Here is a 144,179-nt window from a genome sequence, read left to right on the forward strand (position 1 = left end):
ACATATACTTATCAGAAATGCTTTAGTGCTCCCACTCACTTTCTTGTAAATGCAGGCTTCATCGCAAGTCTGTATAAAACTATATCCTTTGATCAACTTATCAAAGCGTATATTCCAACTCCGAGATGCTTGCACCAGTCCACAGATGGATCGCTGGAGCTTGCATATTTTGTTAGCACCTTTAGGATTGACAAAACCTTCTGGTTGCATCATATACAACTCTTCTTTAATAAATCCATTAAGGAATGCAGTTTTGTTTATCCATTTGCCATATTTCATAAAATGCGGCAATTGCTAACATGATTCGGACAGACTTAAGCATAGATACGAGTGAGAAACTCTCATCGTAGTCAACACTTTGAACTTGTCGAAAACCTTTTTGCGACAATTCTAGCTTTGTAGATAGTAACACTACTATCAGCATCCGTCTTCCTCTTGAAGATCCATTTAATCTCAATGGCTCGCCGATCATTGGGCAAGTCAATCAAAGTCCATACTTTGTTCTCATACATGGATCTCATCTCAGATTTCATGGCCTCAAGCCATTTTGCGGAATCTGGGCTCACCATCGCTTCTTCATAGTTCATAGGTTCGTCATGGTCAAATAACATGACCTCCAGAACAGGATTACCGTACCACTCTGGTGTGGATCTCACTTTGGTTTACCTACGAGGTTTGGTAGTAACTTGATCTGAAGTTACATGATCATCATCATTAACTTCCTCACTAATTGGTGTAGGAGTCACAAGAACAGATTTCTGTGATGAACTACATTCCAATAAGGGAGCAGGTATAGTTACCTCATCAAGTTCTACTTTCCTCCCACTCACTTCTTTCGAGAGAAACTCCTTCTCTAGAAAGGATCCATACTAAGCAACGAATGTCTTGCTTTCGGATCTATGATAGAAGGTGTACCCAACTGTCTCCTTTGGCTATCCTACGAAGACACATTTCTCCGATATGGGTTTGAGCTTATCAGGATGAAACTTTTTCACATAAGCATCGCAACCCCAAACTCTAAGAAACGACAACTTTGGTTTCTTGCCAAACCTCAGTTCATAAGGCGTCGTCTCAACGGATTTTGATGGTGCCCTATTTAATGTGAATGTAGTTGTCTCTAATGCATAACCCCAAAACGATAGTGATAGATCGGTAAGAGACATCATATATCGCACTATATCTAATAAAGTACGGTTACGATGTTCGGACACACCATTATGCTGTGGTGTTCCAGGTGGCACGAATTTGTGAAACTATTCTACATTGTTTTAATTGAAGACCAAACTCATAACTCAAATATTTGTCTCCGCGATCAGATCGTAGAAACTTTATTTTCTTGTTACGATGATTTTCTACTTCACTCTGAAATTATATGAACTTTTCAAATGTTTCGGACTTCTGTTTCATTAAGTAGATATACCCATATCTGCTCAAATCATCTGTGAAGGTCAGAAAATAATGATACCTGCTACGAGCCTCAATATTCATCGGGCCACATACATCTGTATGTATGATTTCCAACAAATCTGTTGCTCTCTCCATAGTTCCGGAGAACGACGTTTTAGTCATCTTGCCCATGAGGCACGGATCGCAAGCATCAAGTGATTCATAATCAAGTGATTCCAAAATCCCATCAGTATGGAGTTTCTTCATGCGCTTTACACCAATATGACCTAAACGGCAGTGCCACAAATAAGTTGCACTATCATTATTAACTTTGCATCTTTTGGATTCAATATTATGATTATGTGTATCACTACGATCGAGATCCAACAAACCATTTTCGTTGATGTGTATGACCATAGAAGGTTTTTATTCATGTAAACAGAACAACAATTGTTGTCTAACTTAAATGAATAACCGTATTGCAAAAAACATGATCAAATCATATTCATGCTCAACGCAAACACCAAATAACACTTATTTAGTTTCAACACTAATCCCGAAAGTACAGGGAGTGTGCGATGATGATCATATCAATCTTGGAACTACTTCCAACACACATCGTCACCTCGCCTTTTACTAGTCTCTGTTTATTCTGCAACTCCCGTTTCGAGTTACTACTCTTATCAACTGAACCAGTATCAAATACCGAGGGGTTGCTATAAACACTAGTAAAGTACACATCAATAACATGTATATCCAATATACCTTTGTTCACTTTGCCATCCTTCTTATCCACCAAATAGTTGGGGTAGTTCTGCTTCCAGTGACCAGTCCCTTTGCAGTAGAAGCAATTAGTCTCAGGCTTAGGTACAGACTTGGGATTCTTCACTTGAGTAGCAACTTGATTGCCGTTCTTTTGAAGTTCCCCTTCTATCCCTTTGCCCTTTTCTTCAAACTAGTGGTCTCGTCAACCATCAACACTTGATGTTTTTCTTGATTTCTACCTTTGTCGATTTCAGCATCACGAAGAGCTCGGGAATTACTTTCGTCATCCCTTGCATACTATAGTTCATCACGAAGTTCTACTAACTTGGTGATGGTGACTAGAGAATTCTGTCAATCACTATTTTATCTGGAAGATTAACTCCCACTTGATTCAAGCGATTGTAGTACCCAGACAATCTGAGCACATGCTCACTAGTTGAGCGATTCTCCTCCATCTTTTAGCTATAGAACTTGTTGGAGACTTCATATCTCTCAACTCGGGTATTTGCTTGAAATATTAACTTCAACTCCTGGAACATCTTATACGGTCCATGAAGTTCAAAACGTCTTTGAAGTCCCGATTCTAAGCCGTTAAGCATGGTGCACTAAACTATCAAGTAGTCATCATATTGAGCTGGCCAAACGTTCATAACGTCTGCATCTGCTCCTGCAATAGGTCTGTCACTTAGCAGTGCATCAAGGACATAATTTTTCTGTGCAGCAATGAGGATAATCCTCAGATCACGGATCCAATCCACATCTTTGCTACTAACATCTTTCAACATAATTTTTCTCTAGGAACATATCAAAAATAAACAGGGAAGCAACAACGCGAGCTATTGATCTACAACATAATTTGCAAAATACTATCAGGACTAAGTTCATGATAAATTTAAGTTCAATTAATCATATTACTTAAGAACTCCCACTTAGATAGACATCCCTCTCATCATCTAAGTGATTACGTGATCCAAATCAACTAAACCATGTCCGATCATCACGTGAGATGGAGTAGTTTCAATGGTGAACATCACTATGTTGATCATATCTACTATATGATTCACGCTCGACCTTTCGGTCTCTGTGTTCCGAGGCCATATCTGTACATATGCTAGGCTCGTCAAGTTTAACCTGAGTATTCCGCGTGTGCAACTGTTTTGCACCCGTTGTATTTGAACGTAGAGCTTATCACACCCGATCATCACGTGGTGTCTCAGCACGAAGAACTTTCGCAACGGTGCATACTCAGGGAGAACACTTTTATCTTGAAATTTTAGTGAGGGATCATCTTATAATGCTACCGTCAATCAAAGCAAGATAAGATGCATAAAGGATTAACATCACATGCAATCAATATAAGTGATATGATATCGCCATCATCATCTTGTGCTTGTGATCTCCATCTCCGAAGCACCGTGCTCGTGATCTCCATCTCCGAAGCACTGTCATGATCACCATCGTCACCGGCTCGACACCTTGATCTCCGTCGTAGTATCGTTGTCGCCTCGCCAACTTATTGCTTTTACGACTATCCCTACCGCTTAGTGATAAAGTAAAACTATTAAATGGCGATTGCATCTCATACAATAAAGCGACAACCATATGGCTCCTGCCAGTTGCCGATAACTCGATTACAAAACATGATCATCTCATACAACACATTATATCACATCATGTCTTGACCATATCACATCACAACATGCCCTGCAAAAACAAGTTAGACGTCCTCTACTTTGTTGTTGCATGTTTTACGTGGCTGCTACGGGCTTAGCAAGAACCGTTCTTACCTACGCATCGAAACCACAACGATAGTTTGTCACACTCGGTTGGTGCTCGCCGTCACTCGGTTGTTGCATGTTGGTGCTGTTTTAACCTTCGCAAGGACCGGGCGTAGCCACACTCGGTTCAACTAAAGTGAGAGAGACAGACACCCGCCAGTCACCTTTAAGCAACGAGTGCTCCGAATGGTGAAACCAGTCTCGCGTAAGCGTACGCGTAATGTCAGTCCGGGCCGCTTCATCTCACAATACCGCTGAACCAAAGTATGACATGCTGGTAAGCAGTATGACTTATATCGCGCACAACTCACTTGTGTTCAACTCGTGCATAGCATCAACGCATAAAACCCGGCTCGGATGCCACCGTTGGGTTACGTAGTAATTTCAAAAAAATTCCTACGCACACGCAAGATCATGGTGATGCATAGCAACGAGAGGGGAGAGTGTTGTCCACGTACCCTCGTAGACCGACAGCGGAAGCGTTATCACAACGCGGTTGATGTAGTCGCACGTCTTCACGATCCGACCGATCAAGTACCGAACGTACAGCACCTCCAAGTTCTACACACGTTCAGCTCGATGACGTCCCTCGAACTCCGATCCAGCCGAGTGTTGAGGGAGAGTTTCGTCAGCACGATGGCGTGGTGACGATGATGATGTTCCACCGACGCAGGGCTTCGTCTAAGCTCCGCGACGGTATTGTCGAGGTGTAATCTGGTGGAGGGGGGCACCGCACACGGCTAAAATATCGTATATCAAAGTGTGTCCTTAGGTGCCCCCTGCCCCCGTATATAAAGGAGCAAGGGGGAGGCCGGCTGCCCTAGGCGCGCCAAGGAGAGAGGGGGAGTCCTCCTCCTAGTAGGAGTAGGACTCCCCTTTCCTAGTCCTACTAGGAAAGAAGGGGGGAAGGAAAGAGAGGGAGAGGGAGAGGGAAAGGGGGTTGCGCCCCCCTCTCCTAGTCCAACTAGAACTCCCCTTGGGAGGGGCGCACCACCTCCTGGGTGCTGCCCTCTCTCTCCCCTCAAGGCCCACCAAGGCCCAATACTTCCCCGGGGGGTTCCGGTAACCCTCCGGCACTCCGGTTTAATCCAAAACTTCTCCGGAACACTTCCGGTGTCCGAATATAGTCGTCCAATATATCAATCTTTACGTCTTGACCATTTTGAGACTCCTCGTCATGTCCGTGATCACATCCGGGACTCCGAACAACCTTCGGTACATCAAATCACATAAACTAATAATATAACTGTCATCGTAACTTTAAGCATGCGGACCCTTTGGGTTCGAGAACTATGTAGACATGACCGAGACACCTCTCCGGTCAATAACCAATAGCGGGACCTGGATGCCCATATTGGCTCCCACATATTCTACGAAGATCTTTATCGGTCAGACCGCATAACAACATACGTTGTTCCCTTTGTCATCGGTATGTTACTTGCCCGAGATTCGATCGTCGGTATCTCGACACCTAGTTCAATCTCGTTACCGGCAAGTCTCTTTACTCGTTCCGTAATACATCATCCCGCAACTAACTCATTAGTCACAATGCTTGCAAGGCTTATAGTGATGTGCATTACCGAGTGGGCCCAGAGATACCTCTCCGACAATCGCAGTGACAAATCCTAATCTCGAAATACGCCAACCCAACAAGTACCTTTGGAGACACCTGTAGAGCACCTTTATAATCACCCATTTACGTTGTGACATTTGGTAGCACACAAAGTGTTCCTCCGGTAAACGGGAGTTGCATAATCTCATAGTCATAGGAACATGTATAAGTCATGAAGAAAGTAATAGCAACATACTAAACGATCGGGTGCTAAGCTAAAGGAATGGGTCAAGTCAATCACGTCATTCTCCTAATGAGGTGATCCCGTTTAATCAAATGACAACTCATGTCTATGGCTAGGAAACATAACCATCTTTGATTAACGAGCTAGTCAAGTAGAGGCATACTAGTGACACTCTGTTTGTCTATGTATTCACACATGTATTATGTTTCCGGTTAATACAATTCTAGCATGAATAATAAAAATTTATCATGATATAAGCAAATATATAATACTTTATTATTGCCTCTAGGGCATATTTCCTTCACCTCGAGGAGCACCCATGGCTGTCCTCCTACACGGGACAGAGAGAGAGCACTGAGAGAAGAGCGGGATAGGGGAAGAAGAAGGAAGAGCAGGGGCGCGGGGCTGGCCTGGTGTTCGTACAGTGGGGAAACGGCCCCGGGCGATGGATCAAGGGTGGGTGCACGGCGACGATGACGTAGATGCTGGCATGGGGAGGAGCTGCTGGTTGGATCGAGGGGAGATGGTGGTTGGCCCGGGATGGATCTGGGAGGATCCCAAGGTGGGAGGCGAGTGGGTGGATGGCTGGCGGCGGGTGAGGGGATTTGGTGGATGGGACAAGCCTCCTAAAAACTAGGGTTACGCTGTTTAAATAGCTAGGTGGACTACCTTAAGCCAAAACGGACCCTCCGATCAAAATCGAACGGTCGAGAAAATAGGCTAGGAGAGTCCAACAAAGAAAATGGTGATGTTTTATAGATGTTTGGGGATGATCCGGACCCAATGGTCATGACTGAGCGGTTCGGGTTCGGGACAGCTTCGCACGCGCACACAAGGGGGTTTGTGCACTATACAGAGAGACTCCGGTTTAGGCAAGAGGGCAAACGAATAACAAGGTTGGTCTCGGAATGGTCAACGATAGCAAGGGGGAACACAGCAACTACGAGCGGATGCAAGTTTTAAGAAAACATGCGGATGCAATGCGGATGATGCAATGATAAATGCAACAAATAAATAAATCACATGGCGAACATGAAAAACAAGGAAGGCATCTGGAGCGTCGGTCTCGGGGCGTTACAATGGGTATCTTCTAATAATATACCCTATCAAGAAAAGGGAAGCAGAATTCTAAGATGGGCCTAATCACTTGGCTCTATTGCCACCTATGGTTTAATGCAGCAAGAATAAAGGTGCAGTTGATCCTACTTAATTAAGTACTAAGATACCCCGACCCTTGCATTAGTTGCAAGTACCCCATATGTTTTATTTTTAGCAAAGTCAAGCTAAAATTCACGGAAAATTTCAGCATGACCTTTGCTGAAAATAGGACATATGGAGTACCCGAATTTGCCGGAACGGAAGTTAATCGACATTCCGGCAAACTCAAGGGCCTCTCGGGGTACAGCAGTAGCATCACAAGTTGACAAAATTCCCAAGTACTACAACAGCAGCATCACAAGTAGTACCAATGAACATATAGTCCAGCACATTCTGAATTTCGATAAATGACAGCAAGTTAACTCATGCTGACAGCAACAAACTTATAACAATATAAATGAAATTGCAGTTGTACGATCATAAACTTATAACAACATAAACTCATGCTGACAGCAACAAATTGCAATGATCAAGCTATCTAAAAACAGAGTACTTGTTGATTAACTATCAACCTATCCGAAAACTGAGTACTTGTTTATTAATTGGCAGGATAGATAATAGACTGCAAATTAAATAGCCATATATCCATCTTTTGAGCTATGAGCCATGGACCATCCACCCCATGAACTAGGAGTGTCATGCAGCATAAAAACTGCCAGTGGCCAGAAGAACTGCACCAAAGCAACTGGAGTTTTGCAACTATGTGATACTGAACAACACAAGAGGTGCTGCTGCTCAGGGCTTCAATTTGAAATACTACTAGAAGATAACTAACTAAAAATATGTGGAAGTGGAGCATTACTACTCTACAGAAAGATAACGCAATGTAACAAAAGTGTAACTCTATCTATCTACAATCAGTGGAAATGGCCAAGCCTAAACAACTTACTACTTAACCAATTCTCAGGCAGGCCATACACAACACGGTGGCTCACAACGCACCAACCAGTCAGATAACAAGAGCAATTCAGCACCACTGATACGGTGCTCCAGCTACCAAACCAAACAAGTAAATCAATTACCACACCAGTAGAACCATACAGTCAGTCCCGTGACCCTCACCATACATGTCACTATGATAGAGCATTTGAACGGAAAATCACATGTTAGGCACGCATAGTGATATGGGGCACATTCAGATGCATACTAGTACATCATGCACATAGAAATGGTGCTCTGTTTTACTATCTGATTCTGTCAAAATGCAAGCATGTGATGCAAACAAGTAGGTAGCTCTGCTCGCGCGCGCCGTCTGTAAAGAAAGAAGAGTGGATTACTAGATTACAAAATTCCCTTGAGAGCTCCAACCGGCGCAAGCACAGCAACAGCAATGTGGGGGGCAAGGCACAGTCGTCGCTAAAAAGATGGACAATTGAACCGACCTACAACAATTTCAGACTACAATTGCCGATAATTACCAACTCCTGACAGTTTCAGACTACAGCAGTTTCAGTTAACTATTTTTTAGACTACAACAATTTTAGTGAACTTTACCAACTCCTGGAATATTACATGTCTGTCTTGGATAGGATGCAGGTGTACATGGACCAGAAAGAAATCTAGTACTAAGGAATTTACAGAAGATGTGCAGTGCAATGCAAGAACCCCAAGTCTGCGACTTACCGTGGCCGATGCACAAAATTTGGTTGTAGCTGAGGTTGAGCACGCGAAGCTTCGTCAGTTCCTGGAGCCCCTCGACGTTGGCGATCTTGTTCCGCGATAGATCCAGCGAGTGCAGGCCCTTCGGCAGCGATCCGGGGGAGATATGAACTGCATGACGAACCGAACAGCCCAAATTCAGCAACGGAAGCTGTACTATCTATCTACTAGGTACTTAATGTCTGAAGATGCTACTGTCTAGTACGGGAGCGCGCGAGCACGCGGGAACGGCGGCCGCACCTAACCCTAGGTCGCCGCCCCGTTGGGGCATGGCGATGAGCGGGGGAGAGAGAGAGGGAGGGAGAGAGACTAACCAGGCCGCGTGGGGAGGCTCGCGCCGCCGTCGAGGAGCGCGTCCGACGAGGCTAGCCGCCGTCGGGGGGCAGCTGCGACGAGAGAGATTTGGGGGCGGCGGAGGTCTGGTGGGGGTCGGGGGCGTCGGGGGGTGGGGGTCGGCGTCGGGGGCGGTGGGGCGACGGGCAGCGAGGCGCCGGGGCGTTGGGGGGCGGCGGTGGTCGGGTGCAGCGGGGGCAGCGAGCACGGCCGGGGACGGCAAACACGGGGGCGGCGCGGGTGAGGTGTGGCAGTGGGGGGGCTGGTGAGGTGAGGCAGAGAGAAAAATGTGAGATTGGGGATAGATTTTAGTGGGGGGTAGGGTTAGCAATGGCGCACCTCCTGGCGGTGCGCCATTAGTAACCTTTTTTTTCTGATAGCAATGGCGCACCTCCTAGCGATGCGCCATTAGTAACCTTTTGTTCTGATAGCAATGGCGTACCTCCTAGCGGTGCGCCATTAGTATTTGGTTCAGTTTGCGAATTAATATTAACTAAATATTAACTAAAATTTATATGCAGTGGCGATCCCGGCCGACCCGTTGGCGTACTCGATGCAGACGGAGGAGGCACGGCTCCTGGAGTGGACGGAGGGGGGCCACAAAGGGTTCGGCCGGCTGGACGCGCCGCGGCGGAGGGCCGGCAGCGGCGGCTTGAACCCTAGGTCTCGCTCAGGGGGGAGGGAGGGGGTAGGTGGTGCGCTCGGCCGATTCCGTTCGGGGGAACCGAGCGAGGAGACAGGGGAGGGCGCAGGGGGTCGTCGGCGGCGGCGGAGCGGGGAAGGGTGCGGGGGGTCGTCGGCGGCGAGGGGTATCTGGCAAGGGGGGATAGCGCGCGATCGAGATGGAGGGGGATCTTGCGCGGGGGGCGAGGGGGAAAGGGATAGATGGGGGAAGGTTAGCAATGGCGCACCTCCCAGGGGTGCGCCCTAAGTATATCCATAGCAATGGCGCACCACTGAGGGGTTGCGCCATAAGTAACTTTTTTTAGTTGCGTCTAATAATTTTTTATTTGTTATTTCAAAATATTTATCAAATTTGTTATTTGTTATTTCTAAATATTTATGAAGATGAAAAAATATCAACAAATTTGTTATTTAAAAATATCATCAATGTTTTTTTTGGATTTTTAGTTGCATTCATTTGTGAATTGGTAAAACATTTATGAATATGAAAACATTTATGAATACAATCGAGAAATGAAGGCTACAATTTAAATACAATCGATCTTAGCTAGCTATCTGTTCACAATCTTCTTGCCCTTATTTTTCGTAAATGGAGTTCTTCTCTTGAACGGACGTCCTTTAGGTAGGGTGGTCCTGCTTCTTCTTTTGGTGTATGCTGGTACTTCATCGTCGTCGTTATGTTCCATCTTCGGGTCGCCGTACGTGTCGAAGTCTTGCTCATTGGCGACTCCATCCATTCCGATGATCTTCCTTTTGCCTCTCCTCATGACAACACGACTGGGCTTTGACGGGTCGGTAATGAAGAAGCATTGGTCCACTTGGGAAGCCAGTACCCATGGCTCATTTTTCTTGGTGACGTTTGCGCCCGCGGTCTTGGATTTGGCTTCGGGTATAACCATGGTGGTGAAATACCGGTCTTCTCTTAGGACGCTCTTGGCCCATCTGACACGGAACATCGGGACCTTCTCTTCAGCGTAGCTCAGCTCCCATATCTCCTCGATCCTTCCGTAGTATCTGTCCTTGTCGTTACCGGTGTAGGATTCCATCGTTACGCCGGAGTTCTGATAACGATCGCTCTTCATGGCCTTTCCCTCGGTGTAGAATGTGTAGCCGTTGATATCGTACGCCTCATACGTCATCATGTTGTGCTCGGCGCCCTGTGACAAGGCGAATATGAGTTGTTCTTCCACGGAAGAATCCTCATGTAAAGGGTACGACAAAAGCTTCTGCTTGAACCAACGCGTGAAACATGAGTTGTGCTCTTTGATTATATCTCCGTCCGTCCTCTGTTGGCCTCGGTCATTGTACGTCTTCTCAATAAAGGTTTTGTGCTCTACCACCCAAGGATCGACCACATCTATGTGTTGTAGCGTGACTAGGTTTGCTCTTTCAAAGTCGGCGAGTCGACCCTCGAAGTCGACATGCATTTCGCGGCGACCCTCACGGTGACCCCATCCAGCGAGCCTGCCGAGGTGCCTGTTGACGGGCAGACCAACGGGGTTCTCAATGCCCAGATAATTCGTGCAGTAGGAGATGCACTCTTCGGTCAGAAAGACCCTGGCTATGCTTCCCTCTGGACATGACATGTTGCGAACGTATCCTTTGATGACACCATTCATCCTTTCGAACGGCATCATGCTGTGCAGGAACGTCGGCCCGAGTTGGATGATATCCTCCATCATATGGACCAGCAGATGCACCATAACGTCGAATAATCCGGGCGGGAAGTACATCTCAAGCTCGCATAGTATCACCACGATCTCTTCCTGTAGCCTTCTGAGTTGCCTCACGCCAACCGACTTCCGAGAGATGACGTCAAAAAAGTTGCATAGGCCAAATAGTGTTTCATGGACGTGCGCGTCCATGATCCCACGGATTGCAACTGGAAGTATCTGCGTCATCAGCATGTGACAGTCGTGAGACTTCATCCCGCTGAACTTCTGCTTCGCTGAGTCAAGGTATCTGCTTATCTTCCCCGCGTAACCGTAAGGAAGTTTTACTCCTACGAGGCAGGTGAAAAACTAATCGATCTCCTCCTGACTTAGAGTGAAGCACGCGGGAGGGAAGTCATTTCCAGTCTTCTTGGCATTTTTGCCTTCGCGACGACTTTCCGTGTCCTGCTTCGCCTCATTATCATCATCATTAACGTGAAGCTCCTCCCTGATGCCCATTGATTTCAAGTCTGCCCTTGCTTTCGGCCCATCTTTGGTCCTCTATGGCATGTTGAGCAGGGTACCAAGCAGACTCTCGCACACGTTCTTCGTGATATGCATGACATGAAGGCTGTGAGGCACACGGTGGATCTTCCAGTACAGCAAGTCCCAGAAAACAGACCTTGTTTTCCATACCTTCAGCAGCGGCTCTAGCGCCTTTCGCTTCTTTCCCGGCTCTGGCGCCTTTTGCTTCTTTCCCGGCAGTGGGCAATCTTTCCAATTTTTCAACAGCTCATCTATTTCCTCGCCGCTCCTCGTACGCGGGCGTCTTCGGGTTTCGGTTTCACCATCGAACAGATCCTTGCGTTTCCTCCATGAGTCATCGTCACGAAGCCACCTTCGATGTCCCATGAACACGGTTTTCGAAGACCTGGGATCTCTATCTAGCTGGCGATACGTTGTGTCATCCATGCACCTGACGCATCCAGAAAATCCGTGGACCACCTGCCCCGCGACATATCCGTAACCGAGATAGTCGTGCACCGTCGTGAGCAGTGCGGCTCTCATAGGGAAATATTCTTTCATTGCGGCGTCCCACGTATTGGCTGGCGTTTTCCACAGCGTGTCTAGCTCCTCTTTCAGCAGCCCCAGATACAGATTGATGTCGTTCCCTGGTTGTTTCAGCCCTTCAATTAGCATACTCATGTGAATGTACTTCCTCTTCATGCACAACCAGGGGGGAAGGTTGTACATCCACACAAACATAGGCTAGGTGCTACGTGTGCTTCTCTCGCTGCCAAACGGATTGACTCCATCGGTGCTCGCGCCCAGCACGATGTTCCTTGGATCGTTCCCAAATTCTGGGTGTTCGAAGTTCAACGCTTGCCACTGGCTCCCATCCTTAGGGTGACTCAGCATCTTGTCTTTTTTATTTATTTCCGGATCATTTGCGTCATCTTCTCACTTCTTCTCCTCCCTATCCGCGTGCCAACGCAAGACCTTTGCTACTTTAGGGTCCGCGAAATACCGCTGGAGACGAGGAGTGATCGGAAAGTACCACACCACTTTTCGAGGAGCTTTCTTCCTCTTCTTGTATCGAGTGACGCCGCACACCGGACATATGGTAGACTCCGCGTGCTCGTCCCGATAAATGATGCAATTGTTCATGCACACATGGTATTTCACATGCGGTAAATCCAGAGGACACACGATTTTCTTCGCCTCCTCAAAATTGGTCGGGCACTTGTTCCCCTTGGGAAGACGTTCATGCCAGAATGACATGTTCTCGTCGAAGCATGCGTCGGTCATTTTGTGTTTTACCTTCATCTCCAGAGCCATGAGCGTTACTTTCAGGCGGGTATCCTCGGGACTGCATCCTTCATACAATGGAGTAACCATGTCTATCTCCAGTTGATCCAGCTTGGCTTTCTCTCGGGCGGCAGCTCTTGCGTTATCCGTCTGCTTGAGAAGTAGCTCTTGAATATGAGCGTCCTGCACCCAGCCCATGGATGGTCCATCGTCGTCTGCTCCGGCATCTTCATCTTCATGATCATGCCCTTCGTCTGCTCCGGCATCTTCCTCATCATCATGTCCGACATCTTCTACATGATGACTGTGTACTGCATCTACTTCGTGATCATGTCCTGGAGATTGTTCGTCTTCTCGCCCACCCTCGCCGCGGTTGTCTTGCTGCCCTTCCTCATTTCTTGCCCGGCCCCCATGGACGACTTCATAATCATCTTCATCACCTTGCCACCGATAGCCATCCATGAAACCACGCAAGAGCAGGTGGTCCCGCACCTGTACGGAATCCGGGTCCATAAGGCTCCTCAGCTTGCATCTTCGACACGGACATCTTATCTCCGTCTCGTTCTTTTGAAGCATCTCGGCCTTCGCGGAGCTCAAAAACCTATTCACGATGCCTTCGGTCATCGCGCGGACCATGGTCGCCTGCGGGGTAGAGCAAAACGGTATTTTAGAACCAAGAAAAAATTTGGCATGACTTTGCCTAAAAATAGGACAAAAAAGAATGCATAGTGCCAAAATTCTCGCCGAAACGGAAATGAATCAACATTCCGGCAAAATATTGGCAACTATCGCATTTCAAATACCGGTACGTACAAACACAAACATATATGCAGCACCACAAACATATGCAACACCACAAACATACATAGATCTAGCTAGGCCATAAAAAGTGCATGTGTGTATGTTGTGGGTGGGAGAAAAAAGTAGATCTACAACATAAAGAAAGCTTTCCCCTTACTTACCTATCAAAAAAAGGTATTTAACCACTTAATTTGGTTGAATCTATGGTGCAAATGAGGCCAGGAGGAGGAGGCAGCCGAGACAAGCTTGGAGGAGGAGGTGGAGAGAATGAAGTGGGGAAAGTGAGTGTGTAGGTGGCTGTCCAAAATATCTAGCTGGTCCCAGGTTACTAATGGCGCACCACCCACAAATGCGCCATTAGTAACCCTGGTTACTAATGGCGCACCAGCTGGCCTTCACACGGTGCGCCACTGCTATATAGTAGTGGCGCACCGCATGTCTGGTGCGCCATTAGTGTCCATATTATCTATAGCCCCTTTCCTAGTAGTGACACAATTTAGTATTATATTGAGCCATCGTGACAAGCAAGCGATCCAACACACAAGCAAAAAGTAAGCAAGCGGAAAAGAAGGCGAACGGAAAGAGAGGGCGAATAAAATGTCAAAGGTGAAGTGAGGGAGAGGAAAACGAGAGGCAAATGGCAAATAATGTAATGCGAGGGAGATGAGTTTGTGATGGGTACCTGGTATGTCTTGACTTGTGCGTAGACTCCCCGGCAACGGCGCCAGAAATCCTTCTTGCTACCTCTTGAGCACTGCGTTGGTTTTCCCTTCAAGAGGAAAGGGTGATGCAGTAAAGTAGCATAAGTATTTCCCTTAGTTTTTGAGAACCAAGGTATCAATCCAGTAGTATACCACGCGCGAGTCCCACGCACCTACACAAACAAACAAGAACCTCGCAACCAACGTGATAAAGGGGTTGTCAATCCCTTCACGATCACTTACGAAAGTGAGATCTGATAGAAATGATAAGATAATATGTTTGGTATTTTTATAATAAAGAGAAATAAAGATGCAAAGTAAAATAAACGGCAATGGAAATAGCTAAGTGTTGGAAGATTAATATGATGGAAAATAGACCCGGGGCCATAGGTTTCACTAGTGGCTTCTCTCAAGAGCATAAGTATTACGGTGGGTGAACAAATTACTATCGAGCAATTGATAAAATTGTGCATAGTTATGAGAATATCTAGGTATGATCATGTATATAGGCATCACGTCCGCGACAAGTAGACCGAAACGATTCTGCATCTACTACTATTACTCCACACATCGACTGCTATCCAGCATGCATCTAGAGTATTAAGTTCATAAGAACAGAGTAATGCTTTAAGTAAGATGACATGATGTAGAGGGATAAACTCGTGCAATATGATATAAACCCCATCTTTTTATCCTCGATGGCAACAATACAATACGTGCCTTGCTGCCCCTGCTGTCACTGTGAAAGGACACCGCAAGGTTGAACCCAAAGCTAAGCACTTCTCCCAGACCAAACTGATAATTCGAAGAGACTTGCAAAGATAACCAATCATACATAAAAGAATTCAAAGGAGATTCAAATATTGTTCATAGATAAACTTGATCATAAACCCACAATTCATCGGATCTCGACAAACACACCACAAAAGAAGATTACATCGAATAGATCTCCAAGAAGATCGAGGAGAACATGGTATTGAGATCCAAAGAGAGAGAAGAAGCCATCTAGCTAATAACTATGGACCCGAAGGTCTGAGGTAAACTACTCACACATCATCGGACAGGCTACGGTGTTGATGTAGAAGCCCTCTGTGATCAATGCCCCCTCTGGCAGGATGCCGGAAAAGGCCCCAAGATGGCATCTCATGGGTACAGAAGGTTGCGGCGGTTGAATTAGGTTTCCGTGGATGCCTCTGATGGTTTGGGGGTACATATGTATATATTGGAGGAAGAAGTACGTCGGTGCAGCAACGTGGGCCCCATGACGGTGGAGGGCACGCCTGGGGGGGGGGGGTAGGCGCGCCCCCTGCCTCGTGCTCTTCTCGTTGCTTTCTTTACGTGGACTCCAATCCTCTGGATCATGTTTGTTCCGAAAATCACATTCCCGAAGGTTTCATTCCGTTTGGACTTTTTTTGATATTCTTTTTCTGCGAAACACTGAAATAGGCAAAACAACAGCAATTTGGGCCAGGCCTCTGGTTAATAGTTTAGTCCCAAAAATAATATAAAAGTGTATAATAAAGCCCATTAAACATCCAAAACAGAATATAATATAGCATGGAACAATAAAAAATTATAGATACGTTGGAGACGTATGAGTATCCGCCATGGAGGTTCAGCCACACTAGTCCTCGACCCAATTATTGACGGGTTTCACCTAACACGAGTCCTGATGGACGGTGGTAGCAGCCTCAACCTGCTTTATCAGGACACAGTGCGGAAGATGGGCATTGACCCCTCACGAATCAAACCAACAAAGACTACCTTTAAAGGAGTCATACCAGGCGTAGAAGCCCGCTGTACGGGCTCAATCACGCTGGAGGTGGTCCTTGGTTCTCCGGACAATTTCTAAAGCGAAGAGTTAATCTTCGACATCGTCCCCTTCCGCAGCGGCTACCATGCACTTCTCGGACGAACATCGTTTGCTAGATCCAACGCAGTGCCACACTATGCTTATCTCAAGCTCAAAATGCTCGGTCCACGCGGCGTCATAACAGTCAATGGCAATACGGAACGCTCCCTTCGAACAGACGAGCACACCGCCGCCCTAGCAGCAGAGGTATAGAGCGGCCTTCTCAAGCAGCACCATAGTGCGGCTGTCGAGCCCCTAGACATCATTAAGAGGTTCTGGACTACACTACAGCAGACAGCGCGGCTCGTCAAGAGCTCGATTAGCAATTCGGCCTCTGTCCCAGTCCCGATGAAGTAGTGGCACTCGCACCACGCGTACATAATTACGCACTCAAAATCCCATAGACATCGACGGAGGTAGAAGCTAACCCGGGATCTACAGTTCGGCTAGACCGATCCCGGACACACATACTTTCACCTTTTCCTTTTTGTTTCAGGTTCCTTTTCCCACGGGCCTTCTGACCAGTCCCTTTGAAGGATCGGCATATAAAGGATGCAAGCTGCATAGGTGCGTAGAGTAACCTCTATACATCTTCTTGACGGTATTTATATTCATTTCTCAGGACCCGCACGCTGCACCCTCTTGATTGCGGCATGTTAAAAAGCCCGGATGCTTATCGCAATGCTTGTACTAGATACGCCTTGACGTATCCATCCAGTTATAATGAAAACAGTTTGCGGCCTGCTTATCGACTGCATCCGTACACTTTGGTACATTTCATATTCGCCAGGGGCCCCATCGCCCCATAATACGGCAGCAAAGTCCGAACACTTCTTATATATAAGTTCGGCACCCCGAATTTAGCATTATATGCATTGGCTCCGAATCATGTCTTTGATCAATAGTTGGGTTGCCCGGCTCCTCTACTTGCTACCCTATGTTCCGCTCTACCGGCTAGGGTAGTAAAGGGAGAACTACTGCGATTGTGCCCTAGCCTTGACCAGATGAGCACCTCAGTAGAGAAAGCCGAAATCTGTGTGTCATGAAACGGCGAGAGCCGGTCAGCTGTTCGAGGGTTACAAAATCGTTGGGGATTTCTTCCACGTTATGCGAAGGATCGGGACTTCCCGATCAGATGCTGACAGCACCCTGGCTTGGACCAGGGGCTGCGCACTTGCTTTATTATAAAACTCCTATGGCTAAGTAAGTGCGTTTAAGCCATATAGTCTGATTGCCTTGTTCGTTGCGCTAAACAGCTCCTTCAAAGGACCATATAATTGGATCAAGATTGTTTAGATTCCATCCCGAACACCTCCGTACTACCTACGCGAGGGCAGAAGGCGACGACTGGCCAACCCTCAGATTACAAATAACATGGCCGCACAGGAGGAAACAATTAAAGCATAATAAAATTACATTACAGGATTTGTTTCCATAATACAAGGCAAGGGCAACATGAATACATTCATTCAAATAAAATGTCCTGAGAACATTGAGCTACCACAAGTCGAGACCCTTCTATGACATCCACAAAATATCTCTCAGGTGTGCGATGCTCCTTGCCCTCCGGCGGCCCGCTGGCAACTTCAAAGGCGTTCATCTTCGCCCACCCACATCTTGCAACGAGCGAAGGCCATATGGGCACCTTCAATACAGGCAGAGCGCTTGACAACGTCCAGCGGCGGACAGGCTTCCACTAGCCGCCTCACGAGTCCGAAGAAGCTGCCAGGCATAGCTTCGGCTGGCCTAAGCCGGATCATCAAATCCTTCATGGCTAGTTCGACCACCCTGTGCAGCTCCAGCAGCTGCTTCAGCTGGTCGGTGAAGGACACGGGATGCTCTGGCGTCGCATACTGCGACCAGAATAGCTTCTTCGTAGAACCCCCTCCTTCGGCTCGGTAGAACTTCGCAGCGTCTGATACGCTGCATGGTAGATCCGCAAAAGCCCCTGGGAACTCCGAACCCGGGTTAGTAAAAGGTATTGCTTCTCCGCATATTTGCTTTGCATCTTAAATGCCTTACCCGCCGTGATCTTCTTGGCTTCCTGGATCTCCTCGAGGGCGTCCTGGGCCTCATTCCGTGCGGTCTCCACGCTCTGACAGGCCTTGGCGAGTTCGGCCCCTTGAACCGACTCATCATGCTCCAAGGCCTCGCATTTTTTCACCGCATTCTGGAGCTCCTGCTGGACCTCCTTGACCCGGGCCTTGAGCTTTTTCCGGGCGGCTTGCCGCTGGACAGCCTTCTCCTCGGCCTCGCCCAAGGCCTTCCTCAGGGCCTCGACCTCGGTCGCGGCTCCTGTACATATTAAGACACTACAGTCAATACACAGTGCCTATGCTTTCCGAATACACAACAAGTCGTTACTCACCTTGCTGCTCATGGAGCCGAACCTTAACCTCATCGAGCTCGCTCTCAGTCCGCTCCAGCCTCTGTCTCAGTTCAGAGACTTTGGCAACATGCGAGGTCGCGGCCAACAGCGACGCCTACTTATGCATACATATCACGTTAGTCTCCTATAATAAAAAATTGATCCTCTGTCCGGTTCTTCTCGCTGAGCACCGGACAGTGTCTCAGGGGCTACTGACTGCGTGGGGTTTTTCTCTTTCTATGTCACTTACCTCAAAACCTATCAACAGGTTGCTACAGGCTTCGTTCAGTCAACTCTTGGCGGACTGAACCTTCTCGATCACCGCGCCTGTAAGGACGCGGTGCTTGTCCATAACGGAGGCGCCTCGTAGCGCCTGCATCAGGTTATCCGGCGTCCCTGGATGGACAGGGACCACCGGCGGAAGCGGCGCACCCCCCTCCTTCAAAGGGGGCTGCTCGCTCGACTCCGGAGCCATATGGGTCTCCAGAATCGTATTCGGCGGTGGGCCAAACTGGATGCGGCCCTCTTCGCCAGTCTCCATTGGGATCGGCTCCCCCATGTGTTCGGCAGTGGAGGTCTTGCCTTGAGGCGCCTCCCGAACAGCGTCCTGGGCTCCTCCCTTCGGAGCGGCCCTCCGGGACAACACTTCGGTGTCATCCCTGGCCCCGATGGAATAAGCAGGCAGTGGCGACATGCTCGCCATCTTCGACGGAGCCAACAAACCTCGGACAAGGATCGTTGGATTAGGTCGCGGGCCGGACTGCAATAGTACAGTTAACTACGTCAATATAATGGGAGAAAGGGCTGGAAGTGCGCACGAGCTAGCCCTGTCACTTACGATGCGGCCTGGGGCTTAGTGCGGGGGCGTCGTTCCGGACTGCTGTCAACGTCCCATGTGGTGTTGACCCCTGGGGCGCCCTTCCCCTTCTTGGGCGTCTCCGCCTCCAGATGCGTCGAAGCCGCCCTCTTCTTCTTCGTCTCCTCAGGCGGAGGGTTGTTTTCTTCCTCCTCCCCCTCTTCCTCGTCATTGTCCTCAGGGACAGAGGAATGAGCTTCGTCGTCTTCGGATGCTTGTGGCGGGGGCCACTCTTGGCCCCCTTTGCCTTCTTCTTGGCCTTCTTCTCCGGTGCCTTATATGCCGCTGGTACCAGCATCTTCGCTAGACGCGGGATGACTGGTTCTTCAGGCAGCAGAGCCGGACACTTGATCCGCTTCGCCCTCCCTATCCAGTACTGAAAAAGCAACAATAAAAGCTCAGGCGTCATCCTTGAAAACAAACAAGTGGAGAATGCATGGAAAATGACATACCTCGCTAGCGGGGTGTTTAGCGTCGTGTGTAGTCTCATTGCCCTTGAAGAGCAACTTCCATGCGCCTTCGTGTGTAGTCTCGAAGAGCCTCACCAGGGTCTGGTGCTTCTTCGGATTGTACTCCCACAGCGGGCGGCTTCGGCGCTGGCACGGAAGGATCCGGCGAACTAACATCACCTAGATCACATCAATGAGCTTGACACTCTTGGTTACCATGCTCTGAACACACCTCTGCAGTGCTATCACCTCGTCAGGAGAACACCAGTCCGGACTCTTGTCGACCCAGGAGGTGAGTCGCATAGGAGCGCCGGAGCAGAATTCGGCAGCTGCAGCCCAGGTGGTGCCACGTGGTTTTCTGATGTAGAACCACTGCTTCTGCCACGCCTTTACCGTATCCAGAAAAGTGCCTTTGGGCCAGGAGACGTTGGACAATTTACTCACAATTGTCCCTCCGCACTCCGCATGATGGCCATCCATCACCTTCGGCTTGACGTTGAAGACTTTCAGCCACAGCCCGAAGTGGGTTTGGATGCGGAGGAAGGCCTCACACACGACGATAAACGCCGAGATGTTGAGGAAGGAATTCGGGGTAAGATCATGGAAATCTATCCCGTAATAATACATTAGCCCGCGGACGAAAGGGTGGAGTGGAAACCCTAGACCGCGAAAGAAATGAGGGAGGAATACTACCCTCTCATTCTGCTCCGGCGTGGGGACGATTTGTCCCTCGGCCGGCAAGCGGTGGGTGTCGGTGTCAAAACCTGCGGATCTCGGGTAGGGGGTCCCGAACTGTGCATCTAAGGCGGATGGTAACAGGAGGCGGGGGACACAATGTTTACCAAGGTTTGGGCCCTCTCGATGGAGGTAATACCCTACTTCCTGCTTGATTGATCTTGATGATATGAGTATTACAAGAGTTGATCTACCACGAGATCGTAGAGGCTAAACCCTAGAAGCTAGCCTATGGTTATGATTGTTGTTGTCCTACGGACTAAACCCTCCGGTTTATATAGACACCGGAGGGGGCTAGGGTTACACAGAGTCGGTTACAAGGGAGCAGATCTACAGATCCGAATTGCCAAGCCTGCCTTCCACGCCAAGGAAAGTCCCACCCGGACACGGGACGAAGTCTTCAATCTTGTATCTTCATAGTCCAACAATCCGGCCAAAGCATATGGTCCGGCAGTCCGAGGACCCCCTAATCCAGGACTCCCTCAGTAGCCCCTGGACCAGGCTTCAATGACGATGAGTCCGGCGCGCAGATTGTCTTCGGCATTACAAGGCGGGTTCCTCCTCCGAATACTCCATAGAAGATTCTGAACACTAGGATCGTGTCCGGCTCTGCAAAACAAATTCCACATACCACCGTAGAGAGCATAATATTCCACAAATCTAATCTGCTGACAAGTTTCATAGCATGACATCACGCCATGGCCCGATCATTATTCGAACCGTTTTTCTCAACCAGCTACTGCACATATTGCGAGGCGGTTTTCTTGGCACGTCTTGTCGAAGCAGAGATCGTGTCCCCTTATCACGGGATTCTCATCAATACGGGTGTGGGTAACCCAACTGTGCCATTAATCACAACGCTTGGGAAATAAGCGATTTTACCAGGCAGGTGAGGAGGCGCACAGTTTCCTCCGCCCTTATAAAGGGACAAGGACTTCTATTTTTCACCCACGCCTTCTTCTTCCCTGCCCATCCATTCTCGCGCACTCGAGCTCCAGCGCCCAAGTTCGCATTTTCTTCGCAAAACCACTCCAAACATGTCCGGAGCGGGAGGCAAGTGGATGGTCTCCTCCGTTATGGAGGGGGACATTACGAAGCTCCGGGAAGCCGGATACCTAGCCGCAGATATCGCGCACCGGCTCCCAGACGCGGCGCAGATCGTCCCTACTCTAGAACCCCATGAGAGGGTGGTATTTCTCACCCACTTCATCCGCGGACTAGGATTTTCCCTCCACCCATTCGTCCGCGGGCTCATGTTTTATTATGGGCTAGATTTCCATGATCTGGCCCCCAATTTCATCCTCAACATCTCGGTGTTTATCGTCGTGTGCGAGGCCTTCCTCCGCATCAAGCCCCACTTCGGCCTGTGGCTGAAGACCTTCAACGTTAAATTGAAGGTGGTGGTCGGCTAGCAAGCGGAGTGCGGAGGCGCTATGGTGGGCAAAATGCCCAACGTCACCTGGCTTGAAGGCTCCTATGTGGAGACTGTAAACGGGTGGCAATCGGGGTGGTTTTACGTCACCGAGCCGCGCGACACCAACGGGGTGGCGGCCCCCGAATTTCGATCTGGAATTCCCATCTGGCTCACCTCCTGGAAAGAGAAGGGCCTATCCTGGGGTTCATCGGTGGAGCTGACCGGACTCCAGACCTGCGTCAAAAACATGCTAAGCAAGAAAATCAAGCTTGTCAACGTGGTCCAAGTCATGCTCTTCCCCCGGATCCTCCCGTGTCAAAGACGGGCATTCAATTTGTGGGAGTTCGACCCGGCTGAGCACCAGACGCTGCGAGAGTTCTTCGACACGACGCACAAGGACGTCTGGAAGGTGCTATTCAAGGGCGCCGAGGTACCTCCTCCCTTACCGAGGACCGCGGACTCTGCGGAAAGCGCCCTGCCAATCCGGTAAGTCTTTTATATCTCATAAGATGTTCTTTTTCCCCAGTAGAACCATGCTTGGGATCTAAGCCTCCACGCCATTTAACGGGACGGGGTAGCGACGGCGGAGCAGATCGATTGTCCAGCCCCCCTGCCCGAAGATCCAGCAGATGCTCTCCTAACGGAGATGCTGGTTCCAGTTCCTTATGAGGCGCCGAAGAAGAAGGCCACAGGGACCAGGAAAGGTCTCCGGCGCAAGGTTATATCGGACTTATCGTCCGAAAACACCGAGGCGCACTCCTCCCGCGAAGACGAGGAGGAGGAAGAGGAAAGTTCTGCCCCTCAGCCGAGGGGGACAGGAAAAGGAAGGCCGCCCCATCAGGGGAGGCCGAAGGGTTCAAGAAGGGAAGGACCCTCCTTCTGGACTGCTCCACGACGGCCGCTTTCGGCGACGAGGAGTGGTTACCCAGGGAGAAGCCCCTAGCGAAGTCGTGAGTATCCGGATACCATAATAGTTCATGGTACGTTTTATTTTACTGCTTCTTATCACGCCGAACATAATTATGCAGTCCATCCGAGCCCATATCGACGTATCTTTGTCGGATGATTCTTTGGGCGCGTCGGATATGAACATCGATTCACTCCCGACCGCCTCCTCCCCCCGCCCTACGGACGATGCCGAGGTGTTGTCTCAAAGGGCACTGAACCAAGGGGAGACAGTTCTGGAGGCGCCCCAAGGTGACATTCCACGCTGGGCGCATGTGGGGCAAGACTCCCCTGGGCCCTAACACAGGGGGCGGCAAGTCTAGCCCCCAACCGAATACTGCGCCGGAACCTCTAGTGGTTCCCGATTTTGTCAGGCAACCCCTCGCTAAGGGAGGCAAGCCGTCTGTGCCGATGGCCTCTGTCCATCTAGAGGCATCAGACAACTTGCTGGAAGCGCTTCGCGGCGCTTCCATTGACGAAGAGCACCGCACTGTTATGAGTGCAGTGGTTAAGAAGGTTCAGTCCGCCAAGAGCGGACAGACTGAAGCCTATGCCAGCCTTCTAACAGGCTTTGAGGTAAGTAATCAAATTATAAGAAAATGTTACAGCATAGACAGTAGCCCTGATGCTCTGTTTGGCGTTCACGAAGAAAGGCCGAATAGAGGATCAAATAATAATCGCAGGAGTCTAATCAGAATGTGTCTATGTGAATAAGCTGGCTTCACTGCTGGCCGCCGCCGCTCGTACTGCGGAGGTCGCCGCACTGAAGTGGTACCTTGAGCGGTCCAAGGAAGAACTCGGCCTTACCAAGAGGCAGCTCGAAGAAAACAAAGGTAAGTGACACCCCATCTAGATATTGATAAAGAAAATTTTGGTTTTGGAATAATAGGATCGTCATGAATTTTGCTAGGGGCCACGACCGAAGTGGCGGCCCTGAAGAAGGCGCTGTGCGAGGCCGAAGACAAAGCGGCCAAGGAGCGCATCGAGCGAGAGAAGCAAGAGGCCCGAGTAGGCGAGGTGCAGCAAGAGCTCCAGGCTCTCGTCAAGAGCTTGCGAAGGCCCTTGAAAATGCACAACATGCCAAGGCCGAAGCCCAAAAGGCCCTCCAGGAAATTAAGGCGGTTAAGAAGATAGCGGCGGGTAAGGCATTCATTATGCAAAGCAAGCATGTGAAGAAAACTTTCTTTTTACTTACCCGAGTTCGGAGCTCTCCTGGAGCGTTCGCAGATCTACCCCGCAGTGTGTCGGATGCCGTGGAGTTCTACCGGGCCGAGGAGGGGAGCTCGACGGAGAGGTTGTTCTGGTCTCAGTATACTGGGACCGAACATCCGATGCCCTTGAGCGACCAGTTGAAGCAACTGGTCGAGCTTCACAAGGCGGCCGAATAGGCCATAAGGGGTCTTATAGTCCGGATGTGGCCTGGCGAGCCCCTGCCTGGTAGCTACTTCGGTCTGGTAAGGCGGCTTGTGAATGCCTGCCCACGGTTTGAGGTCATAAAGCGGTCCGTCTACATTGAGGGTGCGCGCAGGGCCTTTGCCTGGGCGAAAGTGCACTGGGCGAAGTTGGACGCCGAAAAGCTGATGAAGGAAGGGCCGCCGGATGGCAAGGAGCATCGCCACCCCGAAAAGTATTATGACAGTGTCTTGAAGGGTGCTCGCCTTGTGGCGGAGGTATGTGATAAGGATGTAATATTTGAATGAATGTACTCATGTGATCCTGTAATATGAAACGTGTTCATCTGCGCTATGCAACGCTTGTTAATTTAAAATATTACCTTCTGTGCGGCCGTTTATAAAATCTGAGAGTTGGCCAGTCATCGGCTTCTGCCCCCATGTAACTAGTACCGAGGTGTTCGGGATAAACCTGAGCACTCTTTATCCCAATTTTGGGTCCTTCGAAGGAGGTGTTCAGCACAACGAACCAGGCAATCGGACTATAAAGCTTTATCACTCTCACTTAGCCACAGAAGTCTACAATTTTAAATTTTGGCGAAGCCCCTAGTATTCGGAAGGCCGAATTTGGGGCGCTATATACGCCTATGTCAGACAAGGCTGACTCCTCGCCCGAAGCGGAAGAAGTCTTTAAGGACTTGAGACCTCTCGAACAGCGACTAGCTCTCGCCTCATCATGACAGTCAGTTTTCGGCTTTCTCTACGGAGGTGCTCGTCCGGAAGAACCGGGACACAGTCTCAGTAGTTCTCCCCGTGCTACCTTAGCCGATATAGCGGAACGTAGGGTACCAAAACATGGGAGCCGGGCAAACCCAACTATTGACCCAACACATGATTCAGAGCTGATGCATATAATGCTATAAGTTCGGGGTGTCGCACTGTCGAAAGTGTTCGGACTTTTCACGCCTTGTTATGGGGTATACTGAAGCCCCTGGCGCACTGGTCATACCAGAATGTACGGGTGCAATTTATCCTAAATAAGCAGACAAGGAAAAAAGGAAATGCAATAATAGGCTAACGCTATGCATTGTTATTTAAATAATATGTCAAAGCGTACGGATACAAGTCGTGCAATAAGCAAAAAATAGGATTATTTGGCATGTCCTATCCAAGGACAGGCTGCGTATGGGTATGTAAAACAAGTATTCGATCGTTATCAGAGACCACCTGGGGATTCCCTTGTACGTCAGAGCGTCTTGCTTCCTTGGTATTTCCTTCTCGCAATGAGTCAACAATCAGACCGCCGGAGAGGTCTTCTAGAGAGTAAGGTCCTGAAAGAGAAAAAAATGATAAAGGTATACGTGCCCTGGGGCTGTTGAGCCCCATTATGGGCCGTGCCACAGCCGTGCCTCCACCTATGCCCATGGTATCTTGAGTGCGTTGTAATGTACGCGCGGCACAAATTTCGCCGCTTGACTGCGACTATGACGGAGGCCAAGTTGCTATCCGAGCTCTGAACGTGCCTGGAGATCCTGTTGCAGGTTACTCCGGACTCGCTTGAAGGTGTCCGGGGGCCTTTTCGCCGAATTGGTGGTTGGCCTCAGAAGGCTGCTTTGTGCTTCTGCTGCGAGGGCTGTAGTGTGCTCCTCCGTGCGAAGCGAGCGTTCTCTGTTTCCATTAGCTGTTATAACTCCGTGAGGTCCTGGCATTTTCAGCTTGAGGTACGCATAATGCGGTACCGCATTGAATCTTGCAAATGCGGTTCGTCCGAGTAGTGCGTGATAGCCACTACGGAAGGGGACGATATCGAAGATTCATTCCTCGCTTAGGAAGTTGTCTGGAGATCCGAAGACCACTTCCAGTGTGATTGAGCCCGTGCAACAGGCCTCTACACCTGGTATGACACCCTTGAAGGTGGTTTTTGTGGGTTTGATCCTCGAGGGGTCTATACCCATTTTGCGCACTGTGTCCTGATAAAGCAGGTTCAGGCTGTTGCCACCGTCCATAAGGACTCGAGTGAGGTGAAATCCGTCAATGATGGGATCAAGAACCAATGCGGCAGAACCGCCATGGCGGATACTAGTGGGATGGTCCCTGCGATCGAAAGTGATCGGACAAGAGGACCATGGGTTGAACTTTGGGGCGACTGGCTCCATCGCATAGACGTCCCTTAGTGCACGCTTCCGTTCTCGCTTGGGAATATGAGTTGCGTATATCATGTTCACCGTTTTCACCTGTGGAGGAAACTTCTTCTGCCCTCCTGTGTTCGGCGGCCGGGGCTCCTCCTCGTCGTCGCTACGCAGCCCCTTTTCCTTCTTTACGGCATTCACCTTGCCGGCCTACTTGAACACCCAACATTCTTTGTTGGTGTGATTGGTTGGCTTATCGGGGGTGCCGTGAATTTGACACGAGCGATCGAGTATGCGGTCCAAACTGGATGGGCCCGGATTGCTTCTTTTGAACGGGTTTTTCCGCTGACCGGATTTAGAGCCACTAAATCCGGCATTGATTGTCGTGTCTGCGGCGTTTTCGCCGTTGTTGCGGCAATTGTGTCTATTGCGACGTGGTCTGCCTTTGCTATCTTTGGCATCTGAATCGCTAGGATTACTTGATGTGTTGTTGCTGCGAGCTAGCCAGTTGTCCTCGCCCGTGCAAAAGCGGGTCATGAGTGTCGTGAGGGCTGCCATAGACTTCGGTTTCTCTTGGCCGAGGTGCCGGGCGAGCCACTCGTCACGGATGTTATGCTTGAATGCCGCTAAGGCCTCTGCATCCGGACAGTCGACAATTTGGTTCTTTTTAGTTAGGAACCGGGTACAAAATTTCCTGGCTGATTCCCCTCGCTGCTGGGTTATGTGACTCAAGTCATCAGCATCCGGTGGTCGCACATAATTGCCCTGGAAGTTGTCAAGGAATGTGTCTTCCAGATTCTCCCATCTGCCAATGGAGTTTGCTGGCAAGTTATTCAGCCAATGCCGAGCCGGTCCTTTGAGTTTTAGTGGGAGGTACTGGATGGCATGTAGATCGTCGCCGCGGGCCAGTGGATGTGGAGGAGGAAATCTTCAATCCATACCGCGGGGTCTGTTGTACCGTCATATGATTCAATGTTCATGGGTTTAAATCCCTCTGGGAATTCGTGATCCATTACTTCATCAGTGAAGCATAGGGGGTGTGCAGCACCTCTGTGCCGGGCTATGTCGCGACGCAGTTCATACGAGTCTTGTCTATTGTATTCAGCCCGACCGGATTTGCTTTTAGTATATCCGGCGTGACGATCATCATCACGCGTTAGGGCACACCCCCGTGATCCGTAGATCGATCTTGTATGTCCTGCTTTGTTTTCCAATACGTGTCGCAGGTCCTGCATGTTGCCCCAGGCCTTGGTGTTTTTGTTTTGACTGGCGACGGGGTGCGGGCTGGACTTCGGGTTGATATGTCGTTCTGTCTCGGCCACGGGGTGGCCGATCAGCCGCATGATACGCTGGTAGTGTGGGGTTTAATGCTTCCTCCTCAAGTTGGGGTAGCAACCTGCGCTTTGGGTAACTCTTGGTTGGGCGCTCGAGTTCATATTCCTCGGCCGCCAGGACCTCAGTCCATCTATCCGCTAGCAGATCTTGATCAGCTTGAAGCTGTTGTTGCTTTTTCTTCAGGATATTTGCTGTGGCTATAAGCCGGCGCTTGTAGCGGTCCTGTTTGACGGGATCCTCAGGCACGATAAATTCTTCGTCGTCGAGGCTCACCTCGTCTTCGGAGAGAGGCATGTAATTGTCATCCACCGATTCTCCGTCTGCTGCCTGTTCCTGAGGGTTAGCTTGTCCATCGTCCCACTCGAGGCCTGGCTGGAGGGGATTGTCTTCGTCTTCGGCACTATCCGGAGCGTTGTTGTCTCTTGTGCCGGTATCGCTGCTTTTGCTATGGCGGGACTTAGAGTGGCGCTGGTGCTTGGATTGCTTCTTGGAGGGATTATCCTTCGTTGCCTTATCGCCATCGCCTTCTTTGGGGGTGTCCACCATGTATATATCATATGATGAGGTGGCGGTCCAGCGCCCTGTGGGTGGTGGTTCCTATTCGTCTCCTGCATCGTCCTCCATACCGTCGCTGTCTTTGGAGCCGAAATCGAGCATGTCGGTTAAATCGTCGACAGTGGCTACTAAGTGGGTGGTGGGTGGGGAGCGAATTTCTTCGTCGTCCGCATCCCACTCCAGCCGGACATAGTTCGGCCAAGGGTTTCCTGACAAGGAGAGAGACCTTAATGACTTTAGCACGTTGCCCAGTGGTGAGGGCTGAAAGATATCCGCGGAGGAAAACTCCATGACCGGTGCCCAATCAGATTTGATAGGCACGGATGCAGGCGGTTCGGAGCCCGTGACCGGGGACGAATCCAAGTGTCCGAAAAAGGGTCTCATAGGAGGTGAAGTCAGTATTCGGCTCTATCGCCGCTGCGTGCGCGGCCTCCGTGGCGGGGTCTATCCACCCGTCCTTGGACGTCACGATCTGCTCCGGATTGCGGGCCGAAGTAGCTGTAGGTGCGATCTCCAGAACACTGTCCGACGGCAGAGCTAAGTTCTGCTCGTCGTGACTGTGCGGCGCACCTGACATGGGCTCGAATCCGTCGAAGATCATGTCTCCGCGGATGTCGGCTGTATAGTTCAAGTTTCCAAACCTGACCTGATGGCCAGGGGCGTAGCTCTCAATCTGCTCCAGATGGCCAAACGAGTTGGCCCGCAGTACGAAGCCGCTGAATACGAAGATCTACCCGGGGAGGAAAGCCTCGCCCTGGATCGCATCGTTGTCGATGATCGGATGAGCCATCAAGCCTTTATCGCGACGGCACGGTGGAACTCTCAATGAAAGCACCAATGTCGGTGTCAAAACCGGCGGATCTCGGGTAGGGGGTCCCGAACTATGCGTCTAAGGCGGATGGTAACAGGAGGTGGGGGACACAATGTTTACCCACGTTCGGGCCCTCTCGATGGAGGTAATACCCTACTTCTTGCTTGATTGATCTTGATGATATGAGTATTACAAGAGTTGATCTACCACGAGATCGTAGAGGCTAAACCCTAGAAGCTAGCCTATGGTTATGATTGTTGTTGTCATACGGACTAAACCCTCCAGTTTATATAGACACCGGAGGGGGCTAGGGTTACACAGAGTCGGTTACAAGGGAGGAGATCTACAGATCCGAATTGCCATGCTTGCCTTCCATGCCAAGGAAAGTCCCACCCGGACACGGGACGAAGTCTTCAATCTTGTATCTTCATAGTCCAACAGTCCGGCCAAAGTACATAGTCCAGCAGTCCGAGGACCCCCTAATCCAGGACTCCCTCAGTGGGTGATTCCCTTCGCCAAATATCCGGCCGCCCGGAGCTCAGTAATGTCCTCCTCCTTGACGGAGGAGACCATCCACTTGCCCTGACCACCGGATCCGGACATGGTTGCTTGAGTGGAAAGGAGATGAGAACTTGGGCGCTAGAGCTCGAGATTGAAAAGGCGGAGACAGAGAGAGAGAGCGTGAGAAGAGGAAGAGGGAATCCTTATCCCCTTATAAAGGCAGCATATATTAAACGCCTCCTCACTCGCCTTAAGATCCGCCTATTCCCAAGGGCTGTATAAATGGCACGGTTCGGTTACCCATGCCCGCATTGATGAGAATCCCGCAATAAGGGGACACGATCTCTGCTTTGACAAGACGTGCCAATAGAAACCGCGTCTTGAAATGTGGGATGGCAGATGAAAAATGGTTCGAAATTATGACCGGACGGACGTGATGTTACGTTGCAGAAAGCGGTCAGTGGAGGGAACTCGTGTAAAAATATATACTCTCTCTGCGGTTGTGTGTGGTGTGTGTAACAGGTCCAGATACAATCATCGTATCCGAAGACTATCTTGGAGTTCGGAAAAAGGGGAACCCGCCTTGCAATGCCGAAGACAATCTGCGCGCCGGACTCCTCGTCATTGAAGCCAGGTTCAGGGGCTACTCAGGGAGTCCTGGACTAAGGGGTCCTCGGGCGTCCGGCCTGTTATTCATTGGGCCGGACTAATGGGTTGTGAAGATATGAAGGCCGAAGACTATACCCGTGTCCGGATTGGACTCTCCTTGGCGTGGAAGGCAAGCTAGGCGACCGACTATGCAGATTCCCTCTTATGTAACCGACCCCATGTAACCCTAGATATCTCCGGTGTCTATATAAACCGGAGAGCATAGTCTGGATAGGCATATACTCATTACCATATTCACATAGGCTAGACTTCTAGGGTTTACCCATTACGATCTCGTGGTAGATCAACTCTTGTAACACTCATATTCATCAAGATCAATCAAGCAGGAAGTAGGGTATTGCCTCCATAGAGAGGGCCCGAACCTGGGTATACATCGTGTCCCCCGTCTCCTATTACCATCTATCCTAGACGCACAGTTCAGGACCCCCTACCCGAGATCCGCCGGTTTTGACACCGACAGTGGGACCTCCCAAGCTAGTGAGGGAAAGAAGGAAAAGAGGACACAACGCCCAAATGTGCTCGGCACCGGAAGACTGGTGGTCACGGCGGTGCACCCTGGTGAGTTCGAGCCAATAGAGCCGCGGGAAGTGGCAGCGTGTTATGGCAACCAACTAGCATGCATCCTACGGGATACAGCTAACATCAACACCACGAAAATACGGAAGAATTAAAATTTGAAGAAGCTTCTCCTAACTAGGTTCCACGCAAGATTCTTGTTCCCCGGTTGGAATGACGATGTCGACCCATGGGATGATGATGCCACATGAAAAAAAATCAACAACAAAGCCCTAGGGAATTTCAGCGACGCATTGAGAGCTTGGAAAACTAGGGTGAAAAGGCGATTGAAGTAGACCATGAAACCTACACCGAGATTGTTGCAGACAATCCGAAAATTACGATAGAGGACTTTGAAAAGTTCAAGGAGACTTGCAATGAAGAACCTGCCAAGGCCAGGTCGGAGAGATGCAAGCAGCTATAGGCAAAGAACATGGGGAACCACCACCTTGGAAGTCGTGGTTACACGGGAAAGAGACCCATGTGGGCTAAGGAGGACGCAGAATATGAACGGCAGGGGATCCCAGACCCATTCGCTGAGTTCACCGACCAGCAGGAGCACGACTTCATCAGGGCCCAATTCTCTTGGGACCCCAAAAAAAGATTTTCATCACCGACGGGCCGACTAGGAAATTCATGAGAATACTGGTAATTATCCTTTTACCACCTTACATATTAGCTTCTAATCAATGAAGTCTACTACATTCTAGTAGCATTCATAAATGATTCACGGTCCATTTTGCAGAGAGAGCAACACAAGCTTGCGGCCGAAAGCGACTCGTCGACTCAGTCGTTGGCGTAGTACAAGTGGGACACTCCTTTCAACCTGGCCATGAACATAATGGTGGGACACCCGCCCCGCCAGCGGCCACAATATGGACGTGTGCACGGCGCCGGGGATGGCGCCACGTGGAAGTACTATTATAACGAGGACCCCAAGGCCAAAAGACAGAGAAAGAAGTTCAGTCAAGTGACTATCGACGAGAAGGTGGCACAGGCGATGGAGAAAGCAAAAGCTGAGACCAAAGCTGAGATAATCACTGCCTGTAGATATGACATGGTGGCTGCCTTTACAAGCTTGATTCCAACAGTGGTCACATGGGTGCAACAAAATCCAAACGCGCCACCAAGTGATTTTCCCATGCCTAGCTTCACCGGGAGCAACTCAATGAACACCGCACCCATACTCGTACCTACTATGGCAACCGCACCCGCACCTCCTCCAGCACCTGCTCCTGCACCCAGCTCTCACAGTAGCCCTAGCTCCGTCTCTGGCTTGAATGTCGGGCCGTCGACATTAGCTGAGCTCGATGCCCTCATGGTAAATACGCGTCGCACGTTCATCAACTCAACTAATTCATTAATCTTCAGCTGCCATTCTTTTTGGATCTCTGAGGCCGCACGTATATGTCTTTGTAGGCCGACTCCACTCCGTGCACCCTCCTTTACCACATGAAGGGCGGGTTGGTGGATGTGGGGAAGGGTACTATAGTAAATCCTAAGGATCGATTGTTTCACCGCCAGCAGATGCCTGATAACGCCTTAAGGGTCTCCGTGGCGAGTGTGAAAGCAGGCTACGAGGGTTTCCCTCGTCCGATACAAACCGATGGAGAGGATGACGAGACCCCGACGCAGATTGGCCAATGCAAAAATTGGACGATCCTGTGGCCGAAAAATCTTTTTCGTGTCGAGGTGGCTGGGAGCACACCAACGGGACCTCAGGAAGGTATGACCACAACACCACCTACACAAGTACAACCATCGTCTGTGCGGCTTGCTGAGATCGAGAGACATGAGGAAGGAGGGCCAACCGTTCCGGTAGATGATGCCATCTGCCCCATGGAAGAGGATAGGGATCATGACATGGAGGAGGCCGATGACCCTAACCAGTATTTCAATACTGCCTTTGACAACGAAGTAATAATGAGTCAACCATATGAATATGAGATGCATGTACCAGAGCCGGACGTCCTCGGGAGTGCAAGAAGTCTTTGTTCATGGAATCCTCGCAGGACACGCCTCCAGATGCCGGCTCCACCCAACCTCAACTAATTAGCCAGAGTCATCCAATGCTGAGCCCGACATCACTAGGGGTGGTGCTCAGGGAGGGTCTGACAGACCCACCAGCACCTGAGCCCACCAAGAAGACGCAGAGGAAGAGACTGGCAGCGAGAAAATCCAATAAAGCGGAAAATGTTGGTTCTAGCAGCCAGCCACCTTCGACCAATGTTGACCGTGTACCGATGAAACATGCGCCTTAATCCATGTCGCGGAAGAGCCAATGGTACCAGCGAATGCACTAGCTGCCATAGCAGGGGATCTTAGGAGACTCCATGACCATGTGCTTTCGACAGAGAGAAGCCTCCTCGCCTCGGATGATCCAGGATACCCACTTTATATGGTTCATGTGCCGAGAAGTTGCAAGATGTATGTCCCCACATGCCCCGCGGACCACTTCTTCCTGAGGTTTGATTACATCTTCCAGATGTTTCAAATGAGGACACTCAATTTTACGTTCGTCCGCCTGTATGCGCTGCACATGAACTACATCGTCAGGAGGGAGCAAGTCAACGGTCTTGCGGTCGCGGACCCATACTAAATGCATGAGGGTTTCTTGTCAATCAACGACGCCAACCGTCAATATGCGAGTCACTACATCGAAGAATTCTTGGTCAGCAATAAGGAGAAAGAAACGATTCTCCTACCTTATCATCCCAGGTAAGTCATCCTCAGATAGCACAATAACACATACGTGCATTTAAATAGTTACTTTGCACGCATGGAGGCTAACTTGATCGTGTATTTTGCGCAGCAGGGGGTGTCGTGCCGTTCTCATCGTTCTTTACCCGCATTACTCCCGCGCTCTATATTTGGACCCGTCAAAGAACATATAGAAGAAAGATTACACACACATAAAGTATGTTCTGGACAGAGCTATGCTGGCTTCAGCATGCGGGGTGGCTACATCCAATGCAAAAAAAAAAGGCCGGGCTTTGTTTCGGCCACAAGACTGACTTCTGTTGCATCTAGCAACCGACAAGAAGTGAGAATGATGGATTCTACGTCATCCATCTAATGATGGAGTACAGAATGGATGTGCAATCACTTTGCATGAAATCTTCATCCGGTACCCATATCCAGAGATGGGCCGAAGCCTTTGGAGCCGTGCCGGATAATCGACTTCGTAATGATTTCTACCGGATCCAGCAGGAAATTGCGTCCATCATCATGAAAGATGTCCTCGAAGATAATGGGATGTTCTACGGCGGCCCAATATCGCGAGCTGACGTCTGAACCTGCATTGACCTACAACGTCAGGACATGACGCCTTTCACTAAGCTTGGGTGCACCCTTCCGGATATGGACAGATGGGAAGAGTGCACTGCTTAAAAACAATGTGTCTGTTTAGTTACTTGTTACTTTCTGTACGACGAAACTTGGAATCTCTCAGTACGATGAAACTATTAGATGTATGGTGTCGCGCTCTAGTTAATACTTTCGCTACGATGAAATTTGTTAACTATGTTTGCTATATATGCTGCTTCTATTTCATAACTGTTTCGTTGAATTCGCTTCATGATATATATATATATGTTTGTGTGTGTGTGTGTGCATCTCTGACAGGTATATAGATCAATGATGGCGAGGAAGTGGTATGCCGTGTATGTAGGGCATGTTCCGGGTGTGTATGATGAGTGACCAGAGTGTCAGGCCCAAGTCTCTGACTTCTCCGGCGGAAGCCAGAAAGGGTTTAATAGCAGAGCGGAAGCCGAAGCTAGTTACTTGAGATTCATAGCACAATAAGGGATTCAGAACCAGCGCCACTGCAAAAACTACAACATAATACCGCTTTTGATCATCGTCATCACTCTTATCTCATATGTCATAGTAAGGTAGATGATGAAACATGTGTCTACGGTGACAATGTAAGAGACATGTGATCATTAACTTTTATCGCTATTTCGAGATGATGATGAGATTGACATCATTTGTGTTGAGACCATGTTGATATGATGAGACTATGTTGTGCCACTTCGATGATGATAATGAGACATTCCTTTTTCATATAGTTTCAGTGTATGTGTATGTTGTAATTGTATAAAACCTGTAAAAATATGAATATAGCAACATAAAAAAATACTAGCAGTAGCGTGGGGTATTGGAGTAGTAGCAGCGCTGCTTACCAGTAGCGTTGGTTGTAGGGGCACACTACTAGTATTAGTAGTAGCGATGGACAGAGGCGCGCTACTGCTGGATATAGATAGGAGTAGCGCTGGTTCAAACAAGCACTACTGCTAAAAAATAGTTGTAGCACCGTAGCAGTAGCGCGCCTGCCCGTGCTACTAATAGCCAAAAAACCAGCGCTACTAGTAAGGGTTTTCCTAGTAGTGCTTGGAATTTATGTGAAATATATGATTTTACTTGTTGTTTTGAAGACCCTAAGAAACACCTTCCCTACCAATGTGAGTTTAGTTATAATGGAATCGTATCTTCGTATGCTACGGGTGTTTATAATTACTATGATGTTCAACAAATTGAAGAATTTGTTGCTTTTAAGGGTGGTTATGAAATTTCTTCTTTGATTGGAAAGTATGATGCTACTCTTTACAAATCTGGAAATTTTGCCATACTTAAATATTGTTATGATAATTATGCTTCTAATGCCTATGTTAAACCATATATTCAGGACTCCTCCGCTGTCCAATAAGAGACTAATATTGTGCAGGAGTCTATGGAAGGAGGAATTGACGAAACTGCGGGCTCATTGGATGAAAAAGATGATGAGGAGAGCGAAGAACAAAAGGAGGAAGAACGGATTATCTACCCGTGCCCACCTTCTAAAGAGAGTAACTCTTCAACTCATACATTGTTTAATTTCCCTTCGTGCTTACCGAAGGATGATTGCTATGATGATTGATATGATCCCGTTGATTCTTTTGAACTATCCCTTTTTGATGATGCTTGCTATGCTTGTGGCCAAGATGCCAATATGAATTATGATTATGGAGGTGAACTTGCTATAGTTCCTTATGTTAAACATGAAATTGTTGCTATTGCACCCACACATGATAGTCCTATTATCTTTTTGAATTCTCCAAACTACACTATATCGGAGAAGTTTGCACTTATTAAGGATTATATTGATGGGTTGCCTTTTAACGTTGCACATGATGATTTTGATGAATATAATATGCATGTGCTTGCTGCTCCTACTTGCAATTATTATGATAGAGGAACTATATCTCCACCTCTCTATGTTTCCAACACGATAAAATTGCAAGAAACTGCTTATGCTATGCATTGGCCTTTACTTGATGTGCATGAATTGTTCTTGTATGACATGCCGATGCATAGGAAGAGGGTTAGACTTCGTCATTTCTTGATATATGTTACTTTGTGCTCACTAAATCACAAATCATTGCTAATTAAAATTGGCTTTGATATACCTTGGGATCCGGGTGGATCCATTACTTGAGCACTATATGCCTAGCTTAATGGCTTTAAAGAAAGCGCTGCCAGGGAGACAACCCGGAAGTTTTAGAGAGTCATTTATCTCTGTTGTGAGCTTTTATAAAGTTTCAAAACAAAAATAATATGCCAAGATTTGCCTTTAGGATGTTTAGATTGCTTGTTGGTTTGTGCGGTGCAAAACATAAAGTTTGGCTGTAGTGCGCCATTTTACATTTTTTACTGGAACATCAATCGGATCTGAAACTTTTTGCACTGTCTTTATATGCAAATTGTTTATTTTTCCTAATTGTTTCAGAATTTTTGGAGTAACATAAGTACGGTGAATGTTCAGATTACTACAGACTGTCCTGTTTAAGACAGATTCTGTTTTTGATGCATAGTTTGCTTGTTTTGATGAAACTATCGATTTCTATCAGTGGATTAAGCCATGGAAAAGTTATATTACAGTAGCTACAATGCAAAAGCAAAATATGAATTGGTTTGAAACATTACTTAGAGTAGTGATTTGCTTTATTATACTAACGGATCTTACCGAGCTTTCTGTTGAGTTTTGTGTGGATGAAGTGCTCGAAGATCAAGGATGTCTCGATGTGAGGAGAAGTAGGAGAGGCAAGAGCTCAAGCTTGGGGATTCCCAAGGCATGCCAAGTACATATTCAAGTAGACTCAAGAGTCTGAGCTTGGGGATGCCCCGGAAGGCATCCCATCTTTCTTCAACAAGTATCGGTATGTTTTCGGTTTTGTTTCGTTCATGTGATATGTGCAAATCTTGGAGCTTCTTTTGCATTTAGTTTTCACTTTTCTTTGATGCACCATGCTGGTATGAGATAGTCCATGGTTGACTTATAGAATGCTCTTTGCACTTCACTTATATCTTTTGAGTATGGCTTTATAGAATGCTTCATGTGCTTCACTTATATCATTTGAAGTTTAGATTGCCTGTTTCTCTTCACATAGAAAACCGCCATTTGTAGAATGCTCTTTTGCTTCACTTATATTTGTTAGAGTGTGGCCATATCTTTTGTAGAAAGAATTAAACTCTCTTGCTTCACGTATATATATTTAGAGAGATGACAGGAATTGGTCATTCACATGGTTAGTCATAAAATCCTACATTAAACTTGTAGATCACTGAATATGATATGTTTGATTCCTTGCAATAATTTTGCGATATAAAGATGGTGCTATTAGAGTCATGCTAGTGGGTAATTGTGAATTTGAGAAATACTTGTGTTGAGGTTTGCAAGTCTCGTAGCATGCACGTATGGTAACCGTTGTGTAACAAATTTGAAGCATGAGGTGTTTCTTTGATTGTCAGAGACGAGCGATGGTCTTTTCCTACCAATCTATCCCCCTAGGAGCATGCTCGTAGTGCATGGTTTTGATGACTTCTGGATTTTTGCAATAAGTATGTGAGTTCTTTATGACTAATGTTGAGTCCATGGATTATACGCACTCTCACCCTTCCATCATTGCTAGCCTCTTCGGTACCGTGCATTGCCCTTTCTCAACTCGAGAGTTGGTGCAAACTTCGCCGGTGCATCCAAACCCCGTGATATGATACGCTCTATCACACATAAGCGTCCTTATATCTTCCTCAAAACAGCCACCATATCTACCTATCATGGCATTTTCATAGCCATTCCGAGATATATTACCGTGCAACTTTCATCACCATCATATACATGACTTGAGCATTTATTGTCATATTGCTTTCCATGATCGTAAGATAGCTAGCATGATGTTTTCATGGCTTGTCCATTTTTTGATGTCATTGCTATGCTAGATCATTGCACATCCCGGTACACCCCTAGAGGCATTCATATAGAGTCATATCGTTCTAGGTATCGAGTTGTAATATTGAGTTGTAAGTAAATAAAAGTGTGATGATCATCATTATTAGAGCATTGCCCTAGTGAGGAAAGGATGATGGAGACTATGATTCCCCCACAAGTCGGAATGAGTCTCCGGACTTTACAAAAAAATAGAAGAGGCCAAAGAAGCCCACAAAAAATAAAAGAGGCCAAAGAAGCCCACCAAAAAAAAGAAAAAAAGAAAAAAATGAGAGAAAAAGAGAGAAGGGGCAATGCTACTATCCTTTTACCACACTTGCGCTTCAGAGTAGCACCATGTTCTTCATATAGAGAGTCTCTTGAGTTATCACTTTCATATACTAGTGGGAATTTTCATTATAGAACTTGGCTTGTATATTCCGATGTGGGATTCCTCAAATGCTTGAGGTCTTCATGAGCAAGCAAGTTGGATGCACACCCACTTAGTTTCCAGTTTGAGCTTTCATACAGTTATAGCTCTTAGTGCATCCGTTGCATGGCAATCCCTACTCCTCGCATTGACATCAATTGATGGGCATCTCCATAGCCCGTTGATTAGCCGCGTCGATGTGAGACTTTCTCCTTTTTTTGTCTTCTCCACACAACTCCATCATCATATTCTATTCCACCTATAGTGCTATGTCCATGGCTTGCGCTCATATATTGCGTGAAGGTTGAAAAAGTTTGAAAATACTAAAGTATGAAAAAATTGCTAGGCTTGTCATCGGGGTTGTGCATAATGGGAGCATTTTGTGTGACGAAGATGAAGCATACCAAACTATATGAATTTGTAGGGATGAACTTTCTTGGCTATGTTATTTTGAGAAGACATAATTGCTTGGTTGGTATGCTTGAAGTATTATTGTCTTAATGTCAAATGATAGACTATAGCTTTGAATCACTCGTGTCTTAATATTCATGCCATGATTAGATTACATGATCAAGATTATGCTAGGTAGCATTCCACATCAAAAATTATCTTTTTTATCATTTACCTACTCGAGGACGAGCAGGAATTAAGCTTGGGGATGCTGATACGTCTCCGCCGTATCAATATTTTTTTATTGTTCCATGCCAAAATTCTACAACTTTTATATACTTTTGGCAACTTTTTATACTATTTTTGGGACTAACATATTGATCCAGTGCCCAGTGCCAGTTCCTGTTTGTTGCATGTTTTTTGTTTCGCAGAAAATCCATATCAAACGGAGTCCAAACGGGATAAAAACTGACGGAGATTTTTTTGGAATATATGTGATTTTTGGGAAGAAGAATCAACGCACGACGATGCCCAAGGGGGCCACGAGGTAGGGAGGTGGGCGCGCCCCTAACCCTTGTGGCCACCCCATAAGGCAGTTGGTGCTCTTCTTTCGCCGCAAGAAAGCCAATATCCGAATAGAAAATGTGTACAAATTTCAGCCCAATCGAAGTTACGGATCTCCGGGAATATAAGAAACGGTGAAAGGCCAGAATTTGGGAACGCAGAAACAGAGAGAGACAGAGAGACAGATCCAATATTGGAGGGGCTCTCGCCCCTCCCATGCCATGGAGGCCATGGACTAGAGGGGAAACCCTTCTCCCATCTAGGGGGAAGGTCATGGAAGAAGAAGAAGAAGGGGGGCTCTCTCCCCCTCTCTCCCGGTGGCGCCGGAATGCCGCCGGGGCCATCATCATCACCGCGATCTACACCAACACCTCCGTCATCTTCACCAACATCTCCATCACCTTCCCCCATCTATCTACAGTGGTCCACTCTCCCGCAACCCGCTGTACCCTCTACTTGAACATGGTGCTTTATGCTTCATATTATTATCCAATGATCTGTTGCCATCCTATGATGTCTGAGTAGATTTTCGTTGTCCTATCGGTAATTGGTGAATTGCTATGATTGGTTTAATTTGCTTGTGGTTATGTTGCTGTCCTTTGGTGCTCATCATATGAGCACGCGCGTGGATCACACCATAGGGTTAGTTGTATGTTGATAGGACTATGTATTGGAGGGCAAGAGTGTTAGAAGCTTCAACCTAGCATAGAAATTGATGCATACGGGATTGAAGGGGGGCCGATATATCTTAATGCTATGGTTGGGTTTTACCTGAATGAACGTTAGTAGTTGCGGATGCTTGCTAATAGTTCCAATCATAAGTGCATAGAATTCCAAGTCAGGGATGACATGCTAGCAGTGGCCTCTCCCACATAAAACTTGCTATCGGTCTAGTAAAGTAGTCAATTGCTTAGGGACAATTTCGCAACTCCTACCACCACTTTTCCACACTCGCTATACTAACTTTATTGCTTCTTTACCTAAAACAGCCCCTAGTTTTTATTTACGTGCTCTTTATATTCTTGCAAACCTATCCACAACACATACAAAGTACTTCTAGTTTCATACTTGTTTTAGGTAAAGCGAACGTCAAGCGTGCGTAGAGTTGTATCGGTGGTCGATATAACTTGAGGGAATATTTGTACTACCTTTAGCTCCTCGTTGGGTTCGACACTCTTACTTATCGAAAGAGGCTACAATTGATCCCCTATACTTGTGGGTTATCAAGATCTCATCAGGAGTGATGTATGAGGTTCCACCCTCGGCACTCGATGGTAACTCTATAGATTCGAGCAACAAAAGGGGCGTGATGTGATGCGAGGTGTCGGGCTCTGGTCGTCGATCACGTTGATCGAGTCGTCGATGATGAAGAAGGGGCAACAAGGACAAGGTGGGGGTCACTGATGGATCACCAACCAACCTATACTAAGAAGTTTAGGATAAGCAGGTAGGTAACAATAGCAGTACAAAAGCAGGCTATGCATCAGAATAGGAGCAATCAATTACAGTAGCAAAATCTAATGCAAGCATGAGAGAATGGAATGGGCGATATCGGGAAGATCAAAGGGGGTGCTTGCCTGGATCTCCGGTGAAAGGGAAGAAGGGTCGTTGTCGACGTAGCCGATCACAGGGGCATCAACAGCGGTCTCGGGTTCTATCGGGGAAGGAGAGGGGGAAGAAACAGTAAATATAAGGCACACAGATGCAGGACATGACAATAAGCAGCACTAGGCGTGTTCTAACGTAGTACTACACGATACCGGCGAAGGGGGAAAACATCCGGGAATGTTTTCTTGAAGTTGGGCATATTCGGACAGACAAAACGGAGGGGAAAGGTTGCATCTTCGCTATGCTAGGGCATGTGTCAAATGAACGGACCGCGTATTTAGATACGTCTCGTCGTTCTGAGCAACTTTCATGTACAAAGTATTTTCATCCGCATACGGATTATTTTATATGATTTTTCAAAGTTTTAACTGATTTTCTATTATTATTATTACTATTATTTAAGTTAGTTCGAAAAATAGTATTATTACAACAGCGTGACGTCAGCATGACATCAGCAGTCAACAGGGCATTGACTGGATCAAACTGACGTGTGGGGTCATTCTGTCATAGACAAAGTTAATTGGACAGAGTTAATTGGACAGCGTTAATTGGACAGAGTTAATTAGACTAAATGTGTACATTAGACTATTTAATCAAAGTTAGTTAAGTTATTTAATTATCTAATTAATTAATTAATTTATAATTTTAACCTTTTTTATATATTTTTATTTTTGTTCATTTTATTATTATTCTAAAAGGGGGCGGGCCCCATCTTCCAAAGGCCCATAGGGCCCTAGTGGGCGCCCGGTTACGTGCGCAAGGGCGCTGTGGTGGCGGGCGCCGGCCGGCCGCGGCGAGCGAGGGCGGAGGCGAGCGGCGCCTGGTCGCGGCGGCCGTGGCGGATGCGGCGCTGGCGGGTGGCGGCGCTGGCAGAGCAGAGCCACGGCTGGAGGATGGGGTAGGCCGCTGCCGCGGCTGTGGGGGCTGCAAGCATGGGCGGTTGCCGGGGAGTGCGCGCGCAGGCGGCCAGCAGCGCGCAGCGGCGCGGCAGACGGGGGTGGCGAGTGGAGGCGCATGGCACGGAGACGCGCGAGCGCGCCCAGGGACGGCGCCGTACGGCGAACGAAGAGTGGGGGAAGGGGGAAGCGTGCTCACGGGGCCCTGTAGTTGTGCTAAAGCGAGCTTGGGGAGGCGCCGGAGCTTGGGGCGGCGACGGTCGACGACGAGGACGGCGACGGCATGATGGAGCCGCTGGGGAGGAGGACTGGGACGATCCGACGAGGGTGGTGGGGAGGTCCGGCGACGGCATGGCGTCGGTTGGTGGCGGGGTCGAGGCAGCGGTGCCTGGAGCGTCGCGGCGAGGGGGTTTCAGGAAGGAGGGGAGGCGTCAGGCAGGGGGTTCTCCGGGCGGCGGGCGGCGGCGGGAGTGCCGCGGGGTCGAGCCCCCGATCTGGATCAAGGGAGGAGGGAGAGCGGGCGATGTGGGGAGAGTGCGGGAGATTGGGGGAGTGGGGAACGTGGGGGAGTGAAGGGGATTTTCGGGGGAAAAGATCTGAGGGAGCTGACGAGGAGAGGAGGGACTCAGTCTTATCCCCACGCGGCGTGGGCTGGTAGGCCAGCTAGGCCAGTTGGCCTTGTGGGGGGAGGTCTTTTTTTGTTTCTCCTTGTTCTTTTATTTACTTTTGTTGTTTGATTTAATTTTGAATTTTGAAATCGAACATGATTGAATCATCGCGAGGTTAGCAACAGTAATTGCAGTCACGTGGCATCATTAGCATGGGATTACTGTACCATAATTATTCGGCCGTTATAATTGTCCTCCACTACAAGAAATCTCGTCCCGAGATTTAGGAGGCAGAAGGAAAAAGTTTGGGGTATTCATCACGTAGGCGATCCTCGCGTTCCCAAGTGGCTTCGTCTTCAGAGTGATGTGACCACTGTACCTTGAGGAACTTGATCGCCTTCTGACGTGTGCGGCATTCAGCTTAGTCGAGAATGCGGACCAGATGCTCTTTATAGGAGAGGTCTTGTTGCAACTCGAGCACTTCATAATCCACAGCTCGGATTGGGTCCTTGAAGCAGCGGCGGAGTTGTGACACGTGTAACACATCGTGAACCTGAGAAAGGTTCGACGGAAGTTCCAACTGATATGCCTCTTTTCCACGCCTCTCGAGAATAGTGAAAGGACCAATATAGCGAGGATCTAGCTTGCCCTTGATCCCAAAGCGGTGTGTACCCTTCATTGGTGTGACTCGAAGATAAGCCTTTTGGCCAGGTTGATAGACCATGTCTTTATGATGACGGTCATAATTACTCTTTTGACGTGACTGAGCAGTCTTGAGATTCTCGCGAATGACGCGGACTTGTTCTTCGGCGTGTTGGATAATATCCGGACCGAAGAGTGGACGTTCCCCAGTTTCTGACCAGTTCAAAGGGGTTTGACACGTTCGTCCATATAACACTTTGAAGGGAGCCATCTTCAGACTAGCTTGATAGCTATTGTTGTAAGAGAACTCAGCATACGGGAGAGATTCCTCCCATTTCTTGCGGAAGGAAATAACACAAGCTCGAAGCATGTCTTCGAGAACTTGATTGACGCGTTCAACTTGTCCCTGAGACTGGGGGTCAAAAGCGGTGCTGAATGACAGATGAGTTCCCATAGCTTCTTGGAAACTTGCCCAGAATCTTGAAGTGAATAAGCTGCCACGGTCTGAGCTGATTACCAGCGGAATACCGTGAAGTGAAACAATTCTAGACATATAGAGAGTTGCCAGCTGTTTAGGGTAACGTAGCAGAAGACAAAATATTTCTGACCTACGCACCAGCCCAGGACCACTATGGAGACTGCATACAAGGTTTGATCTTTTTCGTTACCGACTCGTAGCGCAGTGGGAAGTAGAGTCGATGACGATCGGCGGTGCAGATCCCCGCAGCTAGGATTTACAACCTCCCAACCGCGAGGATGAATACCCTCATCCGCCATACGGACAGCCCTCCGGGAGGCGGTCGAACAGTCCCCCGGACGGTGTCGCGGACAGCCCTTCGGGAGGACCTTCGAAACTCGAACGGTCACTCGGACAGCCCTCCGGGAGAACCCACGGAACTCGGACCGTCACTTGGACAGCCCTTCGGGAGGCACTCTCGAACAGCCCCTCAGGGCACTAAGATCGAAACTACGACCTCTCAACAGAGTTGCACACATACGGTGTCAACTATCCGGCAGGGCTTCGCCGTCCAGAACTAGTGCCTGCCGGAACCCAGACAGCCTTTCGGCTCTACGAAACTATTTCACTGGGAGGGAGAGAAGAAGCCAGATCATTGCAATGGCATGTATGTGAGAAGGGATGATTCTTTAGGCAGCCCCCTCCACCCCTATTTATAGGCCAAGCCCAAGGGTGGCTTCTCCATGAAGCCAAGGGGGGAAATACCAAAAAGGCCCTCAAGGTGGCTTCTCCAAGAAGCCAAGCAAAAAGCACTTTCACTATTCATGACGACATTTTTCAGCGTCCGTTCGAATTTAAAATATTTATGTGGGCTCAGAACATTTCCAGTACCCACTAAAATAATTTTCAACGCGTTCCGAAACAATTTCGGTTTAGTGATTTTCATCTGCGAAAAGCAAACAAGAATGCGTTTTCACTATTCATGAAGACAATTTTTCGCGTCCACTAAATCCAAAAACATTTCTGTGGGTCTTATAATAATTCCAGTACCCACTAAAATGATTTTGGATTGGTTCTGAAACAATTTCAGATTAGTGAATTTCATCTGCGAAAAACAGCCAAAGCGGTACCGGCAGCTCCGAAACATTTTCGGTTTTTATTTCTGAAAATTCCAAAAAGTTTCCAGAATGATTCTGGCACCCTCCAAGAATTATCAGGCATGTGCCGAAACCATTGTGACTTAATGGCATACCCCGAAACAACTTTTTCGTTTTCACCGAAACTCATCCGGTGACCTCTCTCTGCGGTACGATTCCGCTGTCCGAAACTTTTCGGTGTCCGAAACTTTTTCGGTGATTTTCTCTCAGACTCCCTGTCTAGTATTCAGCAGATAGATGACCCTTAAGCGTGTGACCCTATAGGTTCGGTGAAGTATAGACATGACCTGGAACCCCTTCCGATCAATGATCAACATCGGAGCCGTGGACACCCATATTGACCCCTATACCCACACGAATGAATATTCGAGTGAACCTCCAGTTGAGGTGAGCTATTCCTGTTGCTTCACGATATATCACAAACACCTGAGGTGAGATTTATTGCATCCCCGTGGGCCAACACTTTTTCCACTATGCAAGTTACCTCGTTACCGGTTTTGTTCTCTTTTCTCGTTTCGTGTTCCGGCATCCCCGTGATCAAATCACAAAGTGTCTGGCCAGACGATGATGGACACCGTAACACCGAGTGGGCTCGAGTATATCTCTCCATCGTCGGAGGAGCAAATCCCAATCTCGAGCTATCAAGTTACTTAACATACTTTCCCATGAACCCCTAAGCCGCCGTAATAGCCATCCAGTTACGGATGATGTTTAACAAACCCCAAAGTTCATGAAGCAAGCATGAAGAAACTCGATACTCTCATGGTCTAAGGAATTATGCAAACATTAACTATCTCTGTGTTATAAACCATTAACTTGTGACGAATGTATCTCATAGCATAACATCAATTCGGGTCGATTCAACACAAATGTCCTTCCTGACATTGTGCCCTCAAAGTTGCTTGGCATAGACATGCCCATGATTGGGAAAACATAATCATCACGCAACACTTGAGCTAGTCTTAGAGGCACAGCTGGGAATACATTTTACCGTTTATTATTCCACACGTGCATATGGGTTCTCCCCAGAGCCTTTATGGATATACGGGCTCGGGAACCACAGCAGTTATAGCATGGAACATAAACATAATTATGAACAAGGAGATAATCAATAACATTTATTATTGCCTCTAGGGCATATCTCCTACAAGCTGACTAGCAGTGATCGTTTCTTTGACGGCCAGAAATTGTGCAACTTTAAAAAGCCGGTCAATGACGACAAGAATAGCATCATTACCTTTCTGCGATTTGGGAAATCCAGTGACGAAGTCCATTTCAACATGGTCCCATTTCCATTCAGGAATAGAGATAGGTTGCAGAGTTCCAGTAGGCCTTCGATGTTTTGCTTTGATACGATGGCAAACGTCACATTCAGCAACATAACGAGCAATGTCTTGCTTCATATTTGACCACCAGAATCTCTGACGAATGTCTTGGTACATCTTGGTGCTACCAGGATGAATAGACAAAGGCGTATCATGAGCTTCTTTCATAACCTCCTTAGTCATATCCAGGTTGTCTTTTGAAGGAACTACTAGGCGACCTTTGAAGAACAAAGCGCCAGCATTATCAAAAGTGAAGAATGACGGCCTTCCTTCTGCGAGGTAGCGTTTAATCTTCTCAACTTGAGAGTCATATCCTTGAATTCTCTTGATGGAGTCCAAGAGATCTGGTTCGACAGCAAGGGTATTGAGGGAACCCTGGGAAACAATGCGGAGGTTCATCTTGCAGAATTCTGGAGGAGGGGTACGAGTGCACCAGGAGGAACAATATGGAGGTTCAGCTTTCTGAATTCTTCAACAAGCGAGGGCTCAACTTTTTGAACCTCGAGGTGATTGCAATATGACTTGCGGTTCAAAGCATCAGCCATTACATTAGCCTTGCCTGGTGTATAGGAAATACCAAAGTCAAAGTATGCTATGGTCTCCATCCATCTCTACTGACGGAGGTTCAAATCTGGCTGAGTAAACAGGTACTTCAGACTTTGGTGGTCGGTGAAGATCTCGCAACGATTACCAAGAAGGTAATCTAGCCACTATTTCAGTGCATTTATGACAGCGGCAAGCTCGAGGTCATGAACTGGGTAGTTCTCTTCGTGAGGGCGCAATTGACGAGAGGCATAGGCAATCACTCTGCGCTCTTGCATTAGGATACAGCCTAATCCTTGTCGCGAAGCATCGCAGTAAATGACGAAATCCTTCTTAGTATCTGGCGGAGCAAGCACTGGGGCAGAAGTCAGCTTGTCTTTGAGTGCTTGGAAACTTTCCTAACACTTTTCTGTCCACTCGAACTTGACGCCCTTGTGAAGCAAACCAGTCAGGGGCTTGGCGATCTTGGAGAAGTTCTCGACAAATCGACGGCAATAGCTGGCGAGTCCGAGAAAACTTCTGACTTGTTTGATATTCTTCGGAGGAGTCCAATCGAGAATAGCCTGAACTCGTTCGGGGTTGACGGCAATACCATCCTTGGAGATGACATGTCCAAGGTAGGTCACTTCAGAAAGCCAGAATTCACACTTAGAATACTTGGCATATAGTTGATGTTCTCGAAGTTTTTCCAGAACGAGTCGAAGATGTTCAGCATGTTCTTCTTTGTTCTTGGAATATACAAGGATATCATCCAGATAAACCACGACGAACTTGTCAAGGTATTCCATGAATATATTGTTCATCAGACGAGAGAATGTCGCTGGAGCATTGGTCAAGCCGAAAGACATGACGGTGTACTCGTATGAACCATAGCGAGTCACGAAAGCAGTCTTGGGAATATCCTCTTCAGGAACCCGGATCTGGTGGTAACCCAACCTCAAATCAAGTTTAGAGAATACTGAGGAACCAGCAAGTTGATCATACAGATCATTGATTCTGGGAAGCGGATACTTGTTCTGAATTGTTGCTTGGTTGATAGGTCGGTAATCTTGGACCAAACGATTTGTACCATCCTTCTTCTTGACAAAGAGAGAAGGTGCTCCCAAAGTAGAGGAACTAGGATGAATGAATCCCTTGTGAAGAGATTTGTCCATTTCCTCCTTAAGTTCAAGGAGTTCATGTGGGGGCATCTTGTAGGGTCGCTTGGCAATAGGAGTTGTGCCCGGTTTCAAGTCTATGACGAATTCAACAGCTCTAGTAGGGGGTATTCCTGGAAGTTCTTCTGGGAAGACATCCTTGAATTCATGAACAGGAATGTTCTCTATTCCCTCAAGAGGTGAAGCATTCAATGCATTCAGAACATATATTTGATTCTCGGCGTCCTGAGCTGCTCGGGCTGAGTATTGGACTGACTGTCCAGAAGGGTGAGTGAGCTGGACTGCATTGGTAGCACAATCAATAAGAGCATTATGGGCTGTCAACCAATCCATACCAAGAATGATGTCTATGTTGGAAGGTCTGAGTACAATGAGAGAAGCCGGAAAAAGTAGTCCTCTAATCTCGATTTGGTTGCGAGGGCTTACCATTGTGGTTTGCCACTTGGACCCCGGGGATTGAACCGTTAGAGGAGTGGGAAATTTTTCTAGGTATAACTCATGTGACTGAGCAAATTGTTGGGACACAAAAGCATGTGATGCTCCTCAATCAAAGAGAACAGAAGCTGGCACTGAAATAATGCAAAGGGTACCCATCATGGTTTTTGGGGACTCACGAGCTTCTTCAATTTTGACATGGGTGACTTGACCACCACTCATAGCAGGCGGTCTGACACTACAATTTCTGATAGGGTAGTTTCCACGGCCCTTCCCATGGCCAACAAGAGGATGTGAAGCATTTTCGGGTTGACCCTGGCGGCAGTTGATAGCAAGGTGCCCTGGCTGTCCACACTTGTGGCATAAACCATCATTATGGGGAGGACCTACAGCATTGCACAATCCACCCTGAATTGTTAGCTGTCTCAATGGCGGAGGCAGACGCGGTGCAACATAAGACGACCTTGGTGTTGGAGCAGGTCGATGATGAACATTGTGTGGGATCCAGACTCGAAGTTTCTGAGCAGGCTGACTCGAGGATGGGCCAACATCTCGAGTACGCTTGAGCGACTCCTGGTACTCAGTCAGACCAGTTTCAGTTCGGAAAGCTTGGGTGACAAGCGTCGCAAAGTCCGCGCAATCATGAGCAACAAGTGTGAGCTTTATATTGGGTTGCATTCCTTCACGGAATTTCTCCTGCTTGCGAGCGACTGTGCAGACGTCATTCGCAGCATAGCGAGATAATTCAAGGAATTTCCTCTGATATTCATCCACAGTCATTGTGCCATGTGAGAGTTTGCGGCACTCCTTCTTCTTCTGGTCCATCAGACCTTGAGGAATGTGCCGTGCACGGAAGGCTAACTGAAATTCCTGCCAAGTGGTTATAGTCTCTGCAAGCAGCATACCCCTGTGGCTTTCCCACCATTGAGCAGCTGAACCCTTCAGGTGCAATGTCGCAAAGGTGACATAACTTGCAGGGGCAACATTAGCAAAATACCCTTGCCGGGGTGGGGTGCTATTTGCAAAAATACCCTGACGTTCTACATTCGCTCGACACGTGGAAGACGAAGTTATTTGACGCGCAGAAGCCGAGGGGAGCGACATTGATCAACGGCCGGATACATTACTTGGAGGTAATTGGAGGAGGAACCCACCTTGCAATGCCGAAGACAATTTGTGTGCCGAACACTTCGTTATTGAAGACTGGTTCGGGGGCTACTGAGGGAGTCCTGGACTAAGGGGTCCTCGGGCGTCCGGCCTGTTATCCATGGGCCGGATTGATGGGCTGTGAAGACATGAAGGCCGAAGACTGTACCCGTGTCCGGATTGGACTCTCCTTGGCGTGGAAGCAAAGCTTGGCGACCAACTATGAAGATTCCTTCTTATGTAACCAACTCTATGTAACCCTAGATCCCTCCGGTGCCTATATAAACCGGAGGGGGTAGTCCGGAAAGGATATATTCATTACCATAGTCATACAGGCTAGACTACTAGGGTTTAGCAATTACGATCTCATGGTAGATCAACTCTTGTAATACTCATATTAATCTAGATCAATCAAGAAGGAAGTAGGGTATTACCTCCATAGAGAGGGCCCGAACCTGGGTAAACATTGTGGCCCCCGTCTCCTGTTACCATCGATCCTAGACACACAGTTCGGGACCCCCTACCCGAGATCCGCCGGTTTTGACACTGACAGCGCTTCCCCACGACCTACATTGAATGCGCGACGTGGAGGGTTGAGCGTGACGTGGGGGTCATGCGTGGGGCGGTTCCCGCACGCATGTGTCACATCATGGTAAAGATGCGGCTCGCACCTTCCCCATAAAAAGAAGGAGGCGCGGCTCATTTACTAAGTGGACTCTGGTCGCGGTCTTCAAGGCGCCCATGCCCCACGATCACGGGGCGGGGAACGGTCGCCTCACCCATCCTTTCGATACTGCCCACTTGCCACGCATCCTCCATGCAAGTGGCAGGCGGCGGGGGCCGGAAACCGGGCCGTCGCTGATTGGGGCAGCGGGTGATACGTCTCCGATGTATCTACTTTTCCAAACATTTTTTCCCTTGTTTTGGACTCTAACCTGCATGATTTGAATGGAACTAACCCGGACCGATGCTGTTTTCAGCAGAATTGCCATGGTGTTATCTTTGTGCAGAAACAAAAGTTCTCGAAATGACCTGAAACTTCATGGAGATTATTTTTGGAAATAATAAAAATATTGGCGAAAGAATCAAGGCCAGGGGGCCCACACACTGTCCATGGGGGTGGGAGGCGCGCCTGCCCCCTGAGCGCGCCCCCTGCCTCGTGGCCCCCCCAGGTGCTCCACCGACCTCAACTCCAACTCTATATATTCATGTTCGGGGAGAAAAAAATCAGGAAGAAGGATTCATCGCGTTTTACGATACGGAGCCGCCGCCAAGCCCTAAACTCTCTCGGGAGGGTTGATCTGGAGTCCGTTCGGGGCTCCGGAGAGGGGAATCCGTCGCCGTCGTCATCATCAACCATCCTCCATCACCAATTTCATGATGCTCACCGCCGTGCGTGAGTAATTCCATCGTAGGCTTGCTGGACGGTGGTGGTTTGGATGAGATTTATCATGTAATCGAGTTAGTTTTGTTAGGGTTTGATCCCTAGTATCCACTATGTTCTAAGATTGATGTTGCTATGACTTTGCTATGCTTAATGCTTGTCACTAGGGCCCGAGTGCCATGATTTCAGATCTGAACCTATTATGTTTTCATGAATATATGTGAGTTCTTCATCCTATCTTGCAACTCTATAGTCACCTACTATGTGTTATGATCCGGCAACCCCGAAGTGACAATAATCGGGACCACTCCCGGTGATGACCATAGTTTGAGGAGTCCATGTATTCACTATATGTTAATGCTTTGGTCTGGTACTCTATTAAAAGGAGGCCTTAATATCCCTTAGTTTCCAATAGGACCCCGCTGCCACGGGAGGGTAGGACAAAAGATGTCATGCAAATTCTTTCCCATAAACACGTATGACTATATTCGGAATACATGCCTACATTACATTGATGAATTGGAGCTAGTTTTGTGTCACCCTATGTTATTACTGTTGCATGAATAATCGCATCCGGCATAATTCTCCATCACTGATCCAATGCCTACGAGCTTTTCACATATTGTTCTTCGCTTATTTAGTTTTCCGCTGCTACTGTTACAATTACTACAAAACCCAAAAATATTACTTTTGTTACTGTTATCACTACTATCACACTATTTTGTTACTAAATACTTTGCTGCAGATATTAAGTTATCCAGGTGTGGTTGAATTGACAACTCAACTGCTAATACTTGAGAATATTCTTTGGCTCCCTTTTTGTCCAATCAATAAATTTGGGTTGAATACTCTACCCTCGAAAACTGTTGCGGTCCCCTATACTTGTGGGTTATCAAGACTATTTTTTGGCGCTGTTGCCGGGGAGCATAGCTCTATTCTTTGAGTCACTTGGGATTTATATCTGCTGGTCACTATGAAGAACTTGAAAGACAAGAAAACTAAAATTTATCCCTCAACTACGAGGGGAGGTAAGGAACTGCCATTAATTATATCGCATGTTAACCTGCTTCTGCTATTAATTATATCGCATGTTATTGATGATGACACTTCTGCTATGCATGATACTTATGATGAAACTACTTCCATGCTTGTTACTACTGTGCCACTAGGTTAATTTCTTGATGAACAACTTGCTAGGGCTAGAGAGAATGAAATTATTGAAACTGATAATATTGATGAAAGTGATGATGAAGATTCTCCCCCTAGATATGAATTGCCTGTTGTGCCTGAGGGTTATGTTATGGATGAAGAAACTGCTAGAGACTTTCTTTCTTGCATTGATAGAAGTGATCTTAAGAAATTATTAGCTAAGCTGAAACAAAAATCTCTGAATGCTAGAATGAAATATGATCCTGCTTATGCTACTTCACCTATCTCTTTTACTGATAAGGATTATGAATTCTCGGTCGACCCTGATATAATTACTTTGGTTGAATCTGATCCTTTCTATGGCTATGAATCTGAAACTGTTGTGGCACATCTTACGAAATTAAATGATATAGCTACCCTATTCACTAATGATGAGAAAACCCGCTACTACTGTATCCTTAAAATATTTCCGTTCTCATTAAAGGGTGATGCTAAGACATGGTTTAATTCTCTTGATCCTGGTTGTGTGCGTAGTCCCCAGGATGTGATTTATTACTTCTCTGCTAAATATTTCCCTGCTCATAAGAAACAAGCTGCTCTAAGGGATATATATAATTTTGTGCAAATTGAAGAAGATAGTTTCCCACAAGCTTGGGGGAGGCTTCTCCAATTACTTAATGCTTTGCCTGATCATCCTCTCAAGAAAAATGAAATACTTGATATCTTTTATAATGGACTAACCGATGCTTCCAGAGACCACCTGGATAGTTGTGCTGGTTGTGTTTTCAGGGAAAGAACAGTTGATCAAGCTGAATTGCTATTGAATAATATGTTGATAAATGAAAATAATTGGACACTTCCTGAACCAACTCCTAAGTCAACTCTGAAGAAAAGGGGTGTTCTATTTCTCAGTCCTGAAGATATGCAAGAGGCACAGAAACCCATGAAAGAAGAAGGCATAAAAGCTGAAGATGTTAAAAATTTACCCCCTCTTGAAGAAATACAAGGTCTTGATTTACCGCCTGTTGAAGAAACACATGGTCTTGATAACCCGACACAGGTAGTAAAGGTATATTCTCTCTATAGATTTGAGGAGGGTTCTATTCCTTGTTATAAGTCTGCTAGCCAATGCTTAGATGAGTTTGATAATTTTATTGTCAAACAAGAAAACTTCAACGCTTATGTTGGTAGACAGTTGAAACACAATACTTATATGATTGAGCACTTGAGTGATTATATGTCTATAGTTAAAGGTGAACTTAAACTCATTAGTAAACATGCTACTATGGTTACCACTCAAGTAGAACAAGTACTTCAAGCTCAGAATGCTTTGCTCAATGAATTGAATAGTAAGAATAATGACTTTGCTACGAGAGTTGCAACTAGAGGGGGTAAAGTGACTCAGGAACCTTTGTATCCTGAGGTCCACCCTAAGAGAATTAAGCAGTATTCTCAGAGAAATAATGGTGATACACCTAGTCCTTCTAAAAAGAAGAAAAAGAAGAATGATAGGACTTTGCATGCTTCTAGTGAACCTATTGTTGACACACCTGAGAATCCCAATGATATTTCTATTTCTGAGGCTGAAACACAATCTGGTAATGAACATGAACCTAGTGATAATGTTAATGATGATGTTCATGTTGATGCTCAACCTAGCAATGATAATGATGTGGAAATTGAACCTCCTGTTGATCTTGATAACCCACAATCAAAGAATCAACGTTATGATAAGAGAGACTTTGCTGCTAGGAAGCACCGTAAAGAAAGAGAACCTTGGGTTCAGAAACCCATGCATTTTCCTCCCAAATCATCCAAGAAAAAGGATGATGAGGATTTTGAGCGCTTCGTTGAAATGATTAGACCTATCTTTTTGCGTATGTGTTTAACTGATATGCTCAAAATGAATCCTTATGCTAAGTATATGAAAGAAATTGTTACAAATAAAAGAAAGATACTGGAAGCTGAAATTTCCACCATGCTTGCTAATTATACTTTTAAGGGTGGAATACCAAAGAAACTTGGAGATCTAGGGGTACCAACTATACCATGATCCATTAAAAGAAACTATGTTAGAACTGCTTTATGTGATCTTGGAGCTGTTGTTAGTGTTATGCCTCTCTCTTTATACCGTAGACTTGATTTGAATAAGTTGACACCTACTGAAATATCTTTGCAAATGGCCGAGAAATCAACTGCTATACCTGTCGGTATTTGTGAGGATGTGCCTGTTTGTGTTGCAAACGTTACAGTTTTAACGAACTTCAGTATTCTTGATATTCCCGAGGACGATAGTATGTCTATTATTCTTGGAAGACCCTTTTTGAATACTGCAGGGGCTGTTATTGATTGCAACAAGGGCAATGTCACCATTCATGTTAATGGCAATGAGCATACTGTACACTTTCCGAGGAAACAACCTCAAGTTCATAGTATAAATTCTATTAGAAAAATTCCATCGATTATTTTTGGAGGCTTTGAATTTCCTCTTCCTACTGTAAAAAAGAAATATGATATTCTTATTATTGGGGACGTGCATATCCCCGTTGAGGTAACTTAGTGCTATTCAAAAAATCTTCAATTTCATGCGATTCAGAATGAGTTTGTTAACAAGACCTGATCAACCTTGTTAGTGGATTCCTTTTGATGAGCATGAGATGGATGAAGCTAGAAAGCACAAACTTCTGTACCCTCCTTTTACTTTCTGTTATTTAGTTGAAATAAAGTAAAAATGGTATTTTCTGTCAGTTTTCTGAATTATCCGTGCAATAAAAGAAATACCCTGAAAATAAAAGTTCTCCAAATGACCCAAAATTGAAATATGATTTTTTCTTGAATATTTGAGAATATCTGGCACTGAGAACAGACTAGGGGGAGCTGGCACCTGGCCACGAGGGTCCAGGGCATGTCCACACCCCCTGGGCGCACCCCCTGCCTCGTGGGCCCATGGTGGCCCCCCTCCACTTATTCCAGCCACCACACACTCCTTCCTCCCAAAAAAATCACCAACCAGCTCAAGCACGAGTTCTTGCTCATCTTGCTGCCATTTTAGATCTCCTAGCTCAAAGCTCCACTCACAAAACTACTTTGGGGGATTGTTCCTTGGTATGTGACTCCTCCAATGGTCCAATTAGTTTTCGTTCTACTGCTTTATTCACTGCAAATTTTTGCTGCCCAGGTGACCCCGTTCTTGAGCTTGCATATCAAATTTGTATGGTCCCAAGTAGTTCTAATGCATGATATAGTCTCTAGGCACTTGTAGGAGTAGTTGCTATCAATTTTGTTGAGTTTGGTTCACTTTTATTTTAAGTTACTAAAATTTTCAGAAATTTTTCAAAGGAAGAAATATGTTTAGGAAAACGTACCAAGGTGGTCCTTCAAGGAAGCAAGGGCCCAGGCTCGCAATACGCGATGCGGATGATGAACCACCGAGGGAAGCTCAAGTGCGGGCTTGTGAATGGCCGTCAGAGGACTTTATGGATCGAGCAGGAATCAAGGAAGAATTTAACGCATATGTGCGTAACGCTGATCTTCTGAGCTTCGAGGTAGATAAGTGCCGTCAGTACCACTATCTCACTGATTCCTTTGTGATAAGGTTTGAATTTTCATCATCACGCAATTCTCAAACTGTCCTGTTTGATCTTTATGAAAATTCTTATACTATGGACTCAGAGGATTTTAATACTGCTTGCAAACTTCCACAATGGGGCAGTACTAGTGAACCTCGCAAGTCTGAGTTTAGAGATTTTATTGTTAGTATAACTGTGGGGGAGTCTAGAGATATAACACAAGCTACCATAGGGAGCATTCATTTTCCTGCTATACAGTACTTTGCTCTCTTCATAGGTAGGTGCATCAATGGTAAGGATGAAGCATGTCACATGTGTGTCCATGACCTTAGTGTTCTCAGGAGTGCTGTATTAGGAGATAAACACTATAATTTGGGAGCCATTGTTGCATGTAGATTGCATAATAATAGAATTAATGGAGATTTCTTTGGTGGAATTTATGCAACCCGTCTAGCTAATTTTCTTGATATACCCATACGTGAGTATGATATTGAGTTGCCTCCTGTTTATTTAGATTATGAGGCTATGGTTCGTCATCAGTTTGTTGAGAGGAACGATCAGTCCCTCCAGTACCGACTAATCTTTGACAGACGACACACCTATCACATCGCTCTCCCTGCTCCTACTTTCTTTGACTTTCAGGCAAAGGGGATATATGTCATAACCAGGGAGGAGGCAAATGAGTATCAGAGGAGGACGAGGGTAGCTCGCCTCCAAGCTGCAGCCCACGATGCAATAGCCGCTGCATCTCAGTACGCCCCGGTTACAACTTTGGATATCTGCCAGGCCAGCCGTGGCAATAGACCAACTTAGGCCAAAAGCCTAAGCTTGGGGGAGTACGTATTTCTCACCGACATTACATTCATGTTCACACACTCGTTGCTAGTTGTCGGTGCTCATACTTTTTCGTTGTACTATCCATGCTATTTTATTTTCCTTTTTATGCTTTCTTCTTGTGTATTTGAAAAACCTTAAGAAAACCAAAAAAATTAGTAGTAGCTTTTAGCTAGTTTACTTTCTTGCTGTAGTAGTAATAATTTATAGAAACCCAAAACAATTTTCTGTTCTTCTTTTGCTTGTTGGGAGCTTTCCCGTGTAAATAGTTTTATTTCCTTTCTTTTCTTTGGGGGTCGAGAGGAGAAGACCATAATGAAAATGTTGAAGTGGCTCTTATATGCATTGTTGTTGATTTAACCAAGAGCCCATAATGCCTTGTCTTCTCCTGTTTATCAGATGCTTGCAGGTTCCAGGTCAGTCCAATGCACATGCACTATTATTATTATTCACATCATTCGGTCGTGCAAGTGAAAGGCAATTATGACGATATATGATGAAATGATTGAGATGAGAGAAGCTGGTATGAACTCGACCTCCCTTGTTTTTGTAAATATGATTAGTTCATCGTTCCTGATTCAGCCTATTATGAATGAACATGTTTGCAATGACAATTAGATATTATAGTTGCTTATGCCATGCTTAATTAGCTAGGAGTTTATAATGGTTTACCTGGCGTGCCAACATGCTATTAAAATGGTTGTGATGTGGTATGATAGGGTGGTATCCTCCTTTTAATGATTCAAGTGCCTTGGCTTGGGACATGTTCACACATGTAGTTGAAACAAAATCAACATAGCCTTCATGATATTTATGTTCATGGTGGATTATATCCTACTCATGCTTGCACTCAATGTTCATTAATTTTAATGCATGTTCATGACTGTTGTCGCTCTCTAGTTGGTCGCTTCCCAGTCTTTTCCTAGCCTTCACTTGTACTAAGCGGAAATACTGCTTGTGCATCCAATCCCTTAAACCCCAAAGTTATTCCATATGAGTCCACTATACCTTCCTATATGCGGTATCTACTTGTCGTTCCAAGTAAATTTGTATGTGCCAAACTCTAAACCTTCAAATGAAATTCTGCTTTGTATGCTCGAATACCTCATGTATTAACTAGGGTTGTCTGTATCTTCCATGCTAGGCGGGTTATTCTCAAGAGGAGTGGACTCCGCTCCTCACTCATGAGAAAATGGCTGGTCACCGGGATGCCCAGTCCCATGCTTTAAGCAAAATCAAATCAAAATAATTGCAAACAAAACTCCCCCAGGATTGTTGTTAGTTGGACGGTACCCATTGTTTCGGACCAGCCGTGGAGTTTGCTTGTTGGTGGCGGGGGAGTATAAATTTTACCATTCTGTTTGGGAACCGCCTATAATGTGTGTAGCATGGAAGATATCGCCATATCTCGGTTGTTATGTTGACAATGAAAGTATACCGCTCAAAATATTATTTATCTATATTTCAAAATCGAGCTCTGGCACCTCTACAAATTCCCGCTTCCCTCTATGAAGGGCCTATCTATTTACTTTTACGTTGAGTCATCGCCCTATGATTACGAAGCACCAGGTGGAGAGAACCGCTGTCATTTGCATCCGTTACTATTAATTTATGTTGGGTATGACTATGACTGGATCTCTTTTACCATGAATTACAATGTTTAGTCAGTCCTTGATCTTTAAAGGTGCTCTGCATTTATGTTTTGGTGTCTCAAAAAGGGCTAGCGAGATACCATCTAGTTATATCATATTATGATTGTTTTGAGAAAGTGTTGTCATCCGAGATTTGCTATTATTGCTCGCTAGTTGATATGAGTAAACATGAGACCTAAGTGTTATTGTGAATATGGTTAATCATAATCTTTGCTGAAAACTTGAATGGTGGCTTTACATATTCACAACAACAAGAGCAAACAGAGTTTGTAAAAGTTTTTCTTTATCACTTTCAGTTTACCAACTGAATTGCTTGAGGACAAGCAAAGGTTTAACCTTGGGGGAGTTGATACGTCTCCGACGTATCTACTTTTCCAAACACTTTTGCCCTTGTTTTGGACTCTAACTTGCATGATTTGAATGGAACAAACCCGGACTGATGCTGTTTTCAGCAGAATTCCATGGTGTTATCTTTGTGCAGAAAAAAAAGTTCTCGGAATGACCTGAAACTTCACGGAGATTATTTTTGGAAATAATAAAAAATACTGGCGAAAGAATCAAGGCCAGGGGGCCCACACCCTGTCCACGACGGTGGGAGGCGCGCCTGCCCCCCTGGGCGCGCCCCCTGCCTCGTGGGCCCCTCGTGCTCCACCGACCTCAACTCCAACTCTATATATTCACGTTCGGGGAGAAAAAAATCAGGAAGAAGGATTCATCACGTTTTACGATACGGAGCCTCCGCCAAGCCCTAAACACTCTCGGGAGGGCTGATCTGGGTTCCGTTTGAGGCTCCAAAGAGGGGAATCCGTCACCGTCATCATCATCAACCATCCTCCATCACCAATTTCATGATGCTCACCGCCGTGCGTGAGTAATTACATCATAGGCTTGCTGGACGGTGATGGGTTGGATGAGATTTATCATGTAATCGAGTTAGTTTTGTTAGGGTTTGATCCCTAGTATCCACAATGTTCTGAGATTAATGTTGCTATGACTTTGCTATGCTTAATGATTGTCACTAGGGCCCAAGTGCCATGATTTCAGATCTGAACCTATTATGTTTTCATGAATATATGTGAGTTCTTGATCCTATCTTGCAACTCTATAGTCACCTACTATGTGTTTTGATCCGGCAACCCCGAAGTTACAATAATTGGGACCACTCCCGGCGATGACCATAGGTTGAGGAGTTCATGTATTCACTATGTGTTAATGCTTTTGTCCGGTACTCTATTAAAAGGAGGCCTTAATATCCCTAAGTTTCCAATAGGACCCCGCTGCCACGGGAGGGTAGGACAAAAGATGTCATGCAATTTCTTTCCCATAAGCACGTATGACTATATTCGGAATACATGCCTACATTACATTGATGAATTGGAGCTAGTTCTGTGTCACCCTATGTTATAACTGTTGCATGAATAATCGCATCCGGCATAATTCTCCATCACCGATCCAATGCCTATGAGCTTTTCACATATTGTTCTTCGCTTATTTACTTTTCTGCTACTACTGTTACAATTACTACAAAACCCAAAAATATTACTTTTGTTACCGTTATCACTACTATCATACTACTTTGTTACTAAATACTTTGCTGTAGATTTTAAGTTATCCAGGTGTGGTTGAATTGACAACTCAACTGCTAATACTTGGGAATATTCTTTGGCTCCCCTTGTGTCGAATCAATATATTTGGGTTGAATACTCTACCCTCGAAAACTATTGCGATCCCCTATACTTGTGGGTTATCAGCGGGTCGGTCCCGATTCCCTGCGCCCTTGATGGCTGGATTGGCCGAGTGGGGCGGCCGAGCCTTGACCCCGCCCCTTTATAAGGAGTGGGAGGGGGACATCACTCCACATTCCTTCAGTATCCATCCTCTTCCACCTTCGCTCCTCTCCTCCACCTGCCATGGTGAGAGGTGGTGCTGGGACTTCGACGGTGGCGGCGAGGGTTGCCGCTTGACAGCGTGTTCCTCCTTCCTACGAGCCCACGACGGGGGAGCCGGCCACGAGAGGACGGGGGAGGGGGCGAGGCCGAGGTTGCCGCGGCAGTCAAGGGAGAGCGGGACGAGGCGGCGCGATGGCCGTGCCTCCGCCGGCGGTGCCCACCGCGATGGAAGGCCGCATCGGGGACCAGCCCCGCGAGTTTTTCATTAGGCTGCGTCGGCCACCGTGTCGTCGTCTCCGCCTCCCCTCCCCATTTGCTCGGGAGATGGAGCTCGATCCACCCCAGACCCTCAAGCTGCACATGAAGGGCTGTGGGAACGGCGCCACGCGGGTCGACATCGACTTCCCCGCTCCTCACGTCATGTACCTCTGTTGTGTATGGAAGACGTTTGCTCGCATCCACAGCCTGACGGCGGGGCTCGTCCTCTATTTCAAGTTAATGGAGGGCGGCCTGCTCTCCGTAAAGGTCTTTGGAGATCTTGGAACTCGTCGAAAGTGATGCGTGGAGAGCTCCTCCGACGATGAAGATTCCTCCTCGAGCGGGAGTGACGAGGAGGACAGTGAAAGCGACGACGAGGGAGTCGAGCGGCAGGATGCCGACTCCGACTGACCGCGTCGCTCCTCCCTCATCCATGCGCCCTGCCGAGGTCTTCCTCGCCAAGCTCTCCATCGGGGCGCTCCCCGTCGTCTCCTCGGGCGGCTGGCGTAGGAGGGCCGGAGAAGGCGAAGAAGGCGGGTGGCAGCCGTCAAGTCGGAGTACGCGGGCACCGATGCCTTCGTCGCGTATTGCCGGCCCCTGCCTCGTCTTCTAGCTTCTTTCTCGGCACCGAGATGTTCTCTTGGTGCCTTCTGCATCTTGAACCTCGCCTAGGCGCCCCTTTTGCCCTCCTGCTGTCTTGTTCCACCTTCTGAGGAGAGGGACAAGAAAGGGATTACAGGCACCTTATCTCTTTTTAGTTTGTAAGCCTGCGGGCACTTGTTAATTTTAAGACTTGTAATCCGCTTGCTCATGTTTTTAATTCCATATGAACTGTACATGTATGGGATGTTTTTAATGAAAAAGGGTGTTTGCCGGGTTTCTTTGTACGTGGGCGAGGCCCATGCCAAGGGGTGAATCCTTGTTACTTTTAAGATAAACATTGTCGCCTGGCAACAAGCCTTGCCTTCCCCCCCACTTCAGTCGACCATTCTCACGCCTTTGGCGGAGGCAAGGGTGGAGTGGAGTTAGGACCCTCGTTTACTTTCTTGCCACCGCGACTACGACCAAGTTCTGATCCAGGGGGATGGCTCTTGGGTACAGGAAAAGGGGAGCATGGTGGTTTAAGAATATAAACGCGGTTTCACATGTCCCAGTTCTATACGGAAAGGCATAACATGGGATGAAAGACTTATCTGAATCCGCTGCCCCCGGCAAACTTGGCTCACCGGGGTTGGATCCTTGTGTCTTCAGCCCCCAGCAGTCTTGGCTTGCCGGGGCCGGGGCTTCGGTTCGTCCTCTTTCTCCCAGGCGGCTTAGCAGGAGTGTCTGTGTGCCCTGCAAACCAAAGAAGACAAAAAGACGCGAACTCGACCTCTAGGCTAGGGGTTAGTCGCCGTCAAGCACTACCACCCGTAACCGAGGGAGGGACTTAAACCTAGCATGCACGCTATAACTTTGGGCGCAAACGCTTCGTTTATTTATGCTCAGGGTCTGCGCCTGGCTTTGTACAGAGGGTTACATGCCTTGTCGACAAAGATTGTACAAAAGGTGGCTTGCCGGGAGGCCCGGCAAGCCGTGCCTTATGGGTAAAATTTGCGAAGATGCTCGATGTTCCAGGAGTTGCTCACTGGGACAGCATCTTCGCTCTCCAGGCGGACTGCGCCAGGCCTGGTGACTCGTATTACCCAATAAGGGCCTTCCTGTTGGGGAACGTAGCGGAAATTCAAAATTTTCTACGCATCACCAAGATCAATCTATGGAGAAATCTGGCAACGAGGGGAAGGGGAGTGCATTTACATACCCTTGTAGATCGCGATGCGGAAGCGTTGCAAGAACGCGGATAAAGGAGTCGTACTCGTAGCGATTCAGATCGCGGTTGATTCCGATCTAAGCGTCGAACCACGGCGCCTCCGCGTTCAACACACGTGCAGCCCGGTGACGTCTCCCACGCCTTGATCCAGCAAGGAGAGAGGGAGAGGTTGGGAAGACTCCGTCCAGCAGCAGCACGACGGCGTGGTGGTGGTGGAGGAGCGCGATACTCCAGCAGGGCTTCGCCAAGCACTGCGAGAGACGAGGATGGAGGGAGGTAGGGCTGCGCCAAGAGGGAGATCAAATCATGTGTTGGGCAGCCCCCATACCTCAAGTATATATAGGGGAAGAGGAGGGGCTGCGCCCCCACCTAGGGTTCCCTCCCCAGGGGTGGCGGCAGCCCCCAGATCCCATCTGGGTGGCGGCCAAGGGGGAGAGAGGGGGGGCACACCTAGGGTGGGCCTTAGGGCCCATCTGCTCCTAGGGTTTGCCCCCTCTCCTCTTGAGGGCGCCTTGGGCCTTGGTGGGAGGCGCCCCAGCCCACCTAGGGGCTGGTCCCTTCCTACTATTGGCCCATGTAGGCCTCTGGGGCTGGTGGCCCATCTGGTGGACCCCCGGGACCCTCCCGGTGGTCCCGGTACGTTACCGATAGCACCCGTAACTTTTCCGGTGACCAAAACAGGACTTCCCATATATCAATCTTTACCTCCGGACCATTCCGGAACTCCTCGTGACGTCCGGGATCTCATCCGGGACTCCGAACAACATTTGGTAACCACGTATATCTATTCCCTATAACCCTAGCGTCATCGAACCTTAAGTGTGTAGACCCTACGGGTTCGGGAACCATGCAGACATGCCCGAGACGTTCTCCGGCCAATAACCAACAGCGGGATCTGGATAACCATGTTGGCTCCCACATGTTCCACAATGATCTCATCGGATGAACCACGATATCGGGGATTCAATCAATCCCGTATACAATTCCCTTTGTCTATCGGTATGTTACTTGCCCGAGATTCGATCGTCGGTATCCCGATACCTTGTTCAATCTCGTTACCGGCAAGTCTCTTTACTCGTTCCGTAACACATCATCCTGTGATCAACTCCTTGGTCACATTGTGCACATTATGATGATGTCCTACCGAGTGGGCCTAGAGATACCTCTACGTTTACACGGAGTGACAAATCCCAGTCTCGATTCGTGCCAACTCAACAGACACTTTCGGAGATACCTGTAGTGCACCTTTATAGCCACCCAGTTACGTTGTGACGTTTGGTACACCCAAAGCATTCCTACGGTATCCGGGAGTTGCACAATCTCATGGTCTAAGGAAATGATACTTGACATTAGAGAAGCTCTTAGCAAACGAACTACACGATCTTGTGCTAGGCTTAGGATTGGGTCTTGTCCATCACATCATTCTCCTAATGATGTGATCCCGTTATCAACGACATCCAATGTCCATGGTCAGGAAACTGTAACCATCTATTGATCAACGAGCTAGTCAACTAGAGGCTTACTAGGGACATGGTGTTGTCTATGTATCCACACATGTATTTGAGTTTCCTATCAATACAATTCTAGCATGGATAATAAACGATTATCATGAACAAGGAAATATAATAATAACCAATTTATTATTGCCTCCAGGGCATATTTCCAACACTTCCCACTTTGGCGTCAACTTGTTGGAATTGTTGGCCGACTGAACGCGCCGAAGAACAAGGTCGCCTTCCTCAAAGCTTCGGGCATGAACCTTGTGGCTATGATAGCGGGGCAAGGCTTGCTGGTAGCGTGCCACTCTCACAGCCGCCCGAAGACGATCTTCCTGAAGGAGCATTACATCATCTTGCCGAAACCGCTCTTGCTCAAGCTCGTCATAAGCGAGCACTCGAGGTGACCTGTATGTGAGTTCTGTGGGGAGAACTGCTTCTGCCCCGTAAACCATGGCAAAGGGTGTCTGGCCGGTGGCTCGATTTGGGGTCGTTCTGATCGACCAAAGAACCACCTTGTGCAGCCTGTCACTCCAGCGCCTTCCACTCTTGTGCAGCCTGTCAAAAGTCTTCGTCCTCAGTCCTCGTAACACTTCAGCATTTGCCCTCTCCGCCTGGCCGTTGCTCCGTGGATGTGCCACGGAAGCGAAACAGACCTTGCTGCCGAGGTCATGGATGTATTGCATGAAGGTGCGGCTTGTGAACTGTGTGCCGTTGTCGGTGATGACTCTGTTTGGCACACCAAAGCGGCACACTAGTACCTTGAAGAACTTGACGGCCGACTGTGCTGTCACCTTCCTCACTGCCTCCACCTCTGGCCATTTTGTGAACTTGTCGATTGCAACGTACAAGTACTCAAAGCCCCCGACAGCGCGGGGGAAAGGGCCCAGGATGTCTAGCCCCCATACCGAGAATGGCCAGGAGAGAGGAATCGTTTGAAGGGCTTGAGCTGGTTGATGAAGCTTCTTCGAATGGAACTGGCACGCTTCACACCTGGTTACTAGTGTCGTCGCATCCTGGAGGGCAATGGGCTAGAAGAAACCTTGCTAGAATGCCTTGCCGGCAAGGGCCCTCGACCCTACGTGGGAGCCACATATGCCTCCATGTATTTCTGCCAACAACCCATGTCCTTCCTCCTGGGGATGCACTTCAATTTCACACCGTTCGGTCTTTTTCTATACAGGACGTCGTCGACGAACTGGTACAGAGCAGACCGACGGGCTACTTTTTCCACGTTTCCTGCTCCTCAGGAAGTTCCTCTGTTTGGAGGAATCGGACAGTATGTTGTGCACATGCCGGAGCCTGGGGCTCGACGGCAAGAACCAAAGGCACCTCTTCTGCCATGGGAGCGGCCGTCTCCACGGCCAGGGCTTGACGGCCTGTCGGAGCCAGCTGCCCCTCGGCAGGCTCAGAATCCACGGCAACACCCTTGCCGGCGGCCCCTGGGGGCTCAGCGGGGAAGTACTTGCCGGGGCCTGATTTCCTGCGCTTGTTCTGCTCTGTTGATGGTTCGACGGATAGCTGCGTTAACCGGAGTGGAAAGGTACCTGGTTCCATAGGTAGTTTGAACACAGCACGCTTTGACAGGTAATCAGCGATGTCGTTCTCCGCTCGGGGAACCTGCTCCGCTTGTATACCGTCGAAGTGCTCCTCCAGCTTCCTCACCTCATCTACGTAGGCCTCCATCAACGGGCTATGATAATCTTTGTTGACTTGTCTGAAGACGAGCTGTGAATCACCCCTAATGATGAGCTTCTTAACCCCGAGGTCTGCCGTGATCCTGAGACCGGCAAGCAGCCCTCATACTCGCCAGTGTTGTTTGTGGACATCTCCCTGGGAAAGTGCATCTGGATCACATACTTGAGGTGCTCTCCGGTGGGCGCATGGCACCTTGCAGCGAGAAAGCCCCATCAAAGTACATGATCCAGCCGCGACTTGCTTCCTTACTAGGGAGAGCGGTCTCCTGGATTTCCTCTTCGGGCGTTGACGTCCACTCAGCAATGAATTCCGCCAAGACTCTGCTCTGGATTGTCGAAGTACTTTCAAACTTCAACACAAAGCTTGACAACTCTAAGACCCACTCCACAATCCTTCTGGTTGCGTCTGGTTTGTGCAGTATCCGTTGCAACGGGAGGCGGGTGACGACAGTGATCTCGTGGGCTTGGAAGTAATGACGTAGCTTCCTCGAGGCCATAAGGAGGCCGAAGAGCAATTTCTGCACACCGGAGTACCTTGACCTAGCCCCCTGCAAGAGGGAGCTGACAAAGTAAACTGGGTGCTGCATCATCTTCTTCTTCTGCACCACTTCATTTGGCTGCGCGGGCCCTGCCCCGATGGCATCAGACTCTGCTAGGGGCCTTGCCTTGCCGGCACCAGGCCCTGCCGGGGGAGTTTCTGATGTGCGATCCGCCGGTCCTGCCGTTGCCACTCCCTCTTTGTCGACCTCCCTCTGCGCAACCAGCGCGGCACTGACCACTTGATTCGTCGCTGCCAGATACAACATTAATGGCTCTTGTGATTTAGGTGCCACCAGTACTGGTGTAGAAGAGAGGTACTTCTTCAGATCCTGCAGTGCTACTTCGGCCTCCGGGGTCCATTCCATGGGCCCGCCTTTTTCAAAACCTTGAAAAAGGGAAGGGCGCGCTCGGCAGACTTGGGTGCCTCAATCTGCTCGATAGCCTTGATCTTGTCTGGGTTTGCCTCGATCCCGCGCTGCGACACAAAGAACCCGAGAAGTTTGCCGGACGGAACGCCGAAGACACACTTCTCAAGGTTCAACTTGAGGTTGATCTTGCGCAGGTTGGCAAACGTCTCTTCTAAGTCTTGTACAAGAGTTGCCTTGTCCTTGGTTTTGACCACTATGTCATCCATGTATGCTTCCATATTTCTATGTAGCTAGGGTTCAAAACCAATTAGGACTGCTCTTTCAAACATTGAGCCAGCACTCTTTAACCCGAAAGGCATCCGTAAAAAGCAATACGTACCACATGGGGTGATGAATGTTGTCTTCTCTTCGTCTTCTCTTGTCATGAAGATCTGGTGGTAGCCCGAGTAGGCGTCAAGGAATGATAACAAATCACACCCGGCCGTGGAGTCAACAATCTGGTCGATGCGCGGCACCGGGAAGGGGTCCTTAGGACAAGCCTTATTGATATCTGTGTAGTCAATACACAACCTCCACTTCCCGTTCACCTTGCGCACTACCACCGGATTGGCCAACCACGTCGGATGGAGCACCCCCCTCACCAAGCCTGCTGCTTCCAACTTCCTAATCTCTTCTGTGATAAACTCTTGCCTTTCCAGAGCCTGCTTCCTGATCTTCTGCTTGACGGGCCGCGCATGAGGACAGACAGCTAGGTGGTGCTCAATCACCTCCCTGTGAACACCGGGGATGTCGGATGCTTGCCATGCAAACACACCGACATTCGCCCGCAGGAAGGTGACGAGCGCGCCTTCCTATTTGCTGTCGAGGGTGGAGCTTATGGTGAAAGCCCCTCCTGTGCCGTCCTCCCTAACGGACACCTTCTTGGTTTGTGGTGGCGCAGCTCTGGATTTCTTGCTCTTGCCGGTGGAGCTCTCTGGCACGTCCTCGACGGTATCACAACACTCCGAAGAGGTGCACTTGCCGGAGTGGGTGCGAGAGGTCTTGCCGGCCTTCTTCTTCCCTCCAAGGGATTCAGCGGCAGGAGCAAGTGCCTTGGTGGCAGCTGCTGCAACTGCTTCCCGGTAGAGTAGGTCGGCGCAGATCAGCGCATCCTTCTTGTCGCAGGGGACAGTGATGATGGTCATCGGCCCAGGCATCTTCAGCGTGTTGTAGGCGTAATGTGACACCGCCATGAACTTGGCTAGTGTCGGGCGGCCGAGGATCCCGTTGTTTGGCAACCGGATCTTGGCTACATCGAAGACAATCCTCTCCGTCATGTAGTTCAACTCGCCTACGAACGTCACAGGCAATGTGATCTTCCCCTTCGGCTGGCTTCTTCCCGGGTTAACCCCTTGAAACGTGCCCGTCTCCTCGAGGTCTCCGTCGAGAATTTGCAGCCTCTTGATCACAACGGGCGGGATTACATTCAGACCGGCCCCGTCGTCAACCAGCATCTTGTTCACCTTGAGGTTGCGTATCATTGGTAAGACCAACAATGGCAAACACCCAACCGCGGTGGTGTGATTAGGGTGGTCCTCGGCGTCAAAGATGATGGGCGTGTTGGACCACTTCAGCGGCTTCTGAGCGTCGAACGATGGCTCCGCTGTTGTGATCTCACGCGCCCACTGCTTGAGCTGGCGGTGAGAAGTATGCAGCGAGGCGCCACCATCAACGCACATGGCCTCCGTAGCCTTCTGAAACTCTTGCCCGCCGGACATGTCGTCCTCGTCATGATCATCGTCTTCTTGCTTCTTGCCACGGCACCGGGCAGGCCTCTCTTGCTTGTTATCCTTGCCGCCGCGGCCTCCTTGGCCGCCACGCTTCTTGCCAGATCCTTTGGCACCATCTTGACCCTTCTCCTTGTCCCGCCTCTCATACTCGGCCTTTTGCTTTTTGGCTAGCAGCTCGACCTGTCGGCAGTTCTGGAGGTCGTGGCCCTTGGTGCGATGGATCTTGCAATACTGCTTGTCGGAGCCCCCCGGCTTGTCGGCAGCCGCCAAGGCCCGGCAAGCTGCGCACCCGGCAATTTCCTTGCCGGGGTCATCTGCCTTAGCCTTCTTGGTGGCGCCGGTGCTGTCAGATCCCTCGACGGCAAGCACGATCTTGCCCTTGCGTTTCCTATTGCGACGCCGGTCCTTCTTCGTTGGGGCGGCAGTGTCTTCATCAGTAGAGTTGGTTTCCACGCCGGCGTCCTCGCTGGGGTACTTCCTTCCCTCTTCAACCCGGGCACACCTATCGGCCAGAACATAAAGTTTGGCCACATCCTTAAGCTTGTTCATCGCCACCTCTTCGCGCATCTTGCGGTTGTGCACGTTCTGATGGAATGCGGTAATCACGGTGGCGGATGAACATCGGGGATGTTGTACTGCACCCGGCTGAACCTCTGGATGTACTTGCGCAGGGTTTCCCCTTCCTTCCAGGGAATGATATGCAAATCATTGGCCTGGCCATGAGCTTGGTGGCCTCCGGTGGCGTGTATCGCACCGGCGCTCGATAGTGGTTCGAGCATCTTCGTGGGCTCGTTCTCGAAGAACTTGGCGCTGGTCGCGGTGGGTCCGTAGGTCAGACGACGCTATGGAAATGTTATCACATCCGTCGTCACAACGGATCGACACCGGCGATAGCTGGCGTGGGGGAGGAGAGTGTACTGTGGCTGCAGCTCCCCCGGTCCTTCCACCGCTGGCATGTGGTGGCTCGACGGAGCACCGGCCCGAGGTCCCCGCCGGTCGCGGATCATCTTTCTTGGCGATGGCGACGAGGCTCCGGATGGCGGCTCTCCACTCGTCGAGCTTCTCCGCAGCAGGAGGGAAGTCGAGGAGCAGCTGCGCGCGCGTGCCAAAGCTTCTGCGTGGGTGGCGGCGACAGCTGCGTGGACCGAGGTGCGCTTCGACTTGTAACCACGTTAGAAGGAGCTCTATCACGGCCCAGCGGCTGCGTGCCATTTTTGCAAGCACTTCGGCGGGCATGCTGGACTCCTTCGTCCCGCGGACGATGCACAGGGCTCTTCCCACGGCGGTGTCCAGGGTCAGCGGCGTGGTGACGCAGCTCGTCGCGCACACCATGGGAAGAGCGCACTGTGGGCGCCGGGATGGGCATCTTGGAGGTCGCTGCGCCGCCTGTAGGGGGCACAGCGATGCCCCTGGCTCTGACTGCCGGGGCGATGCTGGTGCTCGCGGGCCGCGACTCAGGTTCTGTCCGGGACCGGTCCGCTGCTCGCCCGCACTGGCGCGGGCCGCACAGCCCCCGATGAGCCGATCGCCGTGATCGTGTTCTTCTTGGGAGCCATGGCGACGAAGAACTGCTAGGCTAACCGCTAGACTAGATTCTCCCAACTGTGCCCCCTACCTGGCGCGCCAAAGATGTCGGTGGGAAACGACACCTATGGGATCACTGGAATCCCTTCTACGGTTGGCAGGCGCGAGCTTTTGGAAAGAGCAGGTCTGACATGAAGCACATGGATCGTTTACCCAGGTTCGGGCCGCGAGGATGCGCAATACCCTGGTCCTGCTTTGTTGGATGTATTGAGTGTTATTGTGTTCTTGAGCTAGCTACTGGGTGTAACTTGCCCAAAAGAGCCGAATCCCTCTCCTGGTCGCCTCGGGCCTCCTTTTTAGGAAAAACGGGTCGCCACAGTGGCACACAGATGGTGGAAAGGTCTACAGTGCGTGAGCTTATCGCCCGGCGTTACCGGACAATGTGCATTAAATGCGCTACTTAGGTGTCCATTAGCTTTATCGGGGACGGGAACGAGGCCCGACACGGCCGTCGCCGCTCCGTCTCGCTTTGACACGCGCCCAGGCCAGCGATGCGTGCGGTGCCATGTAGGCAGGCAGGCTGCTGAGGTGGCGTGGTGGCAGGGTCTTCACGAAGATCTGCATGCCACCACGCAGGTGCTTGCTGAGTCGGTGTGGAAGCCGCATGTCACCACGCAGGTGCTTGCCCAGCTGGTTGGGCTGGGAGCTGTTGGGTAACGTAGCAGAAATTCAAAATTTTGTACGCATCACCAAGATCAATCTATGGAGTAATCTAGCAACGAGGGGAAGGGGAGTGCATATACATACCATTGTAGATCGTGATGCGGAAGCGTTGCAAGAACGCGGATGAAGGAGTCTTACTCGTAGCGATTTAGATCGCGGTTGATTCCGATCTAAGCACCGAAGAACGGTGCTTCAGCGTTCAACACACGTGCAGCCCGGTGACGTCTCCCACGCCTTGATCCACCAAGGAGAGAGGGAGAGATTGGGGAAGACTCCATCCAGCAGCAGCACGACGGCGTGGTGGTGTTGGAGGAGCGTGGCAATCCCGCAGGGCTTCGCCAAGCACCGCGGGAGAGGAGGAGGGAGAGAGGTAGGGCTGCGCCAAGAGAGAGACCATCTCGTATGTTTGCAGCCCCAAATACCTCAAGTATATATAGGGGAAGGGGAGGGGCTGAGCCCCCATCTAGGGTTCCCTCCCCAGGGGTGGCGGCAGCCCCCAAACCCATCTAGGGTGCGGCCAAGGGGAGGAGAGAGGGGGCGCCACTAGGGTGGGCCTTAAGGCCCATCTGGACCTAGGGTTTGCCCCCTCCCACTATCCCTGCGCCTTGGGCCTTGGTGGGGGGGGGGCGCACCAGCCCACCTGGAGCTGGTCCCCTCCCACACATGGCCCACGCAGCCTTCTGGGACTGGTGGTCCCACCTGGTGGACCCCCGGGACCCTCCCGGTGGTCTCGGTACGTTACCGATAGCACCCAAAACTTTTCCGGTGACCAAAACAGGACTTCCCATATATAAATCTTTACCTCCGGACCATTCCGGAACTCCTCGTGACGTCCGGGATCTCATCCGGGACTCCGAACAACATTCGGTAACCACGTATATCTATTCCCTATAACCCTAGTGTCATCGAACCTTAAGTGTGTAGACCCTACGGGTTCGGGAACCATGCAGACATGACCGAGACGTTCTCCGGTCAATAACCAACAGCAGGATCTGGATACCCATGTTGGCTCCCACATGTTCCACGATGATCTCATCGGATGAACCACGATGTCGGGGATTCAATCAATCCCGTATTCAATTCCCTTTGTGTGACACCCAAAATTTTATTTGGCCTTTTCAAAAAATTTATTTAACTTGAGGGAGGTGTTTTAGATTTTTCTTCAAAGGAACCCCCCCTTTCAAAATATTTTTTTTATGGCAAGGGTTTTATTTGGATTCACCCAAGACTTGATGTTGGTCTTGGAGGTTCTTTCTTTTATTTGGACTCAAACCAAAATGCTTTTCACTTGAGAAAAATGCCTTTTGAAAATTCCTTTGAAAATGCCCTATGGCTTTTGGAATGATTCCTTGCCCCTTTCAACAAATCTCTCTTGCCATGGCCTTAGTGCAAATCCACTCTCCTAAGCTTTCCCTCACCTTTGGATCATGATTTACTTCAAATCCAGCAAGTTGGACCTCTCCATATATTTATTTCCATTTATTTCTTAGCAAAAACAATTTCTGCCTTCTATTCTAGCCCTTGGAGATTTACAACGGAGCTACCATTTCTGTTTTGATTTTTGCCCCCAAACCAATTTCCCTTCCTAGTCCTTTGAACCCTCAACCAAGATCCATGAAGATCCACTGGTCTCCAGTTCAAATTTTTCAAACTATACTTGCTGCAAGTTTGGACCAGATTTGCCAAATTTGATGAAGTTCATTCAAATTCTTCTTCAAAAATTTTGAGTAAAATCAGGCAGCCTCTGGGTGCATTGAGAGGTCACCTCACCAAGTCCCAGCCCCAGGAAAAATTTTCTTCATGCCAAATCATTCTGTCGAACACCTGCAGAGCATTGTCACTGTCAAGTTCAGAGATTCAGAAATGTAGTTCAGTGATCTACTGTCGTTTTCTTCAGAAACTGTTATCGATCTCGACAGTGCCGCGTTGGCGCCTTGCTCCCCGTCCCCTCCCCCTTGTCCCTGCGCCGCACGAGCGCCTGGACATTTGCGGACGTCGGCGACGTGCTGGAGGAGGTGCGCCGCCCCGTGACCGACGCTAGCGGCGGCTTTGCGGCCGCCAGAGAGAGGTGCGGCGCAGACGGCGCCACCCAGCGCCGCCCAAGCCACCGGAGATCGCGGCGTGGTCTTCCACTCCCCAGAACGCGCTGCCACTTCGTCGTGAACCGCTGGGCGCGGAGCGCGCTCTCTGCCGCCGTCGTGCCCGTGCGGCCACCCCACCGTGGACAGCCGCCATTACGCCAAGCCCGACCCAGTTTAGCAGTGGAACGGCACCAGTAAACCTCCCTGATGCTGCCTGGCCACTCAAACCCCCTGCTCAACCACTGCCTCGCCGTAATCGCTCGCCGGAGATTTCCCGTTCACGGCCATCCCCTCGATCCGCCTATAAATAGAGGCCCCGAGCTTCAACTCGAACCCACACCACCTCTGCACTCCACCTAGACCACACCAAGCCACTGGAAGAGCCCCGAGGGAGCTTTCTTCCTCAACTCCGGCCGCCGCGACCCGCCACGGGATCCAGCTCGATTCGCTCCCGTGCGTGCACCTCTGCCTCCCATCTCTTGCCAGTACCTTCCCTATGCATCCACTCTCCTGACCCGCGCTTCAATTCGGAGTTTGCAGCACCCACCGGAGTTCTCCACCATCACCCAAGCCGCCGTCCGCCGGAGAAAGTGTTGCCGTCGACGTGGTGCTCTCCGTCGGTCGAGTCCACCACCCATCGACGCGGAAGGACACGCTGAAGCTCTTGCTACACTCTGATCTCCCTGTCTCGCCGTGGTTCGACGCCGGCGACCACCACAGTCTTCGGGCGCCGGCGAACTTTTTAAACCTGACATGTGGACCCCCCTGTCAGCCTCTATTCTCTTCTCCCTCGAAACGTTTTCTGTTGGTGCCTTCGGGCAAATACGCTTTCTCTTTGAGCTGGCGCGTTTCTTTCCGAAGCGTTTTCTGTTTTCTCAGTTAAGCCCCTGGAACTTCTCTGTTTCATTACAGATGAGTCCCTGGACAGAAACCCTCATAACTTTTAAATAAAAAGTGATTTTTGAGTGATTCTTTTTCTGACAGTCTTAAAATTATTTCTAGTTTTCTATGGGATTTATTTGAAAAAAATTTGGGACAACTTTTATGCACGCGTTGGTTTTCACGTTAGTATGCTTTTTTCGATATACCGTAGGTTCCGGAAGAGGTGACGGAGCCGCGAACTTCGCTGAGCTAGACTCCGACTTCTCCGAACCAGGCAAGCATGTTTGAACCTTTGATATGATAGGTGTTTTGCATGTTTGCGTGAGAGGTTGTGCGTGGCATATGAGTGTCGGTGAGTACCTCGTTGCTTGTGAGGCAACTACCCGCACGTTCCAATGTTGCGATGATCTCTGGTGAGAGATGGCCTAATCATGTGGTGACATGAAGGGCAGTAAGGTGGTACCGTTGTAGCATGCCAGCCTTACGTCATCCGTTAAATTCCAACGTTAACGTGGACGGAGTCACGTTATCGTTCTTCCCCCTTCCGTGCTACCACATGTTTTCTGCCAGAATGCGGTTTAGTAAGTTGGTAACCTCTTTCCGTGTACACACCAAACAGAGGGGCCGGGATGATGGTTCCATGGCCCTGGATTAAAGCCAGTCATCCGGTGAGGGGGCATGGGTGTTTCCGGTTGGGACCGAGAGGGGGGCACCCCTTAGAGCGCACGTATAGAAATTTTGATCCCATGCTACGCGAGGTTGTAGCCTCCCTGTCTCAAGGTTTTTCTTGAACGTTGCCGAGGGTGATTCCTGGCTTTGGAATGTTGAATGGGTGTGTACTGGTTAGACATGTTTCTTCCAAAACACCGTAGACGGAACTAGTCCCCATGACTACTGAAATCCGTTGGCTGTGGTTAAAGTACAAACTCTGCAGAGTCAAATCCTTCTATGTCAAGTCCTCGTGGTATGTTCTTCTTCCCGGTAAGTGAGCATGTGTAGTAGACTTAGTTGAACGCTACTCCTGTGGATGGACTAACCCTGCTATTTATCTCATGCCTGACTATTCTCTAGATATGATTTAAATTCTTGAGCTAATAAGATGTTAAGTTATGAAGCCCTTTATGTGATGCCGCTCAGACGTCCAACTGTGGCATATTGATTATTTACTTTTGATATAAGCCCTTTATGTGATGTCGCTCAGACGTCCGACTGTGGCATGCTCTACCTTTTATTTCCTGTTATAAGCCCTTTATGTGGCGTCGCCCTGACGCCCGACTGCGGCATTATTATTCTTGCAGTTTCCTCTCGAGGAGTCATTCAGACCCACGTTTGGCACCGGTATTACTATTCTTGCAGTTTCCTCTTGAGGAGTCATTCAGACCCTCGTTTGGCACCCAGTATTTATTTTGGGATTTCGGGAGGACTACCGCCCGACTTCTCTGTTATTTCCCCATGCAATATTGTCTCTATGCCTGAACGCACTTGTCATTCTCTTCTTATGCTTCATGTTTGCATTTGTTATATCTTATGTCCGAACTGTCTTGCGAGTACTTTCATAGTACTCACCTGGCTTGTTGATTTGGCCAGATGTTGACGAAGGCGATCTCTTGGATGAAGAATTCGATAGTGAGTCCGATGCCTAGAGGAATCCCAGTCAGTCCTGTGCGATCCTGGATATTGATCACTTGTATTATAAACGCTTCCACCACCCGCAATAAGTCTCCTCGAGCCTCACTCCGACGCTCGAAGAGCTGTAGTTTTCAGGAGTCATATCACCCACTTCGCGGTGATATTTCCACCACCGTTGTTATCGTGAGTTAGTAGTTATGCCACCCTATCCGCCGTCTTGTTTTATCGGCATGCATGTAATAAATTGTTGAGCAGTCCCCGCTCAACCATGTATTATATTCAGTACTCCTGGTGTTTTTCTTGTGTGACCAAGATAATGTCTACTAGTGTGAAGGAATTCTTCTCTACTGGTCCGTAAAAGGGATTGGTCTCTCAATAAATATTTTATTGAAAAACCGGTCGTGACAAGCTTGGTATCAGAGCCAGGCTGACTGTAGGAAGCCACTAGGTGCGATTGCTAGTCGGTTATTAGCGTCTTTTGTGCTTTTTCAGCATTTTGCAATTGTAGCTATTTTCTGTTGGTCATCATAAATTTATGACTTGACTACTCAGAATTTTTGCCTACTTTTGTAGATGGCTGGCAGCAACTGTGAGACTCGAGTGTTCACGAACGTGCCCGAGGGGTTTGTCAAACTCCTCGTCTCCATCACCAAGCTCGCGATCGGGCCAGCGACTCGTCCGGAGTTCACGCTTTACCAGCACAAGCTCAGTGACGACGTGTCTATGCACCAAGCTGTGGTGCAATTCAAGGGAAGACGTTCTGCTACTCGCCACTTCCGTTTGTGGGAAGGGCCATGCCTACGGAGAGGCATGCCATGCAGATGGCGGCCCGTGAGGCGATAGCTCGTCTTAGGGACATCCTTCCTATGATGAAGACTCGTCGCTACCGCTACCTCCCATGCCATGTGCCATATACCTGTCACTATGCATTTGCCTGCCATCGGGGAGAACGAGATGAAGACATCGAGATGGTTGTGGAGTATCTCAAGGCTCTGCAGGAGTCTTTCGACAACCTCGTGGACGATCTTGTGGCTGCCCGCATGGACTTAGTCCGGGGCGGTCCTGCCAGCAGGAAGGAGCTTCTCCTCATAGCACCGCCTCTGACTTTCGTCTCGTCTTCAGCCTCTTATGCCCCGGCCGTTTTGGCCACTGCTCGCCGTCTGCCTACCACTGAGGAGTTCGACCGAGTCATCGCTCCTACTCCAGTCAAAGCTGCACCGCCTGCCACACCCGCACTACGGCCTGTCGCCCCCGCGCCATCACCGCAGCGCAGTGTTACGCGCCAGGAGCCAGCTAGAGAGGAGGTGGAGGTTGAATCTCCTGCACCGCTGAGTCTTGCCCTCGGCAAGGGGAAGGACATCGTCACCATCTCCGACTGAGAGCGCCAAGTAGTCGCGCGTTATGTCTGATTGTATGGTGTGTTTTATCTGTACGCTAGTTTGTATTAGTGTGTTCGCTGCTTTCCGGAGGAGTATGCTAGTCTAAATAACATGTCAGGATTGTGTACGCACATCCTGAGTGCTGTATCGTGTGGTTGCTTTTCGCGTGTAAGATGTATGCTAAGCAGTTCTTCTCCGTGCAAAATCGTTTATGTTTTCTTGAAAATCTTGAGGTCTTTTAAATTGTTGCCTTTGCAAGATTTTCCTTGTGCCACACAGTTCTTCTCATGGGTTTTGCAAAATAATACCCAGACTGGAAAAATGTCTCGCCCGTGGACTCGCTCCATGCCCAATCAGCCAGAAGAAGTTTATGGGACACAAACTAGCAACAACTTCACTCAGGGACAGTCCAGTCAACGAGACAGCGAAGCAGCCTTGTCTCAAGTATGCCGTCTCTTCGAACAAAGCCAGCAACAGCACCAAGAGATGATGAATCACGTTATCAATATGGGAACCCACCGTGAGCCCTATCAACCACACTCAAAGTTGTCTGAATTACAGAAGACTCGCCCTCCTACTTTTGCTCATACCGATAGGCCACTTGAAGCCGATGATTGGCTTCGTGATATCGAGAGGAAGCTGATTATTGCTCAGTGCTCAGATAATGAGAAGGTGCTTTATGCACCACACTACCTTACTGGAGCAGCTGCAGCATGGTGGGAAAACTTCCTACACATGCATCCCGGTGAACACAACATCACCTGGGGAGAGTTCAAGGAAGGCTTTCGTGGGGCACACATCCCCAGGAGCATCATAAAAATCAAGAAGAGAGAATTTGACGACCTCAAGCAAAGAGGCATGTCAGTGACAGAATACAACGGTCAGTTTACCCAGCTATCTCGTTATGCCTACGACGAACAAGAGGATGGAAAAATTCCTGGACGGCCTGGCACTGGCACTGAAATGCCAACTGTTTGTACACACCTTCCCGGATTTTAAAACTCTGGTTGACAAGGCCATTACCTTGGAGAATGAGCGCCGTAGTCTGGAAGATATCCGTAAGCGAAAGAGGGACAAGACGACTCTTGCTCGCAACAAGCGAAGCAAGACTGAGGTTCCAAGGACAGAAGCAAGGAAATCCACGACTACTGATCTAAGGCCCGTCAGACAGTTTCATGCCAGGGACAAGGAGTTCACCTACCGTCCAGGGGTCACCCGCTATGCTTGTGGTGAAGAAGGGCACTATGCTAAACAATGCCCAAAGCCGAGGAACTCGGTCCCCAAGCCAAACAATGGTGGGAATAATCCAGCCCCCAAGCGCAACAATTTCAATCCCAACAACAACCACAGGAAGGGTCACCTGAACCATGTGACCAGGGAAGAAGCGCAGAATGCCCCAGACATCGTGCTCGGTACGTTCCCTGTCAACACAGTACCTGCCACGGTTTTGTTTGATTCTGGAGCTTCCCATTCGTTCGTTTCGAAGAGTTTTGTTTTGCAACATGGTTTTTCGATAATTCCCTTGGAAAAATCTATGATCATCAAATCCCCCGGAAATAAACAAATCGCCCAGAGTTACTGCCAAGGAGTGATCATTGAGTTCGAAGGACTACCGTTCCACGCAAACCTCATCGTGTTGGAAAATAGAGGACTGGATGTCATCTTAGGGATGGACTGGTTAACCACCAACAAAGGATTCATTGACTGTTTCAATCGGACCGTGATTCTCACTCACCATCACGGCAAGACTATAAAGGTTACAGCTCAAGAAAGGCCACGGTCACGGCAACCAAAATTGAACAAAGTGGACATTTCAGAACTGAGAAAAGTTCCAGTGGTATGCGAGTTTCCTGACGTATTTCCTGAAGAACTGCCAGGCATGCCACCAGACCGAGAGATAGAATTCAGCATCGAACTAGCACCTGGCACCGCTCCCATCTATAAGAAACCTTATAGAATGGCACCCTTAGAATTGGTGGAGTTGAAGAAGCAGATAAAGGAATTATTGGACAAAGGATTTATTCGAGCCAGCTCCTCACCATGGGGTTCGCCAGTGTTGTTCGCCAAGAAAAAGGATGGGACACTGAGACTGTGTATAGACTATCGAGCTCTCAATATGGTCACCATCAAAAACAAATATCCGATGCCACGGATAAATTATTTGTTTGACCAGCTCGCACAAGCCAAGGTGTTCTCAAAAATTGATTTAAGATCGGGATATCATCAATTGAAAGTACGGACAGAAGATATCCCTAAAACAGCATTCACACTACAGGAAACAGCTACTTTGCCGTCTGCCACGGCGGACGGCAAAGGCTCGAAAGGCGGACGGCAAAGACCTTTGCCGTCAGCCGCGGACGGCAAAAGGCTCCGGCAAACAAGGCTACGGTAAACAGCTGCTTTGCCGTCTGCTTCCTGGCGGCGGACGGCAAAGGCTCTTTGCCGTCTGCGGCGGACGGCAAAGAGGGCGGACGGCAATAATTGCGCTGTCAGTCCGTTAAGTGGCTAACGGCAGACCTTTGCCATCCGCCGCTGACGGCAAAATTTATCTGGTCTTTGCCGTCTGCCTTATGATGTCATCTACACGTCACTAGATGGCACGTTCTTTGCCGTTTGCCACTGATGGCAAAGTGCAGGTTCTTTGCCGTCTGCCACAGATGGCAAAGTCTTTGCCGTCTGCCACTGTAGGCAAACTGACCAAATGGGTCAGCTCCCAGGAAGCACAGTTGGCTGCCACGTGGCTTCTTTGCCGTCCGCGGCAGACGGCAAAGAGCTCTTTGCCGTCGGTGGCAGACGGCAAAGAGCCTGCATATTGGCTGTTTTTTCTGTTTTTTATTAAATCCCACAATTTGCACAGAAAATATATATGACATATATAGATATATTTCGATATCACATATCCAGCACATAAGTTTCATATCACATATCACACATCACATCAGTTTCATCCATACACATTGTTCATACATAAGCAAGTTCCATCCATACACATTGTTCCATCCATATATATATATTACAATGCAAAGTTTCATCAAGATAGCAAGTTCCATCATAGCAAGCTAGATTCAATGCAAAGTTTCATCAAAGGAAAAGCAAGCACTCCATCATAGCAAGCTAGCTTCCATGAAGTGAATGAAATCTGCAAAATGGTAAATAAGGAAGTTAGAAATAGGTGACTAGAACAGGAAGAAGACTAGAACAAGAAGTATAAACTGGATCATTTATAGGCTAACCTAGGAGCTACTCAGGTAAATTGGGTCATTTTAGAGCTAACTTGGATAAACTGGATCATTTATAAGCTAACCTAGGTAAGATGGGTCATTTTGGAGCTAACCTAGGTGAAATGGGTCATTTTGGAGCTAACCTAGGTGAAATGGGTCATTTTAAAGCTAACGTAGGTAAAATGGCTCATTTAGGAGCTAATCTACGTAAAATGGGTCATTTTAGAGCTAATTTAGTTGAAATGGATCTTTTTGAGCTAACTTAGGTGAAATGGATCATTTAAGAGCTAATTTCGGTGAAATGGATCGTTTTTTAGCTCACTTAGGTCAAATGGATCGTTTATGAGCTAAATTAGTTGAAATGGATCGTTTATGAGATAACCTAGGTAAGATGGGTCATTTTGGAGTTAACCTAGGTGAAATGGGCCATTTTAAAGCTAACGTAGGTAAAATGGATCATTTAGGAGCTAATCTAGGTAAAATGGGTCATCTTTTAGCTAACTTGGATGAACTGCATCATTTATAAGCTAACCTAGGTAAAATGGGTCATTTTGGAGGAAAATAAGCTAACTCTAGGTCATTATGGTAAGCATATTGGAGGAAATAAAGCTAAGTCTAGGTCTTTATGCATTTGTTAAGCAAAACACTAGAGAAACTTACCGTGATCAGGGAGGTGTAGGAGCGGGGTGGCTAGTGCTGCTACCTGGAGAAGGATCGTGCGATGCGTTTCTGGAGTTAAGCTGCACCAAAGATCATTTCCAATGTCTCGTTAGCATTACGACACTCAAATGTTAAGACTACCAAGTAATGTCCATTCAAACTAAACTCACCGTGCTCCTAGGAGCAATCACTGACATCGGCGGAGCGGGCTGACCGGACTTCTCGCACACAGACTGCACATTTGGTTTTCAGAACAGAGTCATACTAGTTAGTAATGAGACTCAAATGTTAAGACTAGCAAGTAATCTGCAGAAGAAACTTACCACAAGGAGCTCGTACATGGCCCTTGCCTGCATGTCATTCCGTGCCCTCTCCTCCTCCATCATCTTTCTCGTCCTCTCCTCCATCTCCCGCTGCCTCTCCGCCGCCTCCGCCAGAAGTTTCTCCGTTCTATCTCTCTCAGTCTGTATAGCAGCCTGCAACACCACTCACATGGCCATTTGTAATCATTGATGGAAGCGCACACAATGTAATGGAGAAAGATAACTGAGTACGTATCACTAACCTTGATGGCGAGTTGCACTGGCTGTTCACGAGGCCTTATCTCAGGAGCGGAGCTCGACTGGCGCACCTTGATCTCCGGGAGAGTGCTAGGACAACGGATAAGTCCATCTCCAATGGCTATGGAGCCATGGGACCTCCCGCCACCAGATATCATCACCAGCTCTGGATGAATGGGACCCTGGCTCGGGTTAAAGTCCTCCCCTTTCCTCGCCTTCCCCTCATCTCTATATCTCACGAGCTTGTTGTGGGAGGAGATGTTGGTGAAGTTGTTTGCATCATCGAGGTCAGACTGAGAGAAAGCCTTGACTTTCTTGAAAGAGCCAGTGTGGGCCATGGCATACAGGTCGTACACCTCTGGCACCTTATCCGCCTTATTGTGGCGTGCCTGAAAGAGAGAAAGAATGAAAATTAGTAATTAAAGGGCTCAAGCTAGCATGATGAATGAATTGCATGAATCATGAAGCAAACCACATACCCAGTTGCGCCCGAACTGATATAAGTTTGAGCTGCCTTGATGGTGTGGCACACCTTCCATTTGGGCACGTTTGTCCTTGGCCTGGTTGTGGAGGGCTAGCCATTCTTGTGAGCACCACTCATCGACCAACACCTCCCAACAATCCATCCGATCCGCACACCATCTCGGAGGCGCCTAAGTTAGCAAATAGAAACTTGAGCGCTACGGCTAAGAATTACTAAATGAAGGAACTTAAGTAGAAGGCCTTAAGAATTACCTTCATGTACTACTCATTACTCAGGAACTTATCGCGGCACGCCGTCTTGGTCTTCTTGATACCACGCAAGGCGTAGTAGTCTCGAACAGCCTGCACCCAAGCCTCGTGCCGTAAGTTCTGGAGTAGGCGCTTGCAGACGTTCTGGATAACATTTGCGCTGTCCTCCTCGTATCCCTCCTCACACCTGTAGAATGTCTGCAATCAAATGAGACAATATTGATTAGTACAATTAATAACTAGCTAGTTGAAGATTTTGAAATATGTAAAGGAGAAATTACCCAGAACGTCCTGATCACCATGTCTGCCCTCGTGTCGCACACGACACCATCGATAATGACATCCGGCGGGGCCGGGGCAGCCACGTAGTGCTCCCAGCTCAACCCAAGCTCTGGAAGCCGACCCTCACCAGGCAACGTGACAAACCCCGGGAAGTTTTGCCGGCAAAGAACTCCAAGGACGGAGTTGGGCCGGCGGACACTATGATGGTGGTCCCAACCCCTGCAGCATGACAAGGCCAACGCATTAGTTATTTGAAGAAACGTGAATGCAGAAGGTACAAAAATATTAAATGCACTTACGTACCTCTCCCCATCAGGGAAGATCAACCACCTCTGCTCGCGGGTCGCCGGCACGGACAGGAGCCGTGTAGCACCACGCTGGTAGACGGTGCCACCCTCCTCCTCAAGATCAGTCGGCTCCCCGCCATCATCAGCATGGCTACTCGGCTCCTCGGGCTAATCCGGCCAGGTACCCCATCCGGACGTGTGCTCCTCCGGGGTCTCGTGGGCCGAACTGTCGTGGGCCGAAGGCCAGTCGACCCGAGGCTCGTGGGCCCAAGACCCGTGGACCGGAGGCTCGTGGACCGGAGTCCGTGTAGCCTCCTCCTCGGACGAGTCCACCCTAGCAGTCACGTGCTCGGGTGAAACAGCTGGGGGTGGCGGCGAGGAAGGCGCCGTAGCAGTCACCCTACCTCCTCTCCCGCGACCACGAGCCCCACCTCCTCTCTTCCTACCTCGTCCCCTGCTGGGCACCGCGGTCGACGAAGAAGGGCCCGGCGGTGTGGACATACTGTCCAGCAACGCTCGACGGAGAGGTACGTCTGGAATCGAAGACCTCAGACCACGCGCCGACGAAGAAGGGGCCTTGGCGCGCTCCCGACCAGCGCCCACCATCTTTCAACACCTGCCATGACAAACAGTAAACGAAATTAGTACAACATAAAAAAAGACCGACATGAATAATAATATGTGTATCACTTAAGTGTATCATCATCAGGTACAACATTAAAAAATTTAATACCTGACACTACTAATAATCTCGATCAGTATCATCAATAAATGCATAATCATCATCATCACTATAATCAATGACGGGCTCATTGGGTTCAGTGGCATCAACATGTGCAAGGCCACCTTGACGTAATCGGTCAAGCAATGACTGGTCATCCGCAGCAGTAACCTCTTCTTGTTCCGGCTCTTCTTGTTCCTCCTCTGGGGTGATGTCGGATTCACTGTCGCTGTCTACTTCAATGTTTTGGGGTGAAGTATAGCGGTTCTTGAAACGCTTTTTGGAAAGACGTGTCTCTTGGAAGAATTCTCCTTCATATGTGTCTGGGTTAATGTGAGGTTCATAATCCTCTTCCTTTGGGGGAGATAGTCTAGCACGTGGCGGCACTTCATAAACGACATCCCAACCTTTCATATTTGGATTAGTTTGGCAGGCCCATGGTAGATAGAATACTTGGGTCGCCTGTTGAGCCGTAATATAGACATCAGGAACATCTAAATGGGTGCTTTGGTTGATTTCAACTAGCCCTATATGTTCATGAGTCCTTCTAGTCTCCTTCGGCTGAAACCAATAACATTTGAAGACTACGACATTCGGTGGGTTTTCACCATAGAATAGAAGTTCATAAATTGCTTCAACTCTCCCATAATACTCGGTACCTCCTTCGCCGATAGCAGATACACAACAATTTGTAGACTTTCGGTCGGCCATAGATAGCTCTTTGCCATAGGTACGAAAGCGATACCCGTTGATGTCGTATTTGTCAAATGAACGGACCTTATAGTCAAAACCATTAGCGACTTGTCTCAATTCGGCGTCCATAGACTCTGAATTAGCCTACAAGTTTAATATGAAAGGATTGTTGCATTACGCACAAATTAGCGAATGAAACCGGGATAGCCGCCTACAAATTAGCCTACAAGTCTAATAGAAATTACCGTTTGTTTGAACCAAGAAATGAAACCGGGATAGCCGCCTCCTTGCTTTGCGATAAGCTCATACTCTTCGACAGAATCCTTTTGGATCACCGCTCCATACGAGAATAAGGCGACGTATCGACTGTATAAAATATCCGGGAATAAGAGCAGTTCAAAGGAAATAGAAGTTGCGAAACTATGTACCGAGAACTTACTCGATGTACGGCCGCACTTCTATCAGGTTGTTGAAGATATACAACGAAATGGTCCGCCATTGTTCGTTATCCAAAGATACTGGATTTGAAACACTGGCTGGTGCGAGATTCCCTTTGAATAGGCTGAGGTTGGATCCACCCTTTTTAGGGTCGTGAGCATTGTACCGAGGCTTCGGATTATGCAAATGACGATTTTTGGCTTCGTAGTGTGCTGTCACGAAGTTTGCCGCCTCCTCAGTGATGAATGCCTCAGCCATCGATGCTTCAATTCTACGTTTATTTTTACATTTTTTTCGAAGCGTCTTCTGCATCCTCTCAGTTGGGTAGCACCAACGATTTTGCACGGGCCCCCCCAATCTTGCCTCGGTTGGGAGATGCAAAATCAAATGTTGCATTGGATTAAAGAAGCCCGGTGGAAAGATCTTCTCTAACTTGCAGATCAACTCCGGCGCCAACTCTTCCATTTCTTCTAGCACGCCAGGCGATAGTTCTTTCGCACAAAGAACACGGAAGAAATAGCTGAGTTCTGCTAGTACTAGCCATTCATCCTCAGGGATGAAGCCACGCAACATCACCGGCATTACCCGCTCAATCCATATGTGCCAATCATGACTCTTGAGACCAAATATCTTCAATTTATCAAGACTGGCTCCCCTCTGTAGATTCGCTGCATACCCATCGGGGAACATCAACTGCATTTTCACCCACAAGATAATTTCCCTCACAGCTGGCCTTCCAAGATTGAACCATGCCTTTGGCTTCGTCCAGTTCTGCTTTCCTTTCGGTTCTTTCATGTTTTGTAACGGCCTATCACATAGCGCCTCCAGATCGACTCTAGCCTTAGTATTATCCTTTGACTTCCCATCTATGCCGAACAATGTACCAAAAAGTGCCTCGGCGATATTCTTCTCAGTGTGCATCACGTCGATGTTGTGTGGGCAAAGGAGGTCTTTGAAGTAAGGCAGATCCCATAAGCATGTTTTGTGAGTCCAGGCGTGCTTAGAATTATACCCCTTGAAGTACCCTGGACGCTCTGGATCTGGCTCGAGAGCGTTTAACTGATCCAGGGTCTGTTGGCCTGTCAATGCATGTGGTGCAGAGTTTTTGACAACTCTACCTCTGATGAAGTTCTTCTTGTCTTTCCTGAACTTATGGCGAGGATTCAGGAACTGTCTATGCATGTCGAAGCAAGAAAACTTGCGACCGGCCTACGAAACTCAAGAGCTCCCTTGCATGTGGGGCACGGGAACCTTCCATTCACACACCAGCCAACGAATAGCGCATACGCCGGCAAGTCATGCGTCGAGTACATGTACCAGACACGCATTATGAAGTTCCGTTTGCTATAGGCATCGTATGTCTTGAACCCATTATCCCAGGCTTCTTGCAATTCGTCATTAGCGGTTGCATGTACACATTCATATTTTTCCCCGGATAGTTTGGCCCTGGAATTATCAACGTCAGGAAAATGTTCTTTCTTTGCATAATCTGTCCGGGGGGAGATTGAGTGGAAAGACAAATACGGGCCAACAACTATATTGGGCTGCCGTCATACCAAACACACTGAACCCATCCGTGCTGATGCCGACTCGAGGATGCCTCGGATCTGCCGCTTTGTCACCATGTAATTCATCAAACTTTTTCCATGCAACACCATCCGATGTGTGTACAATCATCAGATTCCCATCTGCATCTAGTTCGGTTCTTTTGCCCGTTTTGTGCCATGTCATCTGTCTGGCCGTCTCTTCGACCATGAAAAGACGTTGAAGTCTTGGTACGATTGGCATATACCGAAGAACACTAACGGGGATTTTGGTCTGTGTCTTCTCACCCATACCGTTGTCTACCACAACATACCTGGAAGACTTGCAAATGGGACAATAGTTCAAGTCTGCATAGTCAAGCCTAAACAAGACACATCCTTTCTCACAGGCATGTATCTTATCATAGGGCATCTTCAGTGCACGGAGGATTTTGTCCGACTGGTATAGGTTTGCAGGCATTACATGGCCTTTGGGTAGAAAGCGTCCAAATACTGTCATCATTGCATCGTAGCATTCTCTGCCCAAGTTGAACTGAGCCTTCAGAGCCATTACTTGTGAGATGGCATCCAACTGACAAAGCTCAGTGTGCTCATGGAGCGGACGTTTTGAAGACTCCAACATTTCATTGAAGGCCTTTGCAGATTCCTCCATCTCCTCGTCCGAATCCCGAGCATCATCAAAGTCTTGCACCATGTTTTCCATCCCGGTACCATGCTCGTCGGTGCGACGACAATCCACCTCAGCTCGGTCACGTTGGGCAGACTCACCATGAAATGTCCACACCGTATAATCGGGCGTAAAACCACTCTTCTGCAGGTGTTTGCCCATTTCAGCCTCTGTCCTCTTTTCCCAATTGCCGCACCGTAAACAGGGGCACCAGGTTTTCCTCTGGCCATTTGCAAATGCGGCTCGCACAAACCCCTTGGTTTTTGTGAACCATTCAGTGCTCCATTTGTTCTGACCAGTGTGACCGGTGTACATCCACGCACGATCACTCATCTTGACTTTCAGAGCTACTAGACACACAACAAATATATATATAATTCACCATGTATGTATTCATCAGTTGATCTACTTTGTCAATTTTATTACGTCCATGCAACCTACACTCTAATAGGCAATGATAGGTCCTAATCCCACCCGAGTATGTTTAGATTGGGTTCATTTTCCCATGCTATGCCCCGGATCCTACGCAAAATTTCGGCAGCACCTCCCCGCTATTCTCCTGATACACGTCTCTGCAATAAACAGAGGGGATGTGTACCCGGAGAACAACAGGGGAGGCACTGACGAAATTTATGCGTCGGATCCGGAGCAAAGCATATGGGAAAACGAACCCAATCTAAACATACTCGGGCTGTCCATGGATAGCGTTGGACAATTCGAAAGAATCAAGGTTATAAATATGCAAATGCATGCATATTTATAACTATGACGCTTTCGAACGGGAGACACATATTGGTTACGCATACTGATGATTCAAGACACATATATATCTAGCTATCAAGTTTCATCGGAATAGATCAAATCATTAATGGGGGAGGAGGACATGTCATTTGTGCTCACCCACGAACGAAGGGGCAGAGCTCGTCAAACGCACGGCGAGGTCGTCGAACACCAAAGCTCGCAGCGATGAAACAACTGCACATTTAAAACTACCCGATCAACACAATTATATATGATGTTTTTCATAACAAAATCGAAAGGTATATGACCTAACTAATAATTCACAAATATATGACCCCGTCGGCTTCTGGAAGGCCAAAGAACACCTTTTCGGGAGGTGTCGGGGGTCGAGGTGTCGTGTCGGTCTCGGGGTGCCGTGTCGGGGTCGGGGTCTCGGGGTCGGGGTGTCGTGTCGGTCTCGGGGTGCCGGGTCGGGGTCGGGGTGCCGTGTCGGTGTCGGGGTCGGGGTGTCGGGTCAGGCTCGGGGTCGGGGTGTCGGGGTCGGGGTCGGGGTCGGGGTCGGGGTCTCGGTGTCGGGGTGTCGGGGGTGTCGTGTCGGGGGTCGGGGTGTCGTGTCGGTGTCGGGGTGCCATGTCGGTGTCGGGGTGCCGTGTCGGGGTCGGGGTGCTGTTTCGGGGTCGGGGGGTCGGGGTGTCGTGTCGGGGTCAGGGTGTTAGGGGGTCGGGGGGTCGGGGTGTCGTGTCGGGGTCAGGGGGTTAGGGGGTCGGGTGTCGGGGTGGAGTCGGGGTCGGGTGTCGGGGTGTGGTGTCATGGTTGGGGGGTCAGGGGGTCAGGGGGTCTTCTCATTCTTCTACTACTTGTACTTCTTCTCATTCTTCTACTTCTTCTCATCCCCCGTCTTCTTCTTCTTCTTCTTCTTCTTCTTCTTCTTCTTCTTCTTCTTCTTTCTCCTCCTCCTCCTCCTCCTCCTCCTCCTCTTCTTCTTCTGCTTCTTCTGCTTCTTCTTCTTCTTCTTCTTCTTCTTCTTCTTCTTCTTTCTCCTCCTCCTCCTCCTCCTCCTCCTCCTCCTCTTCTTCTTCTTCTTCTTCTTCTTCTTCCCCCTTCTACTTAACCTAAACCTAAACTAAAAACCTAAACTAATTAAAACTAAACTATTTAAACTAATTAAACCTAAACTAATTAAACTAAATACCCTAAACTAATTAATTCTAAACTGAAAAAACATAAGCTAAAAAACCTTATCTAAACAGAAAAGAAAAACAAAAAAACAGAAAAAAAATGGGAGGGGCTCACTGTGGGGGGCGGCGACGGGTCGGGGAGGGGCCGGCGACGGGGGGTCGGGGCGGGGCGGTGGAGGAGGCGGGGCGGCGGGGGCCCGGGCTGCGGGGGGCCCGGGCTGCGGGGGGCCGGGGCGGGGCCGTGGAGGAGGCGGGGCGGCAGGGGCCCGGGCGGCGGGGGACCGGGGCGGCGGGGGGGCCGGGGCGGGGCGGTGGAGGAGGCGGCCTCGGGCGGCGGGAGGCGCGGGGCGGCGGGGGGCCGGGGCGGCTGTGGGGCGCTGGGCCGCGGGGGGCCGTGGCAGGGGGGCGACGGGGCGGTCGGGCGGCGGGGAGCCGGGGCGGTGGGGCGACGGGGCGGCGGCGCGCGGCGGGCGGCAGCGGCGGCGGGGTGGGAGGAGAGGCGAGGAGGAAGTGAGTAACGGGCGGGGGGGTACCTGCCGTTAGTCAAGTGCCCTCTTTGCCGTCCGCCAGCCTTTGCCGTCTGCCTTTTTGCCTCTTTGCCGTCTGCTAGCGGACGGCAAAGAGGTGGGCCGTTAAGATTTTTTCAAACGAGCGGGGGGTGGGGGCCACCTCACTCTTTGCCGTCTGCCAGCGGACGGCAAAGATTCTTTGCCGTCTGCTGGCGGACGGCAAAGAGCTGGCAGATGGCAACAAAGAGCTTCTTTGCCGTCAGCCTTTTCTTTGCCGTCTGCTTTTGGGTAGCTGATGGCAAAGAGCTTCTTTGCCGTCAGCTAGCAGACGGCAAAGATCTGGCAGATGGCAAATTAGCTGATTCCAGTAGTGTCACCTCCAGATACAGATTATACGAATTCACAGTGATGCCTTTTGGTCTAACAAACGCCCCCGCATATTTCGTCCAACTCATGAGCAAAGTGTTCATGAAATTCATGGACAAATTTGTTGTGGTGTTCATCGACGATATTCTGGTATACTCAAGGACACCAGAAGAGCATGCTGAGCACCTCAGAATTGTTTTGGGAGAATTAAGGAAACATCAGTTGTATGCCAAATTTAGCAAGTGTGAATTGTGGCTAAGACAAGTTGGTTTCCTAGGCCATATATTGAACCAAGAAGGCGTGGCCGTAGACCCAGAAAAAGTCAAAGACATACTTGACTGGAAGCCACCCGCCAACGTTACAGATGTGCGGAGTTTCCTGGGAATGGCCGGATATTACAGAAGATTTATTGAAGGATTCTCCACTGTGGCAAAACCAATAACACAGTTGCTCAAGAAAGACAAGAAATTTGTATGGACGGAAGCAAGCGAGAGAAGCTTCCAAGAACTTAAGAAGAAGCTAACAACCGCACCGGTTTTGACCGTGCCAGATATACACAAGAGTTTTGAAGTATATTGTGACGCGTCCCGAAAAGGCCTCGGATGTGTAGTAATGCAGGATGGCAAAGTTGTCGCGTATGCCTCCAGGCAGCTGCGAAAACATGAGGAAAATTACCCAACACATGACTTGGAGCTAGCAGCAGTCATACATGCACTCAAGGAGTGGAGGCACTTTCTGTTGGGAAATCGCTGTGAAATATATACGGACCATAAGAGCCTCAAATATATTTTTACACAGCCAGAGCTAAATTTACGCCAACGACGCTGGTTGGAATTGGTCAAGGACTATGATGTTGGCATTCACTACCACCCAGGGAAAGCAAATGTAGTGGCTGATGCCCTTAGTTGAAACCCCAGCCCGGACAACGACGGTCCGCAAAACTTGAGGCCTGAGTTTCAGCAAGAGTTCGCTAGGCTCAACATGATGTTAGTCTCTGAGGGCACCGTATCAAATCTGGAGATACAACCCACCCTAGTGGAACAAATTAAGAAGGCTCAACAGGGACATCCCAGCATCGAAGGTATAAAGAAGAAAATGAACCTTGGTAAGGCTTCAGAGTTCGTCACAGACAGTGAAGGAATATTATGGTACGGAGAAAAACTTTGTGTACCAAACATTGAGGAACTCAAGCAACAAATCCTAACCGAAAGCCACACCGCTCCATACTCGATCCACCCTGGAGGAACCAAAATGTACAAAGACATTCAGGAAAGATTTTGGTGGCACGGTATGAAAAGGGATACAGCCGCATTTATTGCTTGTTGCGATTCATGTCAGCGCATCAAGGCCGAGCATCAAAAGCCAGCAGGGCTACTCCAGCCAAACAGGATACCGGAGTGGAAATGGGATGAAATAGGAATGGACTTCATCGTCGGACTACCCCGATCACAACGCGGAAATGACGCCATATGGGTCATCACAGACCGACTAACCAAGGTTGCTCATTTCATTCCCGTGAAGACTACCTGCTCCACACAAAGACTGGCAAAACTTTATCTCTCCCGTATAGTTTGTTTGCATGGAGTCCCAAAGACTATAATATCCGACCGAGGCACACAATTTGTCTCTAAATTTTGGGACCACCTGCAACAAGCTCTGGGCACGCAGCTAGCTTTCAGTACAACGTACCACCCTCAGACTGATGGATAAACAGAACGTGTGAACCAAATCCTAGAGGATATGCTGAGAGCCTGTGTGCTCACCTATGGGTCCAGTTGGGAAGAGAGTTTGCCGTTTTCTGAGTTTGCTTACAACAACAGTTACCAAGCCAGCTTGCAAATGGCACCCTTTGAAGCATTGTACGGGCGGAGGTGTCGTACCCCACTGAATTGGTCAGAAACAGGTGACAGCCGTATCTTCGGCCCAGACATGCTTAAAGAGGCCAAGGAGAAAGTTAAGCAGATCAGGGACAGACTCAAGACAGCGCAGAGCCGACAAAAGAGCTACTACGATCAAAAACATCGTGAGGTCAGCTTTGAACCCGGTGATTCCGTATACCTACGAGTGTCTCCTATGAGGGGCCAGCAACGGTTCAAAATTAAGGGGAAGCTAGCCCCGAGATTAATCGGACCATTTTGTATAGAGGCACGAAGAGGCATAGTGGCCTACAAACTAGACTTGCCCAAGGAACTGTCAGACGTCCATGACGTATTCCACGTCTCACAATTGAGAAAATGTGTGAGTAACCCAGAGAAGCATGTATCTCATGAGAACATTGATGTGCAACCAGACCTCACCTACAGAGAGCGGCCAGTAAAGATATTGGAGGAGTCTGAAAGGAGGACCCGTCAGAAAACAACTAAATTTTTCAAAGTCGAGTGGAGCAATCACACCGAGGACGAAGCTACATGGGAAAGGGAAGATTTCCTTCAGGCAGAATACCCATATCTATTCGAGGATCAGCTGAAATCTCGAGGACGAGATTTTTCCTAAGGGGGTAGGTGATGTGACACCCAAAATTTTATTTGGCCTTTTCAAAAAATTTATTTAACTTGAGGGAGGTGTTTTAGATTTTTCTTCAAAGGAACCCTCCCTTTCAAAATATTTTTTTATGGCAAGGGTTTTATTTGGATTCACCCAAGACTTGATGTTGGTCTTGGAGGTTCTTTCTTTTATTTGGACTCAAACCAAAATGCTTTTCACTTGAGAAAAATGCCTTTAGAAAATTCCTTTGAAAATGCCCTATGGCTTTTGGAATGTTTCCTTGCCCCTTTCAACAAATCTCTCTTGCCATGGCCTTAGTGCAAATCCACTCTCCTAAGCCTTCCCTCACCTTTGGATAATGATTTACTTCAAATCCAGCAAGTTGGACCTCTCCATATATTTATTTCCATTTATTTCTTAGCAAAAACAATTTCTGCCTTCTATTCTAGCCCTTGGAGATTTACAAAGGAGCTACCATTTCTGTTTTGATTTTTGCCCCCAAACCAATTTCCCTTCCTAGTCCTTTGAACCCTCAACCAAGATCCATGAAGATCCACTGGTCTCCAGTTCAAATTTTTCAAACTATACTTGCTGCAAGTTTGGACCAGATTTGCCAAATTTGATGAAATTCATTCAAATTCTTCTTCAAAAATTCTGAGTAAAATCAGGCAGCCTCTGGGTGCATTGAGAGGTGACCTCACCAAGTCCCAGCCCCAGGAAAAATTTTCTTCATGCCAAATCATTCTGTCGAACACCTGCAGAGCATTGTCAATGTCAAGTTCAGAGATTCAGAAATGTAGTTCAGTGATCTACTGTCGTTTTCTTCAGAAACTGTTGTCGATCTCGACAGTGCCACGTTGGCGCCTTGCTCCCCATCCCCTCCCCCTTGTCCCTGCACCGCACGAGCGCCTGGACGTTTGCGGACGTCGGCGACGTGCTGGAGGAGGTGCGCCGCCCCGTGACCGACGCCAGTGGCGGCTTTGCGGCCGCCAGAGAGAGGCGTGGCGCAGACGGCGCCACCCAGCGCCGCCCAAGCCACCGGAGATCGCCGCGTGGTCTTCCACTCCCCAGAACGCGCTGCCTCGTCGTGAACCGCTGGGCGCGGAGCGCGCTCTCTGCCGCCGTTGTGCCCGTGCGGCCACCCCACCGTGGACAGCCGCCATTACGCCAAGCCCGACCCAGTTTAGCAGTGGAAGGGCACCAGTAAACCTCCCTGATGCTGCCTGGCCACTCAAACCCCCTGCTCAACCACTGCCTTGCCGTAATCGCTCGCCGGAGATTTGCCGTTCACGGCCATCCCCTCGATCCGCGTATAAATAGAGGCCCCGAGCTTCAACTCGAACCCACACCACCTCTGCACTCCACCTAGACCACACCAAGCCACTGGAAGAGCCCCGAGGGAGCTTTCTTCCTCAACTCCGGCCGCCGCGACCCGCCACGGGATCCAGCTCGATTCGCTCCCGTGTGTGCACCTCTGCCTCCCATCTCTTGCCGGTAGCTTCCCTATGCATCCACTCTCCTGACCCGCGCTTCAATTCGGAGTTTGCAGCACCTACCGGAGTTCTCCACCATCACCCGAGCCGCCGTCCGCCGGAGAAAGTGTCGCCGTCGACGTGGTGCTCTCCGTCAGTCGAGTCCACCACCCATCGATGCGGAAGGACACGCTGAAGCTCTTGGTACACTCCGATCTCCCTGTCTCGCCGTGGTTCGACGCCGGCGACCACCGCAGTCTTCGGGCGCCAGCGAACTTTTTAAACCTGACATGTGGACCCCCCTGTCAGCCTCTATTCTCTTCTCCCTCGAAACGTTTTCTGTTGGCGCCTTCGGGCAAATACGCTTTCTCTTTGAGCTGGCGCGTTTCTTTCCGAAGCGTTTTCTGTTTTCTCAGTTAAGCCCCTGGAACTTCTCTGTTTCATTAAAGATGAGTCCCTGGACAGAAACCCTTATAACTTTTAAATAAAAAGTGATTTTTGAGTGATTCTTTTTCTGACAGTCTTAAAATTTTGTCTAGTTTTTTATGGGATTTATTTGAAAAACTTTTGGGACAAATTTTATCCACGCATTGGTTTTCACGTTAGTATGCTTTTTTCGATATACCGTAGGTTCCGGAAGAGGTGACGGAGCCGCGAACTTCGCCGAGCTAGACTCCGACTCCTCCGAACCAGGCAAGCATGTTTGAACCTTTGATATGATAGGTGTTTTGCATGTATGCGTGAGAGGTTGTGCGTGGCATATGAGTGTCGGTGAGTACCTCGTTGCTTGTGAGGCAACTACCCGCACGTTCCAAAGTTGCGATGATCTCTGGTGAGAGATGGCCTAATCATGTGGTGACATGAAGGGCAGTAAGGTGGTACTGTTGTAGCATGCCAGCCTTACGTCATCCGTTAAATTCCGACGTTAACGTGGACGGAGTCACGTTATCGTTCTTCCCCATTCCGTGCTACCACATGTTTTCTGCCAGAATGCGGTTTAGTAAGTTGGTAACCTCTTTCCGTGTACACACCAAACAGAGGGGCCGGGATGATGGTTCCATGGCCCTGGATTAAAGCCAGTCATCCGGTCAGGGGGCATGGGTGTTTCCGGTTGGGACCGAGAGGGGGGCACCCCTTAGAGCGCGCGTATAGAAATTTTGATCCCATGCTACGCGAGGTTGTAGCCTCCCCGTCTCAAGGTTTTTCTTTAACGTTGCCGAGGGTGATTCCTGGCTTCGAATGTTGAATGGGTGTGTACTGGTTAGACGTGTTTCTTCCAAAACACCGTAGACGGACTAGTCCCCGTGACTACTGAAATCCGTTGGCTGTGGTTAAAGTACAAACTCTGCAGAGTCAAATCCTTCCGAGTCATCGTATCCATGGTCAAGTATCGTGATCAGTGTATCCATATCTATGTCAAGTCCTCGTGGTATGTTCTTCTTCCCGGTAAGTGAGCATGAGTAGTAGACTTAGTTGAACGCTACTCCTGTGGATGGACTAACCCTGCTATTTATCTCATGCCTGACTATTCTCTGGATATGATTTAAATTCTTGAGCTAATAAGATGTTAAGTTATGAAACCCTTTATGTGATGCCGCTCAGACGTCCGACTGTGGCATATTAATTATTTACTTTTGATATAAGCCCTTTATGTGATGTCGCTCAGACGTCCGACTGTGGCATGCTCTACCTTTTAGTTCCTGTTATAAACCCTTTATGTGGCGTCGCCCTGACGCCCGATTGCGGCATTATTATTCTTGCAGTTTCCTCTCGAGGAGTCATTCAGACCCTCGTTTGGCACCGGTATTACTATTCTTGCAGTTTCCTCTCGAGGAGTCATTCAGACCCTCGTTTGGCACCCAGTATTTATTTTGGGATTTCGGGAGGACTACCGCCCGACTTCTCGGTTATTTCCCCATGCAATATTGTCTCTATGCCTGAACGCACTTGTCATTCTGTTCTTATGCTTCATGTTTGCATTTGTTATATCTTATGTTCGAACTGTCTTGCGAGTACTTTCATAGTACTCACTTGGCTTGTTGATTTGGCCAGATGGTGACGAAGGCGATCTCTTGGATGAAGAATTCGATAGTGAGTCCGACGCCTAGAGGAATCCCAGTCAGTCCTGTGCGATCCTGGATATTGGTCACTTGTATTATAAACGCTTCTGCCACCCGCAATAAGTCTCCTCAAGCCTCACTCCGACGCTCGAAGAGCTGTAGTTTTCAGGAGTCATATCACCCACTTCGCGGTGATATTTCCACCACCGTTGTTATCGTGAGTTAGTAGTTATGCCACCCTATCCGCCGTCTTGTTTTATGGGCGTGCATGTAATAAATTGTTGAGCAGTCCCCGCTCAATCTTGTATTATATTCAGTACTCCTGATGTCTACCAGTGTGAAGGAATTATTCTCTACTGGTCCGTAAAAGGGATTGGTCTCTCAATAAATATTTTATTGAAAGACCGGTCGTGACACTTTGTCTATCGGTATGCTACTTGCCCGAGATTCGATCGTCGGTATCCCGATACCTTGTTCAATCTCGTTACCGGCAAGTCTCTTCACTCGTTCCGTAACTCACATCATCCCGTGATCAACTCCTTGGTCACATTGTGCACATTATGATGATGTCCTACCGAGTGGGCCCAGAGATACCTCTCCGTTTACACGGAGTGACAAATCCCAGTCTCGATTCGTGCCAACCCAATAGACACTTTCGGAGATACCTGTAGTGCACCTTTATAGTCACCCAGTTACGTTGTGACGTTTGGTACACCCAAAGAATTCCTACGGTATCCGGGGGTTGCACAATCTCATGGTCTAAGGAAATGATACTTGACATTAGAAAAGCTCTGAGCAAACGAACTACACGATCTTGTGCTAGGCTTAGGATTGGGTCTTGTCCATCACATCATTCTCCTAATGATGTGATCCCGTTATCAACGACATCCAATGTCCATGGTCAGGAAACCGTAACCATCTATTGATCAACGAGCTAGTCAACTAGAGGCTTACTAGGGACATGGTGTTGTCTATGTATCCACACATGTATCTGAGTTTCCTATCAATACAATTCTAGCATGGATAATAAACGATTATCATGAATAAGGAAATATAATAATAACCAATTTATTATTGCCTCTAGGGCATATTTCCAACAGCAGCTGTGGTCAGGTCTTGAGTCTTACTCAATACTCACACCTTGTAACATAGCCAAGAACTCCTTTGCTAATCTATTTTGAACTCTTTCAAAATCATGTCAAGGTGTGCGTTCTTTGAAAGTATCATCAGGCGTCTTGATCTATCTCTATAGATCTTGATGCCCAATATGTAAGCAGCTTTATCCAGGTCTTCCTTTGAAAAACTCCTTTCAAACAACCCTTTATGCTTTCCAGAAATTTTACATCATTTCGGATCAACAATATGTCATTCACATATACTTATCAGAAATGTTGTAGCGCTCCCACTCACTTTATTGTAAATACAAGTTTCTAACAAACTTTGTATAAACCCAAAAACTTTGATCACTCCATCAAAGCGTATATTCTGACTCCGAGATGCTTGCTCTAGTCCATGGAAGGATCGCTGGAGCTAGCATACCTTTTTGCATCCTTAGGATCGACAAAACCTTTCTGATTGTATCACATACAACCTTTCCTTACGAAAACTGGTAAGGAGACTTGTTTTGACATCCATCTGCCAGATTTCATAAATGCAGCTAATGCTAACATGATTCCGACGGACTTAAGCATCTCTACAGATGTGAAAATCTCATCGTAGTCAACTCCTTGAACTTGTGAAAATACTCTTTGCCACAAGTAGAGCTTCATAGACGGTTACATTACCGTCCATGTCCGTCTTCTTCTTAAAGATCCATTTATCTTAATGGCTTGCCGATCATCGGGCAAGTTCACCAAAGTCCATGCTTTGTTCTGATACATGGATTCTATCTCGGATTTCATGGCCTCGAGCCATTCGGCGGAATCCGGACCCACCATCGCTTCTCCACAGCTCATAGGTTCATCGTTGTCCAACAACATGACATGATTACGCATTACTCTGAAGTAGTACGCATCCTCGTCGTCCTACAAGGTTTGGAAGTGACTTGATCTGAAGTTTCATGATCACTATCATAAGCTTCCACTTCAATTGGTGTAGGTGCCATAGGAACAACTTCCTGTGCCCTGCTACACACTAGTTGAAGTGACGGTTCAATAACCTTATCAAGTCTCCACCATCCTCCCACTCAATTCTTTCGAGAGAAACTTTTCCTCGAGAAAGGACCCGTTTCTAGAAGCAACTACTTTTGCTTCCAGATCTGAAATAGGAGGTATACCCAACTGTTTTGGGTATTCTATGAAGATGCGTTTATCCGCTTTGGGTTCGAGCTTATCAGCCTGAAACTTTTTCGCATAAGCATCGCAGCCCCAAACTTTTAAGAAACAACAACTTAGGTTTCTCTAAATGGTGTCGTCTCAACGGAATTGCGTGGTGCCCCTTTTAAAGTGAATGCGGTTGTCTCTAATGCCTAACCCATAAATGATAGTGGTAATTCGATAAGAGACATCATGGTACGCACCATATCCAATAGGGTGCAGTTATGATGTTCGGACACACCATCACACTATGGTGTTCCAGGCGGTATTAATTGTGAAACACTTTCCACAATGTCTTAATTGTGTGCCAAACTCGTAACTCAGATACTCATCTCTATGATCATATCACATACATTTTATCCTCTTGTCACGGCGATCTTCAACTTCACTCTGAAATTACTTGAACCTTTCAATAATTCAGACTTGTGTTTCATCAAGTAAATACACTCAGCATCTACTCAAATCATCTGTGAAGTAAGAACACAACGATATCCACTGCATGCCTCAGCACTCATTGGACGGCATACATCAAAATGTATTACTTCCAATAAGTTGCTCTCTTGTTCCATCTTACTGAAAACGAGGCCTTTCAGTCATCTTGCCCATGTGGTATGATTTGCATGTCTCAAGTGATTCAAAATCAAGTGAGTCCAAACGATCCATTTGCATGGAGTTTCTTCATGCATATATACCAATATACATGGTTTGCATGTCTCAATCTTTTCAAAAATGAGTGAGTCCAAAGATCCATCTACATGGAGCTTCTTCATGCGTTCTATACCAATATGACTCAAATGGCAGTGCCACAAGAATGTGGTACTATCATTACTATTTTATATCTTTTGGCACGAACATGTGTATCACTGCCATCGAGATTCATTATAGGTGCAAGACCATTGAAGGTATTATTCAAATAAACAGAGTAACCATTATTCTCCCTAAATGAATAACCGCATTGCGATAAACATAATCCAATCATGTTTATGCTCAACGCAAACACCACTCTCGATGGTAGAGGGAGCATGCGATGCTTGATCACATCAACCTTGGAAACACTTCCAACACACATCGTCATCTCACCTTTAGCTAGTCTCCATTTATTCCGTAGCTTTTATTTCGAGTTACTAACACTTAGCAACCGAACCGGTATCTAATACCCTGGTGCTGCTAGGAGTACTAGTAAAGTACACATTCATATAATGTATATCCAATATACTTCTGTCGATCTTGCCTGCCTTCTCATCTACCAAGTATCTCGGGTAGTTCCGCTTCAGTCACCGTTCCCCTCATTACAGAAGCACTTAGTCTCGGGTTTGGGTTAAACCTTGGGTTTCTTCACTAGAGCAGCAACTGGTTTGCCGTTTCATGAAGTATCCCTTCTTGCCCTTGCCCTTCTAGAAACTAGTGGTTTTACTAACCATCAACAATTGATGCTCCTTCTTGATTTCTACTTTCGCGGTGTCAAACATCGCGAATAGCTCAAGGATCATCATATCTATCCCTGATATGTTATAGTTCATCACGAAGCTCTAATAGCTTGGTGGTAGTGACTATGGAGAACCATCACTATCTCATCTGGAAGATTAACTCCCACTCGATTCAAGCGATTGTGGCACTCAGACAATCTGAGCACATGCTCAACGATTGAGCTTTTCTCCCTTAGTCTGCAGGCTTAAGAAACTTGTCAGAGGTCTCATACCTCTTGACGTGGGCACTAGTCTGAAATCCCAATTTCAGTCTTCGGAACATCTCATATGTTCTGCGACATTTTCAAAACGTCTTTGGTGCCACAATTCTAAACCGTTAGCATTACGCACTGAACTATCACGTAGTCATCAAAACGTGTATGTCAGATGTTTCGCAACATCTATAGACGACGCTGAGGTTCAGCACACCGAGCGGTGCATTAAGGACATAAGCCTTCTGTGCAGCAATGAGGACAATCCTCAGTTTACGGACCCAGTCCGCATAATTGCTACTATCAACTTTCAACTAAATTTTCTCTAGGAACATATCTTAAACAGTAGAACTAAAGTGCAAGCTATGACATAATTTGCAAAGACCTTTTGATTATGTTCATGATAATGAAGTTCATCTGATTATTGAACTCCCACTCAGATAGACATCCCTCTAGTCATCTAAGTGATACATGATCCGAGTCAAACTAGGCCGTGTTCGATCATCACGTGAGACAGACTAGTCATCATCGGTGAACATCTCCATGTTGATCGCATCTACTATACGACTCATGTTCGACCTTTCGGTCTCTTGTGTTCCGAGGCCATGTCTGTACATGCTAGGCTCGTCAAGTCAACCTAAGTGTTTCGCATGTGTTCCAAGGCCATGTCTGTACATGCTAGGCTCGTCAACACCCGTTGTATTCGAACGTTAGAATCTATCACACCCGATCATCACGTGGTGCTTCGAAACAACGAACCGTCGCAACGGTGCACAGTTAGGGGGAACACGTCTCTTGAAATTTTAGTGAGGGATCATCTTACTTACTACCGTCGTTCTAAGCAAGTAAGATGCAAAACATGATAAACATCACATGCAATCAAATAGTGACATGATATGGCCAATATCATTTTGCTCCTTTGATCTCCATGTTCGGGGCACCATGATCATCTTCGTCACCGGCATGACACCATGATCTCCATCATTGTGTCTTTATGAAGTTGTCACGCCAACGATTACTTCTACTTCTATGGCTAACGTGCTTAGCAATAAAGTAAAGTAATTTACATGGCATTATTCAATGACACGCAGGTCATACAAAAAATAAAGACAACTCCTATGGCTCCTACCGGTTGTCATTCTCATCGACATGCAAGTCGTGATCCCTATTACAAGAATATGATCAATCTCATACATCACATATATAATTCATCATATCTTCTGGCCATATCACATCACATATCACAAGCTGCAAAAACAAGTTAGACGTCCTCTAATTGTTGTTGCAAGTTTTTTTTACGTGGCTTGTATAGGTTTCTAGCAAGAACGTTTCTTACCTACGTAAAACCACAATGTGATATGCCAATTTCTATTTACCCTTCATAAGGACCCTTTTCATCGAATCCGTTCCGACTAAAGTGGGAGAGACAGACACCCGCTAGCCACCTTATGCAACTAGTGCATGTCAGTCGGTGGAACCTGTCTCACGTAAGCATACGTGTAAGGTCGGTCCGGGCCGCTTCATCCCACAATGCCGCTGAAACAAGATAAGACTAGTAGCGGCAAGAAGAATTGGCAACATCTATGCCCACAACTACGTTGTGTTCTACTCGTGCATAGAAACTACGCATAGACCTAGCTCATGATGCCACTGTTGGGTAACGTAGCAGAAATTCAAAATTTTCTACGCATCACCAAGATCAATCTATGGAGTAATCTAGCAACGAGAGGAAGGGGAGTGCATCTACATACCATTGTAGATCGCGATGCGGAAGCATTGCAAGAACGCGGATGAAGGAGTCTTACTCGTAGCGATTCAGATCGCGGTTGATTCCGATCTAAGCACCGAAGAACGGTGCCTCCACATTCAACACACATGCAGCCCGGTGACGTCTCCCACGCCTTGATCCAGCAAGGAGAGAGGGAGAGGTTGGGGAAGACTCCATCCAGCAGCAGCACGACGGCGTGGTGGTGATGGACGAGCGTGGCAATCCCGCAGGGCTTCCGCAAGCACCGCGGGAGAGGAGGAGGGAGAGAGGTAGGGCTGCGCCAAGAGAGAGACCATCTCGTATGCTTGCAGCCCCAAATACCTCAAGTATATATAGGGGAAGGGGAGGGGCTGCGCCCCCATCTAGGGTTCCGTCCCCAGGGGTGGCGGCAGCCCCCAAACCCATTTAGGGTGCGGCCAAGGGGAGGAGAGAGGGGGCGCCACTAGGGTGGGCCTTAAGGCCCATCTGGACCTAGGTTTTGCCCCCTCCCACTATCCCTGTGCCTTGGGCCTTGGTGGGGGGGGCGCACCAGCCCACCTGGAGCTGGTCCCCTCCCACACTTTGCCCATGCAGCCTTCTGTGGCTGGTGGTCCCACCTGGTGGACCCCCGGGACCCTCCCGGTGGTCCCGGTACGTTACCGATAGCACCCAAAACTTTTCCGGTGACCAAAACAGGACTTCCCATATATAAATCTTTACCTACGGACCATTCCGAAACTCCTCGTGACGTCCGGGATCTCATCCGGGACTCCGAACAACATTCGGTAACCACGTATATCTATTCCCTATAACCCTAGCGTCATTGAACCTTAAGTGTGTAGACCCTACGGGTTCGGGAACCATGCAGACATGACCGAGACGTTCTCCGGTCAATAACCAACAGCGGGATCTGGATACCCATGTTGGCTCCCACATGTTCCACGATGATCTCATCGGATGAACCACGATGTCGGGGATTCAATCAATCCCGTATTCAATTCCCTTTGTCTATCGGTATGCTACTTGCCCGAGATTCGATCGTCGGTATCCCGATACCTTGTTCAATCTTGTTACCGGCAAGTCTCTTTACTCGTTCCGTAACTCACATCATACCGTGATCAACTCCTTGGTCACATTGTGCACATTATGATGATGTCCTACCTAGTGGGCCCAGAGATACCTCTCCGTTTACACGGAGTGACAAATCCCAGTCTCGATTCGTGCCAACCCAACAGACACTTTCGGAGATACCTGTAGTTCACCTTTATAGTCACCCAGTTACGTTGTGACGTTTGGTACACCCGAAGCATTCCTACGGTATCCGGGAGTTGCACAATCTCATGGTCTAAGGAAATGATACTTGACATTAGAAAAGCTCTGAGCAAACGAACTACACGATCTTCTGCTAGGCTTAGGATTGGGTCTTGTCCATCACATCATTCTCCTAATGATGTGATCCCGTTATCAACGACATCTAATGTCCATGGTCAGGAAACCGTAACCATCTATTGATCAACGAGCTAGTCAACTAGAGGCTTACTAGGGACATGGTGTTGTCTATGTATCCACACATGTATCTGAGTTTCCTATCAATACAATTCTAGCATGAATAATAAACGATTATCATGAACAAGGAAATATAATAATAACCAATTTATTATTGCCTCTAGGGCATATTTCCAACAGCAGCTGCATGCGAATGGCGGCGGAGCCTTGGCTGGTGCGGGTCTGGCAGTGACCCTGCTGGCGCCCTCGGCAAGGGCCATGCCAGGGGCCTGGCAAGGGCCTTGCCGTGGCGTCGTAGTTGTCCCCGGCAAGACGCTTGCCGGAGGTCTTATGGATCTCCTCGGCTTGGATCCCACCGAGGGTCGCCGTCTTCTGGTCGTCATCTGATTTTGTGTGTTTATGATCTTGAAAAAGATCTGCATGCCACCACGGGGGTGCTTCCCGAGCCTTGGTTCCAACGTAGTCGTTGGCGGCGTTTGGGACTCTTGCGCTCGAGGGTGGCTCGCTCTGCTGGTATTGGGCAAGTTGCCCCAGCAAGGCTCTTGCCGGGGCCGCGGAGGCCGCCCCAGCAAGGGCCTTGCCGGGGGAGTCCACCTCGCCCTCTTGCTCTTTGGTGTGTCTCGTGTTGGCGTTGCCTTGACCGTCTTGTGCTCCGGCTTCTCCCCGGCCTCCCTCCTCTGCCCTGCTAAGTGTGGCCGTGGGCGCGGCTTTGACTGTCCGTGCACAAGTAAAGGGGTACAAAGGAGTGCGCCTTCTTTAGTACACCGACATTGCTGTTATAGCTTCATTATTTGCGTATGTTTGAATTCTTGTTGAAGCCTCCTTGACTTGGGGCCATGGAACGGTGATAGCATACAGCGGGTAATGTTTGTTTATAATTATACAATAAGGTTACAGCAGTACATGATGGGATTTCATTGCCATATTCACTAACCCCGCCACTAAAAGTTCGGTTTAGTTTTGTGTGGATGAAGTGTTCGAAGATCGAGGAGGTCTCGATGTGAGGAGGAGGAGAGGCAAGAGCTCAAGCTTGGGTATGCCCAAGGCACCCCAGGTAAATATTCTAGGAGACTCAAATGTCTGAGCTTGGGGATGCCCCAGAAGGCATCCCATCTTTCTTCAACAAGTATCGGTATGTTTTCGGATTCGTTTCGTTCATGTGATATGTGCAAACCTTGGAGCGTCTTTTGCATTTAGTTTTCACTTTTATTTTATGCACCATGGTGGTATGAGATGGTCCATGGTTGATTTATAGAATGCTCATTGCACTTCACTTATATATCTTTTGAGTATGGCTTTATAGAATGCTTCATGTGCTTCACTTATATCATTTGAAGTTTGGATTGCCTGTTTCTCTTCACATAGAAAACCGTTGTTTGTAGAATGCTCTTTTGCTTCACTTATATTTGTTAGAGCATGGTCTTTTGTAGAACAAATTAAACTCTTATGGTTCACTTATATCTATTTAGGGAGTCAAAAGGAATTGGTCAATTGCATGGTTAGTCATGAAATCCTACATAAAACTTATGGATCACTGAATATGATATGCTTGATTCCTTGCAATAGTTATGCGATATAGAGATGATAATATGTGGGAGGTACTAGTAAGCAGTTGTGGTTAGTAAGAATATTGGTGTTAAGGTTTGTGATTCCTGAAGCATGCACGTATATTCTTTCATTATGCTATGAAGTTGGAGCATGCTTTCATATTGATTGTCTTCCTTATGAGTGGCGGTCGGGGACGAGCTATGGTCTTTTCCTACCAATCAATCCCCCATGGGGCATGCGTAGTAGTACTTTGCTTCGAGGGCTCATAAACTTTTGCAATAAGTATATGAGTTCTTTGTGACTAATGTGAGTCCATGGATTATAAGCAATCTTACCCTTCGGCAATTTGCTAGCCTCTACAATACCGTGCATTGCCTTCTCACATCAAGAGTCGGTGCAAACTTCGCAGGTGCATCCAAACGATGTGATATGATACGCTCTATCACACATAAGCCTTATTATATCTTCCTCAAAACAGCTACCATACCTACCTATTATGGCTTTTCCATGGCCATTCCGAGATATATTGCCATGCAACTTCCACCGCTTCCATTTTATGACTTGAGGATTCATTGTCATATTGCTTTGTATGATCATATAGCTGACATAGTGGTTGTGGCTCAGCCACTGTTCATCGTCTTTCATACATGTTACGCTAGATCATTGCACATCCTGGTACATTGCCAGAGGCATTCATATTGAGTCATATTTTGTCATATGTATCGAGTTGTAATTTTTATTTCTTTTGAGTTATAAGTAAATAGGAGTGTGATGATCATCATTATTCATTTTTAGAGAAGTGCCCAGTGAGGAAAGGATGATGCAGACTATGATTCCCCCACAAGTCGGGATGAGACTCCGGACAATGAGAGAAAAATAAAAAGAAAAAAAAGAAAAAAATAAAAAATAAAAAATAAACAAAGAGAGAAGGGGCATTGTTAGTATCCTTTACCACACATGTGCTTCAAAGTAGCACCATGTTTTTCATATGGAGAGTCTCCTATGTTGTCACTTTCAAATACTAGTGGGAATTTTTCATTATAGGATTAGATGCACACCCACTTAGCTTTCATATTGAGCTTTCATACACTTATAGCTCTTAGTGCATTCGTTGCATGGCAATCCCTACTCCTCGCATTGATATCAATTGATGGGCATCTCCATAGCCCGTTGGTTAGCCGCATCTATGTGAGACTTTCTAATTTTTGTCTTCTTTATATTTACCCCTATCATCATATTCTATTCCACATGTAATGCTATATCCATGGCTTGCACTCATGTATTGCGTGAGGGTTGAAAAAGCTTAAGCGCATTAAAAAGTATGAACCAATTACTTGGCTTGTCATCGGGGTTATGCATGATAAATACTTTGTGTTAAGAAGACAGAGCATGACAAGACTATATGATTTTGTAGTGATAGCTTTCTTTCACTACAAAAAAAGACACATCCGTGACATTTTGGGCCGAACGAAAAAAAATTCTGTCATACTTATGACACTTCTATGACGATAATTGTGCAAAATACGGTATCATCATAGATGTGGTGGGGTCCTAGTTCTATGACAAAAGATCATGACAGAAAATGGGCTTTTCGTCCTGGGCAGGCTGGAGACGCTGCTGAATGACATTCTTTGGGCCGTCCATGACGGAAAAAACCATGGTAGAAGCGAGGGCGAAGAAAATATCGGGGAGTTCCCAGTTACGGTGGGTGATCGGGGGCCGAGCGACGAGCGTTTCTCTCGTGTGTGCGAGGCGTTGGGCTCTAACTGAACCCGAGCGAGGCGTTGGGCTCTAACTAAACCCGAGCGATTGCACTGCAGGCTACGCGTTACTGAACTCGACCGATCGATCGATCCCTTGCTGTTAACTGAACCCGAGTGTGATTCCTTCGCTACTGCTACTAACTGAAGGAGATCGATGCTGCCTCTGAATGAACAGTGAGCGTTGTTGAGGGGGTTTGGATGAACAGTTCCCAGTGGGGGTTGGATGAACAGGAACCCGTGGTAGTAGAGGCCGTTGCCGCTGGATGAACTGTACCCCGATCGATTGAGCCGGTGGATGAACAAGACCCCATGGAGGGCTAGATGAACAGGACCCCGTGGAGGGCTGGTTGAACAGTAGCTGGTGGAGGGCAGGTTGAACAGTAGCCGGTGGAGGGCTACATGAACAGTAGCCCGTGGAGGGGTGGTTGAATAGGACCCTGTGGAGAGGGGTGGTTGAACAGTAGCCAGTGGAGGACCGCGCGGTGGAGGCTGGATGAACAGGAGCCCGTGGATGAACAGTCGCAGGTGGAGGCTGGAGGAGGTCGACGGTGGATGAACAGCCCGTGGAGGCTGGAGGAGGTCGACGGTGGATGAACAGTAGCCCGTGGAGTCCCGTTTTGCGGTACGCCACACCCCTCCTGATGAACAGGACCCCCGTTTCGCCGTAGCGCTCCAACACAAGTCCATTTCCTCCGTTTTGCGGTACGCCACACCCCTCCCAGTCAACAGGACCCCGTTTCCACCATAGGAGGTCCAACAGAAGTCCGTTTCCTTCGTTTTGCGATACGCCAGACCCTCCCGATGAACATGATCCCGTTTCCACCGTGGCCGGTCGAACACAAGGACGTTTCCTCTGTTCTGCGGTACGCCAGGCCTCGTTTCCATCGGCTGTTCCATCCAAGTCAGTTGGTTCCCGATGAACACGACGACGCATTCCGTTCTGACCCAACGGTTGGCTCCCCATGAACACGACGACAACGTAGTTTCTCCCTTCCGACCCAGCCATAGCCATGTACATGACCCCTGGCCGTACGTATGCGCGAGTAGGCATTTGAGACCCCGCCCGTATGTATGTTCGTGGCCGTATTTACTTTCTTGCACCCTGGTCGCTGTACGTACGCGTACATGCTACGTGCGCGCCTCTACTACCACACGTGCGCGCCTCTACTACCACACGTGCACGCCTCTACATCGACTAGTATGTACGTACACGTTCACGACCAGAAGGACAACGCTACGTACGCTTTGACCAGGTGGGTCCCGACTGTCAGGGACTTCCTTGCGTGCGAAGATGTAGCTGGTGGGTCCCAGCAGTCTGGGGGAAACATTTTTTTTTCACGAAATACGGTGGCCCATCCGGTGGGCCCCTGCTGTCAGGTGGAGGAATAATTATTTTGCGTGTAATAAGGAGGCACTTACTTGCTGCGGCCGTGGACCCAGCTGTCAGCCTCTCGACGTACAGTACTCTTCCGATGGAAGTCGTTCCTTGACCACGTTGACCACGCCACGCCGAGAGCACCAAGGCGGTGGACGACGGCGAGGCCTAGGAAGGGGAAGATGCGGAGCCAGGGAAGACGCGGCGGTGGAAGCCCACGCGGAGAGGAGTACGAGGGTTCACTGGTTCGGCTGCGGTGTGAGGCTGTCGTCGCCGCAGAATAACAGGGGGTGTGGGTGAGTAGAGGCAGATGGCCTGGCCAGCGGTGGGAGTAGTAGGGGCGGTGAGGCCTCCGCGGCATCACAGCCGGCCACGGGAGGTAGGAGCACACGGCACGACCGGCGCTGGTTTGGGCGGCTGGAGCAAGAAGACCAGAGGTTGAAGAAGCACTATGACCGTTGGATGGACATCGTACGGTCACTGGAGCTAGAATCGTTCATATTGACTAAGTTGACAAAGCCCTCCGTCCCCGTCAACTTAGTAGGCCCACAAGTCAGCCTCCCATGCAGGGGGTTATTCATATTTTTGTGCGTAATAAGGAGGCACTTTCTTGCGTGCAAAGATAGAGCTGGTGGGTCCGAGCTGTCAGCGGGGGGAACGTTTTTTTGCGAAATATAGAGGCCCTTCCGGTGGGTCCCAGATGTCAGGTGGAGGAATCATTATTTTGCGCGTAATAAGGAGGCATTTCCTTGTGTGCGGCCGTGGACCCAGCTGTCAGCCTCTCCACGTACAGTCCACTTCCGATGGATGTCGTTCGTTGACCATGTTGTTCACGCCGCGCCGAGAGCACCAGGGCGGTGGACGACGGCGAGGCCTACGAAGGGAATGACACGGTATGATGGATGTCTTTTTTTGAGAACCTTGTGTACACATGAACTTAGTAGGCCCACAAGACAGCCTCCAAATCTATGGCAGACAACATAGAGCCCATTTGCTAAAAAAATTATAATTTGCAGCCCATTTGCTAATTCTTAAGTAATTTATTACAACCCATTTTCTGCCCAGGACCACGGTCAAAAAGTTCAACATAGAGTCCAAACTGCTGCAATCCCGAAATGATAAACAATTTTTTAAGAACGTATTGATTTGACAAAAAAATCGTTTTGTTTTTGTAAGCAAATAAGACGTGGGACAATTGAGTTGGTTTAAGGGAAAACCAGTGGTAATGAAATCAGCGTTGGGAGGGAAAACAACAACAAAAATAAGGATGTAAATATGAAAAGGGAACTTTATTTATTTTCAATATAATGATACGTGTATATGAACTAGTACAACTATAGGTAGAGATTAGAAAACGGATGTAGGACATGGCGTTTCAAGAGGAAAATAGAACTGGGCTGTGTGTTTGATTCAGTAAAAAAACTGCCTGCGGATGTTGTAAGACAAAATATAACTAATGCTGGCAGGCCAGAGGCCAGTAGATACCTGCTGGATCTTTGTGCTCCGTTGTCGTTATGGGCTGGGCCTGTTAAAAACAAAACCAAGCCTGGGCAGGATACAACCCAGTTGAAACTTGCTCGACCTAAAAAAACAATATACCTGCTCAACAAACGAGAGAATTCTACAAGTACAGACTGATAACTGGGACGCAGCAGGTATATTATTTTTTCATCGCGATAATAAGTGCATGCACTTGTTTCGAAAATTTTGGAGAACTGGGAATTCGAACGGCAGGTGCTTATTCTACCCATCAAATAAAAATTAGGTGCCTGAAAATTCGTTTCGAAACAAATGATTCAACTTTATATCCACGTCGACCCTCGGCATGATGGTTGGAAGCAAATGCCAAGTTCATACCAAAAGATCATTAACAACAATACCAACTTGCGGACGACAAGGTAGTACAAGTACCAATACCAGATTAACTTATAATCTTTTTACTCCTGGCCCTAGTGTTCGTCCGGTAGAAAATCTTGCAGAGGACTAGCTCCCGCTCCTTCTCTTGCTATAGGTCCCCGAGGTGGTACTGGTGCATCACCCAGTTGGTCCTCTGCTGGTCGATGTTCTTGTTGGTGTGCAGCACCAGAACTTTTTTGCTGCCCGTCTGCCGGCCGTTGACCACCACCGGCAAGGTATTGCCGGTCTTGTGCCACATCGCGTCCATGCCGCACTCCGACTGTATCTTGCGATGCATCCACGTGCCCCTTTTGAACGCCCTGGAATTGTGCTGGAATAAATGCTTGCTTAGGCCACTCAGTGTGATACCTGCAGTATTGTCGAATACAGGTTGTAGTGTACGTGGTTGGCATTTTCATAACATCTTTGGCATGTTGCAGTCACTTGTTTCACTTTTTATTAACTGTCAAATTGTAATTGCTTCACTAGGTTTGCGTCTAAAAAGAAAAATAGAGCTATAAAGAAACGAATATGTTTGTGCAAGTAGACGGCCGATCGGTGTCTTACCTGGAAGTTTCTCAGGATGGGTGTAGCATATGCCGTGCTCGCTGTCGATGGTTGGTATGAACAAATCAATGAGAGGTTGAGATCTCGCGCTGTCAGCAGTCACTTTGGCCTTAAGGTGCTCGATCAGCTACTGATCCATGGGATCGAACTTGACGCCAGCCAGCAGCACCGGCCAATCCTTCTTGGACTTGCATCAGTTAATTCCAATTATGTGGTACTCAATGTAAGATCAATCGACTGTTTTAAGTGAATGATGAAAGATTTCGACAGATAAGAGGTACTCCAAATATGAAATCCACAATACCTAAAGACCCCGGCGGGATTCTTGTGTCACCTCACGCGCAGCGTGTTGTCACGTCAATTCAATGTGTGGACATGATGAATAACTTGACCGACGTATACTAGTACTGGTACTATACTACTTACTAGTCGTATTTAGTGTCACATTTTAACCATAGGTTTAACTAACAAAATGTCAATGCATGTCACTGAAAATTATTCCATTGGAAACTATGTTTAAATACGAATAAAACGATATAATTTTTTGTGACATGCATTAACATTTAGTTAGTGAAATTTATGGTCAAAATTTGACACAAGTTACGAAGGGGACCAGTAAACCAGGAGGGAGGTAGTAGTATGAGTAGTGCAATATACGGTATAGAGGACTAGTACAAATTTAGAAATGGGGTAAGAAGTTACAAGGCTGTGCGACAGACTTTGTAGGCTACATGAGTAATACAAAATATAATTCCCATTGGACAACACTTTCACCAACAAGTACACACTTGAAGCCTAATTGATATATATATACATATATATATATATATATAATATATATGGCTTCTGCACAGCATCTCCATCATCATTATCAGTACATCCTACGCAGGTGAGTTAGGATGCACTTGATATCCCAGAAAGATATGTATCCTTCTAACCAGAGGAGTGCTTCAAACTAACAACAGTACATAATATCCAACAAAAGAGGGTCATGCTACAGCAGCAGGACACATGGCTCAGTCTAGATATCATTACGAATCAAGTTGTGCATATTTGCTGTTGGCATGAACCACATCACCGCATGTCGGGTTTGCAAAAGCCATCCATCACATGGAAGCTTGATGCCTTTCCCACACTGAAGATTATCTGGCAACAAGCTATGGCGACCAATCTCTGGATATGCTGATTCATGAAACCCATGGTATGATGTGCAAACACAATTCCCCCTGGCGAATGGAAGTTGCATAGCACGGTAATCATCACCGGTGATAGGATCGATGATTGGTTGGATGATCGGAGATTTGAGCCCGAGGAACATGGAGTGGTTGCCGAGGCTGTAAACCCGCCTCCAGTTGAATACGCCTGGCCCAACGGAGCTGGGATCTTTCTGCATCTACTACTATTACTCCACACATCGACCGCTATCCAGCATGGATCTAGAGTATTAAGTTCATAAGAACAGAGTAACGCATTAGGCAAGATGACATGATGTAGAGGGATAAACTCAAGCAATATGATATAAACCCCATCTTTTTATCCTCGATGGCAACAATACAATACGTGTCGTTTCCCCTACTGTCACTAGGATCGAGCAACGCAAGATTGAACCCAAAGCTAAGCACTTCTCCCATTGCAAGAAAGATCAATCTAATAGGTTAAACCAAACTGATAATTCAAAGAGACTTGCAAAGATAACCAATCATACATAAAAGAATTCCGAGGAGATTCAAATATTGTTCATAGATAATCTTGATCATAAACCCACAATTCATCGGATCTCGACAAACACACCGCAAAAAGAGTTAAATCGAATATATCTCCAAGAAGATCGAGGAGAACTTTGTATTGAGATCCAAAGAGAGAGAATAAGCCATCTAGCAAATAACTATAGACCCGAAGGTCTGTGGTAAACTACTCACACATCATCGGAGAGGCTATGGTGTTGATGTAGAAGCCCTTCGTGATCGATTCCCCCTCCGGCGGAGCGCCGGAAAAGGCCCCAAGATTGGATCTCATGGGTACAGAAGGTTGCGGCGGTAGAAATAGGGTTTCGTGGTGCTCCTGGATGTTTTCGGCGTATATGGGTATATATAGGAGGAAGAAGTAGGTCGGTGGAGCTGCGAGGGGCCCACGAGGGTGAGAGGCGCGCCTCCCTGCCTCGTGGACACCTCGCTTCTTTCTTGACGTCCACTCCAAGTCTCCTGGATCACGTTTGTTCCAAAATAACTCTCCCGAAGGTTTCATTCCGTTTCGACTCCGTTTGATATTCCTTTTCTGCGTAACACTGAAATAGGCAAAAACAACAATTTGCACTTGGCCTTCGGTTAATAGGTTAGTCCCAAAAATAATATAAAAGTGCCTAGTAAAGCCCATTAAACATCCAAAACAGATAATATAATAGCATGGAACAATAAAAAATTATAGATACGTTGTAGACGTATCAAGCATCCCCAAGCTTAATTCCTGCTCGTCCTCGAGTAGGTAAATGATAAAAGCAGAATTTTTGATGTCGAATGCTACCTAGCATATTTCTCAATGTAATTTTATTTATTGTGGCATGAATGTTCAAATCCGAAAGATTCAAGATAAAATTTTAATATTGACATAAAAATAATAATACTTCAAGCATACTAACAAAGCAATCATGTCTTCTGAAAATAACATGGCTAAAGAAAGTTATCCCTACAAAATCATATAATCTGGCTATGCTCTATCTTCATCACACAAAGTATTTAATCATGCACAACCCCGATGACAAGCCAAGCAATTGTTTCATACTTTTGATGTTCTCAAACTTTTTCAATCTTCACGCAATACATGAGCATGAGCCATGGATATAGCACTATATGTGTAATAGAATGGTGGTTGTGGAGAAGACAAAAAGGAGAAGATAGTCTCACATCAACTAGGTGTATCAACGGGCTATGGAGATGCCCATCAATAGATATCAATGTGAGTGAGTAGGGATTGCCATGCAACAGATGCACTAGAGCTATAAGTGTATGAAAGCTCAACAAAAGAAACTAAGTGGGTGTGCATCCAACTTGCTTGCTCACGAAGACCTAGGGCATTTTGAGGAAGCCCATGATTGGAATATACAAGCCAAGTTATATAATGTAAAATTCCCACTAGTATATGAAAGTGAAAAAACAAGAGACTCTCTATCATGAAGATGATGCTGCTACTTTGAAGCAGAAGTGTGGCAAAATGATAGTAACATTGTCCCTTCTCTCTTTTTCTCTCATTTTTTTATTTGGGCCTTTTTCTCTTTATTTGGCCTCTTTTTTCTTTTTTTTCTTTTCATCCGGAGTCTCATCCCGACTTGTGGGGGAATCATAGTCTCCATCATCCTTTCCTCACTTGGGACAATGCTCTAATAATGATGATCATCACACTTTTATTTACTTACAACTCAAAGATTACAACTCAATACTTAGAACAAAATATGACTCTATGTGAATGCCTCCGGCGGTGTACCGGGATATGCAATGAATCAAGAGTGACATGTATGAAAGAATTATAAAGGTGGCTTTGCCACAAATACGATGTCAACTACATGATCATGCAAAGCAACATGACAATGATGAAGCGTGTCATAATAAACGGAAAGGTGGTAAGTTGCATGGCAACATATCTAAGAATGGCTATGGAAAATGCCATAATAGGTAGGTATGGTGGCTGTTGAGGAAGGTATATGGTGGGTGTATGATACCGGTGAAAGGTGCGCGGTATTAGAGAGGCTAGCAATTGTGGAAGGGTGAGAGTGCGTATAATCCATGCACTCAACATTAGTCATAAAGAACTCACATACTTATTGCAAAAATCTATTATTTATCGAAACGAAGTACTACGCGCATGCTCCTAGGGGGATATATTGGTAGGAAAAGACAATCGCTCGTCCCTGACCGCCAGTCATAAGGAAGACAATCAATAAATAAATCATGCTCCGACTTCATCAAATAACGGTTCACCATACGTGCATGCTACACGAATCACAAACTTTAGAACAAGTATTTCTCAAATTCACAACTACTCAACTAGCATGACTCTAATATCACCATCTTCATACCTGAAAACAATCATCAAGTATCAAACTTCTCATAGTATTCAATGCACTCTATATGATAGTTTTTATTAAACCCATCTTGGATGTTTATCATATTAGGACTAATTTTATAGCCAAAGCAAACTACCATGCTGTTCTAAAAGACTCCCAAAATAATATAAGTGAAGCATGAGAGATCAATAATTTCTATAAAATAAAACCACCACCGTGCTCTACAAGATATAAGTGAAGCACTAGAGCAAAATTATTTAGCTCAAAAGATATAAGTGAAGCACATAGAGTATTCTAATAAATTCCGGTTAATGTGTGTCTCTCCGAAAAGTTGTGTACAGCAAGTATGATTGTGGTGAACTAAAAATCAAAGACTAAAATCATACAAGACGCTCCAAGCAAAACACATATCATGTGGTGAATAAAAGTATAGCTCCAAGTAAAGTTACCGATGGACGAAGACAAAAGAGGGGATGCCTTCCGGGGCATCCCCAAGTCTAGGCTTTTGGTTGCCCTTGGATTTTACCTTGGGGTGCCTTGGGAATCCCCAAGCTTAGGATCTTGCCACTCCTTGTTCCATAATCCATCAAATCTTTACCCAAAACTTGAAAACTTCACAACACAAAACATAACAGAAAATCTCATGAGTTCCGTTAGCGAAAGAAAAAGAACCACCACTTCAATGTACTGTAATGAACTCATTCTTTATTTATATTGGTGTTAAAACTACTGTATTCCAACTTCTCTATGGTTCATAACCTCCAATACTAGCCATAGATTCATCAAAACAAGCACACAACACACGAAAAACAGAATCTGTCAAAAACAGAACAGTCTGTAGTAATCTGTATCAAACATATACTTCTGGAACTCCAAAAATTCTAAAATAAATTGCTGCACGTGAGTAATTTATCTATTAATCATCTGCAAAAAGAATCAACTAAATATCGCTCTCCAGTAAAACGTTGTAGCTAATCTCGTGAGCGCTAAAGTTTCTGTTTTTTACAGCAAGAAAAAAAAGACTTCACCCAAGTCTTCCCGAAGGTTCTACTTGGCATAAACACTAATTAAAACATAAAAACACATCTTAACAGAGGCGATATGAATTATTTATTACTACACAGAACCAAAAAGCAAGAAATAAAAATAAAATTGGGTTGCCTCCCAACAAGCGCTATCGTTTAACGCCCCTAGCTAGGCATGAGGCAAGAATTGATCAAGGTATTATCATCTTTGTCATGCAATCCATAAGCGGCTCTCATAATAGATTCATAAGGTAATTTTATTTTCTTTCTAGTAAAGTGTTCCATGCCTTTCCTTAACGGAAATTGGAATCTAATATTCCCTTCTTTCATATCAATAATTGCACCAATCGTTCTAAGGAAAGGTCTACTAAGAATGATAGGACATGAAGGATTGCAATCTATATCAAGGACAATGCAATATACAAGCACATAATTCCTATTTGCAACAATAAGAACATCATTAATTCTTCCCATAGGTTTCTTAATGGTGGAATCCGCAAGGTGCAAGTTTAAAGAACAATCATCAAATTCACGGAAACCTAACACATCACACAAAGTTTTTGGAATCGTGGAAACACTAGCACCCAAATCACACAAAGCATAGCATTCATGATCTTTAATCTTAATTTTAATAGTAGGTTCCCACTCATCATAAAGTTTTCTACGGATAGAAACTTCTAATTCTGTAGCGACCAGACCTCAAATGGTCTGTGCTGCTGTGCACCAGTGTCATCCCTGGATCAGTAATGCTGACACGCACAGTACAAACGAAGGATTTATAACAGAGTAGCAATCACACACTTATTACATCGAATATCTCCAAAGAGATTAAGTATGATAAATATGGCTTAAGGCCATCTAATAACGATAACAGCGGAAGACTTGGAAGATAAGTGAGTCCATCAACTCTAGCGGCATCACTGAGTATAAGACCACGACCTAAAGAACCTTACTCGTCGTCTGAAAAGTCTACAACATGAAACGTTGCAGCCCGAAAACGGGCCAGCACATAGAATATGCTGGCAATGTAACACATAGAGGGTAATGAACAATAATAATGCTATACTACATGCATATATGGCTGGTGGAAAGCTCTATGGTTAAAGTTTATGCGTAAAGCCATTTTTTCCCTACTGCAAAGGAATAAATTTTATTTAACTATCATGGTGGTTGTTAAACATTGAGAAGGTACCTCCAACTCAATCCCAATTAAGAGTCATCATTAACCCAACAAAGTTAATTAAAAGTAACATGGTGATGAGATTCAAATGATAATCCAGGTACTAGATACTCAAGTTGTCCATAACCGGGGACACGGCTAACCATGATTAGTTTGTACACTCTGCAGAGGTTTGCGCACTTTTCCCAACAAGACTTGATCGCCTCCGCTTGATTCTCACACTGCATGATGTTTGAGAAACGGATGACCGAGACACAGTCTTTCAGAAACAATCACTCTTTACTCTGGATGGACCGGTACACCTACTTTCCCCTACATCTGCTAGCCCACCTCTTCAAGAGATCATGTAACCTACTCAACTATGCTAGAGCCCATAATAGCTTGTGGCTGCACACGGAAGTTTCTAGCATGAACAATCTTATGATCCCTTTGAGCCTGGGTGGCGGACCTTATAAAATCAGACAACACTGGGTTCTCCAGGTGCCTCAATCCACCCAGATGTGAGTTTTAGTTGCCACCTTAAGTTGAACCATTAATAAACATCTCACATCTGTCATGAATATCTCTCAAACCCAATCAACGTCTACGAGCATAGCATGGCAATATAATAGCAACGTAGAAGTAACTCCCAAGGGTTTGATAAGAAAACAGGTAATAGGTACTACCTCAACTACTTCCCAGTTCCCACAATTTAATCAGATCCTAATCATGCAATTGTTTGAGGAATAGATCTACTGCAATAAAACTGGGTATGGAAAGTATGATCAAAGTGTTACTTGCCTTGCTGATGATCCGCGAAACCTAGCGATTCGAAGTAACAAGCGGCACACTCCGGGTACTCTATCGCAAACAAACAAGCATACAATCAGTACTCATCTAATGCACAGGTAAAACTCGAATGAAAGATCCAACCAGAAAGTTCAACTTAAGAACTCCGGTTTACAAAAAGAATCAACTCGAACGAAGCAACGAAAGTGAATCGGTGAAAGAAACAAGCTTCGTTACTAATCTGGATCTAGGTAAAATTTTACAGTAGCAAAAACTTGTTTGAGTAGGTTAAACGGAAAGAGAATTTCGAGACGAAACTCTAGGCGCTTGAATCGCCTGATTCCGATAAACGAGCGAGAAGTTAAACAGAAACGAAGATTCGATCAGAAATCGAATCTGAGATAATCGCGGAAAAATCCGACGAAAAAGAAAACGGACGAACGGTTAAAGAACGGACGTTCGTTAACAGAGAAAAACCGACGAACGTGTTCGTTAAAACGAACGGTTCGGTGAACGCTTGCAAAATAACAAAACCGAAAAAAACCGATCTAGGGTTTTTTTTTCATAAAGCGAACGGGTTTTTTAAACCAAAACCGGCAACGAGGCGAGGTGCGGCTACCTCGTCGGGGGCGTGCTCCGGCGGCTCGGGGCGAGGGGCGGCGGGGTCGGGCGGCTCGGGGCGAGGGCGGGGCTACGGCGGCGGCTCGGCGAGCGGTGGCGGCGGCGCAAAGCGGCGGCGGCGCGGGCTTTAGTGCGGGCGGTGGCGGGTGCGATGCGGCGGCGGCGGGGTGAGGTGAGAGGAGGGGGGGTGCGGGGGTATTTATATGGGGGGGAAGGGGGCGGTGGCTTGGGGAAGGGGGCGGGCGGCGGCTCCCGTGGGCGAGCGGGACTCGGCGGCGGCAGCTCCCGTGCGCGAGGAGGACGACGCGGGGATGGGCCGGCGGCCTGGCGCGGCTGGGCTCGGCCCAGTCGGCGCGGTGCAGTTTTTTTTAAATACGTTCCGCGGAAAATAATTCGTACAAAAAGAAATAAAAGTCCAAAAAATATAAAATAAATTTTCCCTCTCTAGTTAGAAAATCTAGAATAGGGTGAACATTTTTTTAACACAAAATAGTTTTTTTTTTAAACATGCAATATTTTTAATGCAATAAAAATTGCAAATAAAATCCAAATAAATTCCAATAAATGATTTTAACACTTTTTCTCCAGTATTTCAATTGTTTTGGAGAAGTCATATTTTCTCCTCTCATTTATTTTTAAAATGAAATATTTTTCCGGAGTGAAAATAATTAAAACCAAAAATCCTCGTCTTATTATTTGATGAAAATCAAATATGAAAATTTGAGAAAATCCCCAACTCTCTCCGAGGGTCCTTGAGTTGCTTAGGATTTATCGAGGATTTGTCAAAATGCAATAAAATATGATATGGAATGATGATCTATGTATAACATACCAAATTGAAAATTTGGGATGTTACAAACCTACCCCCCTTAAGATGAATCTCGCCCTCGAGATTCGGGTTGGATAGAAAACAGGTGGGAGTGGTCCTTCCGTAGATCTTCCTCTCGTTCCCAGGTGGCTTCATCTTCCGTGTGGTGACTCCATTGGACTTTACAAAACTTGATAACCTTACTGCGGGTAACTCGGCTGGCATACTCAAGAATCTTAACTGGTTTCTCCTCATAGGTCAAATCACTTCCCAGCTGAATTGCTTCCAGTGGCACAGTATCTCTCAGTGGTATCTCAGCCATCTCTGCGTGGCACTTCTTCAACTGGGAAACGTGAAATACATCATGAACTCCTGACAATCCTTCGGGCAATTCCAGCTTGTAGGCAACCTCTCCCATACGTTCCACAACTCTGTATGGTCCGATAAAACGGGGCGCTAACTTTCCCTTAACTCCAAAGCGCTTCACTCCTCGAAGTGGTGATACTCGAAGATAAACTCGGTCTCCAACTTCGTGAACTGTCTCCTTTCGTTTAGAATCAGCATAACTCTTCTGCCTGGATTGGGTACCTTGAGCCTATCGCGAATCAACCTCACTTTCTGTTCAGACTCCTTAATCAAATCTGGTCCAAACAACTGACGGTCTCCAACTTCGTCCCATAACAACGGTGTTCTACACCTCCTTCTGTACAAGGCTTCTAAAGGGGCCATCTTCAAACTAGTTTGGTAACTGTTGTTATACGAAAACTCTGCATATGGCAAATTATCGTCCCACCTAGATCCATAATCTAGTGCACATGCTCTCAACATGTCCTCCAAAATCTGGTTGACTCTCTCGGTCTGTCCATCTGTCTGCGGGTGAAAAGCTGTACTAAATTCCAGCCTAGTTCCCAATGTTTCATGTAACTGCTTCCAAAACTTCGAGGTAAATTGGGTTCCTCTGTCTGATACAATGGTCCTCGGAACTCCATGCAAACATACGATCCTGGTCATGTATATCTTTGCCAACTTAGCACTGGTGTAAGTGGTCTTCACTGGAATGAAATGAGCCACTTTCGTCAAACGGTCGACTACAACCCATATCGAGTCATAGCCTGAACGAGTCCTGGGTAATCCTGTGATAAAATCCATGCCTATTTTATCCCGCTTCCATTCGGGTATTGGCAACGGTTGTAGCAATCCTGCTGGCTTCTGATGCTCTGCCTTCACTCTCTGACACACATCACAAACTGCTACATATTCTGCAATATCCTTCTTCATTCCGGTCCACCAGAAAGTATTCTTCAGATCCAAATACATCTTGGTATTCCCTGGGTGTATCGAGTACGGTGAATCATGGGCTTCTTGTAAAATCAACTTCCTGATCTCCGGATCATTTGGCACATATAGGCGGTCCTCAAACCATAAGGTATCGTGCTCATCCTCACGAAATCCCTTGGCTTTTCCTTTCCTCATCTTCTCCTTTATCTCTTCAATCTCCTTGTCTGTCTTCTGAGCTTCTCTGATCCTTTCCATCAAGGTAGACTGAATCTCCAATGTCGCTAAATAGCCTCTTGGGACTATCTCCAAACATAGCTCGCGAAGGTCCTCGGCTAACTCCTGAGGTAACTCTCCTGTCATGAGGGTGTTGACATGACTCTTGCGGCTCAACGCGTCTGCTACTACGTTAGCCTTTCCGGGTGATAATGCAATATAATATCATAATCTTTAATGAGCTCCAACCATCTCCTCTGTCTGAGATTTAACTCCTTCTGCGTGAAAATATACTTCAAACTCTTGTGATCTGTGTACACCTCACAATGGTTTCCGATGAGAAAATGTCTCCATGTCTTCAATGCATGCACCACGGCTGCTAATTCCAAATCATGCGTAGCATAATTCTTCTCATGGGGTTTAAGTTGTCGTGAAGCATACGACACAACTCTTCCTTCCTGCATAAGCACTGCTCCAAGTCCTCGACGAGAAGCGTCGCAATAAACTTCATAGTCCTTGCGTTGATCTGGCAGAATCAACACTGGTGAGGTAACCAATCGTTTCTTCAACTCCTGGAAACTAGCTTCACATTCCTCAGTCCAATTGAACTTGGTGTCCTTCTTCAATAGCTCAGTCATGGGCTTAGCAATCTTCGAGAAATTCTCGATGAATCTCCGGTAGTATCCTGCAAGTCCAAGAAAACTCCGGATTTCTCCAACTGTCGTGGGTGATTCCCAACTTGTCACTGTGTCAACCTTGGCAGGGTCTACTGCTATTCCTTCTCCAGAAATAACATGTCCAAGGAATCCAACTTCCTTCAGCCAAAACTCACATTTGCTGAACTTGGCATATAATTGGTGTTCTCTGAGCTTCTTAAGTACCAATCGTAAATGCTCCTCATGCTCTTCCTCATTCTTGGAAAAGACTAGAATGTCGTCAATGAACACCACGACGAACTTATCCAAAAACTCCATAAACACCTTGTTCATCAGGTTCATGAAATAGGCAGGTGCGTTAGTCAGACCAAAAGACATAATGGTATACTCATACAATCCATATCTGGTGGTAAAAGCCGTCTTAGGTATATCCTGCTCTCGAATCTTTAACTGATGGTACCGTGATCGTAGATCGATCTTGGAAAATACTTTAGCTCCTTGTAGGCGGTCAAACAAATCATTGATCATCGGCAGTGGGTACTTGTTTTTGATGGTCACTTCATTCAATCCTCGGTAATCAACAACCATCCTCAGCGATCCATCTTTCTTCTCCACTAGAAGTACTGGTGATCCCCAAGGTGACGAACTTGGGCGAATATAGCCTTTATCCAGTAACTCCTTGATCTGCTTCTTAATTTCCTCCAAATCTTTTGCGGGCATCCTGTACGGTCTCTTAGATATTGGCCCTGTGCCTGGCAAAAGTTCAATCAAGAACTCAATGTCTCTATCTGGTGGCATGCCTGGCAACTCTTCTGGAAATACATCCGGATAATCCTTCACCACTGGTACTTCCTCCTGTACAACTCCTAATAAGGAATTTACTTGAGTCCTCTTCGGCATATGCCGGGATACATACTTGATCCTTTTTCCTTCCGGGGTGGTAAGCAAAATCGTCTTGCTGGCACAATTGATGTTCCCTCCATACAACGATGGCCAATCCATTCCCAAAATCACATCCAAACCTTGCGATTCCAAAACAATGAGGTCTGAGGGGAAAACATGCTTTCCAATGGCCAATGGTATCTGAAAACATCCTTGGGTTGCCATATACTCTGCTCCTGGCGAGGTTACTAACATAGGGGTTTTGAGAACTTGGGTGGACATCTTAAACTTATTCACAAATCCCCTTGATATGTATGAATGCGATGCACCAGTATCAAAAAGAACGGTTGCAGTAAATGACTTAACCAAAAACTTACCTATTACTGCATCAGGCTGAGCTTCAACCTCCTCCACGCTCACGTGGTTCACATGTCCTTTGTTGAACGGGTTCGGCTTCTTCCCAGAGCTTCCATTGCCAGTTCCATTTTGGGCTTCAGGACAATCAGTTGCATAGTGTCTAGTCTTCTGGCACTTGAAACAAGTAATGTGACTTAGATCCCTCTTGGTTGGGGTAGATGGGTTGGTAAGGTTCTGTCCATTGCTTCCTCCATTCCCATTACCATTCTTGGAGCCATTATGGTTGTGCGAACTACCTCCTCCATGTGTATGCTGAAACTGTCCTCCCGGCTTCGGGGCAAATCGTGGCTTCTGCTGAGCTCCAGAATTGTACTTCCCTTGTCCATACTTCCTCTTACGGTTTTCAATCTGCTGTTGCTTCCCTTCAATCATGAGAGCTCTATCTACCAGCTCCTGGTAGTTGTTGAAGGTTGCTACCATCAACTGCATACTCAGTTCATCATTCAGTCCTTCAAGAAACTTCTCCTGCTTGGTAGCATCTGTAGCAACGTCATCTGGTGCATAACGTGCTAACTTACTGAAATCCTCCACATACTGGCCTACGGTGCGTCCTCCTTGGCGTAGGTTACGAAACTCACGCTTCTTCATAGCCATAGCTCCTGCTGAAACATGTGCTGTACGGAAAGCTTGCTGAAACTGGTCCCATGTGACTGTGTCAATGGGGTGTGCGGCTGTATAATTCTCCCACCATGATGCTGCGGGTCCATCAAGCTGATGTGCTGCAAAACGCACTCTTTCCGCATCTGTGCATCCTGCAGTGGTCAACTCCCTTCCAACTTTGCGGAGCCAATCATCTGCTACAATCGGCTCGGTGCTACTGGAAAACACCGGCGGGTTTAGCCTTAAGAAACGGGCTAAGTGATCAACAGGTGGTGGTGGCGGTGGGTTGTTGTTGTTGTTGCCTTGGTTCTGCACTAACACTTGCATCAGGGCATTCTGTTGCTGAATCAACTGGGTGATCTCTGGCGGCAAAACAAATCCGGTGTCGCGTCTCAGAGGCATCTGATAGGTTTAGAAAAAGGTGAGAGTTAAGAATAGAATGAGGTCTAGAGAGAAAACACTACCCATATGCTCATGCGACAAATACAATCAATATCACTCAATCAATTCAAACAAGGCATAACAATCGATCTAACTAGCGTTACAAAGTGCTTGAACTATATATTAAATGGGGGAAAACTACTACTGATATGGTGGTCTAATAAAATTTCTAATCCGTTGAAGACTCCATGATGTCTGCTCCAGCTTCGTCAACCCAGTCATCTTCACTTGGTTCCGAGTCGGTGTCGTCGATGATGATGTAGTTATCTGGACAAGTGCATTCGTCATCCTTTGCTTTTGGTACTGGATTTCCCATGAATACTCCAATCTTCTTCTCCAGGTCATCATTCTTCCCTACTACTGCGATGATTTCCTCCAAATAATCCTCGCGTGTAGCCTTGAGTTCTTCCTCCAGCTCCTTGATCTTGGTTAGTGCCTTCTTCAATTCTTCCTTGTCCGTGCACATCTGGTTCTCCTGGCGACGAATATGTTGGTTTTGCTCCTGGATGAAAGCTGTGATTGATCCATCCTTTTTGGTTCTGATCATCTCCCATTGCGCGTCTCGGCGTCCACAAATCTGATAAATTGTATCCTTAAGCTCCTGGTGGTAGACTTCTCCAACGCGTCCCACGGCGATGTGTGTGGCCATGCTCTTCCCTAAACTCCAGGTTGGTGCTTCGAAAACCAATCTTATGGGTTCAGTAACTGGCACAAACGTCCTTCCTGGAATGAGAACTTGAATCTTCCAGCTCTCCTCTTCGGGTAATGTGGCGTTGTAGGTTCCGGTGATGCTTGGTATTCCTATGTTCAAATACTTAGTGACTTCCTTCAAGTGTCGACCAAAAGGCGTGTCTTCGTCTGGTTGCATGAACTTGCTCCTTGCATCCGCCATTCCTAAAAGAGTAGAAAGTGGAGAGGGGTCAGAAATGAGAAGAGAGAAGCTTTCTAGGGCTTAAGCTTAGTGGTCGTGTCCTACAGTCAGCGTGTGCTCTGATACCAACTTTGTAGCGACCAGACCTCAAATGGTCTGTGCTGCTGTGCACCAGTGTCATCCCTGGATCAGTAATGCTGACAGGCACAGTACAAACGAAGGATTTATAACAGAGTAGCAATCACACACTTATCACATCGAATATCTCCAAAGAGATTAAGTATGATAAATATGGCTTAAGGCCATCTAATAACGATAACAGTGGAAGACTTGGAAGATAAGTGAGTCCATCAACTGTAGCGGCATCACTGAGTATAAGACCACGACCTAAAGCACCTTACTCGTTGTCTGAAAAGTCTACAACATGAAACGTTGCAGCCCGAAAACGGGTCAGCACATAGAATATGCTGGCAATGTAACACATAGAGGGTAATGAACAGTAATAATGCTATACTACATGCATATATGGCTGGTGGAAAGCTCTATGGTTAAAGTTTATGCGTAAAGCCATTTTTTCCCTACTGCAAAGAAATAAATTTTATTTAACTATCATGGTGGTTGTTAAACATTGAGAAGGTACCTCCAACTCAATCCCAATTAAGAGTCATCATTAACCCAACAAAGTTAATTAAAAGTAACATGGTGATGAGATTCAAATGATAATCCAGGTACTAGATACTCAAGTTGTCCATAACCGGGGACACGGCTAACCATGATTAGTTTGTACACTCTGCAGAGGTTTGCGCACTTTTCCCCACAAGACTCGATCGCCTCCGCTTGATTCTCGCACTGCATGATGTTTGAGAAACGGATGACCGAGACACAGTCTTTCAGAAACAATCACTCTTTACTCTGGATGGACCGGTACACCTACTTTCCCCTACATCTGCTAGCCCACCTCTTCAAGAGATCATGTAACCTACTCAACTATGCTAGAGCCCATAATAGCTTGTGGCTGCACACGGAAGTTTCTAGCATGAACAATCTTATGATCCCTTTGAGCCTGGGTGGCGGACCTTATAAAATCAGACAACACTGGGTTCTCCAGGTGCCTCAATCCACCCAGATGTGAGTTTTAGTTGCCACCTTAAGTTGAACCATTAATAAACATCTCACATCTGTCATGAATATCTCTCAAACCCAATCCACGTCTACGAGCATAGCATGGCAATATAATAGCAACGTAGAAGTAACTCCCAAGGGTTTGATAAGCAAACAGGTAATAGGTACTACCTCAACTACTTCCCAGTTCCCACAATTTAATCAAATCCTAATCATGCAATTGTTTGAGGAATAGATCTAATGCAATAAAACTGGGCATGGAAAGTATGATCAAAGTGTTACTTGCCTTGCTGATGATCCGCGAAACCTAGCGATTCGAAGTAACAAGCGGCACACTCCGGGTACTCTATCGCAAACAAACAAGCATACAATTAGTACTCATCTAATGCACAGGTAAAACTCGAATGAAAGATCCAACCAGAAAGTTCAACTTAAGAACTCCGGTTTACAAAAAGAATCAACTCGAACGAAGCAACGAAAGTGAAACGGTGAAAGAAACAAGCTTCGTTACTAATCTGGATCTAGGTAAAATTTTACAGTAGCAAAAACTTGTTTGAGTAGGTTAAATGGAAAGAGAATTTCGAGACGAAACTCTAGGCGCTTGAATCGCCTGATTCCGATAAACGAGCGAGAAGTTAAACAGAAACGAAGATTCGATCAGAAATCGAATCTGAGATAATCGCGGAAAAATCCGACGAAAAAGAAAACGGACGAACGATTAAAGAACGGACATTCGTTAACAGAGAAAAACCGACGAACGCGTTCGTTAAAACGAACGGTTCGGTGAACGCTCGCAAAATAACAAAACCGAAAAAAAACGATCTAGGGTTTTTTTGTTTTTTTTTCATAAAGCGAACGGTTTTTTTTAACCAAAACCGGCAACGAGGCGAGGTGCGGCTACCTCGTCGGGGGCGTGCTCCGGCGGGGCTCCGGCGGCTCGGGGCGAGGGGCGGCGGGGTCGGGCTGCTCGGGGCGAGGGCGGGGCTCCGGCGGCGGCTCGGCGAGCGGCGGCGACGGCGCAAAGCGGCGGCGGCGCGGGCTTTATTGCAGGCGGCGGCGGGTGCGATGCGGCGGCGGCGGGGTGAGGTGAGAGGAGGTGGGGGGTGCGGGGGTATTTATATTGGGGGGGAAGGGGGCGGTGGCTTGGGGAAGGGGGCGGGCGGCGGCTCCCGTGGGCGAGCGGGACTCGGCCGCGGCGGCTCCCGTGCGCGAGGAGGACGACGCGGGGACGGGCCGGCGGCCTGGCGCGGCTGGGCGCGGCCCGGTCGGCGCGGTGCAGTTTTTTTTAAAATACGTTCCGCGGAAAATAATTTGTAGAAAAAGAAATAAAAGTCCAAAAAAGATAAAATAAATTTTCCCCGTCTATTTAGAAAATCTAGAATAGGGTGAACATTTTTTAACACGAAATAATTTTTTTTTAAACATGCAATAAAAATTGCAAATAAAATCCAAATAAATTCCAATAAATGATTTTAACACTTTTTCTCCAGTATTTCAATTGTTTTGGAGAAGTCATATTTTCTCCTCTCATTTATTTTTAAAATGAAATATTTTTCCGGAGAGAAAATAATTAAAACCAAAAATCCTCGTCTTATTATTTGATGAAAATCAAATATGAAAATTTGAGAAAATCCCCAACTCTCTCCGAGGGTCCTTGAGTTGCTTAGGATTTATCGAGGATTTGTCAAAATGCAATAAAATATGATATGCAATGATGATCTATGTATAACATACCAAATTGAAAATTTGGGATGTTACAAATTCAAGCTTTTCTTCATAGGATTGCATTAAATCATCAACGATATGTTTGGTAAAAGCCTTATTTTGACTATAAGCATGCGGAGAATTTGGCACGGATTGCAACAAAGATATACAATCTATTAAAGAACAATTATCATAATTAAATTCCTTGAAATCCAAAATAGTGGGTTCATTGCTATGTAATGTTTTGACCTCTTCAATCCCACTTTTACCAATTTTTGCATCAAGATCTAAAAACTCCGAATCATTGGGACGCCTTTTAACTAAAGTTGACTCATCTCCAGTCCCATCATTATCAAGATTCATATTGCAAAACAAAGATTTAATAGGAGACACATCAATCACTTTTAGATCTTCATCCTTATTATCATGAAAACTAGAAGAACACACTTTCACAAAGCAATCTTTTTTAGCATGCATCCTAGCGGTTCTTTCTTTGCACTCATCAATGGAAATTCTCCTAGCTTTGAGAGACTCATTTATATCATGCTTAGGTGGAATAGATCTAAGTTTCAAAGAATCAACATCAAGAGAAATTCTATCCATGTTCCTAGCCAACTCATCTATCTTAGGCAATTTTTCTTCAAGCAAAGCATTGAAATTCTTTTGAGAAATCATAAATTCTTTAACACTAGTCTCAAAATCAGAGGGCATCTTATTAAAATTTCCATAAGAGTTGTTGTAGGAATTACCATAATTATTAGAGGAATTACTAGGATACGGCCTAGGATTAAAGTTTCCTCTATAAGCATTTTTACCAAAATTGTCACTTCCGACAAAATTCACATCCATAGATTCATTATTATTCTCAATCAAAGTAGACAAAGGCATATCATTGGGATCAGAAGAACACACTCTTATTAGCAAAAAAAATTCATAAGTTCATCCATCTTTCCACTCAAAACATTAATTTCTTCAACTGCATGCACCTTTTTACTATTAGATCTTTCAGTGTGTCATTCAGAATAATTAACCATAATATTATCTAGGAGTTTAGTAGCTTCTCCTAAAGTGATTTCCATAAAAGTGCCTCCCGCAGACGAATCTAAAAGATTTCTAGAAGCAAAATTCAATCCGGCATAAAATTTTTGTATAATCATCCATAAATTCAAACCATGTGTAGGGCAATTACGTATCATTAATTTCATCCTCTCCCAAGCTTGTGCAACATGTTAATGATCAAGTTGCTTAAAATACATAATATCGTTTCTAAGAGAGATGATCTTAGCGGGAGGAATATACTTAGAGATAAAAGCATCTTTGCACTTATTCCATGAATCAATACTATTTTTAGGAAAATACGAAAACCAAGTTTTAGCACGATCTCTAAGCGAAAAAGAAAATAGCTTCAATTTAAAAATATCATTATCCACATCTTTCTTCTTTTGCATATCACACAAATCAACAAAGCTGTTTAGATGGGTAGCGGCATCTTCACTAGGAAGGCTGGCGAATTGATCTTTCATGACAAGATTCAACAAGGAAGCATTGATTTCACAAGATTTAGCATCGGTAATAGGAGCAATCAGAGTGCTAAGAAAATCATTGTTGTTGGTATTGGAAAAGTCACACAATTTAGTAATGTAATGGTGAACGGAAAGAGAGGGCGAATAAAACGGCAAGGGTGAAGTGGGGGAGAGGAAAATGATAGGCAAATGGCAAATAATGTAATGCGAGGGATAAGAGTTTGTGATGGGTACTTCGTATGTCCTGACTTGTGCGTAGACTCCCCGGCAACGGCGCCAGAAGTCCTTCTTGCTACCTCTTGAGCATGCGTTGGTTTTCCCTTGAAGAGGAAAGGCTGATGCAGCAAAGTACCGTAAGTATTTCCCTCAGTTTTTGAGAACCAAGGTATCAATGCAGTAGGAGGCCACACGCAAGTCCCTCGTACCTACACAAACAAATATGAACCTTGCAATCAACGCGATAAAGGGGTTGTCAATCCCTTCACGGCCACTTGCAAAAGTGAGATCTGATAGAGATGATAAGATAATATTTTTGGTATTTTTATGATAAAGATTAAAAGTAAAGATTGCAAAATAAAATTGATTAGAAACTTATATGATGGAAAATAGACCCAGGGGCCATAGGTTTCAATAGTGGCTTCTCTCAAGATAGCATAAGTATTACGGTGGATGAACAAATTACTGTCGAGCAATTGATAGAAAAGTGCATAATTATGAGAATATCTAGGCATGATCATGTATATAGGCATCACGTCCGCGACAAGTAGACCGAAACGATTCTGCATCTACTACAATTTCTCCACACATCGACTGCTATCCAGCATGCATCTAGAGTATTAAGTTCATAAGAACAGAGTAACGCATTAGGCAAGATGACATGATGTAGAGGGATAAACTCATGCAATATGATATAAACCCCATCTTTTTATTCTCGATGGCAACAATACAATACGTGTCGTTTCCCCTACTATCACTAGGATCGAGCAACACAAGATTGAACCCAAAGCTAAGCACTTCTCCCATTGCAAGAAAGATCAATCTAGTAGGCCAACCAAACTGACAATTCGAAGAGACCTGCAAAGATAACCAGTCATACATAAAAGAATTTAGAGGAGATTGAAATATTGTTCATAGATAATCTTGATCATAAACCCACAATTCATCGGATCTCGACAAACACACCGCAAAAAGAGTTACATCGAATAGATCTCCAAGAAGATCAAGGAGAACTTTGTATTGAGATCCAAAGAGAGGGAATAAGCCATCTAGCTAATAACTATGGACCCGAAGGTCTGTTGTAAACTACACACACATCATCGGAGAGGCTATGGTGTTGATGTAGAAGCCCTTCGTGATCGATTCCCCCTCCGGCGGAGCGCCGGAAAAGGCCCCAAGATGGGATCTCATGGGTACAGAAGGTTGCGCCGGTGGAAATACGGTTTCGCGGTGTTCCTAGATGTTTTCGGGGTATATGGGTATATATAGGAGGAAGAAGTAGGTCGGTGGAGTTGCGAGGGGCCCACGAGGGTGGGGGCGCGCCTCCCTACCTCGTGGCCTCCACACTTCTTTCTTTACGTCCACTCCAAGTCTCCTGGATCACATTTGTTCCAAAAATAACTCTCCCGAAGGTTTCATTCCGTTTGGACTCCGTTTGATATTCCTTTTCTGCGAAACACTGAAATAGGCAAAAACAGCAATTTGCACTAGGCCTTCGGTTAATAGGTTAGTCCCAAAAATAATATAAAATTGCTTAGTAAAGCCCATTAAACATCCAAAATAGATAATATAATAGCATGGAACAATAAAAAATTATAGATGCGTTGGAGACGCGTCAGTGCATAATTCAAATTTGAACTACATGCACATGCTCTAGTGCATATAAATTGGTTGAAAAATCAATTCTATTTCCTTGGGTGCATGCTTAGGTCCCATGCAAGCAATGGGAATGAATTTCGAACACCAGGGCACCGTTGAGATGCCTGGTTTTTAAATTCTAGTAAATCCAAAACTCGTCTGAAATTCATGAAACTTGGCATGCTATCATGGAGCGGCATCAACATGTCGTGGTACAAATTTTGTCCCATTTGGGGAAGGTTTGGGTAGATGCTTCTCACAATCCAGAGCTTCTCACAACAAGCATGATGGTTTTCGGTAGGGAACGTCCCACCTTTGGGGACGAAACGATATCCAGTGCCTCTTATTGCTTTCAATTTTTTTCTAGTGTCAACATAGAACTACATGAGTGTTGGTTGAATTTTTGTGATTTTTCAGGGTTCGTTTGGACATTCTTATGCATTAACTGAGTTTTCAATGCATTTATGTGCATAATTCAAAGTTGAACTACATGCACATGCTCCAGTGCATATGAACTAGTTGAAAAATCAAATCTGTGTCCTCGGGTGCATGCTTAGGTCCGATGCAAGAAATGGGAATGAATTTTGATCACCAGGGCACCGTTGATTGCTGGCAAAACATTGAGATGCTTGGTTTTTAAATTCTAGTAAATCCAAAACTCGTCTGAAATTCATGAAACTTGGCATGCTATAATGGAGCGGCATCAACATGTCGTGGTACAAATTTTGTCCTATTTGGGGTAGGTTAGGGTATATGCTTCTCACAAACCGGAGCTAGTCACAACAAGCATGATGGTTTTCGGTAGGGAACGTCCCACCTTTGGGGACGAAACGATATCCATTGCCTGTTATTGCCTACAAATTTTTTTCTCGTGTCAACATAGAACAACAGGAGTGTTGTGTGAATTTTTGTGATTTTTCGGGGTTCGGTTGGACATTTTTATGCATTAACTGAGTTTTCAATGCATTTATGTGCATAATACAAATTTGAACTACATGCACATGCTCGAGTGCATATAAATTGGTTGAAAAATCAAATATGTGTCCTTGGGTGCATGCTGAGGTCCCATGCAAGAAATGGGCATGAATTTCAAACACCAGGGAACCGTTGCCGGCAAAACATTGAGATGCCTGGTTTTTAAATTCTAGTAAATCCAAAATTCTGTTAACCATTCATGTGATGCCACGTGTGTTGGTTTTAATTGCTGTAGGAGGTGCCGTGCGGACAGCCGCTTGAATTTGACTGAACGGGAGACGTGCGAGCGCCGTCCGGTGCGCAGGCTGACCGAGAGGTGTGCAAGCTGTCCTCGAGTGCGCAGGCTCACCGGGAAGCGTGCGAGCTGTACACTACGCAGGCTCACTGAGAAGCGAGCTCTTTGATTTCCATGGCCGCCCGCCTTGCTCGCGTCATCTCCATTAATGGCGCCCAAGACGCAGTTTAATTTTCTTTTTAAATATAAAACACTCATCGCAAACGTTTTAGTTAGAACACCCGTATGCAAACCGACAGCTTCCCCAGGAAGCCAAGAGAAAATGTGCCGAGCAGGATTTCTGCAGCTCTTGATCGCAAACGATTTAGATAGAACACCCGTATGCAAAGTGAGAGCAGCATAGGATTTGTGCATCCCTTCAACGCAAACGGTTGCTCCGGATGACCCGTGTGCAACCACGTACAAACAATTTGGTAAGATTTGCATCTGTCATATTGGGTATGTCGCCATTTGCCAAACTGGAAAGATTTACATTTGTTGATCTAGTAAGGTTGCCATTTGTCAATCCTTGTAACACTGCGATTTGTCAAAATATGCAGCTAGAAATCATTAGCACTATGTAATTTTTGCAACTAAAATTCAGTAATTAAGCATGGATTTCATTCATAGATTAAGCAGTAGTTCTTAATTTATACAAACAGTTCTACTCGACAGCTGAACCGACCAAACTTCTCCCCAATTTTTGCCAACCACGTACTAAAATAGCTAGTTCAACTATATATACTAGCTAATTTTAAGTACATTGTACAGTTCAACCACACATCTATAGTCAGATGAACTGAACAAAATAGCCCCTAAATACTACTACTACCAGGGAGTGGCTTTGTGGTACTTCCGGCAGCCTCTCCTCTACCGAGCGCGGTCAGTAAGAGGCAGAGGAGGAGGAGGACCCTACCGACGAGTTGGACAAATACAATACGGTGCCTGCCGCTGCTGCACGTTCAACGACGCTCGCCAGCTCGAAAGCCCACTGCCGCTCCAAACGATCCCTCTCGAAGCGGCCGGACTGCTCGTAGATCTCCTGATTCCTCACCTCTGCGTCGGCGTGTGCTGGAGCCACGGCTGCGATAAGGCTCTTTGCGTGCTCGACGAGGCGCTCCTCCTCCTCCCACAGGAACTCGATGTAGCACGCAAGGTCGCTGACGCATGTGCTGGCCTCCACCTCCACCCCCCTCCATCGGGCGGCGGTGGCGGAGCGGGTGATGATCCCGGCAGTCGACGGTGGGCTGGCGCCATGGCGGCGGCCACGACCACCACCTCCCGCCCGGGCCGCGGTGGTGGAGGAGCGGGTGATGGCCGCGGTGGTGGAGCGGGTGATGGCCACGGTGGCCGGCAGCGGGGTGGCAGCCACGACGGCCACCTACCACCTTCGGGCCGCGGCGGCGGAGTGGGAGATGGCCCTGGCTTTCGACGATGGTGTGGTGGCAACGGCGTCCGGCAACAGCTGCCGACGGGCAACTGCGGCGGAGCGTGTGGTGGGTGCTCCGCGCGCACCCTACAGGGACACCACGCACACTACACTACGTCGGGCAATGCGCCGTCGCCGCGGTGTAGCCTCCTAGATGGAGCTGTCCTCTGATGATGGCGGAGTGGCTGAGCGACGACGACGGACCGGTGCCATTGGCGATTGTGGGAGAAGCAGACGAGATAAGCTACAGGGAGGGAGGGGAAAATGCGACGCAGGACTCGCCGGCCGTGAGGGTTTTTATAGCAGGCCGGTAAGCATTGGGATTTTGGGGGATTTCACCGAGTCGGGCGGGAAGCTTGCGCGGGAACCTGCGAGGTTGCGTGGGAACGGGCTCACCGACGATTCATTGGCGCCACCGTTTGGACAAAAGAACGCCCCCGCGCACTGCGCAAGCTTGCGCTGTAAGCCGTCTGCGGCAGCGGGGTGACAAGACATGCGAGAGGAGGACGAGGACACGTACACATACAGTTAATAAAAAAACGTGTGCGATTTAATTACCTACTATACCCCCGTCCTGGTTTATAAGTAGGATTTAACTAATAAAATACGAACGCATGTCGCCATAGAATATATCATTGGAGTCGTATTTGAACATAGTTTCCATCTATACAATTTTTGTAACATGCATTAACACTTTTTTGGTTAAATTTAAGGTTATACACCAGCAAGCGTTTGCCCACAACACACAAGGCTTATTCCATCAGAAACAGCTCTGATGGATCAACTGTCTGCCACGTATCGCACACGCAACAGTAGTCTGACTCGTGCTTGATGTCTCCGACATCGCTCGCACAGTTCGTCTTATTTGCCACGTATCACCGTGCCCTCCTCTGCTCACGTCCCGCCATGAGCTCTGCTCGCCGTTAGGTGCCGCAGCGCGCGGTGCTCGCCGTGAGGCGCCGTAGCGCGCTCTGTCGCGTCCGTTGGCATGGTGTGCTCGTGTCCGTCGGCGTGCTCGGCTTGTGGACAGCTTTTCCTTGAGGCGACCGCGGAGCGCTCTGCTACCTCTTGAGCACTGCGTTGGTTTTCCCTTGAAGAGGAAAGGGTGATGCAGTAAAGTAGCGTAGGTATTTCCCTCAGTTTTTGAGAACCAAGGTATCAATCCAGTAGGAGACCACGCTCAAGTCCCACGCACCTACACAAACAAATAAGAACCTTGCAACCAATGCGATAAAGGGGTTGTCAATACCTTCACAGCCACTTGCAAAAGTGACATCTGATAGAGATGATAAGATAATATTTTTGGTATTTTTATGATAAAGACTAAAAGTAAAGAAAGCAAAATAAACGGCGCCCGAAATAGCTTGTTGATGGGAGAATAATATGATGGAAAATAGACCTGGGGGCCATAGGTTTCACTAGTCTTCAAGCATACTAACTAAGCAATTATGTCTTCTCAAAATAACATGGCCAAAGAAAGTTCATCCATACAAAATCATATAGTTTGGTCATGCTCCATTTTCGTCACACAAGAATGCTCTCATCATGCACAACCCCGATGACAAGCCAAGAAATTGTTTCATACTTTAGTAATCTCAAACTTTTTTCAACTTTCACGCAATATATGAGCGTGAGCCATGGATATAGCACTATGGGTGGAATAGAATATGATGATGGGGGTTATGTGGAGAAGACAAAAAAGGAGAAAGTCTCACATTGACGCGGCTAATCAACGAGCTAGGGAGATGCCCATCGATTGATGTCAATGCAAGGAGTAGGGATTTCCATGCAACGGATGCACTGGAGCTATAAATGCATGAAAGCTCAACAAAAGAAACTAAGTGGGTGCGCATCCAACTTGCTTGCTCAGGTAGACCTAGGGCATTTGAGGAAGCCCATTGTTGGAATATACAAGCCAAGTTCTGTAATGAAAAATTCCCACTAGTATATGAAAGTGACAAAACAACAGACTCTCTATCATAAAGATCATGGTGCTACTTTGAAGCACAAGTGTGAAAAAAACGATAGTAGCATTGCCCCTTCTTTATTTTCTTCTCTCTTTTTTTTGGGCATTTCGTTTTTTTATTTGGCCTTTCTCTTTTTTGGGACAATGCTCTATGAATGATGATCATCACACTTCCATTTATTTACAACTCAATGATTACAACTCGATACTAGAACAAAGTATGACTCTATATGAATGCCTCCTGTGGTGTACCGGGATGGGAAATGAATCAAGAGTGACATGTATGAAATAATATGCATGGTGGCTTTGCCACAAATATGATGTCAACTACATGATCATGCAAGGCAATATGACAATGATGAAACGTGTCATGATAAACAGAACGTTGGAAAGTTGCATGGCAATATATCTCAGAATGGCTATGGAAATGCCATAATAGGTAGGTATGGTGGCTGTTTTGAGGAATATATAAGGAGGTTTATGTGTGATAGAGCGTATCGTATCACGGGGTTTGGATGCACCGGCAAAGTTTGCACCAACTCTCAAGGCGAGAAAGGGCAATGCACAGTACCGAAGAGGCTAGCAATGATGGAAGGGTGAGAGTGCGTATAATCCATGGACTCAACATTAGTCATAAAGAACTCACATACTTATTGCAAAAATCTACAAGTCATCAAAAACCAAGCACTACGCGCATGCTCCTAGGGGGATAGATTGGTAGGAAAACACCATCGCTCGTCCCCAACCGCCACTCATAAGGAGGACAATCAAAGAACACCTCATGTTTCAAATTTGTTACACAACGTTTACCATACGTGCATGCTACGGGGCTTGCAAACTTCAACATAAGTATTTATGAAATTCACCATTACGCAACTAGCACAACTTTAATATTACTACCTCCATATCTCAAAACAATCATCAAGAATCAAACTTTTCTTAGTATTCAACGCACTTATAAGAAAGTTTTTACTAATTCTTGGATGCCTATCATATTAGGACTAATTTCACAATTTAAGAAAATTACCATGCTGTTTTGTACGACTCTCAAAAATGATATAAGTGAAGCATGAGAGAACAATAGTTTCGACAAAACAAAACCACCACCGTGCTCTAAAAGATATAAGTGAAGCACTAGAGCAAAAACTATATAGCTCGAAAGATATAAGTGAAGCACATAGAGTAGTCTAATAAATTCCGAATCATGTGTGTCTCTCTCAAAAGGTGTGTATAGCAATGATGATTGTGGTAAACTAAAAAGAAAAGACTCAAATCATACAAGATGCTCCAAGCAAAACACATATCATGTGGTGAATAAAAATATAGCTCCAAGTAAAGTTACCGATGGACGAAGACGAAGGAGGGGATGCCTTCCGGGGCATCCCCAAGCTTTGGCATTTTGGTGTCCTTAGATTTACCTTGCCACTCCTTGTTCAATAATCCATCAAAACCTTACCCAAAACTTGAAAACTTCACAACAACAAAACTTAACAGAAAATCTCGTGAGCTCCGTTAGCGAAAGAAAACAAAACACCACTTCAAGGTACTGCATTGAACTCATTCTTTATTTATATTGGTGTTAAACCTACTGTATTCCAACTTTTCTATGGTTTATAAACTATTTTACTAACCATAGACTCATCAAAATAAGCAAACAACACACGAAAAACACAATCTGTCAAAAACAGAACAGTCTGTAGTAATCTGTAACTAACGCAATCTTCTGGAACTTAGAAAAATCTACCAAAATAAGACGACCTAGATAATTTGTTTATTGATCTTCTGCAATTGGAATAAGTATTTTATCACGTTCTGGTGATTTTTAACAATTGTTTTCGTGAACAGAAAGTTTCTGGAATTTTCAGCAAGATCAAATAACTATCATCCAAGAAGATCCTATAGGTCTCACTTGGCACAAACACTAATTAAAACATAAAAACACATCTAACCAGAGGCTAGATCAAAGTTTTATTCCTAAACAGGAGAAAAAAGCAAAAACCTAAAATAAAAGTTGGGTTGCCACCCAACAAGCGCTATCTTCAAAGCCTTTTAGCTAGGCATAGATAATTTTAATGATGCTCACATGAAAGACAAGAATTGAAGTGCAAAGAGAGCATCATAAAACACGTGACAAACACATCTAAGTCTAACATACTTCCTATGCATAGGCATATTATAAGTAAACAAATTTGCAAGGCAAGGAAAAGCTAGCATATGCAAGGAAGAAGAAAGTGACGATAGCAATCTCAACATGACGAGAGCTAATTTAGTAAGATAAAAGTTTCTACGACCATATTTTCCTCTCTCGTAATAATTACATGTAGGATCATAAGCAAATTAAACAATATAGCTATCACATAACATATTCTCTTCGTGAACCACATGCATGCAGAGTTGACACTCTTCCGAAATAGTGGGATTAACATTACAGACCGTGGTGAGTCCCTGGTCTTCATACTTTGCTGCTTCTCATCTACTTATTCGCCCCGACGCGACGCGGGAGGTGCTTCTGAACGCCATCCGGCATCCTTACGACCGGGCACCGACACAGGTGGTGCGGACCTACTCGGAGGAGCCCGTGGCCCATGGCGAGGAGGAGAAGGCGGCCGCCGACACCGGCACAGGGCGCCGTTGTGACGCCCCCGATTTGACCGTACACTAATCATGCACGCAAATGTGTACGATCACGATCAGGGACTCACGGGAAGATATCACAACACAACTCTACAACATAAATAAGTCATACAAGCATCATAATACAAGCCAGGGGCCTCGAGGGCTCGAATACAATTGCTCGATCATAGACGAGTCAGCGGAAGCAACAATATCTGAGTACAGACATAAGTTAAACAAGTTTGCCTTAAGAAGGCTAGCACAAAAGTAGCAACGATCGAAAAGGCAAGGCCTCCTGCCTGGGACCTCCTAACTACTCCTGGTCGTCGTCAGCGGCCTGCACGTAGTAGTAGGCACCTCCAGTTTCATAGGTGTCGTCGTCGACGGTGGCGTCTGGCTCCTGGACTCCAGCATCTGGTTGCGACAACCAGATAGAAAGGAAAGGGGGAAAAGAGGGAGAGAAGCAACCGTGAGTACTCATCCAAAGTACTCGCAAGCAAGGAGCTACACTACATATGCATGGGGATATGTGTAAAGGGGCATATCAGTGGACTGAACTGCAGAATGCCAGAATAAGAGGGGGATAGCTAGTCCTGTCGAAGACTACGCTTCTGGACATCTCCATCTTGCAGCATGTAGAAGAGAGTAGATTGAAGTCCTCCAAGTAGCATCGCATAGCATAATCCTACCCGGCGATCCCCTCCTCGTCGCCCTGTTAGAGAGCGATCACCGGGTTGTATCTGGCAGTTGGAAGGGTGTATTTTATTCAGTATCCAGTTCTAGTTGTCATAAGCTCAAGGTACAACTCCGGGTCGTCCTTTTACCAAGGGACACGGCTATTCGAATAGATAAACTTCCCTGCAAGGGTGCACCACATAACCCAACACGCTCGATCCCATTTGGCCGGACACACTTTTCTGGGTCATGCCCGGCCTCGTAAGATCAACACGTCGCAGCCCCACCTAGGCTCAACGGAGAGGTCAGCATGCCGGTCGAAACCTATGCGCGCAGGGGTTTGGGCCCATCGCCCTATGCACACCTGCACGTTGCGTACGCGGCCGGAAGCAGACCTAGCCCCCTTAATACAAGCGCGAGCTTACGGTCCAATGCGGCGCGCGCCACTCAGTTGCTGACGTCAAAAGAGCTTCGGCTGATACCACGACGTCGGGATACCCATAACTACTCCCACGTAGATGGTTAGTGCGTATAGACCAAATGGCCAGACTCAGATCAAATACCAAGATCTCGTTAAGCGTGTTAAGTAACCGCGAACGCCGACCAGGGCCAGGCCCACCTCTCACCTAGGCGGTCTCAACCTGCCCTGTCGCTCCGCCACAAAGATCCACTCGCGGGTACTCCTACGAGCCGACCCGACTTAAATCATCACATGTGTCATGTATATAGTATATAAGTATATACCCGTGATCACCGCCCAGGTGATCACGGCCCGATAGTATAGCACAGCAGACGGACAAGAATGTAGGGCCACTGATGGAAATCTAGCATCCTAGACTAAGCATGTAGGATTGCAGGTAAGGAAACAACAATAGTAGCAAGGATAGGCTATGCATCAGAATAGGATATCGGAAAGCAGTAACATGCTACACTACTCTAATGCAAGCAGTATAGAGAAGTATAGGCGATATATGGTGATCAAGGGGGGGGCTTGCCTGGTTGCTCTGGCAAGTAGGAGGGGTCGTCGACTCCGTAGTCGAACTGGGCAGCAGCAGTGTCGGTATCGTAGTCTACCGGAGAGAAGAGGGGGAAGAAACAGTAAATACAATGCAAACATAAGCATGACGATGCGTGACATGACAATGAGCGGTGCTAGGGGTGTCCTAACGCGACAGTAGGTGGTACCGGTGAAGGGGGGGGGGACATCCGGGAGGTATTCCCGATGTTACGCGTTTTCGGACAGACGGACCGGAGGGGGAAAGTTGCTAGTTCTATAGGTTAGGGAGGTGTGGTGGACGAACGGACTGCGTATTTGGATTCGTCTCGTCGTTCTGAGCAACTTTCATATAGAAAACATTTTCATCCGAGTTACGGTTTAAAAGATATGAATTTTCAAAGTTTATTTGAATTTCTGGAATTATTTATATTCAGCAAAAATGAATTATGACTTCAGCATGAGGCAATGCTGACGTCAGCAGGTCAACAGGTCGGCTGACCAGTCAAACCAGACAGGTGGGTCCAGTGGGACCCACATGTCAGCCTCTGTTAGTCTAATACTTAATTAAACTAATCTAACAGTCTAATTAGAGGGGTGGGGCCCATATGTCAGTGAGTGTTTAGTTAAACTAATTATTTTTCTTTATAAAACATTTTCTTTTTCTTTTCTTTTTTATATTTTGCGGCGGGGCCCGCATGTCAGTGACTGGGCCTGCCCAGTCAGCAGTTGACTGGGTCAACCCAGTCAACTGGGGCCCGTGGGGGCCACTGGCAGGGGCACTGGGCCACCCACGTCGGCGGCCGGCGCCGGAGCAACGCCGGCGACCAAAACGCACGGCAGCGCGGCTCGGGAGGGGTACGGGTTTCACGTACAGGGGGTCTTCGGGGGCGTGGCGGGGCGCGTTCGACGCGGCTCGGCGCCGCGCGTCCAACTGCGGTGGTCGGAGGGACTGGAACGGCCGCCGGCGGCGAGGTGCTACGGGTGCCCGACGGAAACGCGGCTACGGCGGGCTAGCGAGCAAGCGGAGGGGCTGGGGGGCATCTACGTACGGTGGGGAGTGCAACGGGCTTGAGCCCATGACCAAAAGGTCACCGGAGACCCACCGGCGGCGAGCTCCGCGGCGCGGCGTTCGGGCGCGCGTGGGGGAGCAGCTAGAGAATGCGGGCGAGCTAACGGAGAGGGGGAGGAGAAGGAGAGGCTCACTGCGAGGCTGTAGGGGGACGGCAGCGTGCTCGGGGCGGCTCGAGACAGCGAAACGGGGCGGCGATCGACGGCGGCCGAAGGTTGAAGACGAGCTCGTTGCGGTCGGTGCAGTGGCTCCAAGCTCCAACGGAGAGGCGGAGGTGACGTAGTCGAGGGCGGCGACGGTGGCCGCGGGAACTACGGTGAACGGCGGCGAGCGCGCTCGGGCAGAGGGGATCGAAGGGGAAAGGAAGGTGGATCTGGCGGGGGGGAAGGCGCAGAGGCCGAGGGACGAGCGGGGGCGAGTGGGAGAGAGGCCCGAGGAGGCGGGGGAGCTGGCGCCCTTATCCTCCCCGTCGCCGGCGAGGGGTTGCGGCGAGGACGGCCACTGTTCGACCCCGGTCGGGGGAACAGGGAAGGGGACGCTGGGGGAGAGTGGGCTGGGGCGACTGGGCCGGGGGGGGTGGCGGCCCAGTTTGGGCCGGGGGTTCGGTCCAGATGGGCCACGGGTCCAGTGGGGGGGGAAGGGCTTCTCCTTTTTCTTTTTCTGCTCTGTTTGTTCTGTTTTCTGTTTTCTTTTTATTTGTTTATTTTCTTTTCTGTTTTATTTCATTTAAAAGTATTTAGGTGTTTTATAAAAATGTGTTTTCTCCACCATAATTACCAGTGTAATATTTGGCACCCACCGAACATTTTTGTTTAAACTTTTGAAAACTTTTATTTTTTACTTTAATTATATTTGAAGTTTGAACTAGGAGTTTGAAAAGGAAGGTGCTTCAAATGTGATCAAGCCCTGTTTAGCAACATGACTAGCTTAATCACAGGGAGTTACTGTAGCATGATTCTCAGGGTGTTACAAATCTCCTCCACTACAAGAAATCTCGTCCCGAGATTTAGGAGGTAGAAGGAAACAGTGCGGGGTATTCTTCGCGCAGACGATCCTCTCGTTCCCAAGTGGCCTCATCTTCAGAATGGTGCGACCACTGGACTTTGAGAAACTTGATCGCCTTCTGACGTGTGCGGCGTTCAGCTTGGTCGAGAATGCGGACCGGATGCTCCTTATAGGAGAGGTCTTGCTGCAATTCGAGCACTTCATGATCCACAGCTTGGATTGGATCCTTGAAGCAACGGCGGAGCTGTGACACATGGAACACATCGTGAACCTGAGAAAGGTTCGGCGGTAGTTCCAGTTGGTATGCCACTATTCCACGCCTTTCGAGAATAGTGAATGGGCCAATATAGCGAGGAGCTAGTTTGCCCTTGATCCCGAAGCGGTGAGCACCCTTCATAGGTGTGACTCGAAGATAGGCCTTTTCGCCAGGTTGATAGACCATGTCTTTATGATGACGGTCATACTGACTCTTCTGACGTGACTGAGCAGTCTTGAGATTCTTGCGAATAATGCGGACTTGTTCTTCGGCATCTTGGATAATATCCGGACCGAAGAGTGGACGTTCCCCAGTTTCTGACCAGTTCAGAGGGGTTCGGCACTTTCGTCCATATAACACTTCGAAGGGGGCCATCTTCAGACTAGCTTGATAGCTATTATTATAAGAGAACTCAGCATACGGGAGAGATTCCTCCCATTTCTTGCCGAAGGAAATAACGCAAGCTCGAAGCATGTCTTCGAGAACTTGATTGACGCGTTCAACTTGTCCTTGCAATTGAGGATGAAACGCAGTACTGAATGACAGATGAGTTCCCATTGCTTCTTGGAAACTTGCCCAGAATTTTGAAGTGAATAAGCTATCACGGTCTGAACTGATAACCAATGGAATACCATGGAGTGAAACAATCCTGGACATATAGAGCGTTGCCAACTGGCTAGCAGTGATCGTTTCTTTGACCGCCAGGAAATGTGCGACTTTGGAAAGCCGGTCAATGACGACAAGAATAGCATCATTACCTTTCTGTGATTTGGGAAATCCAGTGACGAAGTCCATCTCAACATGGTCCCATTTCCATTCAGGAATAGAGATAGGTTGCAGAGTTCCAGCAGGCCTTTGATGTTCTTCTTTGATACGACGGCAAACGTCACACTCAGCAACATAACGAGCAATGTCTTGCTTCATATTAGTCCACCAGAATCTCTGACGGATATCTTGGTACATCTTTGTACTACCAGGATGGATACATAGAGGCGTATCATGAGCTTCTTTCATAACTTCCTGTGTCATATCCAGGTTTTTCTCTGCACATGGCACCACTAGGCGGCCCTTGAAGTATAGGGTGCCATCTTTAGCAATGGTGAAGAATGAGGGCTTTCCTTCTGCGAGGTAGCGCTTAATCTTGTGGGCTTCAGAGTCATACTTCTGTAGCCTTTTGATGCTGTCCTCGAGATCTGGTTTAGCAACTAGGGTATTGAGGGAACCCTGGGAAACAACGTGGAGGTTCACCTTGCTAGATTCCTTAGGAGGGGGAGCGAGTGCACCCGGAGGAACAATATGGAGGTTCAGCTTCCTGAATTCTTCAACAAGCGAGGGCTGAACTTTATGAACCTGGAGGTGGTTGCAGTAAGACTTGCGGCTCAAGGCATTAGCCATTACATTAGCCTTGCCTGGCGTATAGGAAATACCCAAGTCAAAGTCTACAACAAGCTCCATCCATCTCTGCTGACGGAGGTTCAGATCTGGCTGAGTAAACAAATACTTCAGACTTTGGTGGTCAGTGAAGATCTCGCAACGATTACCGAGAAGGTAATGTCGCCACTGCTTCAGCGCATGAATGACAGCAGCAAGTTCGAGGTCGTGAACTGGGTAGTTCTCTTCGTGAGGGCGCAATTGTCGAGAGGCATAAGCAATCACTTTGCGGTCTTGCATTAGGACACAGCCTAATCCTTGACGGGAAGCGTCGCAGTAGATGACGAAGTCCTTCTTAGTATCAGGTGGAGCTAGAACTGGGGCAGAAGTCAAGTTGTCTTTGAGTGCCTGGAAACTTTCCTGACATTTGTCTGTCCATTGGAACTTGACGCCCTTATGTAACAGGTTAGTCAGAGGCCTGGCGATCTTGGAGAAGTTCTCGACAAATCGACGGCAATAGCTGGCGAGACCGAGAAAACTTCTGACTTGCTTAACGTTCTTGGGAGGAGTCCAATCAAGAATAGCCTGAACTCGCTCGGGGTTGACGGCAATACCATCCTTAGAGATGACATGCCCCAGATAGGTTACTTCCGGTAGCCAGACTTCACATTTAGAGAACTTGGCATATAGTTGATGTTCTCGTAGCTTTTCCAGCACAAGTCGAAGATGTTCAGCATGTTCTTCTTCGTTCTTGGAAAATATCAGGATATCATCCAGATAAACCACGACGAACTTGTCGCGGTAATCCATGAATATGTAGTTCATCAAACGAGAGAAGGTGGCTGGAGCATTGGTTAAACCGAAAGACATGACGGTGTACTCGTATGAACCATAGCGAGTCACGAAGGCGGTCTTTGGGATATCCTCTTCGCGAACACGGATCTGGTGGTAGCCCAACCTCAAGTCGAGCTTAGAGAACACTGACGAACCCGCCAGTTGATCATACAGATCATTGATCCGAGGAAGAGGGTATTTATTCTGAATGGTAGCTTGGTTTATAGGACGGTAGTCTTGAACTAACCGGTTTGTCCCATCCTTCTTCTTGACAAAGAGAGAAGGTGCTCCCCAAGGAGAGCAACTTGGGCGAATGAATCCTTTGCGAAGAGACTTGTCGATTTCCTCCTTAAGCTCAAGGAGTTCATGCGGCGGCATTTTGTAGGGTCGCTTGGCTATAGGAGTGGTGCCTGGTTTCAAGTCGATGATGAATTCGACAGCTCTAGCAGGGGGAATCCCCGGAAGTTCTTCAGGGAAGACGTCGAGGAATTCACGCACGACGGGAATGTTTTCAATGCCCTCGAGTGGTGCAGCGTTCAATGCATTCAATGCATAGAGCCTTGCCTCGGCATTTTGCACCAGATGAGCTTGGTAAGCAACTATTTCATCCGAAGGGTGTAGCAGATGGACGGTTTTAGTGGCGCAAACTATAGAAGCAGTATGCGCTTTCAACCAATCCATACCCAAAATGAGGTCGATGTTAGACGACTTCAGGATAATGGGAGAGGAATAGAATTCCAGCCCTTCGATTTCCACGGGGACATCGATGCCAACCAAGGAGGTTTGACACTGTCCCACGGGGGTTTTGACCAATACAGAGGTGTTCATCTCCTCACATTTAACGTCGTGCTTGTATGCAAAATCTTCTGACATGAATGAATGCGATGCACCTGTATCAAATAAAACGGATGCTGGTACTGAATTTACGAGGAGTGTACCCATCACAGTAGCAGGCTGGTCTTGAGCTTCGTTGAGATCAACGTGGTTGGCATGAGCACGACCATAAGGCTTAGCATTGTTGCTGCGGGGCTGGTTGTTACCACGGCCCGTTGCTGGAAGGGCAAGTTGATTCTGATTCTGATGGCAGTCCCTGGCACGGTGACCTGGTTGTCCACACTTGTAGCACAGACCATTATTGGGAGTGGGAACAGGAGCTTGGGATGGTGGAGCTGGAAGTCTTGACTGCTTAGATGGTGGTGGAGGCAGACGAGGTGCAGCATATGTCTGCCTTGGGGCAGATGCATTTGGACGGTACATGCTGTTCGGGATCCATATCTTACGCTTCTGTGCGGGCGAACCCGAAGATGAGCCCGTATCATGGTTGCGCCTGTGAGAGCTCTGGTATTCCTGCAGACCAGTTTCGA

The sequence above is a fragment of the Aegilops tauschii genome, chromosome 5 (genome assembly GCF_002575655.3).
Source record: "Aegilops tauschii subsp. strangulata cultivar AL8/78 chromosome 5, Aet v6.0, whole genome shotgun sequence".
In the NCBI taxonomy this organism is placed as follows: Eukaryota; Viridiplantae; Streptophyta; class Magnoliopsida; order Poales; family Poaceae; genus Aegilops; species Aegilops tauschii.